The 119,713-nt window shown below is 49.7% G+C and overlaps 1 protein-coding gene across 5 annotated transcripts; it reads left to right on the forward strand.

Moving 5' to 3' along the window:
- The first annotated feature begins 1,870 nt into the window (after positions 1–1,870).
- Positions 1,871–60,951, forward strand: OPA1 (OPA1 mitochondrial dynamin like GTPase). Of its 5 annotated transcripts, none has more exons than XM_053390889.1 (31): positions 1,871–1,973; positions 4,337–4,655; positions 7,154–7,250; positions 9,055–9,162; positions 9,886–9,939; positions 10,950–11,017; positions 16,483–16,596; positions 20,299–20,352; positions 21,295–21,399; positions 21,787–21,873; positions 22,219–22,332; positions 22,468–22,548; positions 23,180–23,254; positions 23,420–23,491; positions 24,843–24,942; positions 26,267–26,397; positions 27,564–27,636; positions 27,759–27,831; positions 29,494–29,609; positions 35,649–35,713; positions 36,217–36,293; positions 39,036–39,201; positions 40,276–40,428; positions 41,470–41,578; positions 41,862–41,941; positions 42,746–42,886; positions 44,170–44,286; positions 46,268–46,361; positions 47,529–47,639; positions 59,386–59,466; positions 60,496–60,951. In XM_053390889.1, exons 1-30 carry the CDS (start codon positions 1,945–1,947, stop codon positions 59,451–59,453), a joined length of 3,051 nt encoding a protein of 1,016 aa, XP_053246864.1. In that variant the 5' UTR covers positions 1,871–1,944; the 3' UTR covers positions 59,454–59,466; positions 60,496–60,951. The 5 variants fall into 5 exon arrangements, with proteins under 5 accessions (XP_053246864.1, XP_053246863.1, XP_053246866.1 ...); XM_053390888.1 differs by having other exon boundaries at positions 60,499–60,951; XM_053390891.1 differs by lacking the exon at positions 16,483–16,596 and having other exon boundaries at positions 60,499–60,951.
- Positions 60,952–119,713: the final 58,762 nt, after the last annotated feature.

Here is a 119,713-nt window from a genome sequence, read left to right on the forward strand (position 1 = left end):
AGCAGCAAGGAAAGCTAATGCTCTTCTAGGCTGCATCAACCGAAGTCTAGTGTCCGGCAAAAATGTATAAAACAGGGTCAAACATATGCTGGAAATGTAAAGAAAAAGAAGGTACTTTTTATCATACGGGGTGGGAATGTAGAGAAGTTAAAAAAAAAGGGAATTGATATATAATGAATTGATAAAAAAAAATATTAAATGACATTTGTAAAGAAACCTGAAGCATTTTTGTTAGAGATTGTAGGACAAGACCTGCCCCCAAAACCAAAGAATCTATTTATGTAGGCTACAACAGCGGCAAGAGTCTTGTTAGCACAAGGATGGGAGAATGAGGAAATCCCAGCGAAAGAACAGTGGCAAGAAAAACTGATGAGCTATGCGGAATTGGCTAAGTTGACATACAAACTGCGTCATAAGGACAACCGTGACTTCAAGGAAGAATGGGACCTTTTTACAAATTATCCAAAAAGACAACAAAACAACTTGGACTCCTTGGCAGGTTTTGAATAAACATCCACAAAGTTATCAGTTGAATATGATAGCTAAGGCAACAATATGTACAATTTTGCAATATGCAGAGGATAATATGTGCAAAGAATCCAGGGAGGGGAGTTGAGGGAAGTCTGGGGGGGGAGAAAAAAGGGGGGGATGTAATTGAGTGATAATTTGTTTGCTAAAATTGTTCAATAAAAATATATATAAAAAACAAACAAACCCAAAAGTCTAGTGTCTGGATCAGCAGAAGTCATAGTGTCCCACCATAATAATAATAATTTAAACAACAACAATCTTATTAATAATAACAGCAATAATAATAACAATAATAATATTTTTTAATTTGTTGTTCTTGTTTAGTCGTTTAGTCGTGTCTGACTGTTTGTGACCCCCTGGACCAGAGCACGCCAGGCACTCCTGTCTTCCACTGCCTCCTGCAGTTTGGTAAGGCTCATGTTCATAGTTTCGAGAACACTGTCCCACCATCTCGTCCTCTGTCGCCCCCTTCTCCTTGGGCCCTCCATCTTTCCCAACATCAGGGTCTTTTCCAGGGAGTCTTCTCTTCTCATGAGGTGGCCAAAGTCTTGGAGCCTCAGCTTCAGGATCTGTCCTTCCAGTGAGCACTCAGGGCTGATTTCATTAAGAATGGATGCGTTTGATCTTCTTGCAGTCCTTCAGAATGGAGAGGTCTTGCAGTCCATGGGACTCATAATTCAAAAGCATCCATTCTTCGGCGATCAGCCTTCTTTATGGTCAAGCTCTCACTTCCATACATCACGACTGGGAAAAACATGGCTTTACCTATATGGACCTTTGTTGGCAAGGTGATGTGTCTGTAATAATAATAAATTTTATTTATCTCCCGCCCTCCCCAGCCGAAGCCGGGCTCAGGTCGGCTAACAACAATAAAATAGTGCAACATTCTAAAACATTTCATTATAAAACTTAATTAAAATCAAATTGATGGCAACCATTAAGCTAAATTTATTATTTACTATTATTATTATTATGATTATGATTATTATTATTATTATTTCCCCCTCTCTTCTTCTGCCCGTTTCCTCCTCGCTCCCGAGGGCAGGACTCGAACTCGCGGCTTGCAAGGAGGAGGATCCCGCCTTTCTGGCGGCGAGAGGCTCTGCCGGGGGAGGAGCACCAAGCACCACGTGACCCTTCCAGCCCCTTCCCCTTCCCCCGCCCTCTCCGCCTTGGCCCCGCCACTGCCCCTTCCCGTCCGCGGCGTCGCCCCTCCGCATTCGTGAGTCTATGTCCGGCGGCCTGAGGGGGCGGAGTCTCCTTGGCGGCGCAGTGTCTCTCTCAAAGCGCTCCGCCCGCCCCTTCCGCTTCCGGGCGGCGGAACCTTGTGGCGCGGCGTCGGCGGCGTCTTTTGGGCGGCGCACTGGGCGAGGGAGCCCCTTGGCGGGCCGAGAGGGAGGGAGAGGCGCCGGGATGTGGAGGAGCAGCGCCCGCGCCGCCTGGTGAGACGCAGGGAAGGAGGGAGGGAGGGAGGGAAGGGGCGGCCGCCCGGCGGGGCTGCTGCGGGGAGAGGGAGCCGGAGGCTCAGGCCGCCATGAAGGCCCCGCCGGGCGGCGACCTTGGGGGCCCCGACACCGCCCTCCCTCCCTCGCGGGGGTGGGTGGGGGGTGGAATGGCTCCCCGCGCCCCTCCTTCCTCCCCCTGAGGGGGGGAATGCGCCCCCCTGGGACTCCCCCAGCCCGGGGGGGGGAAGCCTTTCATATCGGAGGAATATTAATATTAAAATACAGTATTTGGTGGAAGCCGCCCAGAGTGGCTGGGGAAACGCGGCCAGGTGGGCGGGGTAGAAATAATAAATTACTATTTAGGATGATGATGATGATGGAGAATCCTGGGTAAGAAGAAGGACTTTATCATTTATATCCTGCACTTCCTATATCAGGCATAGGCAAACTCCAGCCCTCCAGGTGTCTGGGATCATAGCTGTCAACTTATAGATTTGAAAATAAGGGATCAGCAGCCAAAATAAGGGATTTTGGCTTAGTTTATGCAGGAATGGAGCCATGCTGCTTTTGCTGCCGCTGACTGTGTTTTGCAGGGGGTTGGACTAGATGATCCTAAGGGTCTACAACCCCCACCAAAGAGGGGCAGACAAAACGACGTCGAGATGGCAAAGCTTACAGGCAGAATTAGAAACCAGGAAGAGGACCTCTTTAATAAAGAATGGGGAAAGTTTATAATTTAGTTGAAAAGCTATTGTAAAGAGTTACATACATTGGTAGGATTGACAGAAAACTTGTAGTAAAAATTTGAACTATGGATGGGCAAATGATTTATAAAAATAGAGTTAGGGAAGGGATGCAGAGGGGGAAATCACTACATTAAGATGCTGCACTGGTTGGAGGGGATGCTAAGCAGCACGTCGGGGCTGCCGTCATCCTGGCGCGAGGAGTTCCATCGGCCCTTCCCCATCCGAGAGAGAGGGAGGGAGAGAGACTCTTGCCCACGCCGCCCCGTGAGCCCGGCATGAGGCAGTTGCGGTGCCGCCGGCTTCCCCTGGCAGCGCGGCAGAAGTCTCGCAAGAGAGGGGCTGCCTGCTGCTGCGCGCACTCTCATGGCGGAGGACCCCGAGCTGGGCAAGCATGAAACCCGGGAAATTTAAAGGACATCATCAATAAGGGACAGCAGTGGGACACGGCGCTGGGATAAGGGAGTTTCCTGCCAAATAAGGGGCGGCTGACAGCTATGTTTGGGACTACAGTTTCCATCATCCCTGACCACTGGACCTGTAAGCTAGGGATGATGGGAATTGTAGTCCCAAACATCCGGAGGGCTGGAGTTTGCCTATGCCTGTCGTATATGAAGGCAGGGTGTTTTTTGCTGCTGTTCTTATGTTATGCATTTTGTGCTTTTACGGTGGAAACCTCCCTGTGGTCTTTGGACGAAGGGCAGCATATAAATTTAACGAATGACCATGATAGAGCCATAGAATTGAGGAGTTGGAAGGGGCCCCCGGGGGTTCCTCCCAGCCACAACAGCGGATGCCTCCCGTCTATATAATAATAATAATTAATAATAATTTATTATTCCCAGCATCGGCGTGCCTGCTTTCCTCGCACCTCTGCAGCAAGGAAGCAGCTGGTCCCAAGTTGCAGTGACATCTTCTTTATTTAGCCAATGCACGATTGAAAGGAACTTTCTGTGTTTCGGTGGCCATTGAATCGGGAGTTTTATAAAGACTTTAATCTCGCTGTGATGTTCCTGTAGCAGCAAAAGCACGTGGCTGTGTTTTCCTCATGTCCGGCCAGCTCCACGAGGGCCATGTAGCAGCTTACCTCATTCCTTACTGCTTAGGACCTAACAATTGAACTGCTGTGTTATGATGTAGGTTTCAGTATTGGTTAGGTACTGTACCTTAACCACGATGTACGTAGATGATAACATAGGATGATCACTTGCGTGCTTCTCCATACGCATAAGTTGCTGATCCCAGGATTTCACAGAGACTTGGGTGAGGACTCTGAAACCTGTGATCTGTGCTCATGTGAAGGATGCAGAGGAGACCCTCAGCAGAGAGAGCAATTTCCACAATCCCATGTAGTTATGTGTTGGTGCAGCAAGCCTTGTCCTTTGCTCCGTTCCCAATACTCCCCCCCCCCCGCCTTGCAACCTGCTACTGAAAATCTTGTGCTACTTTTTGGGAGTCAGCAGCTGGTGGTTCAGGGACAGCTGGGGGGTGCTCAGAAGAATGGGATGCTGATGTGCAGGGTCTGTTTTGAGTAGTTCTGCGGGTGGGAGATTAGAATCTTGATTAAGGCTGGAACAGCGTTGCATGTGCAAATAAGTTCTTTGTCTTCTCCTTCAGCGTTGTCTGTCAACACCTAGCAAATGGGACCTATGGAGTCAGAGGGAAGTCGCCGCTGCAGAAACTGCATCTCGTTTCCCGGAGTATTCATCATTCCCGCCACCCTCTTTCCAGATTTCAAAGGCTGCCGTTACGGATCTCAGCGCAGCCGTTCTCTGCTCTTAATCACCTTCCCTTGCGCAGCAGCAAACTCCTCCTTGTAAAGCATGGATCCCAACCCCACAGGACCTTTTGGCTAGCCAGAGTGGCTTCCAGGCTTCTAAAGCTTCGCTATCTCGTCTTAGGATCTGCTGTGGGCGGTGGCTACACAGCCAAAAAGGTACTTAGCTCTGGAGTAGTGACTGGTCTGTGGCATCCGTACGGTGTGTTGGCACAGTGACTCTAGACTCACTGTCTGGAGAACTAAAGGTTTGGGGATGGACAATACACAGTTGTTGATCTAAGGCAAGGAAGTTGCTTCATAGAAAGTAAGATCAGCTACCTTAGTGACAGACTCTGGCAGGATTTTTTAAAGTGCCTTCAGGGAGTGCCTTTTTCACAGGTGCAGTTGAGCAGTTCGGCTCAGTTGCTGACAGCCGTGCAAGAACCCTGGGACTGCCAAGGGAAGTTGCCTGTGGTTGAGTAACAGTGGAACCCTTGGCCAGGTTGGAACCCCAAGATTGGCCCTGATCTAGGAAGTGGGTTGTCATCTTGCAAACAAAGTCTTATGCAAATGGTGCAAAAGGACAATGAAAGAGTTACCAAATTCCTAGCTGATATTCCTTCAGATCCGTGAGTGGAATAGGGTTGCTTTTCAGTGTGGGAAAGCCCCAGCCTTTGCTCCAACCCTCGTCCAATGTATGCCAGCCCCTTTCTTTTCCTGGGGGCTCTCCTTGCTCCAGGCCTCTAGATCAGTGTTTCCCAAACTTGGGTTGCCAGCTGTTTTTTGGACTACAACTCCCATCATCTGTAGCTAGCAGGACCAGTGGTCAGGGATGTTGGGAATTGTAGTTCAGAAACAGCTGGAGACCTAAGTTTACCCTTTCTTCCCTTTCCTGCATGTGAAGCATCTGTAGAAGTGGTTAAATCCTCTGGAGTGTTGCTGCTACTTTCTGAATGGGGAAGCCCCCTTGCCTCCTGCTCCAAGCTGTAGTGGCATCTCCTAGTTTGAGATGAGCTGCAAGGAGCAACTTGGTTTTGATGGTGGTGGAATCGTGAAAGATGTGCAGAGGTTGAAGTTGGGAAGGAGGAAGTTTTTTATTCTCTCTCCCAATTATACTCCCTGAAACAGACACAGCTCAGGATTAAAGCAGCTGGATAAGCCGATTATGGTTCTTATCACCAGGTGGTTATTGTGGCTGATGAGATGATTTGCAAATTACAGGAGGGCAAAGATCTTTCGAGGGCTATGAGCTGTCCTATTTTACTTGTGCGTCTGCCTCACTGTGCCGTCAGGGCTCTTTCACCTATGAATTCTAGCTGCCTGTATTATGTTTCTTCTGCAACACAGCTCATAGTTACTCACAGCAGTACCAAAGCACTGGAAATGTAGCATTTCTGTTAGCAAAACAATATGGTTGTATTATGCACATTAACTTATCAGTAAAGCAAACACACTCCAATCTACAATTATTGTGCAGTTCAAACACACAGTAATTTGCAAAGTAGATTATTGGGGAGAGCTGCTGAGCAGAGAGAACCCCTCTGGGAAGGAGATTCCTCACCAGGGGCAAAAAGGCACAGCTTGGTTTGACTGGTTTTCTTCTCAGCAGCACAAGGAGCAGATGGATGTCTGCCCAAAGGCTGGCAACCTCTAGGCAGCTGCTGCTGCTGCTGCCATAGTTTCAGCCACGAGAAAGGCAGGGCCAGCCAGGTGGTCTTACTCAGCCTTGGGTGAGGAGCACTGATCATATGGAGCTCAGTGATAAGCCAGTCAGCGAAACAGAGGTGGAGCCTGCGAGATCAGCACCCACCTGGGGCTCTTTGTTGGCCCTTGTCCTGATCAAAGGCACCTCTGCCCGTTTTGCATGTGAAGTTCCCAGACTCAAAAGGCAACTTGAAAAAGGACCTGGTGCTGACAAATTACTTTTTAAAAACATAAATGCAACCCATTGAAATTGAAATTTTGAAATTGAAATACTTTATTGTCACTTGTACAACTTGCATACAACACACACACACACACCCCCCCGCTCTCTTAGTCTTAATTCCCCTCGTTTACTGGCGCACACCCACCAAACCCAAAAGTCAGTTGCCCTGTTGTTATCTTTTCATTCAGCAGCCTAACAGCCCATGGATAGAAGCTGTTCTTTACCCTGTTGGTGTGACTAATCATGCTTCTGTATCTTCTGCCTGAGGGCAGAAAAGAGGGGACACTTTCTATTGCAGACCGGTAGAAGGAGATCATCAAATGTTGGTTGACATCGTTCTTTCACAATACTCTGAGGAGATGGAGTCTCTGTTGGGCTTTCTTAACCACCTGGGTTGTATTGACATATGACAATATGTCATATGACAAGACAGGGTATTCTGACTAAATATTAGGAAGAAATTTCTGTTTGAGAGTGGAATGGACTCTCTCGGAAGGTGGTGGGTTCACCTGCCTTGGAGGTTTTCAAGCAGAGGTTGGGTGGCCATCTGTCAGGGATGCTTCAGTTGAGATTCCTGCATTGTAGGGGGTTGGACTAGATGGCCGCAAGGGTCCCATTCCAATTCTGTTATTCAATCAGAAGGCTGGAGGAAGGAATAGTCTTGTACCCTGCAGACTTGCAGTTTTGTTCTAGTCATTGTAGTAGCTAATGCAAAAGTTTGTTGATGTCTTTCTCACTTCTCATTTAGACATATGACCAATGGAAGGAGATGGTGCCTGATCTCACCGAGTACAAGTGGATTATTCCTGACTTCATATGGGAACTTGATGAATACGTTGACTTCGGTTGGTGCTGGCTTTTCATTTTTCCTCTAAAGCCAAGTTGTTGTGGAACTTTGATAATCGTTTATACAGAGGAACAGGCATTGTTCCTTTCTTCTGGGGATTTAAAAAAAATACATTTCAGTATTCCAAACGTTTTTATTGCATAATATTCCCTGATATTATTTATTTTACTCTCTCCAAATCTCTGTGTGGCTCATACTAAAGGATATACTCCAGCAGTAAAACAATGAAATCCCATCCAATTAAAAAAAATATTCTTTTTGTGTACCACTTTGAGGGGGTTTTTAACAATCAAGCAGTGTATTGTTAAATAGTACAAAAGCACAGATGGCTTTTCAAGAGTGCAGTTGAGGGTGGGGGGAAGCCATAACAAAAGCAGATTGAGATGCCAGATAACCATTTGGTTTGGAGCCTTGGCCTGGCATGGGAGGTGGGCTCCTTCTTGCTGGGCTGGGAGTAGCATCATTGTCTTAAGGCAAATCTTTAAAAATGTGGTATAAACACCAACAATTGGGAAACACTGGCCTGCGAGTGCTCCAGTTGGAGAACAGCCTTGACCAAAGGTGTCCTGGGCTTTGAAGACACTCAAACTCAGGACGCAAGGGAGAAACGTGCTAAGAGGAAGGCAGGCTTGGCAAACCCTCACCGGGATCAACTCTAGTCTGGAAACCAATATCCCCACTGTGGAAGGACGTGTGGATCCAGAACTGGACTCCACAGTCACTTACGGACTCACTGTTAAGACCATGTTTATGGGAGACAATCTTACTCGGCTACGAGGGATTGCAGAAGAAGAAGAAGACGAAGAAGACAATGACGACATTGTTATAAATGCTTCCTAGGCTCTGGTATCAGAGTCATGGAGTCAGCCTTTGCAGCAGAGCTGGACCTGCCTTAACTGTAGCACAGAACTGGTTCCCTTAAAATGTTTGCAGTGCTGGCCCAGGAGAATTTATACTTCCCAGCCTGAGAGACCTCCTCCTCCTCCTCTTCCTGATGGCTCATTGCTTTCAGCCAGCTTCCTGCTGGTCTCCCCAGGATTTGCTGCACTCCTGCTCTGAAGCAGTTTGCCAGGAATCCAGAGTTGCCCCAGAAGTTAACACCTCGCTCCCGGGGTTCTGGGGTTTCAGCCTACTGTGTCACTGATAGGCATGTTTTCTGTTTTGCACGAGAAGTATAAGGAACTGGAATTTCTGATTCACTGCCATCTGCTTAGAAACAAGGCCATCCTTGCTGGTGCAGAGGCCAGGCTAAGTCTGTAACTCCTTCAGGAACAAGATAATTCTTCCAGCTCTGTTGGCACGGTTCTTGTATTTGGGTCCCAGGAGGTCTGGGTTCAACAGTGTAGCACCTCTGAAGCCAACACCATCTCTCAGCTGCAGTTTCTCATTCATAAAACGAGTTGCACAGGATATGTTAAAAATAGTGAGGTGCTTCCATCTGAATTGTTATATCTCAAAGCTGACTGGGCCCCATTAAATGTTGATAGGATTCTGACTTCTGTATGTGTTCAGAGGACTTCCTGTGTATGGGGAAGGTATGGTGTTTCATTTATGAAACACATTTAGAAATCTTCCGCAGTAGAGCTTGCCAAAGTATATAAATAGCCATTAAGAAATTCTGAACATAACTGTCCAGGTTAAAGCTAGTAATAATTTAATAATAATAATAATAATAATTTATATTTATACCCTGCCCATCTGGCCGGGTTTCCCCAGCCGCTCCCCAGCTAGGGAGATGGCAGGCTGTTCTTTTTACCTAAAACAACCCCAAGGGGGGCTAACTTTCCCTTTGCTTTTCCTAGAAAAACTTACAAAAGCTCTTCCTGATTCAGAAGACCTCGCTAAGCTGCTGCCTGATTTTGACAAGATTGGAGAGAGCCTCAGATCACTGTCGGGTTTCCTCACACCTGGTAAGGGAATTTTTCATCTGGTTGAGTTATACAAGCCTGCCCTTTCTGGTGACTTAAACAGTGTTGGCCTGAATGCTTGCTTTGCAGTGCCCAGTTCCTCCCCCCGGGCAGTTTGGGCATTTATGCAAACGTGAGCATCTGAACATATTGCCATGCATGGGCAAAGGGCTCCTCTGGTTTAGTGGTGGCTGCTGGACATTTTCAGGGCCCTGCAGTCCTCCCTCCCAGATTATCACATCTGCAGCAGCCGTTTCCATCGTACTGAGCCTTTGCTAATGCTTAACAGGGCCCTGCCTCTCTCACCAGCACCTTCTTGGTTTAGGGACTTGGAGGCTTCTGCCATTGTGGGGCTACAACTTGCCAGGAAGTGGGCAGCGGCCTCTCTCTGTCTCCTCTCAGCAGTATTTGCCCTCCCTGAGCAGATTGCCCTTTGCCCAGAGAGTGGGATGAATGTCAGGGACGTACTTGGAAACTAATGACAAGTAGATGAGATCCTCCTATGTGCTTTCAGATTTTTTTAGAAAAAAGTCTATTGTAATTTTCACTTCATTGTGAATCATTCTCAACCCACCTGCCTGTATCCGTTGGCCTGCCACATTTGGTAAGTTTGCCATTCTGTCTGTCTGGCCCTCGCAGTGTCTGAGACGGAAACGTCTCACATTTGCTTTGCCATTTGTTTGTATTTATAATTTTTATTTCCCCTTTTTTGCTGGTTTTCCACAGGTTACAATTTGATTAGTGAAGTCATAGGAGCTTCTGATCTACTTCTGTTATTAGGTGTGTAAAAAGCACTTTTTTTACCTGCCCCTTAACATTCCTCCCCATCTAAAAAAAAGCTAAATGCAGTGCAAAGGGGGGAAAACCTGGCAAGTGTAGAAGGGCGTTTTGTCAGTTACAATGGGATACTTTTAATTTTTATGATGTGAGAATGCCGTGAAGCTGGTCTGCTAGGTAATATGGCTGCTTTTCATAATAGTTCTGTTTTTCAACTTGTGCAAACAGTTCCTGAGGGAGAGCAGAAGATCAGTGCTTCATGTGCACCCTTCATTTTAAAACTTTCAGTTGTTTTCATAAAGGAAAACCTTTCGCTGCACCCATTGACAGACTGGCAGTCCCTTCCCCTGCCACAGTGAGGAGCATGTCTGACACCCCCCACCCACCCACCCGCCTGCCTTCCTGAATGTTGACCACGTCACACTAGCCTGGCAGTGAATTGCTGCTCCATCAGCAGAGATACTTCCTGTGAATATAGCTGAGGCTGGCTGCAGTGACCTCTGTGTTCTCTCTGTTGTACTGCATTTTCACTACCCCCAGCAAAGAAGCAAGCCTTGCTTTAGATCATGTGTAGGCCCAGGGGCCGGATCCCGCCCAGTTGCCTTCTAAATCCGGCCCACGGATGGTCCGGGAATCAGCATGTTTCTACATGAGTAGAATGTGTCCTTTAATTTAAAATGCATCTCTGGGTTATTTGTGGGGCCTGCCTGGTGTTTTTACATGAGTAGAATGTGTCCTTTCATTTAAAATGCATCTCTGGGTTCTTTGTGGGGCATAGGAATTCGTTCATTCCCCCCCCCCAAATATAGTCCAGCCCCCCACAAGGTCTGAGGGACAGTGGACCGGCCCACGGCTGAAAAAGTTTGCTGACCCCTGCTTTAGATCTCTCCATGTGTGTATGTGGGGGGCAGATTCTTGTGTACCAGGGAGAGAAAGAACAGACTTGCATTAAGAGCCTTTGTTCTTCTTGTGACATGTGCCACGTGATGTGAGTCCTTCCTCTTTCTTCCCAGGTTCTCCCGGGGACACGGCTTTCCGAGCTACGGAACAGGGAAGTGAAGCTGAGAAACAATACAAGAAGGTAAGCTTGGAAGGAGAACTGCTCACCTATGTGGCAAACAAGCGTAAGGAAATTGCAGGCCAGGGTAGGAAATGTGTAGCTGGACTGCAGCTCCTGTCTCCACCCCGACACCATTGGCCGTGTGGCCGCTGACCCTGACGGAAGTCAAAGTCCAGCAGCTTCTGCAGCGCAACGCATTAGTCAAGTCAGAAATCAGTGGGATGCGTCTGCTTTGAAAACTCAGGCCTGGGCAGACTTGGTGTATGGAGCAATTTCCAACCTTCAGTGTTTAAACCAAGACTTCCCACATTGTCAGAAGGAGCCTCCCGGAGTTAAGAGAAATACTGCTTTAAATTTCTAGCTGGTCATGTGCAGCCCAGCCAGAAGTGCATTGACTTGTGTGTCTCATATTCTAACGTGCTCCATTCTCAGGCCGATAGCCATCTTTTAGAAACACAGCAATAAAACTGGCAAGGTGAAATGCCCAACTAAAATACTAAGCATTGTGGATGCACCAAAATTAATCCCCACCTGCTTTACCCGTGTTATTAAATGCTGGCCAATGCAGTGCGGATCTTTCAGCACTCCTAGAAAATGCTCAAGCTCAGGCAAGCTTCCCAAGGGAGGGATCTTTGCTGCTTGGCCTTGACGCCTAGGTGGAGTCACAGGGATGGCCTTGCTGGTCAGTCTTCATTATCCCAGTGGCATGGAGTGAGAGAGGCAGCCTCAAGGATATGGAAGACTCAAGCAGTTTCAGCATGTACAGGTTCCAGCAGCAACTTGAGCCATGATACAAGCATACGATGAGGCCTGCTAGATCAGACCAAAGGCTCATCCAGTCCAGATTTCTTTTCTTGCAGCAGCCAAGCAGATGCTTATGGGAAGCCTGCAAGCAAAACATTAGTGCAGTAGCCCTCTGGTAATTGAGGCTCCCAGGCAGTAACTGTGTGGTTTAGGATAGGCTGGGGGGCTGGGACTGGCCCAAGGTCACCCAGTGAACTTCACGGCTGAGTGGGGATTTGAACCACCCTGGTCTCCCATGTCCTGGTCCAGCACTCTAACCACTGCACCCCGTGGCCTAGATCCTGGGAGGGTGAGCGTGGCTGTTTCCACTCTTCATCAAGGCCTGTTAATGTGGAGTAGCCTGTTTGTTTCCGCATCATCCTCTCTCGTCAAATTAGCAAATACAGTGGTGCCTCGCAAGACGAACGCCTCGCAAAACGAAAAACTCGCAAGACGAAAGAGTTTTCCGTTTTGGAGGTGCTTCGCAAAACGAATTTCCCTATGGGCTTGCTTCGCAAGAAGAAAGCCCATAGGGAAATCTCCGCCGGCCTTCAGAAGAGGTCCTGGACCTCTTCTGAAGGCCGACGGGGGGCAAAAGTCTTTGCTCCCCCCCCCCCCCTGCCTGCCTTCCCGGGATAGCGGAGAAGCGCAGCGCGGAGACTTCTCCGCTGCCCCGGGGCGATCTGAAACTGCTGGCGGGCGGCGGCGAACGCTGCGCTGCCGCCCGCCAGCATTTTAAAAGCCCCTGGGACAGCGGAGAAGTCTCCGCTGTCCTGGGGGCTTTTAAAATGCTGGCAGTCGGGAGGAAAGCCCTCCTGTCCCCGGAGCTTGCGGGGTGGGAGGTGGGGAGAAGGGCTTTTCTTCCCACCGCCAGCCTTCAGAACAGCCTTCTGAAGGCTGGCGGTGGGAAGAAAAGCCCTTGTCCCCCCCCCCCAGCCTTCAGAAGAGGTCGGGGGACAGACTGTCCCCGGACCTGGTCTGAAGGCGGTTTCCATAGGAACGCATTGATTGATTTTCAATGCATTCCTATGGGAAACCGTTCTTCGCAAGACGAAAAACTCGCAAGAAGAAAAAACTTGCGGAACGAATTAATTTCGTCTTGCGAGGCACCACTGTAGCCCAAATACCTTTTACTTAGTTCTGAGATTGGGGGTTGCCTTGGTTACCCTTTCCCCACAGTGTCTTACCACTGAACTGTCGGGGCAAGAGGTACTCTGTAGGAAAAGCAGGAGCGACGTGACTCTAGTGTGTGTGCCGTTATGTAATACTTTTGGAAGGCAAAAGAAGCCAGCCCATCCGCAGACAGGCAGGCACACACGAAACCCGCACACTCCTTTTTACAGGCTGCCTCTGCTGATATTCTGTGTGCCTGTGAGGAAGAGCAGGCCTGCATTTGCTGATGAGACTTGGTTGCTGTGATGTTGGATTTTTAGTTGCTCTCCATTCATTCATGGGCATATGTATATTGGTCTTTCTATCTGGATTTTGTTTAGTTTTCGTAAGCTACTCTGAAGACCTTTTTAATGAAAATTTATCTATACATTTTCCTGGCATGGGATCTTAAAATGGCCAAGGGGATGGGTTACGCAAGCAACGTTAGTCAGTCGGAAAGGCTGCTTAGAAGAATTTGCTCTGGCGCAGCAGTCCACCAGAGAGTCAAATTTTCCATAAATTCAAGTTATGTGTCCAAGTGGCAGTTGCAGCCAGAGGAGAGAGCAAAAATCCCTCTTCAGTTTCTACAGTCTCTTATGAAACAAGGTTGCCTGCACAGATCCATGCGCAGGAAGAGCCTTGCAGCTGCGGGATTAGGCCAGAGGGGGCCCATCTAGTCCACCCTCCTGTTCTCACAGTGCCATCCAGGTGTCCAGGGCAGGATACCCTAAGCAGGACCCGAGGGCAGCAGCAACGCCCTTGTGATTCCCAGCAAGTGCCATTTAGAGCTGGGCAGCCTCCAGGATTAGAGATAGTAAACAGTCATCGCAACTACTTGCCTTATCCAAGTAGTTGAGCAAAAGGTAAAAGTAAAGGGACCCCTGACCATTAGGTCCAGTCGTGACCGACTCTGGGGTTGCGGCACTCATCTCGCTTTATTGGCCGAGGGAGCCGGCGTACAGCTTCCGGGTCATGTGGCCAGCAGGACTAAGCCGCTTCTGGCGAACCAGAGCAGCGCACAGAAACGCCGTTTACCTTCCTGCCGGAGCAGTACCTATTGATGTGCACTTTGACGTGCTTTCAAACTGCTAGGCTGGCAGGAGCAGGGACCGAGCAATGGGAGCTCACCCCGCCGCGGGGATTTGAACCGCCGACCTTCTGATCGGCAAGTCCTAGGCTCCGTGGTTTAACCCACAGCGCCACCCACGTCCCTCAGTAGTTGAGTAGAGACCCTTAAATTTGCTGCTAGAGAGATTGTGGAGACGTTTTCTTCTTTCCAAGGCGAAGGGAAATGCCGAGTGCTTCCTAGGGAAACTAAACTGTCTTTCATCCGGGTGGGAATGGCAGGGTCACAGCATCACACCAAGGATCATCCCACCAAACCCCCGGGAATGCAGGAATCGCAGTCCCAAGGGCACACCTACCTCCTTCTGGCTTGTGCTCCTGATCTGTGTGGGGAACTGCATTTGGGTTTGTGTTCCAAAATGATCACTCTTTGCCTTCTCTCTGGCCCTGCAGCTAAAATAAGGCCACCAGTACTTCGAAAGGCCTGAGAGATGGTGCCGCGTGGCCGAGAAGTTGCGCCGGTTTTCATTCTACCTTTTTGTAGCCCCCCCACCTTGCTTTTTTTCTTATAAATTGTTTATTTGTTCCTGTGGCATCACCAGTTTTTCACAGGTGAAACTGCATCATTTCTGTCTACGCACTACAACTGTTTGCACGGGTCAACTCTGTTGTAGTTCCCCAGTTTTCAGGAGAGCCTGGTACTTTCCACCACAGAAGCAGAGAAAGTCAGGGAGAAATTTAGAAGAGACCTTGAACAAGCATCGATTCCTCCTGGTACCACAGAGGTCTCACACTAGTGTGATGCTTGCAGCACCCTTAAGCATTATGGGAATTTTCAGGAGTGGCCAGTAGGCTGGCAAAGACCTCCTGCAAGCATGAAGATTAAAAGTGTTCTTTCCAAAACAAATTTGAGCTGGACTCTGAGATGCTATATATGGCTGTAGGCAGTTCATATATGGCTTAAAAAAGAATAGCACATTCACCTCAATGGAACGCTTGCCTGGGTCTGTCCTGCTGCATGATCCCCAGCACTTGCCTTGGCATCTTACGAAGGCTGCTTAACTGACCTGCGTCCTTTGAACAAACCCGCAGCCTTGACTCTGCCCACCCACCCAAGTCACTCTTGCTTGCTCCGCTTCCTTTGAGTTTCTCCCTCCCCTTCCGCCCAGTGAAACGGAGGCTGTTCCAGGATCTCCTCCCGACGCAGGTTGCCAGTGATGGCATTTGACAAAAGGGCCATGCACAAAACAGTGTGGTGCTGTGACATTTGGCTTATTTTTCGTCAACAAGGGTCTCCTAATGGAAGGCAGGTTCTCGTTCAGAGCAGTCGCCAAGATACAGAGCCACTTAGTTGTAGAAGACTGCTAACACGACTGACCTTTTTTGGGGAGTATAGCAAGGATCTGTGAACTTTGTTTCTTAAGGCTTCTCGTTCCAGGCCTGTTGTGTTTGTGTTTGCAAATGCATCTCCCAGGAGAGTGCATTTTGATTCCATGTGTACCTTCTTGTGTCTGTGCATGTGTGTGCTGTGTCCCCACCCTAAAGTACCGTAGTTTTCTAGCCATGGGGCTGTTTAAGAGAGTTCAGAGAAATGACATTATTACTACTTTTTTTGCAATATTGGATCAGTTGTTCAGTTGCATCTGCACACATTTGTGGCGTAGCTGAATTGGTATGCTGATGTGTGTATTTCAGTTTCATGCTGAAGGCATGATCTTCCCAAGTAAGAAAAGATTCGCTTTCCTTGTTATTCCACAGCTTCTTGGCTTCTGGGGTTTTAAAAAGCTCTTCAGACATCCCCCGTTTTCTTGTGGCTTGGATGTTGCCTATTTCCCTAAGCAGCACTGGGGACAAGGGGACAGGCTGGAGCTCAGTGGCGGAGCACCTGCCAGGTTTAATCTCTGGCATCTCCAATTTTGGCTGGGTATCTCCTCTGCCTGAAGCCCTGGAGAGCTGCTGCCAGTCTGTGTAGACAATACTAAACTAGATGGACCAATGCTCAGAGTCGGCACAAGGCAGCAGCTTCCTACATTCCAGTGACAGTTGTCCCTTCAAAGCACCTGTGTCTTGACAACACTGTTTAAAACATCTGTGAAACATTAATTCTGAGGGCCTCCCCACGCTGCTCTTTCATTGCGGGCGTTTGCAGCTGCACGTCGTGGATGCAGTAATAGGACATTTTTCACAGCAAACTGCAGGACAGGCGCCGATTGCAGCTGAAGCAGTATAACCTCCCTGATAGCATTGTGAGCATGAATCGCCATGGATGCACAATAAAAAGGACGTCTGACGGGGGCCCTAAATGTCCCTAGGAAGCAGCAGCTGTGGCGCCTCGATTTCTCTTCCTCTCTTGTTGTGTCTGTGTGAGCCCCCCCCCTTTTCCGTGCCCCCGCCTGCCTTTGTGTTGCACCCTTTGGTTGACCATTATCGCTCCCCTCACCTCCATATTTTTCTCCCTTCTCCTCCTCCTTGTAAACTTGCGGCAGGGTCTTCTGGGCGAGCTCATTCTCTTGCAGCAGCAAATCCAGCAGCACGAAGCGGAGGAGGCGCGCAGAGCCACTGACCAATTGGGCCCAGGCTCCTCCCAGCAGAAGCGAAAGGTGATGACTGAAAGGCACTCCCCCCTCCCCAAAACCGGTTCTAATCTAATCCAGTCCATCCCGATCGGACGCTGTGATTTGATACCAACCAATGAATCCTTGATTCGACTCTGGTTGTGGGCCCTGGCAGCGATCTTGCAGCAGTTCCTTGTCTGTGAAAGTTTTCTCATAGCACTGTCTTTCAGCATGGTGATTTCTGGGGTTTTAATGCTGTGATCAAAACTGATGTTCGTCGTGGGAAAGATTTGCACTTAATTTTGTTTCTGGAACCCCACTAACTTGTTCTACTAACTTTTACCTGAATATTCATAGCCTCATAGAGCTGAAAGGGACACTGAGGGTCATCTAGCACAACCTCGGGCGCAGGGTGGCTAAAAACCAATGTGTTTTTTTTAAAAAAATTGGATTTTTTTAAAAAAAATTAATCAGATTTTTAAAATAAAATGCTTTTGGAGGAAAAATCTTTCTAAAGATAGTTTTCTACTTAAGTTACATTATAGTCCAAAGGCTATTCATCAGGAAATAAGGATTTGTTTTCAGTTTTAATTGTGTGCTAAAACTCAGTCTAAGTTGTGTGTTTTTTTAATTGTTTAACCACACCAGTTAACAAACATGGATACATATTCTATAACGTTATTGTTTTAGTTAAATAAATTGTTTAAATTGTTATTGAAATGATTAATTTTCTCCTTCCAGTAACGTACAGCAGAAAAGTTGTCCAAATATAAACAGTTAACTTATTAAACCTCACAGTAATTTAATAATTATCTGTCTATGTATTTCTAATAGTATAACCAAATCAGTACTTTTTGATATGATTGTAAAAACTACTCTGAAAATTTATTGTTCCAAAAACGAAACCTTCATCTGCTTGTAAATATTAAGATTATACCAGCAAGAATGAGTCTGTAAAAAAATGATATAAATCAAGTCTTACTGACTAGTGATTTAAATCAAATCCACCCTGCTTATGCAGTGCAGGAATCACAGCTACAGCACCCATGGCAGAGGGAGGGCTGCTCATTGTCAAATGGCTCTATCAAGGGAGACGGTCCCTGCCTATCTCTCTCTCTGAATCCCCAGCGCTGGAAACAAAGGGGAGGCTGGATGCCTTTATGAGCTCCCTGGAAGCACCTGGTTGGCCCCTGCTGGAAGTAAGAGAGACCCTTTTTGGTCTGATCCAGCACAGCTCTCCTCCTCGCACTCTTCTTGATCATAATTTTGAACAGGGAAATTTCTTAGGGCAGCTTTTAAGCAGGGGCTGCGATGGGCTTGCTGGTTTATATGACCGATGTGGGACATAACTCCTCTGCTTGTGAGCGAGTTGACAGATATCCGTTCATGGTAGAGCAACTGCAAATTTGAGCAATGGCCCCGTGAAACAGAGCCCATTATAGACACAACACACTATTGGAAAGTGGGGACCAAATCCTGTGAAGTCGAGGAGCAGCTGTAGAAATGGGGAACTGCTAGAAGCAGAAATGTCTTCAGAAACCAGGAGTGCCTGGGCTTGCTTGCGTTTGGACCAGTGCCTCAGAACCCTGCTTGTTCCACACTGCCCTATAGTGGCGTCTGCTCAGGCTTTTCCTTGACTTCGGTGCGGGGAGAGAGTGCTGGCCTTTTCGCTCGGCTGTTGGGAACAGCTTTGCATGTCCCGCTGTGTGTACAAAGCTGGCTCTGGCTTCAGCACAGAGAAACGTTCTCCGTTGCGCAGAGGTCTGCTTGTGCCGGAGAGCCCTGCAGAGCCGTGGATTGTGGCCAGCCTGCCCATGGTGTTGGCAGGAGCTACTGAAAATGTGACAGCAGCCACAAGGCACAAAGCACATGTGCTGCACAAGCAGTGATGGAACGAGCAGGATCTTGCAGTTGGCCCCTGTGCTGTGTGCCATTCCTGCTCTCTGCTCCTGGGGCCCCCAGACACCTCTGCTTCGCTCCCCAGCCTTCGCTGTTTAGATAATAGATGACACGTTTGATGGGCATGTTAGTGGCTGCTTCTTTCCTTGCTTTCGTAAAGGACAATCAACTGCCTCCATCCTGAGAATCTAAAAAGGTGCATCACCAGCCTCCCTGGGGCGCGTGTGCCTGCTTCTTTTATCACCTGCAGCGTTTGGCAAATAAGTTAGAATGGGAGGGTTTCAGCTCCCTCTCCCAGAAGTTGTCAAACAAAAGTCAGGTCCCTTCATGTAACACACACACACACACACACACACAGAGAGAGAGAGAGAGAGAGCGCGCGCGCGCACGAAAGCTCCAGGGTCACAAGTAGGCAGCTCAATAAAAGGCAGTGTGAGCCCACCTCTGCTTTGTGTTCAGATTCCAAAGGGAAAAGGAACTCCCCCCCCCCAAAAAAACCAATTCATGCTCAGAGGTGTGCCCATGGATGTGTGCATGAAAGAGAGATTACTGGATAGCTGCCTGTTGTCCGCAAGCCTTCGGAGCCTGTTTTGGGGGCTGGGGTCGGGGGAAGCCCCCGTCCCCAGCCCCCCAAGCTCCGGGAGCTCTTTGGGGCTGGGGGGGAAATAAATCCCCCCCTAAAAACTAGGTGCGGCCTATAGTCTGGTGCGCCCTATAGAGCGAAAAATACGGTATATGAGAGCAAATTAAACGTGCAAGTTTTCACTGTGCAGTTGGTTTTCTTATTCACCTAACAAATACAGTTCTTGAAGGTGGAAATTCACCCATTCCGGGTTTGTTTGAGTGTGCTCAGGCAAGCCTGTTAATTGCCCGTGGAAGCTGTTATGCTTTTTGTTTCTTCTTGGTCATTAAAACTGGACCTTTTACATGCTCAAAGCGTGGTTATAAGTTGCTTCCTGTTTCAAAGGAGGGCTTCTGGCTGCCCCTTGGGAGAACGGCCAGCCCTAAGGCCTGCTGGCAAGTGCTGGCCTTCTTTGAGATGAGTGGCTGGGCCTCCAGCCCATCTGCAGGGAAGCGTGTCGCTAGCCATGCCTAGCATCTCTTGCCGGGAGCCACAGCCACTCACATCAGTGTCCTTTCTCTGTCCTCATGTGCTGGGTGGCCCTTGGGATGTTCGAGATCAGGCACTTTTCCATCTTGCGTGTCCTCCGGCTTCTCCTGGACAGCAAAGTTGTTTGTGGCCTTGACTGCCATTTCTGGAGCCAGAGCAAAACCAGGACTTCCTTTTTTTATATAAAAACCAGCTCTAGAAATCTCTTTGCATATGTGGAGTAGAACAGAAGGCTTTGCCACACTGGAACAGTTCACTGCAAGACCCAGTTGACCCTGGGGCGTTAGTGGGCTGTGAAGTACATGGAGCAAAGCCTGGCAGCCAAACGAGGGCTCCTTCCCAAACTCCTGGGTCTTTACTTATCCTGGCACATGCCTCCCACCGCTGGGCATCAGCGCACATAGGAGACCCGCCAAGTTCCAAGGGGCTTCAGCAAATAACCCTGCGCTTGGGGCATCTAGAATGACGATTTAACGAAGACTGCACCTGAGGCTGCCTTGCCAAGTAACGTTATGGGGTTGTAAGGTGATAGTAAGAAGTGCTGACTTTTCTTTTTAAAGGGGTGAGTGAGTGTACCAGCCATTATCTCAAGTTGAGTGAATTAAAGAGATGCTTCTCTCTCTCCTACCTGAGTTTCTTTCTCTGTCGCTTTGACAAAGAAAACTTGATTGGAGGTTCTTTTTTTGTCTCCTGAACATAAAATAAGCCTAAGACATTTATGCTTGTGACTCTTGCAGGTTTCTGACAAAGAAAAGGTAGATCAGCTGCAAGAAGAACTCCTGCGCACTCAGGTAGGGTGGCCTTGCTGGTGTTACAGTCATAATTCACACGGGGCAAAGGAATTGGGTCTGACTCACTGCAAATTCATTAACTTCCAGAGCTTTGATGTCAACCCGGCCCCATATTGAAGGACTTGGGGGGGTATACTATTTAAAAGTGAAACAAACAAAAGGTGGATGGTGCAACTCTGTGTGTGTGCCACCCGTTTGTGTCATTCATCGGGATGCGACCTGAGAGAAGAGGCATTTCAGACTCCAAATGATGTTGTGCGAGTGTGCAAATTCCATTATTCAAGTTGAAAAGACCTTCCCAAATCTTTTCATTCCCCCCCCCCCATTTTTCCATTTTTTCCATTCTATCACCCATTCTATCAGCCCAGTTTTAATCCTGGTCTGTTTCTGCTGAATTCAGTCAGAATCCTTCCTTAAGTAACTGTGCTTATGATTTCAGCCAAGGATGCCATGCTTTCTGTTGAATTTCATCAGTTGATTCAAATTTGTTTTATTACATTTCATTACGTCAGAGAACCAGTGTGGTGTAGTGGTTGAGAGCGGTGGACTCGTAATCTGGTGAACTGGGTTCACTTCCCCGCTCCTCCACATTCAGCTGCTGGGTGACCTTGGGCCAGTCACACTTCTCTGAAGTCTCTCAGCCCCACTCACCTCACAGAGTGTTTGTTGTGGGGGAGGAAGGGAAAGGAGATTGTTAGCCGCTTTGAGACTCCTTCGGGTAGTGATAAAGCGGGGTATCAAATCCAAACTCTTCTTCTTCTCTTCTTCATTAAGCAATTCGTTTATTTGATGATGGTGGTGATGTAACTCTGCTGCTAGGGCAGATTTGGTTCAAGAGAGCAGGGCCCTGTTAACACCGAGTCTCCTTTCTTTGCCTTCATGCTCGCCTCTTACCCTGACCCCCTACCCCCCAGTTTTCAAAGTTTCATTATTGTTTTGCAGTTGAAATATCAACGGATGCTTGAGCGTTTAGAGAAGGAGAACAAAGAGCTCAGGAAGATTGTCTTGCAGAAAGATGACAAAGGCATCCACCAGAGGAAGCTGAAGGTATTCCCCCCCCCCCCGCCGTGCGCATGCAAAACTTGCACAAAACTTCCCCAGTTTCCCCAGTTCTGGGCCTTCTATTGCATCTTTGCTCATCTGAGCTTGCCCCTTTCAGCAGTGATTTTGGTTAGTAAAAAAAAAAAGCCATTCCCTGGGGTGATTGGTGCTCCTTCTGAAGGGAAATGCCAGTTGGATTCTGTGATCCTATCCTGATGTCCTATCCCGGTTCCAGTGTAAGACGCAGCCTGCCCTGCCATTATTGGTCTCCTAGATTAAGCTGCAGGGATAAGAGAACAAACAGGCACTTGCTTCTCGGTGCTGCCAGAAGCCTTTCTGATGCTTTGGGCACAGTTCAAGTTAGCTTTCTTTCTTTCATTCTTTTGTTCTTAGAAATCTTTGATTGACATGTATTCTGAAGTCCTGGATACTCTGTCGGATTACGATGCCAGCTATAATACCCATGATCATTTACCTCGGGTAAGTGAGTGATCAGTGTTCAACCATTTCACATTTGCAATAAAGGCTGGCATAGCTTAATGCCCTCCAGTTCAACCACATGTGTTGTTGTTTTTTAACGGTAGATAGGCAACGTTTTGCTTGATTTGGGGACATCTTAAGTAAAAAATAACTAGTTTCTACATTTTCTATGTAAATACAATGGGGTCTTCTGAAAACCTCCCCGCAACAACAAACAACTAAGGAAGCCAATTCCTAATATATAATCTGGAGTAGCCTGGTAAAAAGTGCACTTTGTCACGGGTTGAGGGTGGGTGGCCCATGAGTTTTGGTTAAAAGCTGGTGATTCGAATGTTTCCCTTTAAGGTTGTAGTGGTTGGAGATCAGAGCGCTGGCAAAACCAGTGTGCTGGAGATGATTGCTCAAGCCCGGATCTTCCCTCGAGGCTCTGGGGAAATGATGACTCGTTCGCCCGTTAAGGTGAGAACACCGAATTAGCAAGTGTTGGAGGCACAAAAGGCATCCGTCACCCTCCTTGTGTGGCTCTCGTGAAACCTGCTCCGAGGGTTTTGCTTTAATTGCTGCCTGCTGCTGTTTCTCCCCTTGGTCCACTAGGTCACCCTCAGCGAAGGTCCCCACCACGTGGCCATGTTCAAGGACAGCTCTCGAGAGTTTGATCTGACCAAGGAGGAGGATGTAAGTTGGAAGAAATAACTTTTTGCAGCCGTGGAAATCATTTGCATTGATCACTTTCATTGGGGGCGAGATAGACATGTGTCTTGAACATTCCTTTCCCTGTTAAAATGAAGAAAATAGAACTGGACACCTGTTGAAATGGTGCTGTGCCTGGTTTCTTTCTTTCTTTTTCTAATAGATTTTTATCTATAAATTTTCTATAGATTTTCCACAATGATAACACAAACCACAAAGCAGAATGATAGACAAAAACAGAACGAAAGAAGGGGGGTGGGAGGGAACAATAAACAGATAAACAATAACATCAAACTTAATTCTTCACAAATCCAACCTTTTAAACATCTTGGTTGACTTCCTCAAGTCCCTCCCTTCTGAGTTTCCTTGTAGTTAAAAGTAACAGCTTCCCAATATCATTATTAAACTAAAACAATTTCCAATTATAGTCCATCTTATTCACTTTTCTTAACATTCTATATCCCATTTATTTAATTGTAACTTAGTTTAATCCTAGGCCTATTTGTTTCTTTCAAGTAATTTCTAATTTTTTATATTACAATATTTATTCAAATAGTCCTTAAATTTCCTCGCTGTGCCTGGTTTCTGCTTGTGACCTCTGATTGTGCTTAAACAGCTGGCAGCCTTGAGGAATGAGATTGAGATCAGGATGAGGAAGAGCGTGAGTGACGGCTGCACCGTCAGCACTGAGGTGAGGCCTGGCTGCTGACTTCTTTCTGCTGGTCCCAGAGCTCCCTTGGCTCCCCATCCAGAAATTGCTTGTGGGGCGCCCTGAGCATTATTTTCTACCTAGTATTTTTCTTTACAAAGGAGGCTCCCTGACGTGGAAATCGCTCTTCCTTGTTTCCTTCTGCAGACCATCTCCCTCAGCGTTAAGGGTCCTGGCCTGCAAAGGATGGTGCTGGTGGATTTGCCGGGTGTCATTAGCGTGAGTAGACGATGCGTCTCCTCCTCTGGTCCTCCCTGTTCCTTTGAGATGGGCTGCAGTGGACTTTTCCCAGGCTCCTGGGTCCACCTGGGACTTCAGGCAGAGGCTTCTCAGTGGTGGCGCCTTCACTTTGGAATCGCCCACCTGAATTTTGGTGCAGAGTGAACATGTCTTTACAGGAAGGTTGGTGGGAGGTGGAATTTTTTTGCAATCTTTTTTTGCGTTTAGTTTTGATATGATTTGTTTTATCATCCGTACACTCCTTTCCCAGCCTTATTACTAATTGTGATCTAATAATAATAATAATAATAATAATAGTAATAATAGTAGTAATAATAAGAATAAAAATACATTTATTATTATTATTTATAACCCGCCCATCTGGCTGAGTTTCCCCAGCCACTCTGGGCGGCTTTGAGCAGAATATTAAAATACAAGGATTCCTCAAATATTGAAAGCTTCCCTAAACAGGGCTGCCCTCAGATGTCTTCTGAAAGTCATATAGTTGTTTCTTTCCTTGACATCTGATGGGAGGGCATTCCACGGGACAGGCGCCACCACCGAGAAGGCCCTCTGCCTGGTTCCCTGTAATTTCACTTCTCGCAGTGAAGGAACCGCCAGAAGGCCCTTGGAGCTGGACCTCAGTGTCCGGGCTGAACGATGAGGGTGGAGATGCTCCATCAGGTATACTGGGCCGAGGCCGTTTAGGGCATTAAAAGTCAGCACCAGCACTTTGAATTGTGCTTCGAAACGTACTGGGAGCCAATGCAGGTCTATCAGGACCAGTGATATATGGTCCCGGTGGCCGCTCCCAGTCACCAGTCTAGCCGCTGCATTCTGGATTAGTTGCAGTTTCTGGGTCACCTTCTAGTTGCAGAAGTCCAAGCAGAAGATAACTAGAGCATGCACCACTCTAGTGAGACAGTCTGCGGGCAGGGAGGGTCTCAGCCTGTGTGCCAGATGGAGCTGGGAGACAGCTGTCCTGGACACTGAAAAACTATAAACTATAGATGTGTTCTTCCACTATCATCAGCTGCCTGGTTGCCCTCAATTTCTCCTCATAACCACAGGGAGGTGGGAAAATGCTTGGCTCATATTTATAGATAACACTTTCTCTCTCACATACATATCATAATGTTAGGGCCGCTCTTATGGTCTTACTGCCTTCAAGAACTTGAGAGCAGTTCTTGAAATCAGCTGCTGAGAGACGCTGTGGAATCTCCTTCCAAGGATAGCTTTTTTTAAAAAGTTGGGTATGCACCAGCCAGGGATATCTGATCCATCTGCTTCCTCCCAGTTCTTTGACACCACCTGTTGCTCTTTTCCTGCCCTTCCTGATCTCTTTCCCCAGACGGTGACGTCAGGGATGGCCCCGGACACAAAGGAGACGATCTTCAGCATCAGCAAAGCCTACATGCAGAATCCCAACGCCATCATCCTTTGCATTCAAGGTAAAGGAGGACGTTGGAGAGCAACTGGAATGTCCTTGTGTCTTGGTTAATGAATCCCTGCAATGTCACCCGTCGTTCCCTCTGGTTCTTGGGAGACTTGTTTGTGGGCACAGACCACGCCTGCTCCTCCTTTGTGGTTGGGGTTGTGGAGGGCAGGGAGGGCAGAGGGATGGAATTAGCTGCCTGCCTCTTCTTTTTTCTGGCTTTGGGACTCTGTTAATCAGTTGTGCTTTCTGGGGCCCCAAGTTGAGCCACTAGGCATGTTCTGGGTTTAGCTCTTACCTTCAAATGAGTTTCGATTCAGGTGGTAGCCGTGTTGGTCTGACGCAGTTGAAATAAATTTAAAAAATTAAAAATTGTCCAGTAGCACTTTAGAGACCAACGAAGTTTGTAAACCTTTTGACGACTGCTAAAGACTGTTTACAGGTTTACCATACCCATTGAACCAATCACCCCATCTCCTACTACCGTTCTGAGAAAAACCCCACCCCACCCTCCTACTATATACAGTCATAAAGGGTAAAGGGACCCCTGACCATTAGGTCCAGTCGTGACCGACTCTGGGGTTTTGGCGCTCATCTCGCTTTACTGGCCAAGGGAGCCAGTGTACAGCTTCCGGGTTATGTGGCCAGCAAGACTAAGCCGCTTCTGGCGAACCAGAGCAGCGCACGGAAACGCCATTTACCTTCCCGCTGGAGCGGTACCTATTTATCTACTTGCACTTTGACGTGCTTTTGAACTGCTAGGTTGGCAGGAGCAGGGACCGAGCAACGGGAGCTCACCCCGTCACGGGGATTCGAACCACGACCTTCTGATCGGCAAGTCCTCGGCTCTGTGGTTTAACCCACAGTGCCACCCGTGTCCCTCATATACAGTCATACCTTGGGTTAAAGGTGCTTCAGGTTGAGCGTTTTCAGGTTACGCTCCACAGTGACCCAGAAGTAATGGAACGCATTACTTCCAGGTTTCGCCGCTCGCGCATGCGCAGACCCTCAAAATGACGTCATGCACAGAAGCGGCAAAACGCGGCATGCGCAGACACGGGTTGCGTTCGCTTCTGGATGCAAACAAGGCACCAGAACGGATCCCATTTGCATCCAGAGGTGCCACTGTATAAGGGTCTGGTGACTTCTGTTTCAGTGTATCTGAAGAACTGTGCATGCACACAAAAGCTTATTCCCAGAACAAACTTAGTTGGTCTCTGAGGTGCTACTGCACCACATTTTATTTATTTCGACTTTAAATGAGTTGTTCAGCTCCTGCCTCGTTGGTGAAAACACTTTGCATGTTCTGCGAGGTTATGGCCAATCTGCTTGGTTTCCAGATGGGTCTGTGGACGCCGAGCGCAGCATCGTCACCGACTTGGTCAGCCAAATGGACCCTCAGGGCAAGAGGACAATCTTTGTTCTGACAAAAGTGGACCTCGCTGAGAAAAACGTGGCCAGTCCAAGCAGGGTGAGGAAGAGGAGGGTGTGGAGGAATGATTTTGTCCAGCAGATGTTCACGGGGCCTCCGGGGAGGGCAAGAAGAGAGACTTCTGCTGGAAGATCCCAAAGGGACTTCTTATTTTGACAACTTGATTCCCACAGCTCTTGGGAGTCATTAGATGGCTTCTGTTCTCAAAGGTGTCAGGTTTGCTCTGCAGACACTGCGTGACTCTGATTTTTGCTTCCGGATTGATTTGATTGATCGAAAATATTTATAGAAAGCGACTCCAGGGGTCATCTAGTCAAAACTTATGCAAAGCAGGAATCACAGCTAAACAACCCGTGAGAGATGGCCATCCAGCCTCTGTTGAAAAGAGTCCACAACCTTCTGAGGGAGTCCATTCCACTGTTGAGCAGCTCTTAATGTCAGAAAGTTCTTCTTAATGATTAGTCGGCGTCTCTTTCTAGTCATGTTATAATTCTTAATACTTAGAATCCCTACGTGGTTTACATAAAATTATATGAAATTACAATTTAAAGTTACTTCTATATCAGACATAAAATACATCACCGCAGTGATGCACGAGCCAGAAAGGGCCCCTGTAGACAGGTGAGTCTCTGGGAGGTGCTTAAAATCCACTGCACTTGCTCCTGATTGGGCTGAGCATGGGGGGGCAGTCCCAGAGGGTTGGGGCCACAACTGAGAAGGCCGAGGGTTTTGTCCAGGCTTTTCTCTGACTGCGGCACCAGGAAAGCTTGCTTTCTGAAGTCAGCAAACTTTTATGGGCTCCCTCAGCCCCGCAGGAGTGGGGAACGGTTTCTTCCTTTTTCTTTGATAAAAACAGTTATAGCTTACGAGAAAAGTTGCTACCTGGGAGATAGTCCAATATTTAAACGTTCTCAGGTTTTTGTGTGTGTAAGAGTGTTATAATTGCTCCTTTTACAAAAGAGCCGGCTCCTTATTTTTAAAGCACTCTGCAGTTAGTTAAAGCATGCATCAGCGCTGGGCTGTTGCAGAGGGTTTTTAAAGCCCCAGAACTTGATTCAGGACTGGCTTTCATGGCTTTTGCCAGGCTAGGATGCCCCCCCCCCGGCTGACCGCTGTTTCCTATTTTGTATCTTGTTTCACTGTTTGAGTAAAGTAAAGCTGAGAACTCCTACGAGATCAGCTTTTCTGCTTTCCCATTTCCACAGATCCAGCAGATAATTGAAGGCAAGCTCTTCCCAATGAAGGCTCTTGGGTATTTTGCAGTCGTCACAGGAAAAGGTATTCCTAGCTTTGCATTGGGCCAGCGGGTGGAGGCACGGTGCATATGCTGGACAGTGCTGAGTGCTTTTTTCCCTCTCTCTCCCTCTCCCCCTGCCCCCCCCCAACCTGGCTGCCTCTAGGAAATAACTGCGAAAGTATTGAATCTATTAAAGAGTACGAAGAGGAATTTTTCCAAAACTCCAAACTACTCAAGTATGCCAATATTTGTTCTTCTTTTTGAAGTGCCTCTTGCTGGTTTTAATGCCAGTGGGCAGTGCAGGCTTTAGGGGGTGGGTTATGTGAAACATAGGCTGAAATGGTTTGTCAAGAAGCAAAGTGTGATTGCCTAAGAGGTTGCTTTGAACAGGCCATCCTGAAAGACTTTCCGACTCCACGTGACTTCCCTGATGAGCAGTGGGAGCTTTCGTCACCAAAATGGGGGCCTTTCAGCCCTCAGAAATGTCAAGTTAATCCTGTGCGAGAGCCCAGTGGAAATGTCTCGGGAATAATCCAGAAACTCCCAGCCTCTGATGTGGAGAAATGCAGAGGTTGTGTGCAACATTCCCGGAGGGATTTCGACCTGAAGATAATTCATAGGAAAACCTAACACGGTTGTATCCAAGCAATGGCTTTGTGTTAATGGAAAACACTTCGTGTCTCGGAATGCTGCCCCCTGGGGTTCAGGGACTCTTGGTAACAGTTTGGGAGAACTTCTGTAGGTGGGAAAGATCAGCAGAAATTGGGGCACTGGGCCTTTGCATGAGCGCAAATGGTTTCCATTAATGCAAAGCTACCACTGGATACAACCGCAGGTGAATGGACTCTCCCTTCCTTTAAGGTCCAGCCCTGGGCCAGGTCCTTCTGCGTCTGCTCCCTTGTCCTTAGTCCTTTAGGGCTGGAGCTTCATTCTGGCTGAGAAGCTGCATCCTGCCACAGGGCTCTGCCCGTCTTTCCGTTAGTTCTGGGCAGGCTTCTCAAATTCACACCCTCTGGTTGGCAGCCCTCCTTTATCTGGACCGTAGGATGAGCCCCAGTTTGGATTTAATGGGGGGACATGGGGTGGGCACCATCCCCAGCTTTGCACAGTGAAACTGGGGGACTATATGCCCTTTCTCCATCTTGGGGGAACAGCAGGGGCCCGGGAGCCACCAATGTGTGGATCCCTGTTTCTGACGTCTCACAAGGTCCTCCTTCCTAAATGAAATTATACAGTCTCTTTGCTCCAGAGGAAAACCATAGAATTGCAGAGTTGGACACCCAGGATCACCTAGTCCAAGGGTAGGCAAACTAAGGCCCGTGGGCTGGATCCGGCCCAATCGCCTTCTCAATCCGGCCCGCGGACGGTCCGGGAATCAGTGTGTTTTTACATGAGTAGAATGTGTCCTTTTATTTAAAATGCATCTCTGGGTTATTTGTGGGGCATGGGAATTGTTCAGTCCCCACTCCCCAAAAAAATATAGTCCGGCCCCCCACAAGGTCTGAGGGACAGTGGCCCGGCCTCCTGCTGAAAAAGTTTGCTGACCCCTGACCTAGTCAAACCCCTTTCAATGCAGGAATCACTACAATACTACTACTAAGAGTAATAATAATAATAATTTTATTAATTATACCCCGTCTGTCTGGCTGGGTTTCCCCAGCCACTCTGGGCGGCCCCCAAGAGAAGAATAATAATAAGCAATAAAACCTCAAACATTTGTGAAATGGGACTGTCTACTCTGGTGTATTTTGAGGTGTGGACTACAATGTGATTCCCCCTGCCCCAGCACCACTACCAGTTTTCCCCCGCATTTGCTTCTTTAATTTTTTTGTTTGGGAAGGTGTTCTCTTGCTCGCAAATCCGCCCCAGTGTTTGTGTCGCTGTTGTGTCCTTTGCAGGAACTGCATGCTGAAGGCCCACCAGGTGACCACGCGGAACCTCAGCCTTGCCGTGTCGGACTGTTTTTGGAAAATGGTGCGAGAGTCTGTGGAGCAGCAGGCAGACGCTTTCAAAGGTAACGGTTGCGCTGGCAGATCTGTACGAAGCCTTGGACTGAGGAGTCCGTCTCTTGTCCTGGTGTCTGATTCCCCTGGATATGGGGAGTATTGCTGGGCCCTCCTCAGGAGTCTTGCTGGAAACAACTTTCTGGACTTATCCAAAAAAGTTGGAATGTTAGTCTGTTGTCGTTTTAGCTTTTTGAAAGTTTTGAATGGTGGTCATTTTTCTGGGGGTAATAAAACCCCGGCGTCCAGTCACGCTTCCCTGTGTCGCTGTGCTGGAAGCTGACCTGGCCGGAGAGCAGAGTAGCAGCGGTCCTGGGTCCGTGCGAGATAAGGGATAAATCAAGTCCAGAGACAGTTCGGTTCTTATCTCTAGAAGCGTTTATTTACAAGGCAATAAATCCGTCCGAAACTTCCGACATCTCTCTGTGCTTTTCCAAAAGCACACACGCAGCTTCTGTGTCGAGCTGCTGCTCAGTGAGGAGAGAGAGCAAGTCTGGAAGCAGAGAGACGCTGTGCGTCACTGCTCTGCGACAAGCTCCTCTTCCCAGACACAGGACACCACGGAGTTCTGACCCTGTCAGTTCCAAACTCCACACCCCCTCTTGTCCTGCGTCTGGAGACAGTAGCCATCAATGCTTTCCCCATACACAGACCCTCACAGAACTCCTCGTGCTTCTGGAAGGTTAATGGTTTTGTGAAACCATCAGCGAGGTTCTTGGTTGAGGGACAGTATTTCAGAGCAACTAGCCCCTCATGAACGCTCTGACATACATTCTGGAAACGTATGTCCAAATGTTTGGTCCTCGCCTTGAATTGCCCTGTCTCAGCTAATTTAAGGCATGGTTGGTTGTCTTCATGCACCACAACGGGCAGACAATTCTCTCCACAGACTTCCTCGACCAAACACACATAGAACTCCAGTTCTCTGCAAACCTCTGATAGCGCACTGAACTCAGCTTCAGTAGATGAAAGCGCTATGAGACTTTGCTTCCGGGACCTCCACCCAATCACTGAGTCCCCAAACTTCACCACTAGGCCTGACACTGATTTGCGGTCCTCAAGGTTAGCCCAATCCGAATCCACCCAGGCGGTCAGCTTAACAACACCCTCAGCTGACATCTTGAGGCAAAAGTCTTTGGTATCTTGCAGGTAACGTAGCACCCGCTTAACACCATTCCAGGCCTGCACACTAGGACTTGAAGCCTCTCTACTGAGCAGATTGACAGCAAACGCTATGTCTGGTCTGCTCCACTGTGACAGATACAACAGACTACCCAGAGCTGACTGAAAGAGTTCAGTGTTTTCGAACACCACGCGTTCTACTTGCTGACACTCCTTCACGTACCCAGCCTCCATGGGTGATCTGGCACCTGCACAATCAGACATCCTGAACTTCTCAAGCAACTGCTCAATCTTACCTTTCTGCCGAAGCAAAAAGCTTCCATCACTTGCTCTTGTGATCTCTACGCCTAGATAGGACTTGACATCTCCAAGTTGCTTCAGCTTGAACCGCTTTCCAAGCTCCTTAGCAAACTTTTCCACCTGTTCACTTGTCCTTGCCATCAACAAGATGTCATCAACAAATACCTGGGCCACTTGCTGTAGCAAGCCTGAATTTCTAATGTAAAGACAACTGTCTGCAAGAGATCTCTTAAAACCTAGCTCTTCTAAGGCTTCATGTAGGCACATATTCCAATTCCTGGCAGATTGGCGCAATCCATAGATGGATTTGTGCAACCGCCACACGACGCCTGGCTCACTGACTTCAAACCCTGGAGGAGGAAGCATGTACAACTCCTCCTGGAGATCTGAGTTCAGGTAGGCGACATCTACATCAAAATGGTTCACCTTCCAACCTCTCTGTGCTGCTATTGCCAAAAGCATTCTCAAAGTCTCCGCCCTTGAGGTCGGCGAATAGACCTCTGTGAAGTGGACACCCCTCCTCTGTGTGAATCCACGGGCCACTAATCTCGCTTTGTACTGTGGTTCGCCTGCTTCTGTGGGTTTAAGACGGTAAACCCATCTGCAGCCTACAGCTTGCTGGTTAGCCGGCAGCTGTGTGAGTGAGAACACTCCAAGAGACTCCATTGAGTTCATCTCCTTCTGCATCGCCTCATGCCATTTGCTGGCTTCTTCCCGAGGCAACTTCTGAACATCCTCAAAGGATTCAGGTTCACATCTAGCCACACCAACCCAGACACTCGTGGCTTCATACCTTTCAGGTGGTTTCCCTTTGGTTGATCTTGCTGACCTCCTCAGCGTGAATTCTGGAGCTGCGCCTGATTCACCTGGATCAACCCTCCTATCCTCTATGTCAGAATCATCCCCCTCTGACCTGCTGCGCCGTTTAGGGCGAACAGCTGGTTCTGCTGGCGAGGATGGTTCACTCCTTGGCTCAGACTTGACAGAGACCTGTGGAGGGGTCCTGGGACTCCCCTTTGGAGAGATACGGAGCCTCTCCCTTGGAGATCCCGGCTCTGGACTCTGTGGCTGTGGACTGTGCACCTCAGCAACAGGTTCAGCCTCACCCTCTTCCTCTTCCTCATCTGAGTCTACCAGAACATCCGGATTCCCGTGAAGACGCTTCCACCCACTCTGCTCGCAAAACTCAGCACTGCCGCTAATAAGCAGCTTGGACTGGTTGCCAGTAGGGTATGCAAAGCGCCACGCCTTTGAACCCGGCTCATAGCCCACAAAGATCATTTTCCTGGATCTTGGCTCACCTTTTTTGCGCATGGCCTTTGGAATCAGAACCCAAGCCGTAGACCCAAAGGTGCGCAGAAAATGCACTTTGGGCTGTTTCCCATGAAGCAGAAAATACGGTGTGTCCCCTACACTGGAATTGAACACTCTATTCTGCAGGAAACATGCTGTCCGATAACTCTCGGCCCAAAAGCGCTGTGGCAGACCCGAGTCTGCCAACATAGCATTCGCTGACTCCTGTAGCGTGCGAAACTTTGTCTCTGCAACCCCATTCTGTTGCGGAGAGTGGGGGGCCGTCAGTCGATGACTGATACCCTTCTGCCTGAAGAACGATTGCAGCGCAGAACCTGTAAACTCCCCCCCCCCGATCAGATTGAAAGGAAATTACTTTAGTAGAGAACCGTAGCTCTACTGCTGTGATCCAATCCCTGATCAGTGCAGCTGCCTCTGACTTCTGTTGCAGCGCAAATATCCACGAATGTTTTGAAAAATCGTCAACCAGAAGCAGAACCCACTTAGATCCAGCTAACGAAGGTGTCGGCATGGGGCCCGACAAATCTGCATGGACAAGTTCAAAGGGTTTACTGGTTTTCCTCTCAGACCTGGGGTATGAGCAAGTCGTGACCTTTGACTGCTTACAGGCTTGACAATCTAGGTATTTGTCACATGCTTTGAACCTGCACCCAATGGTGTTGCCTGTGGCCTTCCTCACATATGACCACCCTACGTGTCCAAACCTCCTGTGCCATAAGTGTATGCAATCATGGTGTGGTGGGATATTAGCACACTGCCCTTGGGCGTCTTCAATGGACTCTCCACTAGCCCCATTTTCCACCAGCCCCATTTTCCCACCAGCCCCATCTTCTATGGGCATCTCAACCAGGAAGAGCGTGCCTTTTCTCTGGACACTGTAGACCTTCTTCCCATCCCTGAAAAAGGAACACAGATTGTTAGAAAACAAAACATCGAACCCAGCAGCCATAAGGGCTGGCACACTTAAAAGAGAGTGGGCAAGCTCCGGTACCACATACGCTTGCACCCAATGATCTATGAAAGAACAATACAAATAACCAGATTCAGTCAGTGGTCTTTGAGACCCATCAGCTAAAGTAACATAGCGTCCAGTTTTAACTGTCTTGCAGTTCCTCAGGAGCCCAGCAGATGTCACAAGACAATGCGAGGCACCGGAATCGATCACGAGAGATAAAGAGTGTCTCTGGCTGTTTTCCAAAGATGCCGTGGCGTTTCTCGCACTCCCATCGGTTGCCATGGCCACAGCCTTCTCCCGACTGAGGCTTTTGCCTTTTCTCAGAGACGCCATCGCAGCTGTGAGGTGATAAGACGCCTTGTCTTTGTTTTTCTCCTGGCCTGCTGCTTTCCCACGTCTTTGCTGGGAACCGGCCCTGGGAACCTGCTTTGTTGACATTCCACGCCGGCCGGTGTCCTTGGCAGCCTGGGCCTCTAGCGGATGCTTCCCAGCGCTGTTGGACGTCGTCGCAAAGCACAAACAACTTTCAGAGCCTTTCGCTTTCTCAGAGCTCTTGGAATGGCCTGCCTGGCCTGCCCCCCCACTGCCTCTTGGGGTGCAGCCTGTGCCCTCTTCCACAGCTCTCAGCCGCTCTCCAGCACCCAGACGTGTCGAAGCATTGCAAAAGCTTGCCAACACAGTCCCAGTCCCTTCTGGGCATCCAGCCCCCTCTGGTCTGGCTCCCACTGCGGCCTGACATGCCGTCTTCAGTGCCTGCCACGCGACCCAGGGCTCGCTCCCTTGGCCCTCGGCTTCCTCCCGGCCCTTGGCTCCTGCTGAGCTTTCGCACAAACTCCTCAGCACCTGCCAGGCGGCGTGAGCCGATTTAACGCCCTCCAAGTGGGGCAACAGCAAAGCGTCCACACTTGCTTTCAGCAGGCAAAGCTCTCTCTGCTCTCTCTCACTCAGCAGAGCAGTAGCATGCATGGGTGGGGCCGGCTCCTTCTGGACTGGACTCCAGAGCCCTGTGGCCACAAACCACCCCCTTGCTCCTCTTGACCAGGCCTCCCAGTTGGCCCCATTCAGTCTTTCAAAGGGGATATTGAAGCTCTCATTGCCCTGCTGTGCAGCAGCCATCTTCCCCCCCCCCTGGGGCTTCAGCGTACTCACAAGTTTGCCAGCAAGCCGGACTCTCGAAGCAGCCGTTCCTCCTGGCTCTTGGCTCCGCTCTCCGGCATCTCCCTTCTGGCAGGAGATCACTGCAAATCACCGCTGGCAGCCTTCTCCCTTCTCACACTTGTCAGGAAACACGTAACTCCCATAACCTCTGGGGGTAATAAAACCCCGGCGTCCTGTCACGCTTCCCTGCGTCGCTGTGCTGGAAGCTGACCTGGCCGGAGAGCAGAGTAGCAGCGGTCCTGGGTCCGTGCGAGATAAGGGATAAATCAAGTCCAGAGACAGTTCGGTTCTTATCTCTAGAAGCGTTTATTTACAAGGCAATAAATCCGTCCGAAACTTCCGACATCTCTCTGTGCTTTTCCAAAAGCACACACGCAGCTTCTGTGTCGAGCTGCTGCTCAGTGAGGAGAGAGAGCAAGTCTGGAAGCAGAGAGACGCTGTGCGTCACTGCTCTGCGACAAGCTCCTCCTCCTCTTCCCAGACACAGGACACCACGGAGTTCTGACCCTGTCAGTTCCAAACTCCACAATTTTTCCTTACTGACAATTTTATTGTTTTACCGATTTTGTAAACTGCTTTGAAGTTTGTGTACAAATTGTATGCAATCAATAGAAATCTGTGCGCTGCAAACGTTTTAAGCTGTGCAGCAGTTTGCGAGTGACTCACCATTGACAGACACGGAATGCACTTGCCTCTCTGTACGAAGGCAAAACGTGTGCTGGGGGGTTGGAATGGACATGTTTCCCAACCTGGTTCTTTAATATGCCGTGCATTTTTTGGCGTGGGCCTTGTTTCTGCATCCCAGGAGGAAATGCATTGCCTAGAGCCCCACATAAGAAGGAAAGCCGGGTTGGCTCTCGCCTGCAGAAGAGGATGTGTGGAAACTGACTTTCCAGCCCCCTTCTTTCCCTGGCAGCCCCCACCCCGGGCTCCCTTGAGGGGGAGGCGTGAAAATGGCATGGAGGCACCTTTCATATGCATGGGCTCCAGGCACAGAAAGGGGCCCCCCCACCTCAATTTCCACAATTGACGCAGCTCATTCAGTCGGGTCCCCAGGGGAGCCTTTGTGGGGCGGGAGCTGCTGCCGAAAGGAGCAGGGGCAGGAGTCGGCTGCTGCCCCCTCACTTTAGAGGGTGAATCTCTGGCTCCAGATAAACTAGCCACGGATTTGACCTCCCTTCCCCTTAATTTCTCCCCATAGCAACCCGCTTTAATCTGGAGACTGAGTGGAAGAATAACTACCCCCGCTTGCGAGAACTTGACCGGGTAAGTCCATTTCCTGGCTGAGAGCCAGAGGGGGCCTTGGTCTCCGTCCTCTTTTTGGGAGAGCTTTGATGGGAGAGGGTCGGCCTGCGTTTTAACGGGCTGGGAGCCCCGTCCTGCTGGCACTGCTGCTGCAGTTATGGAGTAGCTTCCTCAGGGAGACCTGGTGATCAGTATCCCTGCGTAGCTTTTTGTGCTTTTGTCCTGGGCGCACATGGGCTGGGGGGGGCAGGAGGGAGGAGGGAGGACTGGACCTGGGAGGGGAATCAGGACATCTTGAGCAGCTCAATGAACATCAGAACCGCTGCTTGAGGGGTCTCTGTGTTTGAAGGGGGCCACTCAAGGGCCCCCAGTTAATTTCATTGAAGGAGCAGCCTGTCATTTGCCCATCCTTGGGCTGGATAGCCCCGGGGTCTCAATCTGCACAGCATTTCCGTGTACATTCATCCGTCTGACTTATCGCAAGCGCCTCAATGGCTACAAATGCTTCTCGTTTTTCTGTCTAGAATGAACTGTTTGAAAAAGCAAAGAACGAGATCCTCGATGAAGTCATAAGCTTGAGCCAGGTGACACCAAAGCACTGGTACAGTAATTAGTTGGAGATTTTTATTTTGCTTCTTCGTTCTGCGCTGGCTTTTCGGTTTATAGAGCAGGTTCTGCGAAGATTAAAATAGGCTGCCCTGCGTTCTCTGTGATCCTGTGATGATGCCGTATATCTCAGAAAAGCCCATCTGGGATCCATCCACTCCTTTCTCCCTATAAAACATTTATTGGTTCTGCGTGTCTGACTTTGGCAACCCCTGGCCATGCTGGGGGAGGACTGGCAAGTTTGCTGCTCTCTTAAGAGAAATCCTAGCGTCTGTTGCTGACTGTTCTTCGTCCATGAGTTATAGAAGCCAGCAGAGAGGGGAGAGTCTTTTCTAAATATAGGCAAAAGCAACTCTTTGCAGAAGGCCGTAAATACTCTGCTCTTTACTGAAATGAAAACCAAAAGAAAAAAGGAAAGAGGGAGAGTCTGCGCCCTGAAAAGTTGGACTTTATGAAAGGCCTCTATTCAGCATGGGAAGCTGTGTCTGTGCATCTTTTGCGAGGTTTGGCTCCCTTCGCCGGCCTTTAGGGCAAAGACCAATGGCCTCAGGGCTATGTGTGCATGTGCAGCCCCTCTGGCAATTTCGCAAGGAGGTGCTGCTGGAGCATTGGCCCAGTCCTCCTTTGCAGCCTTCAGGGCTGGGGACCACCAGGAAGTTGACCCTCTTGGATTCCGTTTTAGCAACACAGTGTTTTCTCGCTGGAGACTTTTTTCTTCCAGGCAGGCGGTTCCTTGTGGAGCGTTTTGCACAGTGCCTTTTAGATCCTCTCCTGCCAGATCAGGCCTGGAGGCTTTGATGGATGAACTGAATTGTGTCGCATTCCGGGAACAGCATTCGCTGAACGGATTAATTTGCTTTGGGCCAGAACTTGACGTAAACCATCATTTGGCCAAACACAATAGTAATCCATGCTTTTAGAAGGGTTTTTTTTTTTTGGTTTTGCTTTTTCTTTAAATTCTTCAGTTCCTTTTAAGTTCTCATAAATAACTCTTACAAGGTTTGAAAACCTGGCTGCCTGCTCTACTGTTAAAGAGCAGAGCAAGTCTGAACCCATCTGGGCTCACTTGGCAATTTTGAGCTTACCACAAAAGGGAGACTCTCTCCATAGCAATCAAGCAAAGGCTGGAGTTTAGCTGGCATTACTAAGACGCAACTGAAGGAGCAGAAAGGGTTTCCAGTGATGCTGCTGGATGATCCTCACAATCACAGGAGAGGAGTGCAGGGATCTGCTGCTGCTGCTGCTGCTGTTTGCCTTGGGAATCAAGCTGTAGTCAAGCTGGTTTTCAGCAGGCTACGCTCTCATCCATTTGCTCCATGCAGTATAGTACGGTGGCGTCTCATGTGAGGGTGCTGTGGGTTATGAGAAAGCTAGAGCAATAATCCGCCAATGAATTTGGGGTGTGGAACTGCAGTGTCACGTGCATGAGATGAATAAACACCCAGCGATAAAAGATAATGGGAGAGGGTTTACCTCAGCAATATATTTGTCAAAATTACAAATACCTAAATACAGACGGTCATTCACCCTCGCTAGATTCAATGTGCTGCCATCTGCCTTATTGCAGGGCAGATTCGAGGGTAAACCATACGTGGAACGAGTCTGCCCCTGCGGCTGGATGGAGGTAGAAAGTGTCTCTCATGTCTTGTTACACTGTTGTTTCTACAGGGATATACATTTGGTACTTATCATCCCTGCTATACAAAAATCTCCAAATGGGTCCGAACTTCAGTGTCTGAAATCTCTGGTAGAGAACAAGGATCCAGAGATCAAGCTAAGGGTGGCCAAATTCTGTGCGACTGCCATAAAACTTAGGGAACAAGCTGTGCTACCATAATGACTAAGGCCTTAAATGACAATTTTAGGTTATATTTTAGTGATTAAGATTTAACATATATTTTTAACCGCTGCTATATCTGTATTGCTCCTGTTGTACCCAATTGAAATTCAAATGTATCCTTCTCCTGTTTTATGACTTCCCTGATATTATATGTGAACTGGAACTGGTCCGTGACCAAAATTAATCAATTCAATTGAATTCATGTGAGGGTTCAGTTCCAAGGGTTGTGTGCAGTGCTTTTTTCTGGTTGGTATGCAGTACCAACACCTCTTTTTCTAGATGTACCGGCACATTTTTGTCTACTGGTTGTGCGTATAGACAAAAATGCCCATACTCAGACCCCCTGGAACTGATTCTTGCTTGCAGAGCAATTAAAAAAACGCTCAGCCACACATATACAGTCATGCCTCATGTTACGTTTGCTTCATGTTACGTTCTTTCAGGTTGCATCCCACAGCGACCTGGAAGTACCGGAAAGGGTTACTTCCAGGTTTCGCCGCTCGTGCATGCGCAGAAGCGCAAAATGGCGTCATGTGCATGCACAGAAGTGGCAAATCGCAACCCACGTGTCTGCAGACGCGCCACTGCAGGTTGAGCTCTTTTCATGTTGCGAATGGGCCTCTGGAACGGATCCCGTTCGCAACCAGAGGTACCACTGTTCCAGAACCAAATGAACACAGAAAAGCAAAAGCACAGTCCTCAGCACCGAGCGAGTCCAGAACTGCTTAAAACTGAAAGGTCTCAGCCTCTCCCGCTACTTGCTGGTCTCCCTTGTGGGGGCTTGGGGAGGAGGGCGTCTCTCCTGGGGAACAAACCTCTTTTTGCCCCTGGGTCTCGCTCTGGGCCTCTCACCTGTGGGGATGCAAAGTGACCCCTGGTTGTCCCCCCCCCCTTTAGGGAAGAGATCCTTCAGAAGACCTTGTGGGACAGGGTCTCGACTCACGTGATAGAAAACATCTACCTCCCGGCAGCACAAACCACAAACTCGGGCACCTTCAACACCACGGTGGACATCAAGCTGAAGCAGTGGACAGACAAACAACTGCCCAACAAGGCCGTGGAGGTGAGACCGTTTGGGGTTGACGTGCGTAAGCAGAGGGGTGCCTCGGCTGAATCTCCTTCTCTCTCCCCCCCCCCCCCCCGATTCTCATAGATCAGGCTTCCTCAACCTCGGCCCTCCAGCTGTTTTGAGACTACAACTCCCATCATCCCTGACCACTGGTCCTGCTAGCTAGGGATCATGGGAGTTGTAGCCCAAAAACATCTGGAGGGCCGAGGTTGAGGAAGCCTGTCATAGGTTTATTTTAGGGTTACGCAAAGGATTGCCCACAGTGGCAAGTGTGTGAAGGCTAGCCATGTCCTTGGAGCGGATTCAGAGGTGCACGCCTCTTTGCAGAGCTCCGCAGCTGGCTAGCTCAAGTCCGTTGGGAAATCCATTCTCCCTTTTTGAGAGAAAGCGTGTGGGCACCCAGGCTGCTTTCCTGGAGCCCTGCAGTCTCAATGCGCCCCGTATGGCTGAAGGCTTCTTCTTGACACCCTCCATGTCCTGCTTGCGGGATTCCCACTGTGGCCATTGGGTTGGCCATTGCGGGGGCAGGATGCCCGTCTGATTTAGCAGGGCTCTTCTGGTGTCCCTGCCACCCACACCTCAGTTCTGTGCCCTCACCAGTTGTGGTCCTTCAAAGTGCCTCTTCCACCCACTCCTCAGCCAGCCTCACAGGCTGCCCCCTCCCTTCTTTCCACCTGCCTCTGGCATCTCTTCCCACCTCACCTCACTTCCTGCATAACAACCCTTTCTGCACAGCCCTGGAAACAGCCCCTTCTCGTATTCTGTCTGATGTCTCCTCTGCGCCCCACCCACCCTCTCCAGTTCAACCTTTCACTTCCCTCACGGAAGTGGCTCTGTCGGTTATCATTCCGTGTTGGGCATCTTCAGTGTCAGGGCACAGGCGGTTCGCCCCGGTCCCCCCCCATTATTGCACAGGGCATGTGAGTTGATGTGTTTGATGTGAGTCGGTTTCCGCATCTCGTGTTAGATCTGCCTCCCTCTGCTGGCCTCAGCGCTTGTCTGAGCCCAGTCTGGTGGCTCCAGCATTGAGCCGCTTCTCAAGGCCGGACTCTGTTTCCCAATCTGCAGGTTGCCTGGGAGACCCTCCAGGAGGAGTTTGCTCGCTTCATGACGGAAGAGAAGGGCAAAGAGCACGACGACATCTTTGACAAACTGAAGCAAGCCGTGAAGGATGAGAGCATCAAGCGCCACAAGTGGAACGAGAGAGCAGAAGACAGCCTGGTGGGGCCTTAATCCTTTCCCTTAATATATTTCCAAGGCATGGAAGAAACGAATCCCTCTCTCTTTCGACAAGGCTTTGTGTGCGCTTTTCTGGTTTTAAAATATTGTCTCTTTATGCACGGACGAAGGAGTTGCCAGAGCCTTTCTTTGGTTGGTGGGGCTTCCAGTGGTGGCGCTGGCATCACTGCTCAGAAATTTCTTCATTGACTAGATTAATTGAATCCATATCGTTACCAGGATAGACATGTGAAGGCCTGGGGGGGAAACAGAAATATTGGATGAAAACCCAGAAAAAGTGGAAAGAGGAGGAAATGTTTTTTCCTTTATTGTTGTTGTCATTTCCTGGCCTTCACATCTCTACAGTGGTACCTCTAGTTTCAGACTTAATCCATTTTGGGGTGCCATTCGCACCCCGAAAAGTCCACAGCTAGAGCGCCTCTTCTGCCCATGTGCACGGCGCAATCAAGCACTTCTGCGTTCGTAAGCTGAAAGTCCGTAACGAGAGCGGAACGCAACACAAGGTATCACTGTATACTCAAAATGCTACAGTGACGCTCAGCCAAACGTTCGAATGTCTTTTGGGCAGTATTCAGTCTGACTAAGGCAACAAATGTGTAATGGGGGCTGGGGGCACGCAGGCCACCCCTCAACTCCTGATCTTCATGCGGAAGCTGTGAGTATAGAGGTGTTCTCCCTCTTACATGCGTTTTGCCCTTATGGGGTCAAATGAAACACCTGAAGAAGGCTGAATCCATTTCGCAGTCCGTCATAACTCCAAGCTTGTCTTTCCCAGAAAGAGAAGGATCTGAAATCAGTTCACAGGGACTCCCTTTTCCCTGCTCTGCTGCCGCTTGCGGTGAGCTCACTGGAGCTGGCCTGGAGCATGTCTGCTCTTCCAGCAGCTGTGCTCTGAGAATTCTTGAGGAACAAGCTTCTGAATTATCTGGCGCTTTTGCTGCGCATGTGGAAGCTGGGTTTCTTTAAGGGGGAGAAAAAGCAGAGCCCGTTTGGGGACCTAACGGCTGCCCTGTGCTTTGGCAGAGAGTGATCCAGCACAACGCCCTGGAGGACCGCTCCATCTCCGACAAGCAGCAGTGGGACGCAGCGATTCAGTTCATGGAGGAGACCCTGCACAGTCGCCTGAAAGACAGTGAGTGCCCCTCTCTCCTTGGCTGCCTTTCTCGGGAGCTGAGCTTTTGCCACCGGACGCTACCATTAAATCCTCCTGGTCGCCTCTTGGTCTGGTCGCTGTTGTCTCTTCCGCCCTGACCCGTCCTCCTCCTCCTGCAGCAGCTGCTCCTCCCTTTGCAGGCAGTCCAGAATGCTTCTTATTAAATCAGTGGTTGCTCACCATGAGAGCGAGGGAGGGAAAGGGAGAGAATCACAGTGTGGTGTTGTGTACTCAGTGTTGTGCTCTTTGTGTTCTTCTCCAGCTGAATCAGTCATTGAAGACATGGTGGGCCCAGACTGGAAGAAAAGGTGGCTCTACTGGGTGGGGCGCACCAAAGAACAGGTAAAAAGCTGCCCAGGTGATGCCCTGGGATTCTCTGGCTCAGCCCAGCTGCAATATAGATATATATTTGGCTGTCTGTAATAACGTTAGCTGAAATGAAGAAGCCTGATCAAAACATGGGAGGAGAGAGCCCTTGCTCTGCAATTCCTGGGTCTGCAGAGGTGTGCCCAGATCAAGGTGCTTTTCCGGAGAACCTGAGTGACCCCAAGGCCACACCTCTCTGGAGCAGCCTGCCACCTTGTCTCTTGTTGCAGTTGCACGAGGGCAGCTGGTGGCTATTTGTGCTAATTTTCCCTAAGATAGAAATATGTATTCCCTGCATGTGGAGTCCTGGTGCCAATGAAGCATCATAGTAACCAAAATGGGGGAGGGTGTTTAGACAAAGAGGCCCTGAGATCACCCCCCCCCCTTGATTATATGATTATTATTTACTTACAGTATTTCTCTGCCCTCTCTAGGGAAGGGCTCCTGGTGGCAGTTCTGCTTTTGTGAAACGCCCCCCCCCCCCCCGAGACTGACTAAGGTTAAGGCTTCCATGTTTCCAGAAGCCTTTGGAGGCCCTCGTCTTGGACCAGCTTATTGGGCTGGGGGGGGGGGTGAGTCAGGAGAGAAGCCGGAAACATTCTGTCCCTGCTTTTGTGCTTATAACTTTGCTCAGCTTTTGTGCCTTGGCTAGGTGTTATCTTTTGGGAAACTTGAACATGCAAGGTGTACCAGAATCTTGCTTTCATTTTCCCCCACTCCGCTTAGGGTAAGAGTGAGACTTTAAAATAAAAAAAGCAATGGCATTTCTTTTGTTTTAAGACCATCCGCAATGAAACGAAAAATGAACTTGAGAAGATGATAAAATGCAACGAAGAGCACCCGGCTTACCTTGCAAACGATGAGGTCACAACCGTCCGGAAGAACCTGGAGGCCCGGGGGGTGGCCGTGGACCCCTGCCTGGTAAGAAGCTCTGCCAGCTCCTTTCCGTTCCAATAACAGGGAAAGGCTGGGCTCTGAATATGGAAACCATCATCGGCTGTGAACAGTCCCAGCAAGGCTCGTTGTGAATGTTTGCTGTTCTGCCAAAATGGCTGGTTGCTTGTCGGGAAGTTAAGCTGCCAGACATTCTTGGGGGGGGGGGTCAGAGTATGGGGGGGTGTTTGATGGTCGTAATAAGGGGGAAGGCTTAGCAGAAGTGCCATGTCTTCCTTCCTTCCCTTTCTCCCTCCCTCTCTCTGAGTGAGACATTGGCGTCAAAAGCTGGCCGTGCATTTTCTTGGGCTACTCTTAGGAAGTGCAGTTCATAGCATGTTTCTTTTGGCCATGGGGGATTCAAATTCTCTACCCAAGAGTTCCACATTTCGGTAAGTAGCTTGAGCAAGGAACAGAGAAGTCAGACCAATTGGTCCATCCAGCTCAGTGCTGTCTGCGCTGACTGTCAGTGACCCTCCAGTATTTTGGACAGGCGTCTGTCCTCGCCCTGTCTGGAGAGGCTACCAGGGACTGGACCTGAGTCCTTCTGCATGCCAAGCAACTGCTGGATCCCTGAGCTGTAACCCTTTCCTAAATTCCCAGACTTGTGAGGATGCAATTAGCGGAAGACTGTGTTTGAGTGGAGGAAGCTGAATCCTGCTAGATCAGAGGTTGACAAGGTTTACCTCACCTGGGCCAATTCATTCCTGCAGAGATCACTCTGTGGCCGGATGCGTCTGCGCAGACGTGATTTTCGGCATCTGTGTAGATGCGATTTCTGGCGCTGTGGAAGCGAGTCCGTGCTCCGCATTGTGCCGGTTTAGCGCAGCACGCAGGGACTCGCCGAGCGGGTGGCGCAGTTCGGGGGCCATTTAAACGACCCCCATGGGCTGTTCTTGGCCCACGGGCCACAGGTTGCTGACCCCTGTGCTAGATGCTGCTTCAGCCGTGATTCAGGAGAGCACGTTTCTTTCGCGCTCTCCGTTTGCGGGAGCACTTTCCCCCTAGGGGATAGGCGGCTGCTGGACAGGTTTCAGTAAAAACAACCACCCCAAAGCAGACCCTGGTGCTTTTCCTCCTCCCCTTCTTGGGAGGTGGTGTCCATGTGAGCCAGCAGGGCCCCTTCTGCTGACAGCCCAGCTTCTCTCTCAGCTGCTTGCAAAGGCTGAGCTTCTGAGCACCGCGCAACATCTGCCAGCCGGCACGTGCTCCAGGGCCATCCGGATTTGGGCCAACGATAACCAGATGTTCCTCTCTCCCTTTGGTCCCAGATTAAAGACACCTGGCACCAGGTTTACAGGCGGCATTTCTTGAAGAAGGCCCTGGGCCACTGCAACCTCTGCCGGAGAGGCTTTTATTACTACCAGAGGCATTTTGTGGACTCTGAGGTAAGTGGAAGAACTTGCGGGTTACGAGCACTTAGGGAACAGCCGCCGCCCTCCCCTGATGTCTGGCCAGGAAAGGCGAGGGGTCTCACTCAGTGCCCCCCCCCCGTCTCTCTCTCTCTGAATGATATTTTTGGGACGCTCCACTAGGTGGTAGTCTTGGGATGAGCATCTGGTCCCTGCGCCTCTCGCTCTTCCATGGGGCTGCCCCTCTTGAGTTCCTGGGACTCACAACAAAGAGGGCTGGCTCTCTAGCTGGGATTGAGGGCCCCCCCTTGCCCCCCACGTGTCCCGTGTGAGTCCTCTGCAGCAGTAGAAGGGCTGAGAAGCCCCCAAGGCCAAGCCTTGCTGTGTGGGCCACGCAGTTCTTCCAAGAAGAAGATGGAAGACTTCAAGGGTTGGACTCTAAAAGTATTTTGCACGCCAGAGAAGAAGTGGCTTTTGTCAGGGCCGATGAACTGGAGTTCTTGCAGACACTGGGCATTTTCCTTCCTGCTGCTGCTTTGCCCTTGCCCTTCTTCACGGCATCTCTGGTTCTGATTCAGTTTGTGCCCTCCCACGGTTTCCACAACTCCCTTGTGAACTTGTAGAGTTGGAAGGTGCCCCCAAAGGTCGTCTCGCCCGGCCCCCACCCCCCTGCAATGCAGGAATCGCAGGTGAAGGATCCCTGACAGATGGCCGCCCTTGATGGTCTAGCAGGGTGATGCTTTGCAGCCTTAGTTTCCCCCTCAGGAATATGGACATAGAAAACGCTGCGCCACCAGCCGGCTGAAGCAGGACATTTTGCGTTTGATGCCAGTTTGTGGTGTTAGATAGGATCCTGCATTCCACTGGCTGTGAGCAAGGCACTTGCTGAGGCTGCTTACAGACACCGCAGCTCTTTCCTCTTTTCCTACTGAAAATCAAAGGGGCCTTGCTAAATGTTACCAGGCTTGAGGTCTCCACCAACAGAAGCTTAGCTGCTTGGGTAGGTGAGGAGCATGAGGGTTAGGGCCTCCTTGCAGGGCAGTCCCCGGGCCATGAGATGCCCTCTGCCCTGGGAGATGCAGGGAGATGATGCCCTTCTGTGCCTTTTGGGTGCCCCTTTTAATGCTTCAAGGGACGCGGGTGGCACTATGGTTTAAACCACTGAGCTTCTTGGGCTTGGCAATCGGAAGGTCGGCGGTTCGAATCCCCGCGATGGGGTGAGCTCCCATTGCTCGGTCCCTGCTCCTGCCAACCTAGCAGTTCGAAAGCACATCAAAGTGCAAGTAGACAAATAGGTACCGCTCCGGCGGGAAGGTGAACGGCGTTTCCCTGCGCTGCTCTGGTTCGCCAGAAGCAGCTTCGTCATGCTGGTCACATGACCTGGAAAAACTGTCTGCGGACAAACACTGGTTCTCTTGGCCCGTAAAGCAAAATGAGCGCTGCAACCCCAGAGTCGTCTGCGACTGGACTTAACTGTCAGGGGTCCTTGACCTTTTTAAAATGCTTCACAGCTAAGCTGCTCTTCCTTGAATAACCAGTGCCTGTTTCCCTATTCCCAAGCTTTTGGTGCCCTTTGTCTTCTGTTGGATTTGCTTGTTCATATTTTATTTTAAAAAGCATTTATATGCCACTTTTCTTTTTTAAAAACAGCTTCAGATTCTGAAAATGCATTTGAAAAGCCATTCCAGTGTAGCACCATAAAAGAGTGATACTTCATACACTGATAGCATCACTGATCAGTTGCTGTGTTTCGTTTCTGGGATGACTGCCTAAGGATTGTTTTCGGATGCTTTAGGTGGTCTTCCAATAAGCACGGAAAGGTTTGAGCATGTAATAAGCACAGAGAGGTACCCAGCCAGCATTGCTGGCTGCTTCTGGGCCAAATTGCAGGTGCTGGTTTTTGCCTATCAAACCGTTTTTTGGCTTGGATGAATGAAGCCACAGAAGACGCCATGTGGCCTGGTGGGTGCTTTGCTGCTTCCCTGATGCTCCCTTGTTCCTCGCTGTGTGGTTCCAGCTCGAGTGCAACGATGTGGTCCTGTTCTGGCGGATTCAGCGGATGCTGGGCATCACGGCCAACACCTTGAGGCAGCAGCTGACCAACACGGAAGGTGAGAGGCCTGCGGAGGCTGCCCTGCTGGGCCACTCGCCCCAGCCTGGCTGGATGCTGGCGGTGCCATTGGCCTCCTGGACCCCGGCTGGGCAGGCAATTTTGGCCCTCTCCAAAGCCTCCTTTTCCTCCCCATCAAAGTTTCTTGTTTTGGGAAGTTTTTAAAGTTTGATGGTGTAGTTGTTGTTGTTTTCCTGTGCCTTTTTGTTGGAAGCCGCCCAGAGTGGCTGGTGCAACCTAGTCAGGTGGGTGGGATTTAAGAAATGTCATCATCATCATCATCATCATCATCTTCATTATTAAAAACAATACCAAGCATAAGGTTTGTCAATGCGGTCAAACTGGATGGGATCACGATGGAGACTGAAAGTAAGCAGTGGGGGAAATTATATCAGGTCCACCATACAGTGGAACCTTGGTTTACGAACTTAATCCGTTCCGGAAGTCCGTTCTTAAACCAAAGCGTTCTTAAACCAAAGCGTGCTTTCCCATAGCAGGTGGGGGACTCAATTTACAAATGGAACACACTCAACAGAAAGCAGAACATGTTCTGCTTCCAAGGCAAAGTTCAAAACTGGAAAACCTACTTCCGGGTTTGCAGCGTTCTTAATCCAAGTTGTTCATAAACTAAGCTGTTCTTAAACCAAGGTACCAGTGTATATTACTTAAATGAATCACAATTTTGGGGAAGCTGTATTGAAAAACAAAAGCATAGTCAGTAAGGAGCTGAAAAGGCATGTGACTCAAAAACTATATTTTTCCTAAGTTCATTGGAAGAGATTGTTTCAGTTGTTCATTACTGACGTGTAAAATGAAGTCTCCAGTGCTCCTTTTTGAGTTTCCACTCTCTGTGGCTCAGCTGTTTGGTCGAGATCAAATCCAGGAAGACAGTAGGGATGGCCCATGGCAAGCCTTGAGGGAGCCAGGAGATCCTTAACCCCCCATCTCTCAGATTACTCCTGGACTCAACAGCTTGGGTATCCTTCTGGAGAGGTTGGCACTGGTGATGCTGTTTTTGCATCGTTCAGGCATGGCCTGTCCCTTCCAGCAGGTATTTCACGTGAATGTAAGATTTGTACAAGCGCTCCCTCTACTATTATCCTCACCCCAACCCCAGATGTAGAAATAGAAATGAATATATTTCAAATTCCCGTTTCCCCCCTGACAGTGAGGCGCCTGGAGAAGAACGTGAAAGAGGTGCTGGAGGATTTTGCTGAGGACTGCGAGAAGAAGATGAAGCTGCTCACGGGGAAGAGAGTCCAGCTGGCCGAGGACCTCAGTGAGTATCTCTCTGGCCCGGGAGCTGCAGTGGCTGCAGCAGCACGTGGAAAAGGCCCTCTCCTGCTGCAGAAGCTGGGTCCTTCGTTCTGGAAATTCTGCTTAGGGTTAGAGATTTGGTTGGTTCATTTTAGGTGCATGCTTAAAAATCCAGAAAGTGCTTAGCTGTAATTTAAAGCCAGAACCATCACCCCCTGCTAAAGGAACCACCTGATCAAAGCAAGATTGCCCTGGGGTGCCTGCTCAGGGGAACACCGCCCCACCCCTATATTTATTCATTTCTCTCTTCCTTTCTAAGTAAGCTGTCCTGTTACAGGCTCAGGGCCTTCTAGCTTCCTGGCCCATGACACCTGAGCGGCCCCAACGGCTGTGGCAGTTTTGGCTAACAAGCTTTAGAGTTGGTTGCCCAGCCAGAAAAAAAAACACGTAAAGGCATTTCGTGCAAAGAAAAGATGCCCTCTGGATCGGTCAGGGTTTCGCCTCCCTGGCTGTAGGAGCGAATGCTGTGCCTCTTTCCATGACGGCAGGAGCAGATCACATCTGGAAGGCATTTTTTGACGTTCCCTTTGTAGTGAGGGGGGGAGGGGGGAGGCCGTAATACTTTTTCGCCGACCACGGCACCTCTGGCGGTAAAGGCGCAGGTGATAGCGTTGCCTGCGTGACACGCAGCAGCAATTGGGGAGGTTCTCCCTCGCCTGCCTCCTCCAGCGCTTGTGTTTTAATCTCTGGTTGGAAGTAATTGGAAACATTTGCCGGCCAGCAAGCGCCTCTCTTGTTTGGGCTTGCCACCAGATGATGATTGACTGATTGATTGATACCTTGCCCATCTGAATGGGTTTCCCCAGCTACTCTGGGCGGCTCCCAACAGAATATTATTATTAATAATAACAAAGCGATAAAACATTAGACATTAAAAACTTCCCTAAACAGGGCTTTCTTCAGATGTCTTGTACATGTCAGATAGTTGTTTATTTCTTTGACATCTGATGGGAGGGCATTCCACAGGGTGGGCACCACCACCGAGAAGGCCCTCTGCCTGGTTCCCTGTAACTTGGCTTCTTGCAATGAGGGAACCACCAGAAGGCCCTCAGAGCTGGACCACAGTGTCTGGGCTGAACAATGGGGGTGGAGACGCTCCTTCAGGTGTACTGGGCTGAGGCCACTTAGGGCTTTCAAGGTCAGCACCAACACTTTGAATTGTGCTCAGAAACTTACTGGGAGCCAATGTAGGTCTTTCAGGACTGGTGTTATATAGTCCCAGCGGCCACTCCCACTTACCAGTCTAGCTGCCGCATTTTGGACTAGTTGTAGTTTCCGGGTCGCCTTCCAAGGTAGCCCCACGTAGAGCGCATTGCAGTAGCCCAAGCGAGAGATAACCAGAGCATGCACCACTCTGGCAAGACAGTCTGCGGGCAGGGCCCATATAGCCTTCCATGTTGAGCCGGGCCCCCTCTTCTTAGGGCACTAATCCCCCCCCCCTTACGATGACGGCTGTTAAATCCCTGCTAGTGAAGAAATTCCTCAAAAAAGCAAAGGAGCGCAGACTATTAAAAATAATTTCCATACCACAGAACTAATCCAGGTGTTTTATGGGAGGATGAAAACTTCAAATATGATTTTTAGTAACTTAATAAATATACCCTGACTTTCTGGAATGTCAATAGTTTCTGTGCTAATATTGTTGGGTCAGGATCAAGTATGAAGTTTTATGGCCACAGAACATCTGGGAAGGGTGGGGGCAAAGACGCTTCCACGCCATAATATTCACCCAAACATCCTGGCTTGTCTGTACTACTTACAGCCAATGAGTTACATAAGCCTCTGTCCAGGAATTAGCTTTTAATGGGTTGGGTCCTGCTCTGCGCTTGTCTAGCCATGCCTTTGTCCCGCATAACACATTTGCAGGATGGAGACCGGGGCTTGCTGCCTCCGAGAGAAATTGGTTCCCTAGGACCAAACTAACCATGTGCTAAACGCCTGACGGCATTTGATTTTTAAAGAGTTGAGCCTCGCCCCCTACTCCATAGTGCTGGCTAAATTTGCCCTCCAAAGCTGCCATTTGCCCTGGGAGGCTGAATGAAGCATCCCTCCAGGGCCGGGCCAGGTGGGAATTTCTTTCCTCCCTGTGTGTCTCTGCTGCCACATAACTAAGATTTCCTGAGTAGGGTTAACCTGCCTGTTGCAGTCCCAGTCCTGATATTTCTGTCTGTCTGTCTCTCTCTCAGTGTGTATTCTTTTAAAAACCTTTTTTTAAAATTTCAGTCATGCATGCAATATGCCTAGTTGTGGGTTTTTGAGCAGCCTGTTCCTGTGTCTCTGTTTTGTTCACTCTCCCTCCAGAATTAGTCGCCTCTTGGAAATTATTCTGGGAAAGGATCAGATTTCCCAAGGCGTGGAAGTAGCGAGGCTCTTCGCTGGGGTCTCTCTCTCTCTCTCTCTCTCTCTCGTATTTCTCTCCCAGTGGCGGAGGGGGTGGGGGACAGCCTAATTTCTCCAGAGCCTTCCCGAGAGATGAGTCTGAGAGCCCGTTCACTCAGGACTTGAGCAGGATGCGGCTCAGAGCCCTGGTGGCAGCTGGTTGAAAAGCCTCAATGTGCAGAATCTTGCCCAGCTTCAGTGGGGATTTCGCGATGCCAGGCAAACTTTTCAGCTCCTTTTTGTATTTGCATGAGCAGAAAAAGTTGAGTCAGGTGCAACTCTGCAGTCAACTGGAGGCATTTTCACTCTTGTCATCATTCCTGAGCGCCAGCGTGGTGCAGTGGTTCAGAGCGGTGGACTCATAATCTGGGGAACCGGGTTTGCCTCTCTGCTCCTCCACCTGCAGCTGCTGGGTGACCTTGGGCCAGTCACACTTCTCTGAAGTCTCTCAGCCCCACTTACCTCACAGAGGGTTTGTTGTGGGGGGAAAAGGGAAAGGAGGTTGTGAGCCACTAAAGCGGGATATCAAATCCAAACTCTTCTTCTTCTTCTCCTCCTGCTCCCGGAGAGGCAGAGACCCTTCGTGAAATGCCTCAGAAGGAGCAGTGCCTTTTCCCCGCTTCAGGGGGCAGCAGGTGGCTGCCTTTTGGAGGATCCCCATGAAAGAGGGAGGTGTGTTTGCTGGCATGCTGACCTCCTGCCTCTGTTTACCCTCCTTTGTCACTTGCGGTGGCTGCAGCATCTCCCAGGCAGCTGCTGCCCCCAGAGGCAGCTTGTGCATTTCCAAGTTCCTTTCTCTGGGCCTGCCTGGGCTTGCCTCCGCCTTTCCCGGCTTCTCTGGAGGAAGCCCTTCCTCGCAGCTGCATCGCATGCCCAGGCTTCCCTCCTGGAGGGGGAGGACGCAGCAAGCGTTGCCAAGCTGCCAAATCTTCTGGCCTTTTGGGGAGACTATCGAGAAAGTTTGGGCTGCTTTCCCTTGGACCAGTTTTTCCCTCAAGGTGTGCTTCCCCCCACCCTTAATTTTTGGCTGTTGTAATTTGAGCAGCACTTTTAAGGTTAAGCAGTATTTCTTGACCATTTTCTGGAATAACATCATTCAGATAATCAAGTGGGAATATGTTAGGTTCGAAGCACATAGGATATCCAAACACAGTGTTGCCAAATTAGCTGAGTACTGCAGACTGCCTGTTCTTCAGTAGCCAAGCCATGGGCCCCCTACTTTTGAAAAAAAGAGTCTCTGTGTTAGTTTTTGTTATGTGAAGGATGCCACAGACCCCAGGGGCCCAGACCCCCAATTGGGAGCCTTTATCCTAGAGGTATCAGAGCTATTGGTCTCTCACTGAGCTGTTTCAAGAGGGCATTGATAGCAGAGTCTGTCATTAGTCTAGCTCCTTTGGCTTCCTCTCATTCCTCTCCACTCTGCTTTCTCCCAATAGCCACAAATTTTGTATCGATTCCGATATTAGTTTGGAAGTGGTGATGGTTTGGGAGAGTGTTTATCTGCCGATGCTGTGAAGAAGACGTGGTCTTCCTAAATATGCAGGATCTGTTTTCGATCAAGGGACTGTTCCAGCTTCAGCTTTTCTGAATCCTGGCTACGTAGAACGGCCTGTGCTTGATGGGAAGGGAGGGCAGGAGAGGGAAAGCTTGTCAGGAAAGCTGAGACGTGCCGGGGAGAGGGTGTCCAGCCCCCCCGCCAAGGCATTGTCAGTCCGTGAAATGCTGGCACCTGGGCAGGTGTTGCAGGCGAGTTGAGACTTTGTTCTGCACAAAGGCCCCTTCCCACGGGGAGAGGCCTGGCCACACACAGGCAGGCGGGGGCTGCTAGCAGGAGCTCTTCCCTTGCGCTCGGACACAGCCCTTGAGGTGGTTCTGGGAGGCTGCTCTTAGCTGGCTGCTCAGGAAGCCTCCTGCCATGCAGACATCACCCCAGAGGAGGCTGCCTCATGCTGACTCAGACTAAGAATGATAATAATAATTTATTATTATTTATACCCTTCCCATCTGCCTGGGTTTTCCCAGCCACTCTGGGCAGCTCCCAACACAATAAAACATCAAACAGTAAAAATTTCCCTAAACAGGGCTGCCTTCAGATGTCTTCTAAAAGTCAGATAGTTGCTTATTTCCTTGACATCTGATGGGAGGGCGTTCCACAGGGCGGGCGCCACCACCGAGAAGGCCCTCTGCCTGGTTCCCTGTAACTTGACTTCTCACAGGGAGGGAACCGCCAGAAAGCCCTCGGAGCGGGACCTCAGTGTCCAGGCAGAACGATGGGGGTGGAGACGCTCCTTCAGGTCTACTGAAGTAATAGTGCCACTGTATTCTGCTCTGGTCAGACCTCACCTGGAGTACTGTGTCCAGTTCTGGGCACCACAGTTCAAGAAGGACACTGACAAACTGGAACGTGTCCAGAGGAGGGCAACCAAAATGGTCAAAGGCCTGGAAACGATGCCTTATGAGGAACGGCTAAGGGAGCTGGGCATGTTTAGCCTGGAGAAGAGGAGGTTAAGGGGTGATATGATAGCCATGTTCAAATATATAAAAGGATGTCACATAGAGGAGGGAGAAAGGTTGTTTTCTGCTGCTCCAGAGAAGCGGACACGGAGCAATGGATCCAAACTACAAGAAAGAAGATTCCACCTAAACATTAGGAAGAACTTCCTGACAGTAAGAGCTGTTTGACAGTGGAATTTGCTGCCAAGGAGTGTGGTGGAGTCTCCTCCTTTGGAGGTCTTTAAGCAGAGGCTTGACAACCATATGTCAGGAGTGCTCTGATGGTGTTTCCTGCTTGTCAGGGGGTTGGACTCGATGGCCCTTGTGGTCTCTTCCAACTCTATGATTCTATTCTATGATTCTACTGGGCCGAGGCCATTTAGGGCTTTAAAGGTCAGCACCAACACTTTGAATTGTGCTCAGAAACATACTGGGAGCCAGTGTAGGTCTTTCAAGACCGATGTTATGTTGTCTCAGCAGCCACTCCCAGTCACAAGTCTAGCTGCCACATTCTGGATTTGTTGTAGTTTCTGGGTCACCTTCAAAGGTAGCCCCACGTAGAGCGCATTGCAGTAGTCCAAGCGGGAGATAACCAGAGCATGCACCACTCTGGCCAGACAGTCCGCGGGCAGGAAGGGCCTCATCCTGCGTACCAGATGGAGTTGGTAGACAGCTGCCCTGGACACAGAATTGGCCTGCGCCTCCATGGACAGCTGTGAGTCCAAAATGACACCCAGGCTGCGCACCTGGTCCTTCAGGGGCACAGTTACAGTACTGGGAGCCAATGAAGGTCTTTCAGGACCGGTGTTATGTGGTCTCGGCGGCCGCTCTCAGTTCCCAGCCGCATTCTAACAATATGACTAGCTCAGGATGGCAGCAGTAGTTCCCGAAGGTGTCAAGAAGGGGTCTCTCCTAGGAAACCAGCAGGGGGGGGGCTGGCGGCTTTGAGTGGCAGGGAGCCAAGCTCACTGATGAAGCTGACCCCCTTTACAGGGTTATTGGGAAGAGAAAGGGTCAGGAAGGGAATCCCAGGTGCTCTGGACGGTGTCTTGGGAGTCCTGCCTTTGTTCCTGCCCTGAAAGGTGGCGGCAGCAAAGAGAGATTCAGAGATGCAGGTGTTTCTCAGGGTCCTTCCCCAACCTGCCCATTTATTTACGGTGCAAAGCAGAGTTCCTTTTGCGCTTCCTTCATTGCAGGGGTTGGCACAGCCCTTGGGCTCCCTCACAGCTGCAGTTCTGTGGTTCTTCTTCGTGCCCCCGCCCAGGACTCCTTGCTTCCGTCTTTCCTCAAGGTCCCTAGGGAGGCTTCCAGGATGCCAAGGGGATATTGGGGGTGGTGTTGACATAGGTGCACACAGGTTCCTAGGTTAAATCAGCCTTCTTCCACTGGGTGCTCTCCGAATTGCACCAGCCTGCGCAACTTTGGGGTGGGCGTTGTAGTCTGAAGCACCCAGCTGGCGCCAAGGGGGGGGGGAGCTGCATTGAAACTGTGAGGGGGGGCTGATTTTCCAGCTGCAGTTTGGAGAGCCCCCCTGGGCCCGCCCTTGTGCTGCCTTGGCTGGTGGCTGCCCTGCTCTGTTCTGCTTCTGCAATTCAGGGGTTCCCAGGAAGGCAGCAACCGGCCTCCTTGCACACTGCTGACAATGCGCCCTTTGAGCGTGCTCCTCGCCAGCCGCGCACGCTTCCTCGGACTTCCCTCGCCTCTCCTGCGAGCTTTCCCTTTCAATCCTGCGCAACAGCCTCCGCTGCCGTGATTCATGGGGCGACTCTCCCTGAACTGCTATAAATCCCGCTCCAGCGCCTTCCGCTCGGCAGCCCTTTGTCTGGCGCTTTCGTGGCGCTAATGAGCTAATTGTTTAACAATCTCCCCGGATTCATTTGCCTGCCTCTGCCTCTTTGGGAAGCCGGGGCTGCCGGGGACCTTTTGACAAGCCAATCTTTCTCCCCGCTTGACAGCGGGGCGAGGGGAACAGCGCCGTCCTTTGTAGGCGGGCGAAGAAAGGAGGCCCTTTCCATCCGCCGGCCGTGCTGCTTCCGTCTTGACCCCCTTTCTCTGCGGGGAACACAAATGCGGCAGACAAGCGGAACCTCCCCTGTGTTTTCTTGACCCGTTGGCTGTCCATTCACTTCCCATCTGGTTTTTCAGCCTTAAAGAAACAGAGGGGGGGCCCTCTTATTATAAATCTGTCTCCGCAAGTGATCGATGGAGATCTGTCTCTTTAAGGCCCGCCTGGGTGGCTTTCTCTTTAAAGTTCTGCTTTTTCCTGCCGGTCGGTCGGGGCGGTATGTGAGCAAGAGGAAACTGGTTCAAAAATGCGAGGCATTAATGTAAAGTGGTTTCTGAAAAAAGGAAGGGGGTGGGAAATGAAGTAGGGCACGACCCGAGCTCAGATCACCCGGTTCAGGCAGCCTGCAGTCTCTCTGTGCGGCTGCAGAAAGGCATGCGAGGACCGTTCTGGGCGCCTCGCCCCGAAAGGGATATTGTAGGGTTGGAAAGGTTCGGAAAAGGGTAACCGAAATGATCCAGAGACTCTCCTGGAAAGAAAGGTTGCAGCATTTTGGACTTTTCGGTTGAGAGAAAGGCAGGTAGCAGGTGACATGAAGGAAGTTTGCAAATTTGCATGTGGCATAGAGAAAGTGGAGAGAGAAGTGTTTTCCTCCCTCTCTCCTCACACTAGAACTTGTGCACCTGTAACTAAGCTGTCAGACGGCAGTGGTGGTTGCTCGTGAGTAATCAGTCGGGACTCCGACCTGTCTTTTACAGGTTTTATTTTGGTGCAAAACTATTCACAGTGCAGAGCCACAAGTTCGTGTCTGTCTCAATCACTAGCAGAATCCGGGAGTGGTCATTTCTGGGACCTCTCCCAACATAAGAGCTTAGTCACCCCCCCGCCTTTTCCTTCCTCCTTTGCATTTTACACCTCTGCGCAGGGTGGGTGACTGAAGGAGCGTGCTTCCCTCCTGACCGGCTTGGCCAGGAGCGGTGCTGAGGCTCCCAGCAGCATCCTCTGGTCCCTTCCCCTCTTCCCCACTGGAGGTGGGGCTTTCCTCACCACAGGAAGAGTGACTGCGTAGCAAGATTTTTGGAGGTTCCCTGTAACCCAACTGCCCCTCTGCTTCCCTGCCCTGTTCCGATGGCAGTCCCCTGACATAAGCTGAACATTGAAAGATTCCAGATGGATAAGGGCAGGCCTTCTTCACTCAACGCAGAGTTAAACTATGGAACTCCCTCCCACAGGAGGCGTGATGGGCACCTGCTTGGGTGGTGATTGTGGATGATGCCATGATCTTTGGCTAGTTCAGTGAAGTTTATGGTGATGGTGATCTGCCCAGATGGCTTTCAAAGAGGGTGAGACAAATTCGTGGAGGAGGAGAGGGCTCTTGATGGCTCTGCCTCCACGGTCAGAGGGAGCAGTGCTTCTGAGTGCCAGTTTCTGCAAACCACAGCAAGGGAGATCCGCTCTTGGGCATGAATCCTGCTTGCTGGGCACCTGGTTGGCCAATATGAGAACAGGATGCTGGGCTTGGGGGGCCCCTTTTGGCCTCATCCTGCAGCCTCTTTGTATGATACGTTCTTGCGTGATGCCATCATGGATGGCACTGTCTGGCAGCCCTCTGCTCGGTCCCTTGCCCACTTCCCCAGCTGGGGGGGGGGCGGGATCTGAAACAGGCAAAGCAAAGGGCAGCACTGCAGAAGTTGGGGCTTGAAGTAGCTCTAAGAACTGGGGTGCTGTGAGGTGGCTTTTTCTTTATTTTTCCAGCCCTCGCTCTATCCTGTTCCATCCTGTGCCCACAGTTACCGGCACGCCTTGCTGCCCCCCTCCTGCCCCCCTCTGTTTTCTGTGTTCACGGTGTGTATTCAGATCGTAATTACAGATCAATTAGTCTGTTTTTGAGCCCCTTTGGAGCCGGTATCAGAGGATTAATGCAAAGAAAATGAGAGGGGCTTTGGGTGTTGTTTCATGTGCAGATAAAGAGCCCTGCAAGGATGAATGGCTCTCTTGAGGCCTCTGAATAGAGGATTTCTTCATTCTGTGTCAGCCGGGGGTTTATGGGAGATTGGGAGAGGGGATTATGGGAATATTCATGACCCAGATCAGGGACCCCGGGATGAATGGGTGGAGGGAAACGGCTCATCTTTTGAGCAAACACGAAGTAAATGGGGAGGAGAATGGCCATTCACTGGGGCCTGCGTCATTGTTGCAAAGCTGCAGGCGGGGTGGCCGGCCCGGGGGCCGCTGTTTAACAGGTGTCACGAGAAGCAGGCTCTCCGTATCTCTCGCTCGGTGCTGAAAGCTATCAAAGGGGACGTTGTTTGTGCAGGAGCCATCGGAGCAACTTTGGGGCGCAGAGGTCGGGAGGAAGCAAGGCAGCGAGAGGGTGCTGAGCCCTGAGAGTTTGGGGAGGAAACAGGAGAAGGTTTGGGGTGGGAAAGTTCATGGAATCTGTAGAGTTGGAAGGGACCCCCAGGGTCATCCAGCCCAGCCCCTGCAGTTGAAGCCACGGGTTCAGGTCCTCCTCTCTGGAGCAGCAGAAAGCAAACTTGCTCCATTACATGGAAGGACCCAAACCCGTGGCTTCAAGTTGCAAGAAAGGAGATTCTGCCTAACATCAGAACTTTCTGGCCGTCAGAGCTCTTCGACAGAGGAATGGTCTCCCTCTGGAGGTGCTGAGCTCTCCTTCCTTGGAGGTTTTCAAGCAGAGGTTGGGGGGCCATCTGTCAGGGATGCTCAAGCTGAGATTCCTGTCTTGCAAGGGGTTGAGCTAGATGAGCCTTCGGAGACCCTTCCAGCTCTACTGTTCTGTGGCTCTGTGATCTTCCATGATAATAATAATAATAATAATAATAATAATAATAATAATTTTTTATTTATACTCCGCCCTTCCCAGTTCAGAAAACCGGGCTCAAGGCAGCTAACAACAAATTTAAAACACTTAATTGATGCAACAAAAAACAGCATAAAATACAGTATAGAACGTGAATAACAATAAATTCAGAATTCAAAAATCAATTTAGGGGGGAAATCCATCCAATAAACACGAGATGATCACCAGGGCTAGCTGGCCAAGTTAGTCCAGCTGTTCAGCAACAGAGGACGGCATAATGTTCTAGAAAGTAGGCAGAGCCTCAGAGGGAGAAGGTTTTCTGGAGACACCCCCAAGTCCAAGCCAGTGGTGCAGGCTGGGCACCTGGGGGCTGGTCTGCTTGGGCAGAGATTGGGCTGCCCTTTTGCCCCCTCTGCCCTTCCTCAAGCTTCGGGTGGCTCCTTGCTTTGAGTTTTCTGCCTCTTCAGCCTGGGCCAGTGGCAGGAAGGGTGTTTTCGGGTCAGCTTGGCCACCAATTGCACCTGTTGCTGACAGGTAAATAGATAAACCTATAGACAGATAAGTGGCTGTAGCTGCTGCTCCTGCAACTGCTGGGCAGACTGCCAGATAAACTCTGACCTTTTAAAGGAAAAAATGGTTGGGGGTGGGCGAGCAAAACAGGCCAAAGTCTGGATTATAACTTTTGCAAAAGCATCTTTAAATTCAGGGCACTTTTCTTAGCCTGTCTTGCTTTGATTTGGTTTGGCTAGTTTGAACACTGCCCCCTCTTTTGAAAGGCTGGACCTCTGAATTGTGATTTTTATTTTGTCTTCTGGAATATTTTATGAGCTGGCCAAGGGGTAACTTTCTAAATGCTATTTAATCCTGCTTTGCTGAAGCAGAATGAGCTGCGTGAGACCTAGGAAGCAGCCTGATTTGGAGGAGACACACTGTGGCCCCCTAAATCAGCCCCTGAAAAGAACAAACCATTCAGAAGCTTCTGCATCTGCAGTTATTCAATCTTTTATATTTATATGTCCCTCTACCCTGTCCTCTGAAGAGCTCGTGGTAATGTAAGCGGCTGCACTCAGAGCTTTCACAACTTCTAAACCTGAAATTATTTCTTGGCAAAAACACAGGCCATATTTTTATTTTTAGGAAGTTTTGCCAAGGCTGGCCAACCAGTTAATTCTGAGGCACACCTTTATACTAGATTTAAAAAAAGGTAAAGGGAAGCCTGACCATTAGGTCCAGTCGTGGCCGACTCTGGGGTTGCAGCGCTCATCTCGCTTTATTGGCCGAGGGAGCCGGCGTACAGCTTCCGGGTCATGGGGCTAGCAGGACTAAGCCGCTTCTGGCGAACCAGAGCAGCGCACGGAAATGCCGTTTATACTAGATTTTTGTTGTTGTTGTTTAGTCGTTTAGTCGTGTCCGGCTCTTCGTGACCCCCTGGACCAGAGCACGCCAGGCACTCCTGTCTTCCACTGCCTCCTGCAGTTTGGTCAGACTCACGTTTGTAGCTTCGAGAACACTGCCCAACCATCTCGTCCCCTGTCGTCCCCTTCTCCTTGTGCCCTCCATCTTTCCCAACATCAGGGTCTTTTCCAGGGAGTCTTCTCTTCTCAGGATCTGTCCTTCCAGTGAACACTCAGGGCTGATTCCCTTCAGAATGGATAGGTTTGATCTTCTTGCAGTCCATGGGACTCTCAAGAGTCTCCTTCAGCACCATAGTCTGCAATAAAAGATGGAAATTTAATTAATGCAGTTTAACTATGACGTGTTAATACAGTATTATTAATACAGCAATGCAGGCCTTAGTCTGAGTGCTGGCACCCTCTCCGCTTCGGAGGAGGCTCCTGGCTGCGGATGAGGCAGGCTTGTTGAGGCCTCTGAGGCACCTGTGGGGCAGGGAAGGGATGGGGGCCCAGCCCCACAGCCTTCCTCAGGGAGGCCAGGCCTGTTTCCACTTGGGAGAGGAGCCATTTGTGCCTGGAAACATCCGTCCTGACAGCAGCATCTCAACTTTTCCAGAAAAGGTTCGGGAGATCCAGGAGAAGCTTGAAGTCTTCATTGAAGCCCTCCATCAAGAAGAGAAGTAGCTGGTCCGCACAGGTAAGGAGCTCTGGGTGGTCACTGAGCAACTGCAGCGCTCTGACGCTGCCCAAACTAGGCCCGTCTTGCTCTTGTTAACACAGCCAGAAAGCAGGAAGCCCCCTTCATCTTGCCAAGGGACTGTGTACCTCCATCTTTGCCTGGAAGGGCCCTAAAAGGTTGTTCAGTTAATCCTCCTGCTGCTTCATCCAAGTCTTACAGAATTTTAAGATGCTCCCTAAGGGTCATCTTGGCCACCCAACTCTGCTTAAGAACCTGGCGAAGGAGCCTGTTCCACTGCTGAAGTGTCCTTACCGTCCAAATGGTCTTCCTATGTTAGTCGGAATCGCCTCTTGACCCCTCTGCCACCTTAACAAGCTTCCTAGCTGATTGGAGATTTGAATCTGGGCACACTGGGGGGTGGGGGGCATTGTGCCCTGTGATGCCCCGTGCTCTGGGCCAATCTGAACGAATGAATCTTCATTTGCGTCAGCCGCTGGCCATAGCAATAAAACATCAATACAATATCCAAAGAATAGAAATAAAAAGTCAATTATATAAAATACATTTTGGGGTTTTGAATCAGTGGTCAAATAGTGGACCTTATTCTGATTGCCCCAGCTAAAAGCCTTGCCTGCTCATCTTGATCTGCCAAGAGAAAGGACACTGTGGCAGCGGCTGGGCGACCCAGAATGGACGATAAAAGAGAGGTGATAATCTCATTCCACAAGTCTTTAAAAAGAGTGCACGCCAGAAGGGCATGCGCCACCAATTCAGTGCTGCCATCTCTACAGGGCTATAAGCGTTTTCATGTGGAATCTCTTGGAATCGTGCCTCAAGTCCAGCCAAGGGCAAGACATTCAATCTGGGCTGATCTCTCCCTCTTGCTCTTTTACCTTTCTGGGTTTGGCTTGAGGAATCTTGATTGAGATACCTGGCAAGGGAACAGCAACCTGGGATGGCAAAAATGACTTGGGAGGGGGGAACGAGGGGGGTGTCCTCTGTCCCGTCTCTCTCTGCAAATTCAGTCCATTTGTGTTTGTGTTTCAGCAGAGCTTCTACAGGAAGACAAAGCCCCTCTTCTGGAACACACAAAGCACTAGAAATGGCCACACGGCGCCTCCTGGTCCTGCTCTCCTCCCTCTTGAACTTTTTAGGGGTGCCCCAGAATGTCTCCCAGGGAAAGGAGACAATTGGCAGGAGGCAACGAGAGGTCCTGGCTGCCACCTGCCCTTTGGGTGAAGGTGGCAGTAATAAGGACGAGGGAAGCAAGCCTGGCAACAGAAACCTACGCTTTCTTACCTGGAAATGATGCCTTGAGGGGGGTGTCCAGATTCTGCAAGTGCTCCCTCTCTCTCTTTTTCCAGGGAGGGGCCAGAAGTAGGGGTTTTTTCTTTCTGGGGTGGCAAGACCCCTTCCGCCGCCTCTAGTGGTTTTAGCCGGTCGGGGGCTCCTTTGCGTGGCGAACCCGAGGGGCTTGAAATAAAATTTTAGCCTTTGTACATACGTCGACAACACCTCCTACGTAATGTTTGTTTGTTTGTGTGACGCAGCGCACTGAGGGGCCCTCCAAGCGGGAGCAGCTGCCTTTCAACGCTCTTCTGGGGAGCCAGATCTTGACTGAGGCACTGGAGAGAAGCTGGGCAGGGGGAGTGAGCCTGGCGGGGGCACCCGGGGCCCATTCATGGGCATCTGGCTCCAGGAACAGCATCCTCCACTATCCATTTCACTGCAGTTTAGTCCTGGGGTGGGACTTTGGCCAGCTCCATTTCACTTTTTGTTTTTATGCTTGCTGAGAGGGACTCCTTCCTGAGTATCCCACCGGCAGTGGCAGGTTCCAGATAAATCATTGCGCATCAGCCGCTTTTGAGACACGTTGAATAAGCGCCTTAGAGAGGGGGAAGAAGTTCCCAAGAAATTTGCTCTTGGCCTGCGTGTCAGGGGCAGACTCTGGAGAGAAAGCTCCTTTCAGGGACTCGCCCAGTTTGGTTTTTTAATGCTGCAAGGCTCCGGCGGCTTTGGGCCGGGAGAGGGGACCCAGCCGTGTGCTGGTCACGGCCCTCCACACACAGCCCCTTTAAACCCAGCCGTCTCCTCTCTGCATTGTGGAAGAAACGGCCTCCTCTGTGCAGACACTTGTCACCCCCGTTGAGCAGCTCCAAGCATCCGTTGTGGGTTGACTGTCGTTTTGCGCCAGCCCTAAATGCAGAAATGTACATTACCAGTAACATTTCCTCTCCCGCTTTTTGAGGTATCTTTCCAAATGTCCTCGTGCCCACTCTCCCCCTCCCTATCCCCACATCTGCATTGTCTGCCTTTCCACCTCTGCACAAGAGACTTGCTGGCAGGCTGCTTCCTCCGATGGGCCACGCAGTGCTGCCTTTAAGTTCTCTCCCCTCGTCCTCTGGGGATCCTGCCTTGCTGCACTTCACAGGTGGGAGGTGGGGTTTTGTTTTGTTTTTTTCGGCAAAGGGGGTGCTGCCTTTGCTGCCCCCCCTCCTCTGCATGGTGTTCTGTGAAATCTGGAAACAAGATGGGCAGGGAGAGGCAGCTGTTGCCAAGAACCAAAATGAGGGAGATGGGAGAGAGCAATCCTCATTCCTCTGCTATTAAAAAAATAAAATGAGATGGCATTTTGTGTGTTTGTGTGTGTAGCAAATGCTTTCGGCCGCACGCCAGAGATTCTGTGCCCTCAATGACGCAAAAGCCTCTTAGCTGCTCTGGCCTTCCTAGAGGCAACTTCAGGATCCCAGAAGGGGATCCTTCCCAAAAAGGGGTGCTGCACCGAGACCCGTCTCTTACTGCCCCCACCCCCCCAATCCTCCTCTTGTACTTCCTTCTGTCTGGTCCACTTTTCAGTTTTAAGCCTCTGTTGCCGACCTGACGTTTAGCATGATGTATCCCGTGGAAGTTATTTATTGAATGCAGATGTCATTGAAGGAAAACAAAATAAAGAGAGGTTTTGAGCACTTAAATTTCTTACTCTCTTCTTTATTTGCATGCCTCCCATCTGCCCCAAGGGCTCAGGTGATGGGGCAGGACCCCAGCTCAGCAGCAGAGCACCTGCTGTGCCCCAGGCGGTTCAATTCCCCCGTGGCTCCTCCGGGCAGGGCTGGGGAAAGGCTTTCTGCCGGGAACCCCCAAGAGCCCTTTCTGCCAGTCAGCCCTGGCCAGGGGGAGGCAACGTGGTGCCCTTCAGATATTGGTGGACTAGAGAGCCCATCTTCCCACGCTGTTGGCCATGCTGCCTGGACCCAACAGGGAAGCTGCATCTTGGAAGAGTCCCCCTAATTCAAGAGGGAGGTGCTCCATGTTTGTGTGCTAGAAAAGTGAAGGCTCTGTGGTCACAGGACCCCTCTCAGCGGTGGGCAGGGGGGCGTCCCTCCCTCCCTCCCTCCCTCTCTGTCTCTCTCTCTCTCTCTCTCTCTCTCTCTCTCTCTCTCGTGAATTCCAGAAGCACGCAACACATTTGGCCTTTTCTTAAAACACTCATCTTTCAGCCCCTCAATTAGCCAAGATGGATTGCATTTGGTAAAACAGCGAAGTGCTGGATATTTCATACTGATCACCGAGTGCAAAGAAAATGGATTCCACCCCCCTTTTAATTATCCCAAGCCAGCATATCAAGAAAAGGGCAGCCAACTACATTTTACTTGAAACTGTATTAAAACAAAATTACCCTAATTATCTTAAGATTTGCTTGAACACAGAAATTATAGTGCATTACTCGGGAGTTTGTCCATCAATCCAGCCCGTGAACTTGCAGAACCAGTTTGATGGACACTTTTAACGGAAGAGGGGGGGCTGTTCATTCCAGGCAGATCTGAATCCCAGTGGCTCCTGGGCTCAAATCCTGCTTGCTGGTTGGCCAGTCTGAGAACAGGATCCTGCACTAGGCAGGGCGCAGGCCTGATCCGGCAGGCTCTTCTTATGGGGAAATGCATCCACTGAGAGAAACTCAATCCAGTTTATGATGTCTTATTTTTCTAATAAGTCCCTGTGAAAACTGGCCAGCATTTTAGTGCAAAGTTTATCCTGGCGCATCTATTTTTCTATATGTTGCTTGGAGGAGGGCGGCTTCCAAAGGATGGCCAGGTTACCACTTTGGAAAGTCCAAAGGGAACCAACTTCCTTCCGCCTCCTTGCCTGCAGCCCCTCCACCCATGAAAATGGCCCCCGAAATGTTCACACCTCCTTCTCGGATGCAACATCGTTTCTCACAAACCAATGGAGAATGGTAAAAGAAGACGACAACACACACCGAGGGAGACATTTTTGGCACAGCGCTAGGAGAGCATCATTTGCCCAGAGAGAGAGAGGCCTGCAAGAGCCTTTGATGCACAGATATGACACGTTTATTGCCAGCCTCTCCCCACAATGCCTCTTTTCTGTTTTTGTGTGAAAACCAACATCCTCCGTCCTGCTCCAAGGCCATTAGCATTTGCAAAGGCCCTGCTCCATCGCTGGGGGGACGACACAGTGCCCACCCACCCCTCCTGCAATGCACTCGCCTTGTCTATTATGCGGGGGACACAAAGGAGCCCAGAGGCGGGCAGAGGCCTGTCCGATCTTGTCATGTCGCAGCCGCCCCCCCTCCCCTGAATGGGCTCTGAGGTAGGTAAATTAATTCCAGGGCGGGCGGTGGGCGTCGGATTCCTTTGTGACCCTGCTCCTGTACCATTTGTTTTGGGGCTTGTCGGAGGCTGAGGGACATCTCTGGCCCTTTTGTTTCCCATAATTTCCTGGCAGGTTGGGGAGTTAATGCAAGCCATGTCTGCACCCAGCCAAGCAGAAAACAGCCTGGATAGAAGGCTTGGCGCTGCTGGGGAGAGCGGCTGCATGGAAGTGTCAGGTTAAAGGGGTGGGGGGCAGGCAGGAGCCCCCAGAGCCCCCTGCTCAGGTTTCGGCAAAGCACAAGGGCTTGCACACCTGTTCCGCAGCTGCCTGCCATTCTCCCTCTGCGATGAATGATGGCCTGTTTACAGGCCGGGGCTGCAGGCGTCTCCTGCTCCCCCCGCTGAACTCCAGCCCTCTGGAAGGAGACTCACATCTGGGGAACAACCTGTCCCCTTGCAGGAATGATGTGCGTGAGACGAGAGCGCAAGATGGATTGGGGAGGAGGCGGGAAAGAAGCATAGAGTTCGAAGGGATGTCTGAGGGCTGTCTGGTCCAAGCCACTGCAATGCAGGAATCTCGTCAAAATGGCCATCCACCCTCTGCTTAAAAACAGAGCTCAAATATCTAAATGGCTGCTGGACTGAAGGTGGAGCAAGCTTGCTTTCTGCTGCTCTGGAGGGTAGGACTCCAACCACTGGGTTCAAATGGCAAGGGGGGGGGGGAAATATTCCAACTAAACATCAGGAAGAACTTTCTGATGGTAAGAGCTGTTCCAAATTGGTACTCTCCTCCCTTGGAGATGGTTAAGCAGAGGTTCTTTGGCTGAGATTCCTGCACTGCAGGGGGTTGGACTGGATGACCCTCGGGGTCCCTTCTATGAAACCTCCCAAGGAAGGAGAGTCCACTACCTTCTGACGGAGTCCATTCGACTCTTGAACTTTTCTCACTGTTCTTCCAAATGCTGAGTTGGAATCTCATTTATGGTCCTTTGAATCAAGCCTCCTCCATCTTCCGTGGGCACAACTCTGCAGATATCTGAAGGTGGCTCTCTTATCACCTCTCGGTCTTCTCCTCTCCAGGCTAAACATACCCAACTCCCTCAACCCTTCTTCGTAAGGCTTGGTTTCTAGATCGCAGCCGCTGTTCTCTGCACAGAGCAACGTACAGCCCCCCCCCACATTAGTGAGGTTGGGGGAAATTACAGAGTTGATCATGGTTGATTCAACTGCCAAATCATAGCCCAACTCTCTGCCCTCCAGGTCTTGCTTATCTGTCATTAACAACTCCCAGTCCAGTACCTATAATCCAGCCTTTGCCAACCTGGTGCCCTCCAGCTGTTTTGGACTAGTCACTGGGCCTGATGGGAATTGCAGCCTGAAACATCTGGAGGGCGTCAGGTTGGCAAAGGCCACCGAGTTACAGGCTTGCAGTTTGCTGGTGGAAAAGGGAGCCATTGGGCATGAGCAGCCTAATTACCTGAGCGGGGTCACCAGTGTGGGGCCCCTCTAGATGCCGCTGCTGAACCCCCAGCTCCCATCACCATCCCTGACAACTGAGCCATGGTCACTGGAATCCACACGTCTGCAGGGCACCAGGTTGGCTATCCCAGGGCTGAATATCCCTGAGAGCTGGTGCAGAAATCCAGTCTGCCCTCATTCTGCTGTCCACACTGCTTCTTAGCAACTGCGGCAATGGCGGTTTAGGTGAGTGCGGGCAACTACGGTACTTTGCTTATATTGTTCAGCCAAGTGGCCACTCTGCATCTGGGGGGCTGAACTTCTGTTCTTCTACCCTCCCTTGGCAGGTGGTCCCGATCCTCCTCCCTGTTGCATTCCAGGAAAGTCAAGGCCCACCAATGCCAGTGGGCCTCCCAGCCCCCTCCTCTTTATTTCTACTGGGTGGGCCCTCTGCAACTTCCCTCCCACGCTGCCGGCAGAGTCCCAGTTGCTGTGGTTTGTCATGCAGGAATCTCGGCAAAATCATCCCCGGCAGATGGCCATCGCACCTCTGCTTAGGAACCTCTAGCAGACGAGTGAGATGCACCCTGAGAGTTGGGCTTATCTCCTGCAACCTTTTCCTTCGTGGGAAGGCAGGAGAGATTCCCTTGTGGCTTTCGGGGGGTTGCCTGCCGTCTGCCAGGGAGCAGGAGCTGTGGGGGTGAACCACAGGGGCTGTCCTGTGTCTGGGGGGCAGAACCCACTTAAGAAGGCATGGAGAGCCCAGCTGGATCCGGCCTAAAGGAGCCCATCTCATTGAAATAAAGAAATTAAGGTCTTATGTATATAATAAAGGTTCATAAATGTACCAAGCAAACACGTACATAAATATATCAACCACATGTCTCAAGCTGCACAGGAGAACAGCCATGAAGCCATTTTGACGCCCAAACTGACCAGGTGTTTTCTCTGCAAAGTCAAATGGAAAAGCCTCCCCAATGTCTTTTCTTTCACAAATGCTGTCTTAAGGGTATGTCTGTGTATGAATAGGGTGAGCCTGTGACCTGGCTCAGGAAATAAGTATTTATCATTACAAAAGACTGGCCAGGCTTCCCAGGGTATCAATCCAGTAAGCATTAACAGGTAACTTGCCAGACAGGAGGTAAACAACACACTCAGATTATGAGGTAAACAACGCACTCAGATTTCTGTTGTAGACCGCCCATTCTGTGATGTAGGTATGATGTATCTGGGGGTGGTCTTGGACTCCAAGGTGGACTCCAACCTGGGTTCTGGGTCCTCCTCCTCCTCCTCCTTTCCTGCATGTGAAGGGGGCACCCTCTTGCAACAGTTCAATAAAGACCAGAGAGCCAGTGTGGTGTAGTGGTTAAGAGCGGTAGTCTCGTAATCTGGGGAACCGGGTTCGCGTCTCCGCTCCTCCACCTGCAGCTGCTGGGTGACCTTGGGCCAGTCATACTTCTTTTAAGTCTCTCAGCCCCACTCACCTCACAGAGTGTTTGTTGTGGGGCAGGAAGGGAAAGGAGAATGTGAGCCGCTTTGAGACTCCTGAAGGGGAGTGAAAGGCGGGATATCAAATCCAAACTCCTCCTCCTCCTCCTCCTCCTCCTCCTCCTCCTCCTCCTCCTCCTCTTCTTCTTCTTCTTCTTCTTCTTCTTCTTCTTCTTCTTCTTCTTCTTCTTCTTCTTCAGTCTTATGAGCTGCTTTGCTTCTCAATATTCTCTGCTTGGCCTCTGTTCTTTCCTCCGACCAATGGAGAACCTACAAAGGACTCTATAAGGGCTCTTGTGTCCCCATAAGGGAATAAGGGCAGATTTTTGTTTATTACATCAGCCAGCAGCCTGGTCTCACAGCAGCCGGCCAGGTGCCCCAGCCAGGAACCTGCCAGCAGAATCCCAGCACCAGAGCAACAGCTCCCCTCCTGTGGTTTCCAGCTACTGCTATTGGGAAGCCTTGGTGTCCCCCAGCTGTGGAGACAGAGCAGAACAGTGCCATAGTTAGGGGGGGCAGGGGCTAGCCAGATTTTCGGCCCTGCTGAAGCATCCAGAGGGGCTCCATTGAGGCTCCCAGCCTGTGTGTGTGTGTGGATGCAAATGTGCCCAACTGGGTCTTTGGCCACGGTGAGGAGAAGTCTTCTTTTGCCCCTGTGGCCATTGATGGCTCTCTCCTCCTCCCCACACTTGTGGGGCCATGGGATGCTGCTGGTGCCCCAAGAGGCTTTGCTCCATGAAAAGATCCTGAGGCCCTTGAGCCTCTGGAAGAGATTACAGGAATATTCATGGCTCTGGTCTAGAGGATCAGTAGGTCACACACAGAGAAGGGGGGGGGTCCTCATCCTTTGGACAAACAGCCCAGGAAGGCAGGAAGCCACCCCCCACCCCCATCCCAGCCAGCTTCATGGACTCTCCCATGTCTCTTCATCCCCCAAGAGCTTTGCCTGCGCCAACTGGGGGTCTGGTGATCTGACTCGGCTTTCTCAAGTGGGGGCTTAGCGGCCGGACGAGGCCTTTTGTGTGCCTGGAGGAGAGCTCTGCTTTTGGCCGGGATGCAAAGAGGCTCTGAGCACATCTGTGAAGCCAGAGGGGCTTGCAGGATCAGCCCAGGGAGTCCAGCATCCTCTTCTCACGGTGGCCAACCAGAGATGTCTGGGGGAACCAGCAAGGAGGAGTCGAACACAGGAGCAATGCCATCCCCTCCGGTGCTTTCCAGAAATATTACTCCCTCTGACTGCTGCAGCAGAACATTGCTGTGGTGGCTGGAAGCCCTCGGTTGCCCTCTTCTCCTCCATGAATTTGCCCAGTCCTCTTTTACTGAGATCCAAGTTTTACTGAGATCCATCACTGCCTCATGTGGGAGGGAGTTCCATAGTTCAACTCTGTGCTGCACATAGAAGGACTGTCCTCTGTCCTGCATCTTCCAACTTTCACAAGTTTTTTGTGTTATGAGAGAGGGAGGAAAACGTTCCTCTACCCACTATCTTCCTGCCATGCCTAATTTTATCAACTCCTCTTATTCACCTTGTCTCGAAACTAAAGAGTCTGAAACTCTGCACGCTTTCGCTCCATCCCTCTGAGTAGAGGTGCCAAGAGGGGTTCCTGCGACTGGTGCCCTGTAGGTCGATTGGGCCCCTCCATCCCCTCCTCCTGCATCTATTGACAACAATCGCTGCTTATGAGCACATATTAACTCAGCCTATCCTACCTCACGGGTCTGTTGCAAAAATAAAAGTGGGAGGGCAGGAAGACTGACCCAGCCTCGAGCTCCAGCAACAGCTTTTATTAACCCATGCCTCCTTTCTTTGCCGCAGTGTGTCGCTCAGGCGCCCCTTCTCTGCTCTCCTGAATATGTTCATCTTGAGCTGTCCAAGCATGATGTCAACACTCCTGGAAGCCCCAAACGCCTTCCGTCCAGCGGCAAATATTGAACTAACATCTTGAGCTTGATAACCCCGTTCTGCCCCCCCCCCCAGAGCCAGCTTACAGGGTTGTCTCCTTTTGTCCCCCTGAAGTGCAACTTGGCAATGGATCCTGGAATAATGCTCTCTGTGTCAACACCCCGCCAGGGCCAGGCAGAGCCCCTGATGTTTGCTCTCCCACTAGAACATTTCCGCCTCCTCTGCGAAGCCAAACGCCTGCAGCCCCGCGGCCTGCCATGGTTACGTCCCAGCAACCCTGAAACAAGCCGCTCCTGGCAGCAAATGGGCGGAAAGATTCACTGCAGAGTCCTGCGGTCTGCCTTTTTTTGTGCGTTTGAGAACCAACAAAAGGAGGAGGAGAAATATTGATTAGTAGCAACAGCGGAAGGATTTTCAGAGGTGCAACTGGGCAGTGAGGCCCAGTCATGGGAATGTCAATAGAAGTTCCCTGCGCTTTAACAATATCTATGTACTGGCTCACTGAGAAAACTTCAGAAATTCATATAGACATGTGAGCTCAGCTCCTCAGCAGCCCCTCTGCCTGCGTGATAATCCCTGGCCTCCTGATACCTGAGTGCCAGACAGGTAGCCATGCCAGAAATAACAAACCCAGATGAAGACAAAAGGGTGTGAATAACTTGGCTGGGAAAGAGGGAAATGTAAGGATCTCTTTTGTTCCACTTGATGGGTGTTTGGTGGAGGGCAAGGGGAACCATGGGGCAGGGTCCAGGATGCTCAGATTACGGTCACCAGACCTCCCCTTTCATGATGTAACCGTGATGTCGTTTGGGGGGTGTAACATGGGGATTAGCAGCCAATAAAAGTTTGGGGGCTCTTTTGTTCGGGGCTTCCATCTTGTTTCACCTGGTGGCAGGTAAAGACCAAGCCTACTGGCTGCTGCAAGGAGACCTTGGGAAACAGGAGCCGGGGTGGGGTGGAGGTGCCCTTCTTCCTCCCCTGGCAGCCCCCCCCCCCGTCACTCTTCTGGCTTGACTGCTCCCCCCCCCCAGCCCTCATTGATCATGTGGGCACCCCCTTTTGGCAGCTAGTGACAAGCAACCATATTTCCAATGAGTTGCCTCCATTGTCTCCCCGTTTCCTCCGACCACCAAAGCAGCTGCGGAGCCTTTGGGGGCCCCTCAGGACAAAGCGCGTCTCTGGCTTTCAGGGGAGAACAAGGCTGGCTGTGTGCCTGTGAGGAGGGCACCGCCAGGGGAGGAGAAGGGTCCTCTTCTCCCCACAACAAAGCCACCCTCTTTTTCATAAAAAGGGGGCATTTGGGGGCAGGAGGAGAGGATGAGTGGGCGCTGGAGGCAGGCACAGAAGAGCCTTTCTCTGCCCCAAAGCACCCTGCGGGTGCTGTCATCCTTTCTCCGTCTTTGGGGTCCAAGATGATGCCCTGGAGAAAGCCAAAGGAGATGGCTGGGAGGGGGGAGAGGCCCCTGCAAGACCAGCAGGGCTATTGGGGGCCACATGGTCCTGAGGGGCACAGAACAGGCAGGTGGGAAGGCGTTTGGGCAGCAGGGTGGGCTACCCAGAGAGAAACAAGCAGTGCCACCGTGGAGAATGGCTGTGGAGGCTGCTCCACTGCAGCTCCTGCCACGGAAAACATCTAGCGGTTTTGGAAAGGATTTCCTCCTCAACATCTCCAAGACACTCACACTTTCCTGCCCCCCACATATTGTATGCGTCCTTAAGGCCTTTCTGTCAATCTCCTATTCTCTGGCCAAGCACTCAGCCAATCCCAGCCCCAGTCTAGCGATGGCAAGGAGGTCCCTCCCCGTGTCTCTTGTGCCAGGTGGGGCTCCTGGCAGAAAAGCTTGCCCTCCCCCTGATGTTAAGCACCCCATTGCGGGAAGCAGCCCTGTGGGGTAGCAGTGGCCCTCCAGAATCCTGCTCTGGCTCTCAGCTTCCTCAGAGCTTCTTTCCCCAAGGACAGGGAAGCAACACAGAAGGGATCCTGCTTTGAGGAGCTTTTCAAATTGAATTGAATTTTATTATTACGGTCACAGACCAGTTCTGGCTCACTTACAATATCAGGAAAATTATAAAACACAACAGGAATACATTGAATTGCAATTGGGTATAACAGAGACAATTCAGGTATAGCGGCAGTTAAAAATATATAAGCTTTTCAAAGAATAGGTTCCATATTTGTTTCATGACCTTGCAAAGCAAGCAATATCCAGCCTCTTCCTTTGAGGGTTTTTGAAATAATGAAACAAAATCTAGTGGTGTGTAAATTTTATGAAGTCCCTGGCCATTGGCCCATGTTGGCTGGCTGGGAGGCGGGGGTCCAAGCCTGGGAGCAGCCAGGATTTACTGGGTGGGGGCAGACTTCTTGTTGGGGGGGGCAGTACCCAGTTATCAGCAAAACAATTGGTCAGTTAGTTAATTATTTTTATTTATTTACTTGATGGGGGGGACGGACTGCTGCCCCCTCTGGCTATGCCCACGGGTCTAAGGAGATCTAAAGGAGCCTCCATCTTGCTGCAACACAGCGGCCAACCAGATGCACCACCTCTTGGGAAACACACAAGCAGGATTTGATCTACGTGGGGCTCCCTTGGAAGGTGACCCGGAAACTACAACTAATCCAGAATGCGGCAGCTAGACTGGTGACTGGGAGCGGCCGCTGAGACCATATAACACCGGTCTTGAAAGACCTACATTGGCTCCCAGTACGTTTCTGAGCACAAGTCAAAGTGTTGGTGCAGACCTGGAAAGCCCTAAACGGCCTCGGTCCAGTATACCTGAAGGAGCGTCTCCACCCCCATCATTCTACCCAGACACTGAGGTCCAGCTCCGAGGGCGTTCTGGTGGTTCCCTCCCTGCAAGAAATGAGGTTACAGGGAACCAGGCATAGGGCCTTCTCGGTGGTGGCACCTGCCCTGTGGAACGCCCTCCCATCAGATGTCAAGGAAATAAACAACTCTCTGACTTTTAGAAGACATCTGAAGGCAGCCCTGTTTAGGGAAGTTTTTAATGTTTGATTCTATTTTTAATATTCTGTTGGAAGCCGCCCAAAGTGGCTGGGGAAACCCAGCCAGATGGGCAGAGTATAAATAATAAATTATTATTATTATTATTATTATTATTATTATTATTATTATTATTATTATTATTATTACATCACAAGAGCACCCTGCCCTCCTGTGGATTCAAGAAGCATGGCTGTCTCTCAGCTGTGGAGGCAGAGCAGAGTCATCCTGCCGCACCGCTGTCCATTGTCTTCTTCTCTTCTATGAATTTGTCTCAGCTTCTTTCAAAGTTCTCCAGCCTGGGGGGCCACGGTTTCCTCCTGCAAGAGTGTGATCCATAGTTTTATCTCTGCACTGCATGAAGAAGCCCTCTCTGGTCTCTGTTTTGAACCTTCCAGCATTCAGGTCTCCTCCATCCCTGCCTAAGCGGTCCAAGGTAGCCCACAGCCGAAGGCCAGAACAGCGGGAAGGAGAGCAAAAGGGACCAGAAGCACTTTCCACTTTTCCAGAATCACAGAATCGTAGAGATGAAAGGGACCCCGAGAGGCATCTAGTCCAACCCCCTGAAATGCAGAAATGGCAGCTAAAGCATCCAAGAAGACAGATGAGTTAGGGAAACATTCTTTAAAAAACAGATAAAAGTTCCTGGAGCTTTAAAGAGGCTTCCAGAATTTTCTTTAGTGCATAGGAGTGGCACTCTAGGCTTGATTGGTGTCAGCTGGAGGTGAAAATAAAAGGAGGAAGTTGCAGACTGCTGTCAGGAGTGCGTGCAGGAGCCGGGCCCTGTGACCAGTAGGGCTTCGCAGGACTGGGGCCTTCCTAAGTTTGTTCTGGAGAGGCAAGGTGCAGCCGCACAGGTGAGGCCGCTTGGTAACTCACAGCACCTGGAGGGAAGAGCCAGGAAGGGATATAAGGTCAGCATCTTCCCTTTGGCTCGTTCCCTGCCTTGCTGCGTTTGACTCCTTGCTTCTTGATTCTCGGACCCCTGACTTCGTGACTCCTTGCTTCCTGACCCTTGGACTCTTGGCTTTCTGACCCCTGGCTTCTGATCTCCCATTCCTGCTCCTACCCTGCCATCGTGCCCCCAGTCCCAACGTCCCTAGCCAGGACTTGGATCGCCCGTGAACCGGACCGTGACAGCTGCAATTTCTGCACAAGTAAAGTAAAGTAAAGTAAGACCATTTGTGCTGCTGGTACTGTGAGTTTTTCTGTGTCGGGATTGTTAATTACTGGGCTGAGATTATACCGTGCTGGAGAGATAGAGAAGGAATGTCAATCGCTTGTATATAAAAGTAGCAGAAATGCTTGTGTGACAGTCAAGCAATGAAGAAGCTCTTGATTGTGAATTTGAGGAGGACTCCTGGTCTTGTCCTCTGCCTCCGGGGGAAACTCTGCTGCAAACCGTAAGAAGTGGTTTTACCCAGGTGTCACCACAGAAGCAGTTATGTACTGAGTTGGATAGGATCCAAAAGGCAGCAGTCTGATTGGTCCACAGGAGCCACCCAATCCAGCTCCAGTTGGAAGGGAATCCGCAACCTGATTGGCCTACAGGAGAATCCCGGAATTAGCCAATCACATGGGGCCCATTGTGTAAATAATGTATATAAAGCAGACATTCTGGGGGAACTTGCATTCCTCCTCACCACTCTGAGCTGAATAAAGAGCATGAAATCCACTCTCGACTCCGAGTATATTTCAGAAGCAGAAACCGCAACAGAAGTGTGTGGGTGGTAATATCTTAAAAGATGGTCATTCAACCTCTGCTTAAATACCTTCCAAGGGAGCCCATTCCATCCTCAAACAGCTCTCATGGCCAGAAAGTTCTTCCTGGAGTTTAGTTGGAATCTCCTCTCTTATAATTTGTGTCTGTTGTCTTGTCCTCCCCTCCAGAGAAGGAGAAAACAGCCTTGCCCCATCTTCCACGGGGCAGTTGAAGGCATCTATCCCATCTCCTCTCCGTCTCCTCTTCTCCAGGCTAAACATCCCCAGCTCTCCTTCGAAGGCTTGGCTTCCAGACCCTGATTTCCAGCACGCCTCTCTCTCCACGGCTGCTTGGAGGAGCATTTTGGAGGTCTCCTCCTGGAGCCTGCCTCAGGCAATTACCACCCTTCAAGAGTTGATCTGGGCCCCCCGGGAGCCTCTCCCCACACCCCCGGGGGCCCATTTTCCAGCATTTGCCGAGGACGGTAATTGAAAAGGCACGGCTTGCTCTCCCCGGCAGAAAAGGGGGACCCTGCAGCTGCCTGCCATTATCCGAGGGGGGGTGTGTGTGGCAGCCCTGCACAACTGCAAGGGCTGGTGGATCATTTTCTCCCGCCCCAAACACTTAATTGCTAAATAAACCAAGCCAGCTTTCAAGCTGATTAGGCCAGATTAATGGGCGGCTGGGTCTTTGGCTGCCCACAACCATTCATCATGCTGAAGCTACAGGCCTTTAACGACGCAGGTACCTGGGCCCACCGAGAGGGTCCCCCAGCCCAGCCCAGTCTGTGGCCTCCAATTGCACTTAATTGCCCTTCGGAGTCCGTGACCTGGAAAAGCCCAGCGACAGCCCCCATTAGCGCAGGCCAGCTTGCTGCTGTGGGATCGCCTGTCACCGGCTCCTGGGGAAGCTGCCTCTGCGGACTTCATTACCAAGATATATCGGGGTCAAGAGTTTCCCCCCTTGCCTTGCACCGCTGGCCCAGGTTGTTTCTCACCCCAAACAGGTTGACGCAATCTTCCTGCAATTCACTGGGGTCCTTTCTGGCCTCTTCCTCTCCCCCCCCCCACATCCACCCACTGCCTGCAAGCTTTTAATCACATTTTTTGAGAAAGGTGCTTGCACGTGCCTGAAAGCCAAGCCGCCCTTTCCTGGAGGTGTTAATTATAGCCCATTTGCAGCAATCTCGGCATGACAGCGGCTGCCATTCTCCGCTGCCATTACTTATGAAAAGCCTTTTCATGGCTCTCTCTTGAAAGTAGCTAGAATAAAACCCTTAAGTGGGGCCCCTAATTAATATTAAGCTGGGGGGGCTCTCTTCGAGGTGCAGAGTCCCAGGAGCTGCTGTTGCTACTGCTGTAAATGGGGGGGGCGTTGAGGGGGCAGACGGGTGGTGCTGTGGGTTAAACCACAGAGTCTAGGACTTGCCTATCAGAAGGTCGGCGGTTTGAATCCCCGCAACGGGGTGAGCTCCCGTTGCTCGGTCCCTGCTCCTGCCCACCTAGCAGTTCGAAAGCACGTCAAAGTGCAAGTAGATAAATAGGTACCGCTCCGGCAGGAAGGTAAACGGCGTTTCCATGCACTGCTCTGGTTCGCTAGAAGCGGCATAGTCATGCTGGCCACATGACCCGGAAGCTGTATGCCAGCTCCCTCGGCCAATAGAGCGAGATGAGCGCCGCAACCCCAGAGTCAGCCACGACTGGATCTAATGGTCAGGGGTCCCTTTACCTTTACTTTACCGTGTGACACAGGTTGTCCACCGCATTTTGATCAGGCTTCTTTAGGAACCTAAGTCTTGCATATGGAAGATGGAGCAAGCTTGTTTTCGCCTGCTCCAGAGTGTAGGACTCGAACCCGTGGCTTCAAGTTGCAGGGAAGGAGATTCCGACTCAACATCAGGAAGAACTTTCTGACAGTAAGATCTGTTTGACAGTGGAACAAACTTCTTCGGAAGGTAGTGGACTCTCCTTCCTTGGAGGTCTTTGAGCAGAGGTTGGATGCAGGTGTGCGTGTGACGTTGCACTCGCACATCTGTGTTGTGGTGGTGGGCACCTACAATCCCAAGGGCGAGGTGGCACCCCTGCTCCTAATTAATCCAAAGTTTCCTCCCTGTAGAGTTCAGCCCATTTTTCAAACTTCTGGATGAACAATAGCTTATTAATTGTCCTTAAACAGCCTCTATGAATTGCTCCAATCTGTTTCTGTTCCTGCCCTTTTTGGGGGGGGGGCAGGTTTGAGAGTGGCCTGACTGACTGATTCCCTCTAATTTCTTTCAGTTCGTTTTGCATAGCAAGAAAGGGCTATCTGAAAAAGGGAAACGGGGGGTGGGGGGGAATGAAAGGAAATCAGAAACCAAAGCGTCGCCCCTTTCCTCCTGTGGGAACAGAAACTGACAGGGGGCAATTCAGAGATGCTCTTCAGGGTGTGGTGAGTAGCCTGCAAAGGGGATTTCAGATTTCTGGGGACGGCCTCCTGGACATCTTTCTCCAGGGGGTGGTCTGGGGTGTCCGGCTTTTGCAAAGAGCATCCTTGCCTGGGAGGCTTTTGGCATTTTGTTCTAATTGCGGAGAGTGGCTGTGATGAGGCCTCTCCCTGCCCTGAGCGCTGCCTTGCCAGGAACATAGATCTTCATTAGCTTCCCAGCCAGGGCTCTCTTCCCTGCTCCCAAGGGGGACTCCGTGACCTAAATTGCTGGATGTGAGAAAAGTCTTGGTGTGTCTTCCCCCTCCCTCCCTCCCTCCCTCCCTCTCTTTGCAAGAACAATGTCTGCTTTAATGGCATGTTGTAAGACTCTCACCGGCACACATAGGCACTGGGGGCTCTCAGGTGGGCCCTGGGAGTGGCTGTGAATGCCCAGGTGGCAGAGAAGGGCACTGGCAACAACAACTGCTGGGCACAAAGATGCAGCCCAGGGCAAGAGCCTTTTTTCCCTTTTCTTTTCCAGTCTATGGAATTTAATTGGCAAGAAAACTTGATATAAGCAAATAGTGACACTCAGACATGGCAACACATTGTTATCATCTTACTGGCATATTGAAAGCAACATCTCAGCGTCCATCACAGCGACCAATGCCAACAGACATCGGCACACTTCGGGATCCGCAGTCTTCACAGCTTGCGTGACAGACCTCAGCAACTCAGCATTTTGGCTAATCTACTTTATTTACATATAAACACACACGGAGCACTGCAACGTGGCTCCCTCTCTTTTTAGCATCAGGCAGCAAAGAGAAAAAGAACAAAGGACAATAGTCCCACTTCACGGAACACAGTAACACAAACATCCTGTCTCCATCACTTTCCACTCTGTGGAGTCAAAACATACACCGTCATGTGATAGACAACAATCCCATGACTGCAAACAGGGAGCAGGAATTCTAACACTCTGGTGGGCCCTTTGGTGGGGCGGGGGGCTCTCTGGGGATTCTCCCACTGGGCTCCCCTCTTCCCCCTTCCTCCTCCTGCCATCCCCTCCTACATTGCTGCCATGGCGACGCAGGCAGCCTTCTCTGCCCTCCATGTTGACACCCCACTGCCCAAAGGGCCCTGAATAGGCTCCCGGGGAGGAGAATATAGGCAGTGATGTAAACAGAATCTGCTCCTTTTCCCTTCTGGGGTACCCAAGAGCCCATATAGAGTCAATAATAATAATAATAATAATTTATTATTTATACCCGACCCATCTGGCTGGGCTTCCCCAGCCACTCTGGGCAGCTTCCAACAAAGTATTAAAATACAGTGGTCTGTTAAACATTAAAAGCTTCCCTAAACAGGGCTGCCTTCAGATGCTTTCTAAAAGTCTGGTAGTTGTTCTTCTCTTTGACATCTGGTGGGAGGGCGTTCCATAGGGCGGGCGCCACTACCGAGAAGGCCCTTAAGTGGCTTCCCTATTGGTAGGAGAAAATAACAGAGGCCAACCAGAGAATATTGAGAAGCAAAGCAGCTAGTAAGCCTGATCTTTATTAACTGTTGCAGCAGGGTCCCCACTCACCCCACGCAGGAGAGAGGAGAGAACCCCAAAGAATGGTGCACAAGCCCTTATATGGACTTTTGAAACTGCCACCCTGTTGCTCAAGACCCCCCCCCCAAAACATCATACATACATCACAGAAAGAGGCTTTCTACAACAAAAATCCTGTCTGCCAGGATACCTGACAATGGTCACTGATTGCTTATTTGGGCAGTAACTTTTGTGATGGTAAATACTTTAATTCCTGACTCCAGGTTACAGGCTCACCCTATTCATACACAGATATGCCCTTAAGACAGGATTTGTGAGCAAAGAGGCAGAGGCTTTCACATTTCCTTCCTCCTTGCAGAGAAACATCTGAGGTCCATTTGGAAGAGTCAAAATGGTTTCAGGATTGCTCTCCTGTACTATTTCAGACACGCGGTTTACATACTCATGTATGTGTTTGCCTTGTACATTTAGGAACATTTAATTTAGATATTTGAGACCTTAAATTCTTCTAACAGCAGTGACACCCAGCCGATGAGTCTGGCCTGCGAGAGCCGCCCCTCAGCCGCTTGTCTCCATCTTGCAGGAGCCGCTCAGGGCCTGCCTCTTGCACGTGCGGCTGCAGCCACGGCCAGAGTTAATGGAGACTATTGTTTGGAGCCGCCGGAGCAGAAAGCGGCTTTGTTTGGGGAGACAAAAGGCCGGTTGCGGCCACCTCCGAGGCCACCCTGGGGGGGTGGAGACCCTCGTGGGCTCTTGCAGGCGAAGGCGGAGGACGGGAAACCTCCTGGGACGTCTTGAGCCTCCCACTTCTTGCTCTTCTGTCATATATATATATATATTTAACATTCCATTTTCAACAGTAATTAAACACATTTTTACATCTTCAATATTTTGACTTCCATCAGTCCAGTCTGAAAATTTTCCAATCTAATCTCTTAGTATGCATTTCTTATTTTCCCTATTACATTTAAAACTCATAACCAATATCTCTATTCTTTATCTGCTTTGTAGCACTTCATATATTTCTCCCCTCTTGTAGTCCTACTAGCGTAATTTGTTGATTACAATTGCTCTCCGAATAGTTCGTATACTTCTTCCAATCTTCTGTAAATCTCTGTTCCTGCAGGTTTCGAATCCTTCCTGTCATTTTGTCCAATTCTGCATAGTCCCTTAATTTCGTCTGCCATTCTTCTTTTGTTGGAATTTATCTCGCTCTTCTGTCCTAGCAGACTCCAGTCCAGCTCCCCCTGGATGCAGGTGTGGGGAAGAGCAAGATGGGTGGTGTTCAGAAAAGGCAGCGGGGAGCTGGCCTGCTATACTCCTCTGAAGGACAGACTCTCCAAACGTCCCTATTTCCCAAGGATCGTCCCTTCCCAGAGAGAGCCGGATCCTGTGCTTGTCACCTGATGCTCTTTGTTGCGTGCCCCGTGCATGAAGGGTCTGTCAGGTGGCAACAGGAGAATGGGCCTTTTCTGTGGTGGCTCCTTATATGTGGAATGCTCTCCCCTTGGGCTACTTCATTACAAATCTTTAGGCACCAGGTGAAAACTTTCCTCTTCTCCCAGGCCTTGGGCTGATTCAACACTCTATGGCCTTACAAACTGGGAGGAGGGTATGATTTATATTTTTTAAAAAAATAATTTTATTTGAATTTTAAAAATATAAACTAATAACAAATTCAATTAAAAATCCTTACAATGAGATTACTCTGAATCTCATGACTCCCTCCCATCACCTTCATGTATGTCAATATTTACATCTGCCTATCAGTCTGTTATCCACCTTTTTATCCATCTAAATTGTCCATAGTCTTTGTGACCTTACAAGCGAGATTAAACTCCTGCTAATGTTTTCTTCTGCTTACAAAGATCTCCTAAATAAATCATAAACTTTCCCCACTCTTTTTTAAAGTTCTTGTCTTCTTGGTTCCTGAGCTTTCCAGTTCATTTTGCCATTTCAGCATAGTCCATCAACTTGATTTGCCATTTTCCCCTGGTCAGGATTGGTTTTTCTTTCCATCTCTGGGCTAATCACATCTGTGCAGCTGTTGTCGCATACATGAAAAGTTTTTTTTCTGGTATTTTGGAATCTCGGTATGTATAATTCCTAATAAAAAAAGCTTCTGGTTTTTTAAACAAACGTTACAATGACGTGTTTTCATATTGTTCAACTACCCTGTGATCCAGCCATAGGCAAACTCGGCCCTCCAGATGTTTTGGGACTACAATTCCCATCATCCCTGACCACTGGTCCTGCTAGCTGGGGATCATGGGAGTTGCAGTCCCAAAACATCTGGAGGGCCGAGTTTGCTTATGCCTGCAGTCTGATCCTTAGATGAAAGGTGGCGTATACGTTTAATAAATAAATCAATAAAATTATATTTGTGGGGGCAGCTAAAGGCTTTTCTCTTGTGACAGTCGGCTTGTTTGCTAAGGAAACATCTGTCCTGGATGCTTCAGCTGAGATTCCTGCATTGCAAGGGGTTGGACTAGATGACCCTTGGGATCCTTTCCAACTCTACCATTCTATGATTCTACATTTCTATGAAATAATGAGCAAATATGGGCTGTACGAGGTCATGGAATATGCGGAAATAGCCAAATTAATGGGGAAAATTTGACAACAGAGTGATGAAACATTTCAAAAAGAATGGGAAAAATTTATGTTATACATAGGATAAGGTGAAATAGTGAAAGTAGAATGGAAATAAACCAATGGGAAATTAAAAGAAACTTTATTGGATGTTAATGACAATATGAATTCAAATGTAAAATACAATCAAGGTAACTAATTGTATCTGTAAATGAATATAGAGAAACAACAAGACGTGTATGTACAGAAAGATTTATTTGTATATAGACACTGTATGGAAAAAGTTGAAAGAGGAACAACAATATACAAAATCGAGAAAGACAATGCGGAAAATTTAGAGATGACATAAAAAAGCCAGAAGAAGGAAGGGGGGAAGTCAAATCTTAGGAGTAAATGTAAATGTAAAGTAATGTGTATATGTATAGTATGTAATCATACAATCAATAAAGATTATCGTTAAAAAAAAAGAACAAATAATAAAGAACAAATATGCTAATGAGCCTGGTGTGTGTGTGTGTGTGGCGCCAGTTGCCACAATGCTCCTTCCCTTTATTGCATTTTGCTTGAAAATATTTTCTCTCTGTTTAGCTGTTACGTTATTTATATGCGGAGCCAAAGTTCCTGAGTGTCTCCACCCTGAGCCTTTGGCTCCGTTGTCCTGGACAGGTAAATCTTGGAACCACAGGACTGTAAATTTGGCAGGGACCCCCAGGGGTTCTCTAGTCCAGCCCCCTGAAATGCAGAATTGCAGGCAAACGAAATCTGTCAAAATGAAATACTGAGCTGAGATTTTGAGTTCATTCTGTTTCTGTTCTCGGCAGTGGAAAGTCTTCATCTGCCTGTTTTTGCAGCTTGGCATCTTAACTCTACCAGACATTTTTAGATGCCGAAATGATTGATTATTTGCATGACTAAAACTGAGACAGGTTGCGTTATTAATTGATGCCGGTGCTGTTCAGCAATTTTTCTGAACTTCTAGCAATTGTTCCGAATTGATCATATTTGTTGTGCCTCCCTCTTGTCTTTCCCCCTGACCTATGGGTTTGACAACAACATTTTATTTCATTTAAACCCACAATTATTTCCTGTGCCTACTATAAACGGAGGAAGCCGTGGGTTTAAGCATAATCCATCGGGGATTCTAGCGGCTGCCTCCCATTTATTCAGTTCATAAATGTGTTGTGTGGTAGTTCATCCTTTTTAAAAGTTTAGGAAACAACCAGAGTCAGGGCTGGGCGAAATTCCTTCTAGATGTAGTACTTCATTTACAAATTCTTCATATACATACATGCATATGCATATAAACATCCTGCAGATTAAGATGCTTATATTTACATGCGTAGTCTAATCTGTTTTAGTTTTAAGCTGGTTGATTACAATTGATTTGGCACGCATAAGTTTTTGAGCAGGCAGTGACCTATTGCACTTCCAAAATGAACTTTGGACTTCCGAAAAGCTTTTGACAAGGTGCATGCAGAGCTTCACCCCCACCCCCACCCTCTGGTCCCAAGATCTTAATTCTGTGGGATGTGCTACATAAGTAGCAGTCAAGTACGACATTCCTTGTTTTCCTAGAATGGACATGCAGGGGAATGTTTGGTCCAGCCAGTCAAAAACCTCCTGTTTCCTCCTGGCTGGGACATACTTCCTTTAGCATGTGACTAGAGATGGGCGTGACCTTACCTGTCCAGGTAACAAAAGGACAAGGCACACAGCACACCCTCTCTTTTTGACTTCCTCCATCGTAGGAGCAGCTTCTCTTAGCTAGAAATGCTCTGTTGCTTCTCAGCCAACAGAGGACACGGGGATTATTCCCATATGGGATAGATCCGCACGTATATAGTTTGTAACTAAGTCTGCCTTCAGGGATCCAACTGTGAACTGATGATGTGAGTAAAGTTCTTTTATTGACTTTAAACAAGATTGTGGTGTGTTTATTCTTTTAAGAGGGATATAAAGGGAACTTACCAGGAACATGCCGGGACGCGAGTGGCGCTGTGGGTTAAACCACTGAGCCTCTTGGGCTTGCCGACCGGAAGGTCGGCGGTTCAGATCCCCGCGACGGGGTGAGCTCCCGTTGCTCAGTCCCTGCTCCTGCCAACCTAGCAGTTTGAAAGCACGTCAAAGTGCAAGGAGATAAATAGGTACCACTCCAGCGGGAAGGCAAACGGCGTTTCCGTGCGATGCTCCGGTTCGCCAGAAGCGGCTTAGTCATGCTGGCCACATGACCCGGAAGCTGTACGCTGGCTTCCTCGGCCAGTAAAGCGAGATGAGCACTGCAACCCCAGAGTCGGCCACAATGGACCTAATGGTCAGGGGTCCCTTTACCTTTACCAGGAACATAATAGTAACAGGCTTACACAAGCCTGCAACCAGCTACCCTCTGTACATTTAAAAGGGGAATGTAAAACTCTGCTAAGTGAAGGATCTTGCTAGCACAAGTTAGGAATAATAAACAATATATTGTCTCCTGCCTCCCTGAACATTCCCACAAACTCCTTTGTTCTTCCCTAGCGGCGATGCACACCTTGGATGCTCATCTCTCTTTGTCTGTCCCTGAGTGAAGGCACCAGGCGGGCCTCCCTGGGGAGAGACTTCCACACATGGGGGCCCCTGCAAAAAAGGCCCCTTCTTGGGATGCCGCCCTCGGACCTCTCATGGAGGAAGCACACCAAGAAGGGTCTCAGAGGATGGTCTCAGGATCTGGGGCAGTTCACATAGAAGCTTTAGAATCAGGGACCTTGGGATCATCAGGTCCAACCAGCTGCAATGCAGGAATATGCAGCTGTCCCGTACAGGGTTCCAACTTTGGCAACCTTGGCTTTATCAGCTGGGCTATCCAGAAGGTATAGGAAAGTGGTCCTTGGAAATGATTCACAGGTGGTATTCAACTCCAAGTAGGCTTGCTAAGATGTATAAGACTGAATCAGATAAGTGTGGGAGATGCAAAGAGGTGGAGGGAACCTTCTTTCATATGTGGTGGACTTGTAAAAGGGTAAAAGAGCATTGAGAAATGATCCATAATGAATTGAAAAAAATGTTTAAAAGTACTTTCCCCCAAAAAACCAAAGTCCTTTCTGTTGAGGATCATTCAGACTGACATTCCCAGCTGTCAAAAAAGGTTATTTATGTGTGCTACTACTGTGGCCCGTGTTTTGTTAGCCCCAAAATGGAAAATGAGGAGGTCCCAACCAAAGAAGAATATCAACTTAAGTTGACAGAATATGCTCAGCTTGCAGACTTAACATATAGAATAGGAGAACAAGAAGAACATATGTTTAAAGAAGATTGGAAAATGTATCTTCTTCTTATTCTTTGGTGATCACTCGTAGCCGAATATGGGAAATAACTGTGTACAGCTGAAAACACTGGCAGCATCAAGATAAATTCAACAGTGTAAATAAGTTTTGATGGATGCAATAGTGGAATACTGAATGGTATAGTTTTTGTAAAATATGCGGGATGGAAAGAGAAGAAGGGAAGCCATAGGTCCTTGGGGTGTTGCGGTACTGCACTTTGAATTGGGCCCAGAAACGAATGGGGAGCCAGTGCAGTTGTGAGCAACCTGGCCTCTGGATTCTGCACCAGCTGAAGTTTCCAAACTGTCTTCAGAGGCAGCCCTACGTCTAACGTGTTGCAGTAATCCAGCCTAGAGCTTACCAGAGCCAGATGGGGGTGCAGCTGGACCAGCAGCCAGTCAATGTTAGGAGGTAACCACACTGGCGGCCCCTCGAATGGATCCACCAGATCTCAGCATGGAAAGGCTCATCTGCACTTTCTAGGCACAAGCTGGCCTTCCCAGGTCCAGGTCCAAGCAGCTTGATTTTTTTTTTGTCTTGCCACTTTCCCCAGGAAAACCTGCTCCTTAGCACTGGTGGAGGAAAAGTCAATCTGCAGAATAACCGGGACAAGAAAGGAACTTGCTGGGACCTGCGCTTGGAAAGGCCGGACCTGATACACAAAAGGCAGTGTGGGAGAGCCTTGAGTCTTGGGGGGGGTATCTCTGCTGGAGAAAATGCCCCCCTTGAGAAACATCTCCAGCTCCCAGCCCCGACCCGGCCCTCCCGATGGAAGTCTGCCATTTAAGCAAATTGGAACAGACAAGCAGCTGTCAAACTTTAATTTCCAGGCTAAGTAATGGCAGAGAATCCATCATTTAATTATTCCCGACCCTAGAAACAAAATTTATTAGTACTTTCAGGTTTGGCACAGTCGGACTTAATGGGGCGTGTAATGCACTAATTTAGTGCCTCGTTAGCATAATCACAACCTCTGTATGCATCTACATTTCCTTGGTGGCGGCTCTCCCAAGACCCACAAAGAACTCGCCCAGCACATTCCCCCGTTATTCATCTCTCCAGTGCTGGGAATCGATAGGCAGGATATTTCCCCTCTCGCTCTGGGTGGAAATGCATAAAAACACCCATTGATCTTAATGAGGGGAATTAAAATGCAGACGCCCCTCCAGCCCCTCACCAAAGCATTCACTTTACTGTATTTCTGAATGGCTTGATTCCTTTTTAAAAAATTAAAGCCACACCAAGTTGGGACTTGTGAGAGGGAGGGAAGAGAAAACCCTGCTCAGCTTCCACAAGGAAGCCCCACAAGACGGGCACCATAGACCTGGCTGGAGAAGACAATTCCAAAAGGTTTCTTTTAAAATAGTCCCAAACTAATTCAAAAACCTCTTGAGGGCACAAAGAACATAAGAACCTGCCATCTAGGACAGCATCCTGTTCTCACAGTGGTCACAGTACAGCATCCTATTCCAACCAGATGTTGGAAGATTCAGGACAGAGAAAAGGAAGTCGTTCTTCATGCAGGGCATGTTTAAACTGTGGAACTCCCTGCCACAGGAGGCAGCGAGGGACACCAACTTGGAGGGCTTTAAAAGAGGACAAATTCATGGAGGAGGAGAGGGCTTTGTGCTGTGGGTTAAACCACAGAGCCTAGGACTTGCCGATCAGAAGGTCGGCGTTTCGAATCCCCGCGACGGGGTGAGCTCCCATTGTTCAGTCCCAGCTCCTGCCAACCTAGCAGTTCGAAAGCACATCAAAGTGCAAGTAGATAAAGAGGTACCGCTCTGGCGGGAAGGTAAACGGCGTTTCCGTGTGCTGCTCTGGTTCGCCAGAAGCGGCTGAGTCCTGCTGGCCACATGGCCCAGAAGCTGTACACCGGCTCCCTCGGCCAGTAAAGCGAGATGAGCGCCGCAACCCCAGAGTCGGCCAGGACTGGACCTAATGGTCAGGGGTCCCTTTACCTTTATCCAGGATGGCTAGACCGCGTTTCCACTATGAGGGGCAGCACTACTTCTGAATATCAGTTGCTGGAAATCACAGGAGGGGAGAGAGCTGCTCTTGTGCACGAATCCTGCTTTCGTATTTCCAGGAAGAGGCCACTGTGAGGCCACGATCCTGGAGTGGATGGGTCACTGGCCTGATCCAGCCCAGACATGAAGCGCACTGGGCATGGCCTTGGGGCCAGGTGTTGCCTCTCAGCCTAACCTACCTTGCAAGGTTGCTGTGGAGAGGACATGTGGGGGAAAGAGCCGTAATTGGGTGCCTCTAGACTGACATCGTTTCGTGGGAGGAATTCAGGCACATCCTGAAAATGTTGGCTTGCGCAATTAAAGCCGAAGATAGGGCAACAAATCCGCCTTGGAAAAGAAACTGCATTTTTGTGGTCCACCACCTCCCAAAGGAGACCCTCCCCCTGTCAAACAACTTTTACCACCAGCAAATTCTCCCTGATCTACTTTCTTGCTGTTTTCTCACTCTCTGTTTGTGCTTAATATTTGTTTCATGGTTTGATTTACACAATCAATAAATTACACGTAATGTTAGACCCCTTGAGCATTCATATGCAATGAAAAGATAATAGAATTGTAGGATTGATAAATCAATTTCAAAAGGGACAAATATACAATTCTACACTTGGGCAGAAAGAACCAGATGCACAAATATAGGATGGGGGAGACCTGGCTTACTATCAGGACATGTGAAAAGGACCTGGGGTCTTGGTGGACCCCAAGCTGAACACGAGTTAACAGTTTGATGCAGCAGCAAAAAAAGTGATGCTGTTCTAGGCGACATCCACAGAAGTGTCCAGATCAAGGGAAGTCATAGTACTACTCTATTCTGCCTTGGTCAGGCAAACACCTGGAATACTGTGTCCAATTCTGGGCAAAACTATTTAGAAAGGATGTTGGAAGGTGTGCAGAATAGGGTGACCAAGATGACCAAGGATCTGGAAACTAAGCCTTATGAGGAGCGGTTGAAGGAGCTGGGTATGTTTAGCCTGGAAAAGAGGCAACAGAAAGGAGATAGGAGAACCATCTTCAAATATCTCAAGGGCTGTCACATGGAGGAGGGAACATGCTTGTTTTCTCCTGCTCTGGAGTGCAGGACTTGAAGTTACAAGAAAGGTTCCAGCTAGACATTCAGAAAAACCTTCTGACACTAAGAGCCATTTGGCAGTGGAACAGTCTCCCACGAGAGGTGGTGGCCTCTCCTTCCTTGGAGGTTTCTAAGCAGAGGTTGGGTGGCCATCTGTCTTGGATGCTTGAGCTGAGATTCCTGCATTGCCAGGGGTTGGACTGGATGATCCTTGGGGTCCCTTCCAACTCTACAATTCTATGATTCTATGACTGCAGTCTTGAGACTCCAAGTGTCATCTGGCCCAACTAGCCAGGATGGCTCTGCTCTGCTTCCAGAAGCAGCAGTGCTTCTGAATCCCAGAAGCTGGAGACCCCAAGAGGGGAGATTTTGTCTTGTGTTGGAATCCTGCTTGCAGGTTCCCTGCAGGATGAGACTAGATCTGCCATCAGCCTGATCCAGCCGCCTCTTTGCGGGCCCTTATGCATGCAGTTTTCCTTGTAGCCTACAGAGGGCGCTCTTGAACCTTGGGATGCAGACTGGGGGATTCTGTGGCTGAGTCAGGGGTGAGCCCAGCAGGCTGCGGGGGGGGGGGGGGACACACCAGAGGCAGAAGCTTGGGGGCTGGAAAGGCGGGGGCTGCTGCTCCTGCCCTGGAGGAGTTGCACCACCGCAAAGGGGGCTTCCCCAGGGCGCCCTTGGAAGTCTCCCACAGGGTGGGGATGATGATGACTTTCTTCTTCTTCTTCTTCTTCTTCTTCTTCTTCTTCTTCTTCTTCTTCTTCTTCTTCTTCCTCCTCCTCCTCCTCCTCCTCCTCCTCCTGCATTGCAGGGGGTTGGACTAGATAAACTTCGGTGTTCCTTCCAACCCTTCTTCTTCTTTGGCGATTCCTTGTAGCCAAGTCAGATTGTCTTCCATAAACATGGTTATAACAGAGAGTCTGTAAGTGACTGTGGAGGCCAGTTCTGAATCCACACGTCCTTCCACAGTGAGGACATAGGTTTCTGGATGGGAGTTGATCACAGTGAGGGTTTGCCATGCGCCTTCCTCTTAGCACGTTTCTCCCTTGTGTCCTGAGTTCGAATGTCTTCAAAGCCCAGGACACCTTTGGAAAAGGCTGTTCTCCAACTGGAGCACTCGCAGGCAAGTGTTTCCCAATTGTTGGTGCTTATACTACATTTTTTAAGATTTGCCTTGAGATCTTTAAACCTCTTTTGTTGACCACCAGCATTACGCTTTCCATTTTTAAGTTTGGAATAGAGGAGTTGCTTTGGAAGACTATCATCAGGCATCAACAATGACCAGTCCAACGAAGTTGATGTTGAAGAATCATTGCTTCGACATAGGTGATTTTTGCTTCTTCCAGTACAGTGGTACCTCGGGTTAAGTACTTAATACATTCTAGAGGTCCGTTCTTAACCTGAAACTGTTCTTAACCTGAAGCACCACTTAAGCTAATGGGGCCTACATCTGCTGCCGCGCTGCCGGAGCATGATTTCTGTTCTCATCCTGAAGCAAAGTTCTTAACCCGAGGTACTATTTCTGGGTAGCAGAGTTTGTAACCTGAAGCGTATGTAACCTGAGGTACCACTGTGCACTGATATTAGTTCGCCTGTCTTCCTAAGTGATACGTAAAATTTTTCGGAGACCCCATTGATGGACTTCTGAGGAGTTGGAGATGGCGTTTATAAGTGGTCCATGTTCCACAAGCATTTGGTAAGGTCGGTAGCACAATAGCTTTGTAAACAAGCATTTCAACCCTTCAGTTCTATGACTCTTAGAGGATTTCTGTCCCCAGAGCAAGCGGGATGGCAGCCCCCTGTCTCTGACTCAGCTGCTCCCGTCTGGTCCCCCAGTTCCCAGATGGGCGGCAGGAGGGAGGGGGGCCTGAGGAGCTCTCCTGTGCCCCCCTGTGTGCTGCTGCTGCTTCCTTTCACCCTGCTGTCCAGGAAGGTCAGCCTGCCTCTCTCTGCAACCCTTCCCAGGCAGGCAGCAGCAGGGGCAGAGAGACCCACTAGAGGGCAGCGGAGCCCACCAAAGCTCATGGGCCGAGTCGCTTCCCGAAAGTGGATGCTCAGCCTCCCACCTGCCCAGGGCAAAAACCCCCCAGAGCCCCTGGGCTTCTGCAGCCTCCTCCTCCGGCAGAGAACTTGCTTTTATCTTGGGCAGCCGAGGAATCACCTGAATCTCCTCTGCTGAGCTGAGCTGAGCTGCCAGGGCGAAGTGGATGGTGCTCGGAGTTTTCCTCTCCTCCTCTGGATCTCTGGAGGGAGGAGGGATCCTGTCAAGCTCTCACATAGACGTGACCCTGTTCACTCTGTTTTCACTTCCCTCTATGTATTTACTTTGGAAAGGGGGAAACTCCCCCCCCCCCCGCATCCAAGTCTCCTGCCTGTGATATTCCTCATTTCTCCATGTCTATTGGAACATTTCTCTCTTTTTTTAATGGTGAAAGGGTTCTGTGCAAATTCCATAGGAGGCAGGAGGGGGCACCATTCAGCACCATGTTCTTCACAGGGGATGTGCTTAACTGGAGGACATAAGAAGGGCCTGCTGGATGAGGCCAAAGGGGCCTGTCTGGTCCTGCATCCTCTTCTCACAGTAGGAAAACCTCAAGCAGGATGCGACCGCAAGATTCCTCTCCCCTCCCAGCCACTGGGATGCTGAAGCATCGCTGCCTCGGACTGTGGAAGCAGACCAGAGCCAACTGGTCTGGGGTTTTTGGGGGGGAGCTGCAGGCTATTCGTTCAAAAAGCATCCTATTTTTAAAAGTTAGTTGTGTTTTTAAAACGTCTTATGGAGTGCTCTTGCACGGGTCCAAGCACCTGGCAAGAGACCTCAGCAAAAACCTGGCAAAACCGCAGAGCTGGCAAGGGCTTTGCCCGGTCAAAGGGTTTTCCCCACAGACCTGGGGAGCCATTGACCCAGCAGCTCAGGTTGAGCAAAGCTGCAACAGCGACAACCAGCAAAGCGATTCAGAGCAGTACCTAAACGTACAGTGGAGCCTTCAATTCTGGCAACATGAGACAATGAGGCAATCGGAGGTTTTTGCTGCAGGCACGGGAGGTGCTTTCAAAATAAGAAACATCTCCATTGTTGTCCGTTCTGGAGCTGCTGCAGCTGAAGATGAGTGGCAGCCGTCAGAGCTGGGGCAGAGGACCCCCCCCCCCTTGGACCCACTTGTCATTTGGCGATCAGTCCTTCTCAAAGGTAGGATGGTCTTGTGTGCCGCCCCCTCTGCCCACCCCTCAACATGGGGGCTGCCCATCTGCTCTGACCCCTCACCATCCTCTGTCCACCTGGGCACGGTCTGGCCATTGACTCCTGCCATCAGCCGCCTGGACTGGCCAAGAAGGGGCTTTCCGGGGGGCAGCAGAGATGCCCTTGCACCTGCTGGGGAGCAAAAGGGCACAGAAGACACACACCTGGGCAGGCCAGGATCCTGGGAGAAGCGGGTCCCTGACACACAAATCCAGCCAGGGAGGGAGGGAGAGTTTTTGCAGCTCCTTCTGCTGTGCTGTGGCTCCTTCCTGGTCTCCTCCTGATATCTTTTAAGACAATATTTCAGTTTCCTGTTGGCTATGTTGCATTGAACGTATGTTTTGTATTTGATCTTCTTCCGCTAAGTGTTATTTCGGAATGTTTCATTAAAAACCGCTTTGAGGCTTGTTGTTTTCTTCAAAAAATTTATATATATATATATATACTTTTTTATTTGTTTTTTAACATATCATTTTCAACAGTAGTTAAACATACTTTTACATCTTATTCGATTTTTTTGACTTCCATCAGTCCTGTCTGAAAATTTTCCAATCTAATCTCTTAGTATGCATTTCTTATTTTCCCTATTACATTTCAAACTCATAATCAATATCTCTATCTTTTTCTACTTTGTAACACTTCGTATATTTCTCCTACTAGCGTAATGTGTTGATTACAGTTGCTCTTCAAGTAATTCATATACTTCTTCCAATCTGCTGTAAATCTCTGGTCCCTTTTTTCTTCAAAATTTAAAGTGCTGTCGAAATGAAGCTAAGAGGAATAATTCCAGAGGAAAGGTTCTTGCCCTTGCCCTGTGGTCCACAGAGGGACCTGTGAAGAGCGCCAGAAGTGCTTGCAGGATCAGGTCCGCGGCCCATCTAGTCCAGCATCCTGTTCTCAAAAGGGCCGACCAGATGCCCCATGGGAAGAAGCCCACAAGCAGGATTTGAGTGCGAGAGCCACTCTCGCCTCCTGTGGAGCGACTGGGATTCAGAAGCATGGCTGCCTTCAACTAGAACATGACCATCGACAGCCCTCTCCTCCTCCATGAATTTCCCCTGTCTTCTTTTAAAGGCCTGCAAGTTGGTGACTATCCTGCAGCAAGGAGTTCCACAGTTTGTGCTCCGTGAAGAAAGTCCTTTCTTCTAACTGCCCTGAATCTCTAATATTCAGCAAGGAATATCCTGGCCAAGGAGGCAAAAGCCTCTCCCTTCTCAACAACACGCCCCCCCCGGAAGATGTCCATGAAGTGGCACAAATGTCCTCTGCACCTGCTGGCCTGTCGAGTGCTGGAGGAGGCCGGGGGGGGGGGGACAGAAGAGAGGATTATTTTCCCGGGTGCCAGGAGAGGCTTCTGGTTTCTTCGCTCCCTCTCAGCTCGTGTCTCCATTACTGCTGGCTATGCAGCAGGTTGTAGGCTGTCACTGGATCCGTCCAGGGTGGGGGTTGGTGGGAAGGGAGGGGAAATGCAGCCACCCTGTAGGAGCCGGGAGAGGAGGAATCAGAATCATAGAGGTGGAAGGGACCCTGAAGGACATCTAGCTCAACCCCCTGGCATGCAGGAATCGCTGCTAAAACGTTCCTGGTGTGAGATGTGATCCATGAGAGGCAGTCAAGCACAACATTCCTTGTTTTCCTAGAGTGGACATGCGAGGGAATGTTTGGTCCAGCCAGTCGAAACTTCCTGTTCCTCCTGGGCTGGAGCATCCTTCCTTTTGCATGTGATAGAAGGTGGGCGTGACCTCACCTGTGCAGGTAACAAAAGGACGAGTCACGCAGCACCTCCCTCTCTTTTTGACTTTCTTCATCGTTTGACCAGCTTTTAGCTAGGACTGCTCTGCTAGCTCTCAGCTAGCAGAAGCACTGGGATTATTCCCCCAAATGGGGTAGATCCACATGTACATATTCATAACTAAGTCTGCCTTCAGGAATCCAACTGTGAACTGATGTGAGTAAACTTCTTTTATTGACTTTGAATAAGATTGTGGCGTCTTTATTCTTTTAAGAGGGATTCAAGGTAACTTACCAGGAATGTATAATTCAATCTGAGACAGACTGAATTGTATAATAGTGAGAGGCTCACACGAACCTGTAACCAGCTATCTGCTGTGCGTGTAAGAAGGGGAATGTAAACTCTGCTACATAAAGGATCTTGCTAGTGCAAGTTAGGAAGGATATTAATAAATAATATATCCTCTCCTGCCTCCCTCAGCATTCCCACACTGGGCAGCTGGCCATTCACCTGAGGAGGAGCAGGAGGGGGAGGGGCTGCAATATGGTTAGTGCTCTTCCAGTCCAGTAAAGGGGGTCTGCCATCCCTCCCTCCCCTCCCTCTGCTGGAATTATGGGATGGGGAGGGAAGAGGGGTTGGGAAGGAATTCTCCTCCCATAAATTGGACTGCTGCACTTCACTTTCCTTCCCTCCACTGTCACCACCCCAAGCCCCATCTTGTGATGCCATGAGATTTCAAGACTATATATATATATATTTAACCAGACGGTCAAGAATGAAATCTGCCCATTCAGTCCCTCCCTCTATGGCCTCCAAATGCATCCGTAGGGTGGAGAAGGAGGAGAATTCAACTCCCCAAATGCCTCCATTTCTCATGACGCTAGAATGTTAGACTATCAGGACAGATACAAGAAAGGACATTGGTAATCTGTGGAACTCTCTCCCACAGGAGGCAGTGATGGCCACCAACTTGGATGGCTTTGAAAGAGACAAATTCATGGAGGAGAAAGAGAGGAATATCAGTGGCTCCTGCTTGTGGGTTTCCCTTGGGGGCACTTGTTTGGCCACAGTGAGAAGAGGAGGCTGGGCTAGATCCGCGTGGCTCTGCTAAGCCCCTGCAGTGCAGGAATCACAGCTAAATCCCCAAATACATGCCATGAAATGGGAGGAGACTTGAAGGAAGCCCAAAGTCACACATTTCTTTTCAACATGACCAAGAGGAGGAGACAAATCTGGTCGTGACAGATCTGGAAATGGACGTGGCTCCAGCCCAGGGCTTTGGGGTGCTGTCAGCAGCTGTGTCTTGCTGAAGAGGAGGCAGCCAAGTCACCACTCAAGATAGATTCGTTAAGGAAGGAAGGAAGGAAGGAAGGAAGGAAGGAAGGAAGGAAGGGGAAAAAAACAAATCAAGATGCTTGCTTGTGGAAAATGTTCCCTTATGGGAAAGGGCATGAAAGAGACTGGGAAGTTAAAGTCCTAGAACAGGCACAGGCAAACTCGGCCCTCCAGATGTTTGGAGACTACAATTCCCATCATCCCTGACCACTGGTCCTGTTAGCTAGGGATGATGGGAGTTGTAGTCCCAAAACAGCTGGAGGGCCGAGTTTGCCTACGCCTGTCCTAGAATCACAGAACTTTAGGGTTAGCAGGCAGCTCTGGTGAGGAAAACAGGGGCATTCTGGGTTCAAATCGGGAGCCAGGGTGGCTTTCGTAATTCCGGGACTCTTCCTGGAAAATCAGATATGCCCCTGTGGGAACAGGAGGCTGGACTAGATGGGCCCCCTTGGGCCTGATCCTGCAGCCAGGCTCCTCTTGGCTTCTTTAGGCAGAGAGAGCGGAGCCTCCGGAGTCTGCCCGTGTCCTTGCTCTGGGAGCGGAAGGGGCTGGAGCCGCCAGGATCCAAAAATAATATTTGGCTGGCGTTGAGCTCGCCCAGCAGAGCCGTGGAAGAGGGCCCTGCTTTTCATGCGGGGTGTTAATGCGCCGGCTTCTCTGCTCCGGAGGCTCCAGCAGTTCAAAGCCAGGCCTGGAAGCAGCAACACCTCCCCCCCCTTTTTTCTGGTGCACAGTTAACACAAAAATGGCTCTCCAACCTCCCTTTTTCCAGAGCTCAACCCTCTGGCTCCTGCACTCTTTTTAAAAGTATTTTAATTTTTTTTTATTAGGAATTTCAAAATAACAATTTATCAAAAATACATCATCCTCAAACCCCCCCCATTTTCCCCCTCCCCCCCAAAAGACCCCCCCCCCCCAGAATTCCCTCAGCTCCTCTCTCTGGTTTTTCAACACTTGTTATTCTCTGCATGTTATAAAATTGTAAAGATCCTTAATTCATCTATATATATATATGTTACTAATAAAAAGTTTGTGTATTCAAAACCTGCCGAGGAGTCCAGTTCATTTTGTTGTTTCTTTAAGTACTTTGTGAAAGGTTCCCATTCTTCTTTAAAGCCACAGTTGTCCTTATCACGTAATTTGTATGTCAGTTTCGCCAATTCCGCATAGTCCATCAGTTTCTCTTGCCACGGTTCTTTGCTCAGGATTTCCTCGTTCTTCTATCCTTGTGCTATTAAGACTCTTGCCACTGTTGTCACATACATGAATATATTCTTCAGTTTCCTTGGCAGATCTTTTCCTGGAAAAATGGCTCCTGCACTCTTGCTCATGCTGACAGGGCCAGTTTATCTCCATGTTGCCGTCTCCAACTGCGGAAGCAGATTCAGAGCTCCAGGTGAGGGTCCATCCCTGCCTCCTGCAGGAGGGAGTTCCAGAGCTGAACTACATGCTGCCTAGCAGCATAGAAGCATGGAGTTGGACAAGATGCAGGACTATGATGTTGAAAACACTTTGGAAGTCAGACCGCGGGAAGTCAAAAAGATTACAATTTGGAAGACAATTGGCCTTTTTTATTTTAGTTTTTTAGTTTTATTGGATTTGATTTGATATGTTAATTAGATGTTCTTATTGGAAAATTAATAAACACTTTTTAAAAAAATTGTGGAGTTGGAAGGGGCTCCCAAGGGTCATCCAGTCTGACCCCGCGCAATGCAGGAATCTCAGCTCAAGCCACCCAACCTCTGCTTGGAAACTTCCAAGGAAGGAGAGTCCGCAACCTCTCACTGCCGAATGGCTCTTACTGTCAGAAGGTTTTTCTGAATGCCAGAATCCCCCACTTCCCAAGGGAGTCCTTTCTTTTATCTGCCCTGCTGAATTTCCAACTTTCTTTATTTTAAAATATTTTTAATTAGTTTTTTAACGTATCATTTTCAACAATTATTATATTTTTATACCTTATACATTTTTTTTACTTCTATCACATCTGAAAATTTTCCAATTTTTTCTCTTGATATACATTTCTTATTTTCACTATTACATTTAAATCTCATATCTCTCTTCTTTTTCTACTTTGTAACGCTTCGTATATTTCTCCTTACAAAACTTCTTGTGGTCCTACTAGGGTAATTTGTTGATTACAGTTGCTCTTCAAATAGTTTGCATATTTCTTCCAACCTTCTGCAAATCTCTTTTCCCGCAGGTTTCGAATCCTTCCTGTCATTTTATCCAATTCTGCGCAGTCCATCAATTTTGTCTGCCATTCTTCTTTCGTCGGTGCTGAGTTTCCAACTTTCAGCTTCCTCAGATGTCTACAAATTCTCGTGTTCGGAGAGAAACTTTTCTTTATCTACTTTCTTCATGCTGCGCTTTTACTCTCCTAAAATTAAATGTGCCCAAACACCGAAGTTGCGCAACGCACAGTTAAACTACGAAACCCAGGAGGCAGCCAGAGCCACCAACCTGGATGGCTTTATTATTATTTCCCCCCCCCAAAAAAAAATTATTAGTTTTCTCTTATAACACACAGACAAAAACACAAAAGAAAAACATTACATTTGACACAACATAAAAACTTAACAATAAAAATACACAAAATAAAAGAAGAACTTTTCCTTCTTATTCCCTGGTGTATTTACATTGCTAAAAGACTTCCTCGACACCCTCCAATCTGGATTTCATCATATTACATATTTAGCAGTTCCCAATTTCATATTTATAACATCAGTATCTTCTTTCATTACAAACGTCTTAACCTTACTTCCAGTTGTCATCCATAATAATCTTTATTATTAATCTTTTTTCTACCCCTTAGCCTAATCTGTTACTTCTAGGGATTTCCTAATTATCTTCTATTACAGTGTCTCACTAAATCTTCTTTAAATTTCTTCCAGTCTTCTTGTGTTTCCTCCTCTTTCTGGTCGCGGATTCTTCCAGTCAGGTCAACCAGCTCCAAAAAGTCCATCATCTTCATCTGCCATTCTTCTATTGTCGGTATTTCTTGCAATTCCGAGTTGCCAACCTGGGCGGCTTTAAAAGAGGATTGGACAAATTCATGGAGGAAGAAAAGCCCATGCACAGCCACTAGCCAGGGTGTCCCTGCTCTGACTCACTGCAAACCACAGGAGGGGAGAGTTGCTCTTGTGGTTGAATCCTGCTTGCAGGTTTCTCTCTGAGAGCAGGGGGGCCACTGGCCTGATCCTGCCATTTCTCCCGATATTCTTATTTTTCTACCATCTCTCACCTCCCTATCATCTCTTGAGAGGAAACCTGGCTTAGTTTTTGAGAAGCATCAAGGGGGGGGTGTTTTGTGGGTTGCTAGTTGAAGTGTAACATGCCTGGAGACCCCTCCTGTTTGCTCTCCGCCCCCCACCCACCTGGAGCAGTTCCTGGAGAATCTCTTCCCCATTCACTGGAGAGGCCCAGTGCAGCCCCCTGGATTTGGGCGTGGGGGGGGAGGTCTTGTCAATATTGACTCTCCGGAAGGCCCCACGGAGGAGATTTTGCAGGGGAGGGGGAAGGATTATCTTGTATCCTACTTCGGGTTGGTCTGTTGGCACAAGGACCCTTTGAAGCCATTAAATATCCAGCCGGAATGGAGTCTGCGGAGGGAGGGAGATAATGAGATCCATTAATCACAGGCTCTTTTCTCTCTCTATTTAAGGGGGGGGGAGACAGCACACAGTGTTTACCAGGCAACACCCTTTCCTGGCTGCCAGGCTTGCTTTAGCCACCCATTTCTTGAGGACACCCCCCCCCCCCCCGGAACAGTGTCCATGTGTGTTTGCGCTGGTTTGTGTGTGGAGGGGGTTGCAGGAGTCTTTTTAAAAATATATATATTAGAGATTTCCACATAAAAATTTATCAAAGATCATCCTCATTTCACCCCCCCCCCAATTTTTCCCCTCCCCCTCCCCCAAAAAGAAAAGCCCCCCCTCCCGACTTCCCTCAGCTCCTCTCTCTGGTTTTTCAGCACTTGTAATTCTCTGCATCTTATAAAATTGTAAAGATCCTTAATTTATCTATATGTATGTTACCAATAAAAAGTTTGTGTATGTTTATTCAAAACCTGCCAAGGAGTCCAGTTCCTTCTGTTGTTTCTTTAAGTAATTTGTAAAAGGTTCCCATTCTTCTTTAAAATCACAGTTGTCCTTATCACGTAGTTTGTGTGTCAATTTTGCCAATTCCACATAGTGCATCAGTTTCTCTTGCCACAGTTCGTTGGTCGGGGTTTCCTCCTTCTTCCATCCTTGTGCTATTAAGACTCTTGCCGCCGTTGTCGCGTACATAAATAAGTCCTTTAATTTCCTTGGCAGGTCTTTTCCTACAATCCCTAACAAGAATGCTTCAGGCTTTTTTACAAATGTTAATTGGAACACTTTCTTCAACTCATTGTATATCATTTCCCTTTTTAAAAAAATTAAACTACAATCCCACCACATATGATAAAAAGTCCCTGCGCTGTAAATAGCGGTTTGCCGCTGGCGCCGCTTAAGCACCATACGGACAGCAGTGGGATTCCCTCCATCGCCGCTACAGCCACGGACGGAGGATCCTGACACCATCTGCATGGTGCTGGAGCAGCAGTGCCAGCAAACTGCTATGTACAGCGCATGTGCGGCATTGCTACATACCGCGCATGCAACATATGTAATGATGCGACACATGCGCCCTATGTGGCGGCACCCCGCCCTGGGTGTCATGACTCCTTCGTTCACCCCTGACTCCGGGGAGCGTTTCCCTCCCACAGTGGCAAGGGGGGAGCAGCTGCCCACTTTTCCCACCCCCAGCAACGGCCCTGCTGGGGTGATGGCACACATGCAATTCCCCCTAAAAAAGGCTCAGCAACTTTGGGCCACCTCCCCTCATTTTCCTTAAATTTCACCCCCCAAAATAGGGGGCGTCTTATACATGGCAAAATACGGTATTACCCACCCTCTGCCCAAAGGTTCTAAGACAGGTCAAAACAACTTAAAATGCAACAATTGCAGCGCCAGCCTGGCTAGGAGACATCAATTTGTCTTGTCACCATCCTCTTTTAAAGCCATCTAGGTTGGCAGCCGGGACGCGGGTGCCGCTATGGATTAAACTACTGAACCTAGGGCTTGCCGATCAGAAAGTCGGTGGTTCGAATCCCTGCGATGGGGTGAGCTCCCGTTGCTCGGTCCCTGCTCCTGACAACCTAGCAGTTCGAAAGCACATCAAAGTGCAAGTAGATAAATAGGTACCGCTCCAGCGGGAAGGTAAATGGTGTTTCTGTGTGCTGCTCTGGTTCATAGAATCATAGAATCATACAATCATAGAATTATAGAGTTGGAAGAGACCACAAGGGCCATCGAGTCCAACCCCCTGCCAAGCAGGAAACACCATCAGAGCACTCCTGACATATGGTTGTCAAGCCTCTGCTTAAAGACCTCCAAAGAAGGAGACTCCACCACACTCCTTGGCAGCAAATTCCACTGTCAAACAGCTCTTACTGTCAGGAAGTTCTTCCTAATGTTTAGGTGGAATCTTCTTTCTTGTAGTTTGGATCCATTGCTCCGTGTCCGCTTCTCTGGAGCAGCAGAAAACAACCTTTCTCCCTCCTCTATGTGACATCCTTTTATATATTTGAACATGGTTATCATTGTTAGGATATTTCCGTTCCACCTTAAAAGGGAGCAGGATGTTTGTATAACAGCCTGCGTAAGTTCCTGTCTTACAGGATGTTTATGTTGTAAGTTCGTTTCGTTTTTGGCTGTTTTGCCTGAGCAGTCGGAGCAGACGGTCATGCCTTCTTTGTTCTGACCAACGCTGAATAAAACTGTAAATATGCATGTCCTGCTCTCATGCTTGTGCAACTTTTGCTGTGTGAATTCTGCTGTTATAGTGTGCACTAAGCCTGAGGCTTAGTGTCGCTGAATTGCTGATATTGCCTGACTACGGGAGGTTGATGGATCGTCCGGCACCGAGCTTGGGGGCTCAGATGGACTTTATCTCCCTGGCAGTATCCCAACAATCATATCACCCCTTAACCTCCTCTTCTCCAGGCTAAACATGCCCAGCTCCCTTAGCCGTTCCTCATAAGCCATCGTTTCCAGGCCTTTGACCATTTTGGTTGCCCTCCTCTGGACACGTTCCAGTTTGTCAGTGTCTTTCTTGAACTGTGGTGCCCAGAACTGGACACAGTACTCCAGGTGAGGTCTGACCAGGGCAGAATACAGTGGCACTATTACTTCCCTTGATCTAGATGCTATACTCCTATTGATGCAGCCCAGAATTGCATTGGCTTTTTTAGCTGCCGCGTCACACTGTTGGCTCATGTCAAGTTTGTGGTCAACCAACTTGACATGAGCCAACAGTGTGATGCGGCAGCTAAAAAAGCCAATGCAATTCTGGTTCACCAGAAGCTTCTGGTTCACCAGAAGTGGCTCAGTCATGCTAGCCACATGACCTGGAAGCTGTACGTCAGCTCCCTCAGCCAGTAAAGCGAGATGAGCGCCGCAACCCCAGAGTCGGCCACAACTGGACCTAATGGTCAGGGGTCCTTTTTACCTTTACAGTCACAATGGTAGGGATGGTCCTCAAATATACCCCTTGGGTGTCCAAGGCCCAGGCAAGGAGGTGCATTGTCAGCATTCGCTGGTCACTGAATAGTGAATAAACAGAGTCCTCCTTCGTGCAGCATATAGCTGAACTATGGAACTCCCTCCCACAGGAGACACTGACAGCCACCAACTTGGGTAGCTTTGAAAGAGGACTGGACAAATCCATAGAGGAGGAGAGGACTATCGATGGCTCCAGGCCAGCCTGGCTCTGCTCTGCCTCCACAGTCAGAGGCAGCGATGCTTCGGAATCCCAGTTGCTGGAAACCCCAGGAGGAGAGGGGGCTCTTGGGCTCTGATCCTGCTTGCTGGTTTCCCACTGGGGCATCTGGTTGGCCACAGTGAGAGCAGGATGCTGGACCAGATGGGCCATGGCCTCATCCAGTGGCCTCTTCGTATGTTCTTAAGGTTCCAGATGCAACTGGGTGGAGAGGGAGGGCCACCACCCAGAGGCGACTGCAGCCACAGAAAAGGTCATCTTTGAGGCTGCGGCTGCTGCCCTGAACTTCTGGGCATTAGGATGGCAAACTGGTATAGATGGAGAGTTGGCCTGACTTGGCAATGCCATTCTGACCATTTGATAGAATTTGGCTGGCAAGCTGATGAGAAGACGAGAGGTTTCTGGGTGGCCTGGTCCTTCGCTGCTCTGGCAAATGCCACCTGTCAGCTGGTCTGGGCCGGTCCAGAGGTGTGCAAAGGAGGATTTGGAGGGGGTGCAAAGGGGCAGAAGAGGGGGAACAGGTTGCAGTGGGGGGAGGGCTCCTTGACTGGCCAAGGGCCTCCATCAAAGGCAGGCCGGGATCATATTTTCTTCCGTCAAAAGGATGGAGCTCTCATCTCAAGTGACTTCCTTTTGAGCGGACAATGTAGACTGTTGCTCCCAAGACCCTGCGAAGGAGGCGAGAGCAGGGGTTGGGGAGGGATAAAGGGGGAGCAGCCCCCACTCAGCGCTCTCAATGGGGAGATCAAAGGCGGAAGCCTTCCTTCCCGACTTCCCTTCCCAAATATTCTCAGCCTCCCTCCCTTTCTTCCTTTCTCTTTTGCTTCTGCAACAGCCTTTCCATAATCAGGGACTTCAAACTCTTTTGTTTCTATTCAGGGCCCGAGATCAAACAGGCCGGACATCTGCGGGGTTTTGAAAATTATTTGATTTCCACCCCACCCCACCCCTCTCCGCATTGGGAGAGGCAGAGAAGTGAAAACAAGGGCCACGTGGGTGAAAAGAAACAGTGCCGTTTTCATTTCCTCCGACTTCCTACAATATCAAGGAATTCCTGCTCCTTGTCTGAAAGATCCTCTTGGGGGAGAGAAACCCAGGAGGTCATATAGGCAAGTCCCCCCCCCCGAACTGAACCTACTGCTGACAGGAGCAATTCTGCTTCAGTTGGCTGTTCTTAATTCCCCCCGCAAGAAGGGGGCTCCCAAAGACCACCTGCTCTCTGGCCAAGATGAGCATCTATGGGTCACCAGGAAGCAGGAGGTCAGCTTGGCTTGGAATAAGGACAGAATCCAAAAAGGTCCTCTAGTCCATTCAGGAATCGGAGTTCATTCATCGCCAGTCCAGTGGTACCTTGGTTGTCAAATTTAATCCATTCCAGGTGGCCATTCGACTCCCAGAACCAAAACCAAGGCGCGGCTTCCAATTGGCTGCAGGAGTTTCCTGTTGGACATTCGGCTACCGAAAAACATTCACAAACCAGCACACTTACCGTATTTTTTGCTCTATAAGACGCACCAGACCACAAGACGCACCTAGTTTTTGGTGGAGGAAAATAAGAAAAAAAAATATTCTGAATCTCAGAAGCCAGAACAGCAAGAGGGATTGCTGCGCAGTGAAAGCAGCAATCCCTCTTGCTGTTCTGGCTTCTGGGATAGCTGCGCAGCCTGCATTCGCTCCATAAGACGCACACACATTTCCCCTTACTTTTTAGGAGGGAAAAAGTGAGTTTTATAGAGCAAAAAATACGGTACTTCCAGGTCCGCGGTGTTTGGGAGCCAAAACGTATGAGTACCAAGGTGTTTGACAACCAAGGTCCCACTGTATTTTCTTTGCAGCTTTTTCCTCCCCCCCCCCCTTGTTAAATTCACAAATAAGAAGATATACGTTCAAATGTCCTCTCGACCAGGACTCGGCTCTGCCAGTCACGCTGGCCAGGCCATTGCTCCACTGAGCTTGCCTTGTGCAACTAGGTCCCTCCTTGAGACAGCAGAGCGACCCCTGGAAAAATCCCATACCTGTCCGGCGGTGCTAAGAGTCATTGGTCCTGCCAGCTCTTGGATTCGCAGAGGGAAAGGATCCCGCAATGCAGAGTGCAATGTCTTCTTCTCTAAACAGCCGGGCCAGGAGAATGCTCTGGCCCTCCCTGCCCCCTCTCTTGCCTGCCACGTCCAGGAAAAGCAACTGGGCTTTGCAGAGCAGCAGTGAGGCCTGGGATTTTGCTCTGCATCCCCTGAGAACCCTGGCATGGCCATCTCTGGCCCCCAAAACCTTCTGTGGATGAGGAACTCTTCGCTCCCCAACACCTTTACAAACTGTTCTTCCCAAGCAGGCCAAACTTGGAATCGAGGAGCCATATTTCCAGGGAGAAAATGAATAAGTTACTGCTTAACTAGAAAATTGCTCTTTTTGGTCTCCTGGGTGTTTCTTTGAGGCTGATAAAAACCAGATAAAGTCTGCGAGGGTCCTGAATGAGAATGATTTATGTTCCTTGCACACACAGCCGGCACCTGCCCTGGGAAAAGAAAGGTGGGGGGGGGGGCTTTGAACACCTTGTGTTTTATCAGGGGCAAGCGGGAGCCCAAGGCGGGGGGGGGGGAATCTGTGCTGGAAAGAGATGAAGGTCTCCTTGGTCTGAAAGGGACTGTAAACTCCAACTTCCCTCTCCTTGGAGCATAACATGCACAAGAACATCAGAAGAGCATCTGCTGGTCCAGCCTCCTGTTCTCACTGTGGCCAAGCAGATGCCTGGGGGAGACTAGGGAGCAGGATCCGGACCCCAGAGCCCTCTCCCCTTCTGCAGATTCCAGAAACTGGGACTCAGACGCACCGTTGCCTTTGACTGTGGAGGGAGCACACGGCCATCAACACTCCTCTCCTCCATGAATCTTCCTGATCCTCTTTTGAAGCCATCCGGGCGGGTGGCTCTCAGCACCTCCTGTGGCAGGGAGTTCCATAGTTCAACTGTGCACTGCATGAAGAAGGACTTTTATTTTATTTGCCCATAATCTTCCAACGTTCAGCTTCCTTGGCCACCCGTGAGTTCCAGTGTTATGAGAGAAAGAGGAAATCTTTCTTTACCCACTTGATTTACCGGTATTTCTCAAAAAGGACCTGGATCAAGGAACAGGCCAGTTTTTAAGTCTTAAGGGCTCATCCACACTTACCGTTTGCCCCCCCCCCCAAATTTCCAGGCACCCGTATGCACTTTGAAGCTCTGCATCTGAGCGCTCTGAGTCCCGCCCGCCCCTTTTTTTTGCCTTTAAGCTTTCCCTGTGAAAACCAACTTTTGGAGCCGAAATACAACAAACAGCAATTGGGAATTTCCCCAAATTACCCTTTGCTCTGATTCAGCAGCAGCAGAGAGTGGGTTTTTGTGGGGGAAAGCTCTGGAGAAGAAGAAGAGGAAGAAGAGGAGGAAGAGGAAGAAGAGGAGGAGGAGGAGGAGGAGGAAGAAGAAGAAGAAGAAGAAGAAGAAGAAGAAGAAGAAGAAGAAGAAGAAGAAGAAGAAGAAGAAGAAGAAGAAGAAGAAGAGGAGGAGGAGGAGGAGGAGGAGGAGGAGGAGGAGGAGGAGGAGGAGGAGAAGTAGTATTTGGGCATGGAGCTTTAAGGCATAAACTGTGCCGACAGTTTTATGGTGATGGGAAGGGGGTTGGGCTAGATGACCCATGGAAACCCTTCTTCCAACCTCACAATTCTGTGCTTCCGAGAAAGGCTTGATTAAGAGTTCCAGAGAGCTCAAAAGCTCGCACATGGCTATGCGACATTTCGGCCAAGCAAATGAAGGTGTTGCCCTACTGGGGATTTCTGGATTTTTCTTGTGAACCGACACAGACATTTGCACCAATTCTGCACTCCTAAATGCCTGGCCAGAAGCTCAGATTTATGACGGCATAAACTTTCCTGGATTCGGAACCAGAGGGGGAGATGTTGGTCTGGTTCGTCCTTCCTCAGCTGTCCCACCAGATGTTCTCAGCATCCCTACGAGTGCTGGGAACATCTGGCTGGTTTCTGGTTAGGCTGTAAGGAAGGTTCAGCATTTCCTGTGGTCAGGGGGCTTCATTCTTCAAGCTCTGGAGCAGCTTTCCTGGAACAGTCGTGGAAGAGACCAACAAAGTACAGTGGTACCTCAGGTTACAGACGCTTCAGGTTACAGACTCCGCTAACCCAGAAATAGTACCTCGGGTTAAGAACTTTGCTTCAGGATGAGAACAGAAATCGTGTGGCGGCAGCAGGAGGCCCCATTAGCTAAAGTGGTGCTTCAGGTTAAGAACAGTTTCAGGTTAAGAACGGACCTCTGAAACGAATTAAGTATAGTGGTACCTCAGGTTAAGTTCCAGAGGTCTGTACTCCTCCAGAAAATTCAGGGCACCCCGTTTGACAGAGGGAAGAGGGAAGGAGACCTTGAGCACTTAACTCCCGTAATCGGAACCTGAACCGATGAGGAAGGGGGTGCAGGCGCCTCAGTCCATTTGGAAACCAACTTTGGAAGGGAAATGAGTTGCATAAAGGGAAGCTAACAGGGCAGGATTTATTATCATGGGCAAAGGTTTTCAAAATAAAAATAAAAATCTGAAAACATCTTTCATGAATTTTGGGACAGTCCAGGGCATTGTCATTCCTCAAACACCCAGCAAATCTCACTTGCTTCTATGAGGATGCGAAAGAGCAAATTATGTGATATTTCACGAGTGATTTTGCAAAAATGCAAACTTCATGCACATCCCTAATTGTGAGTGGCAGATCTATATAGTTGGAGGCGAGGACTGTAAACAGTGAGGTCAGAATTAAAGTGCAGACAGTGATCAGGACCTCCTGAACAGGCGCTCTGTGTTCTCCTTGAGACTTGCCCCCTCCCCTAAGCTCTTGGCACCTGTGTCCCCCACCCAGCCCACTTTTTACTGCCGGAACACAAATCCAGCAAAGGATCCAGCCTGTTTACCTTGGACATCCATGGGGACAGCCCTGCTAAGGCACTTTCAGCTGGCAAAATGCTGAACGTGGGCAGAAAATTGAGGGGAGCGAGTTCTATGTAGCAATAGAGGTGGACAAATGGAGACTTCTGGGATGGGAGAAGAGTTCTTCTGGGTTATGAAGCTACTATTTAGAAACAACTAAGTAGCTATGATTCTGGGCCCAAACTAACAAACTGAATTTCACTAGGGACAAATGTCAGGTTCTGCACTTAGGCAAGAAGAACCAGCTGCACAAAGATGGAGGACACCTGGCTTGAAAAGGATCTAGGGGTCTTGGTGGACCACAAGCTTAACATGAGTCAACAGTGTGATGCAGCAGCAAAAAAGTGATGCTATTCTAAGCTGCATCCACAAAAGTCTTGTGTCCAGATCAAGGGAAGTCATGTTGTTTAGTCGTTTAGTCGTGTCCGACTCTTCGTGACCCCCTGGACCAGAGCACGCCAGGCACTCCTGTCTTCCACTGCCCCCCACAATTAGGTCAAACTCATGCTGGTAGCTTCGAAAAGCTATCACGGATCACTGCCTTGCTGTGGCGAAGGGGCTTGAATAACTCAGAGAAGCTATGAGCCACGCCATGCAGGGCCACCCAAGATGGACAGGTCATAGTGGAGAGCTTTGACCAAACATGATCCACCTGGAGCAGGAACCGGCAAGCCACTCCAGTATCCCTGCCAAGAAAACTCCATGGACAAAGACAACAGGTATATAAAAGGGAAGTCATAGTCCCAGTGGCTCTCCCCCACTGGAGAGCCAGTGTGGTGTAGTGGTTAAGAGCGGTAGTCACGTAATCTGGTGAACCGGGTTCGCATCTCCGCTCCTCCACATGCAGCTGCTGGGTGACCTTGGGCCAGTCACACTTCTTTGAAGTCTCTCAGCCTCACTCACCTCACAGAGTGTTTGTTGTGGGGGAGGAAGGGAAAGGAGAATGTTAGCCGCTTTGAGACTCCTGAAGGGGAGTGAAAGGCGGGATATCAAATCCAAACTCTTCTTCTCACTCTATTCCGCCATGGTCAGACCCCCACCCGGAGTCCAGTGTCCAATTCTGGGCACCACAATTTTGGAAGGATGTTGACAAGCTGGAAGGTGTGCAGGAGGGTGACCAAGATGGTCAAGGGCTTGGAAGTTGAGCCTGATGAGGAATGGTTGAAAGAGCTGGGTATTTTTAGCCTGGAAAAGAGGAGACAGAGGAGATAGGAGAGCCATCTCCAAATATCTCAAGGGCTGTCACATGGAAGAGGGAACAAGCTTGTTTCCTCCTGCTCTGGAGGGGAGGACCTGATCCAATGGCTTCAAGTTACAAGAAAGGAGATTCTGATTAAACACTAGGAAGAACTTCCTGATGATAAGAGCTGTTTGACAGTGGGACAGTCTCCCTCAGAGGGTGGTGGACTCTATTTCCTTGGAAGTTCTTAAGCAGAGGTTGGGTGGCCACCTGTCAGGGATGCTCTAGCCAGGGTCTCCCAAGAGGCGCCAGCCTCCAGTCAAGGTGCATTGTCTTGGCTGGGTCCCTGAAGGCCCCCTTCTGCTCTTGACAAGGGTCCTGCTTCCCCACAGAGCCATCCTCTCAGCAGGGAAAGAGGCAAGAGCAGCAGTCGTGGTTTAACAGCTCTGGTGCCAGATTTTATGGCTGGGCTTTACTGCGAAAGGGAGATCCCTGGCCGTCTTCTTCTTCCTCCTCCTTCTCCTCCATGTCAGGAGCCCAGGAGAGACATGATGTCACGACTTCTTTAATAGGGCTGCCTGAGCTGGAAAATCTTCCCGGTGGTGTTTTTACGGGGGCTGCTGAAGTCATTAATAGGCTCAAGATGCATGATTTACTGTCTCTAAACCAAGCCGTATATCATGGGTGAAACAACCTTGAAAGACAAACATGGCGCCTCCTGGCAAAATGCGAACTTCGTTCCTTGTGGCTAAGATGATGCTGCCAGATTTACATAGTTCCTGGACCCTGTTCCTGAGGAAGCCCAGTGGTCCACCTGGGAGAGAAGAAGGCCTCCTGGACAGAGTGGTTCTCCTCTCCGCTGGACCCAGAGCTGAGCCTTTTCCAGGTCTTCCACCCAAGAGCCTTCTGATAAACTGCCAACGCCATTTCTAGGAAGCCATGGTACGACAGCATTTGGAATCCTGTGTACAGTTCTGGTCCCCTTGCCTCAAAATGGATATCGCAGAGTTGTGAAAGGCCACTAGAATGATCTGGGGGAACTGTTCCATGATCACTGCAGATGGTGACAGCAGCCACGAAATTATAAGACGCCTGCTTCTTGGGAGAAAAGCAATGACAAACCTAGACAGCATCTTAAAAAGCAGAGACATCACCTTGCCAACAAAGATCCGTATAGTTAAAGTGATGGTTTTCCCAGTAGTGATGTATGGAAGTGAGAGCTGGACCATAAAAAAGGCTGATCGCCAAAGAATGGATGCTTTTGAATTATGGTCGGAAATGACTAAATGACTAAACAACAACAAGGTTGGCAGCCATCCCTGTCTCCTGTAGCAGGGAGTTCCACAGTTTAACTGTGTGGTGAGGGAAGAAGGGCTTCCTCTGACCTGTCCTGAGTATTCCAACCCTCAGCTTCACGGCATGCCCACAAGTCGGAGTTCTTCAGCGGAGGTGCCGTCTCTTTTGATGATCGCTAGCATTACTCTGCTTGTCTCTTTGTCCACTGCTTCAAGGGATGAAGCGGCAGCAGGCTCTGGCCGGGGGTGGCCTTTGGCTTCCTGGCCCCTCTTCACCCCGCTGCTGCTGCTGCTGGGGCTACCTGAGCCGGGCGGCCTGTTGACCGAGAGGCTCTCCTTTCTCCCTGCAGATTGACACAGCTGTGCCCTGGGCAAACAGATCCTGAGCCCAGGCCCCTTTTGTCTGCATTGATCTTTCAGATTAATGTGGGGGGAAGAATCGGCTCCAATATTGCTAAGCCTGGGAGGAGAATGGGGCCGGGGCTGTTTGCCAGCATTCTCTGCCCCCCGGAATCTGTGCGGGTGTTTGCTTCTCCTGGGGGTGGCATTCCTCACAATGCTCCCCCCTCGGCTGAGCCCTGCAGTTAATTAGTGCAGTGGATAATGGGGGGATTCGCCCAGAGATTACAAGCGCTGATCCCTTTCTCCAGCACACCATCTCTCTCAGGGCACCTGGGAGATACGTCTGGCGAAGGGCGGAGGAGAGAGGAAGCAGAACTGCCAGGGGTGGCTGGGCTCAGCCCCCTGGCCAAGGAGGAGTGGGGGGTGGCGCTAAAGGCAGGGGTGCCCCACTTTTGAGCAGAACACTAATTGCAGCTTCTCATCCAATCTCAAGTCTCAATTATATGTTTCTTTATTTACAGTAAACCTGAAACTTGTGAGCCTTTAACTTGTGTGCATCCAGCTTTAAAAATGTGGCAAAAGAATATTTTAAAAATTAAAGGGGGTGCAAAGGGGGCTGGGTTCTTGGGGAAATGACCTGGACATTCCCACCCATCCCTGAACCAGGTGTGTTTTGACAATATGTGATTTTGGCTTTAGGAACAACCCCCAGAACCTAACGACCGTAGAAGTTGTGGGCCTATTGTATTGCATGATGATCACTTATAAGCAGGTGTTTAAGAAGACCAGAGAAGGCTGTGCTTGTAGAATCACAGGCCACACGTCAGGGATGAGATTCCTGCATAGCCAGGGGGTGGGCTGGATGACCTTTGGTGGTCCCTTCCAACCCTGCAACTCTCTATGAATTCCTGAAAGGAAGGGAGTCCTGGAGCTCGCCACCCCCTTGAAGCCCCAACAGTCCTCCCCTCTCCTTTTCAGCACCATCTGCTCCCCCCCAAAATAAAACCCTCCCTCGCAACCCCTTCACCCCCAAGGACAAGATAAATGCTTGGGACAGTTAACAGGGAACAACTTGTTAATGATTTTATAGCAGGTTAAATAAAATGGCCTGTATAAAACTACAGGAGACCTTCTATCGCCCAACACAGCTGTAAATGTGTATTAGCCCAAATGAAGCCTAGCTGAGGCTGGGGAAGAAAAGGGCATTGTTATCCCTGTGATGAAAAGGGGTTTTCTCCTCTTAGCTAATGAGCCCGGGCAAAGGGAGGCGGGAGGGGACCCATTTGCCTCTAAATGGCTTTATGGCATTTGCAAAGCAGGGGGTATTTAAGGAAGGCATCTGTGAGGCTGGGGGGGGGGGAGTAAATAGCTTTATTCCTGGGACTTCCCTGGCCCCTCTTCTTCCAAACAGGGCGGGGAGGGGGAGGCTGTTGAGGCGCAAAGAGGCTGGGCATCTTCCCCTGAGACGGCTCTAAGGAGGACAGCAAAACAGGCCGCAGACCAGCTTGGGCTGCAAGGAATTAAATTGTGACTATAGTTAGTTAAGCAACGGAATTCTCAACAGCAACTGGGATTTAGAAGAATTGCTGACTTTTTAAAATAGCCAGCGTCTCCAGAAGATTGGGGGGGGGAGGTGGTGTGATGTCATAGGACGTCCTGATGTCATGCATGTAATGTCACAAATAGCCAGGGGGTGGAGCTGAATGTCTTCTGGAAATTGAGGGGGGCCCAAACCCCTCAAAAATGTATTTGGGGTGCCAAAACTGCCTGAGCCCCTGGGAGGCGCCGTCTGTGCTCTGGCTTTGGAGCCACTGCCCAGCCAGCTCTCTGCTTCTCCAGAAATACTGAGCTCTCTGGACCCAGGGTGTGTCTTTGGGAGTTTCCTGGGTTCTTAAGGCTGAGGCTGTGGGTCACTTTCATGGCTAAGTCCCCCACAAGTGATCTGGGCAGCAGAGATAATAAGATCAATAATTTTATTATTTGTACCCTGCCTATCTGGCTGGGTTGCCCCAGCCGCACTGGGCAGCTTCCAGCACATATAAAAACAGCAAAACATCAACAGTTAAAAACTACCCAATGCAGGGCTGCCTTCAGATGTCTTCTAAAAGTTGTGTAGTTCTTTATCTCTTTGACGTCTGATGAGAAGGCGTTCCACAGGGCAGGCGCCACCACCGAGAAGGCCCTCTGCCTGGTTCTCTGTTGGGTGGAGATGCTCCACCTCAAAGCCATCTAGGGCTTTCAAGGTCAGTACTAACACTTTGAACTGTGCTTGGAGAGGTACTGGGAGCCAATGTAGGACTTTCAAGACGGGTCTTACAGGGTCCCAGCAGCCACTCCCAGTCCCCAGTCTGGCAGCTGCATTCTGGATTAGTTGTGCCTGGGCATACTCCGAAGGGCTAGGGCTGGTGTTGAGGTCGAGAGGACAGAAAGGAGGAGAAGGCAATTTTTTAAAGAGTTAAAGTGAGGAAAGAAGTAAGGATTTGAGAAGTATAGGTTTGCTGTGGTTTGCAGAATCCCACCCACTACCCATTTTTCCTACTCATACTCACTTCGCAAGCGCTGTCCTGGTGATCCTGGGATCTCTTGACTGGTTGTTTAAGGCCGGCCTGATCAAGCGTTGCTTCCTCTGGTTAACCCCGCTGAACCTCCAGTTATTTCCAGAGCCTGGGATCGATGGAGGACTGGTTATTCCTCCTGGCAAACTGCCTGGTGCACGCTGGACCACCAGTCCTTCCTCGCTCCCAGAATCCAGGTAACCAAAAGTCCCTTCGTGCGTGGTCGTCATCTGTTGTAAAATAAAAAATATGCCCCTTTCCCTTATGGGGTATCCAAGAGCCCATATAGAGTCCTTACATAGGTTCCCTATTGGTAGGAGAAAATAACAGAGGCCAAGCAGAGAATATTGAGAAGCAAAGCAGCTAGTAAGCTTGATCTTTATTGATCTGTTGCAACAGGGTGCTCCCCTCACTCGCAGGAAAGGAGGAGGACCCACAAAAATGCTGTGCAAGGGCTTATAAAGACTTTTGAAATTCCCATCCTCTAGATCAAGACCACCCCCAGAAACATTACACATACATCACAGAAGGGGTGTAACCTAAGACCACCCCTCAGATACATCCCACCTACATCACAGAAATTTTAATATTGTTTTTCTCCTGTTGTTGTTTATCTCCTGTCTAGCAGGTTACTTGATTGGATTGCCTGAGGAGCCTGGCCATTCTTTTGTAGTGGTAAAATACTTATTTCCTGGGCCAGGTCACAGGCTCACACCTTATTCAAACAGACATATCCTTGAGACAGGATTTGTGAGGAAAGAGACAATGGGGAGGCTTTTCCAGTTTAACCTTGCAGAGAAAGGATTTGGTCAGTTTAGGAATCAAAATGGTTCCAGGTTGGTCTTCCTGTGTTGATCTATGTATGTGCAGTTATGAACATTACCATATATCTAAGACCATAAAATTCCTATCACAGTTGTCACCTTCCAAGGTAGCCCCACGGAGAGCACATTGCAGTAGTCCAAGCGGGAGATAACTAGAGCATGCACCACTCTGGCATGCAAAGAGATCTTTTCTGGAAGCAGTTTTGAGGAACTAGATGGTGCAGAGACCTGGGGTGTTGGAAGCAAAGCCCCCTCAGCTCTCTCTGGCACCTGGACCTGGGAGCAGAGAGCGCCTTCCATTGACCTGCCATGGAAGCCTGCTTGCTTTGGGGCCCCAGAGAAAAGCTCCCTCCCTCTGAACATCCTCCTATCTCCGACTGTAGAGCAGAGGAAACCATTGGGAAGCCATCCGGATTTGATTAGAGCCCTCCGAGAGGCCTTGAAGTCCCTGGGAGCAGTTAACGCACCGTGAAGTTTGCTTGCTGTTAGAGCACATCTGGGAGGCACATTTTCTGGGCCTGCCCAGATGTGCGCACGGCTCAGCTTTTGCATTCCTGGCCTGTCGTGGCGTGTGCGAATCTCGCTGCAGCCGCTCTCAGAAAATGCCCTTTCAGAAAAACTCACCGGAGACCTCAGACCGGCCTTTGCGGAAAAGCTCCCCTTCGGAGGGGAAGGGGCTGGTCAAGCGCAACATGTGGGGTTCAGGAGCGAGTGCAGAACTGCCCACCTCTCCTGCCCTCTTGGGTGCCTCTTCTGCCATTATCCCCATGGAGACGTTGGCATTAAGATAATGGTCACTCACAATCTCATTGCTACAATGAGGAACACGTTACCAGGGATGGCTCCATGCCACACACACCCCCATCAAAGGAGGGTCCAGCTGCTGCCACCTGTGTGGGATGTGATCCATGAGAGGCAGTCAAGTACAACATTCCTTGCAGTGCTAGAGAAGACATGCGAGGGAATGTTTGGTCCAGCCAGTTGAAACTTCCTGTCCTCCTGGCTGGAGGGTCAGCAACTTAAGGCCCATGGGACATCATTTTCATATAGTTTTCTTTCAAGATACAGCATGCTGCAAATTTTAAACCTTCCCTCCATAATTTTCCCAAGATGAAAATTAATACACCACCAGGCCCACACTTTCTAGGCACAAGGCAAGTGGAAGTGTGGGCGATTCTTGAGATGGGCTCCCTTTGGGCCTGATCCGGAGCTGGGCTCTTCCGATGCTCTCAGAAGGGTCCTCTACTCAGAAGCAATTGTCTAACTATTTAGTTCCCATGGCAACATATCTCACCAGCCTACTGAAGCCCTGGTACCACCCCACCCCCAGAGCAACTTATCTGATAGCCCCACTTGCAGAGATCTGATAGGAAAGGCACGGAACAGCTTTGGTAGAAAGACAAGACAACCAATAAATGCAAATGATTAATAGGCTTCTGGGCTCCATCTCCAGATATGAGGAGATGCACCAGGCCTCAAGCTGGGAAGGGAGCACCATCTAAATTGGGGAGGGGGCTTCCAGTGTCTCCTGCTATAACCCTCCGCGACCCACACCTACCTGGCAGAGCTGGGGCTGGGCGCAGGAGGATTCCTGACTCTTCGGGTGCCAGGAGAGGGCGATGGCAGAAGGGAGGTTGGCCACATTTGGCACGACAAAATGGCCTTGAATAATCCCCACATTGTTTCCGACACAAAACGGCTTTTCTTCGGCAACAAACAAGCAGGCCGTTGCATCGCAACTCTTTGATATTTATCATGGCTTTGGCCTGGAAAATGTGACGGGTGGGGTGGGGGGTGTCTATCCCTGCTGGCGGGAGGACAGACCACTTCCTCTGTAGCCAAGCATGCAAGCCCCAAAGGTCTGGGAGGTTATCTCCAGGTCTAGACAGAGGAGGCTCCCAAGATCTCTTCAGCTCTGTGGGGTCTTTCTTTCTTAGCTGAGACCAGAGCACAGGAGCCAAGCCAATGGGTTCAAGCGGCAGGGAAGGAGATTCCAGCTAAGCTTTCTGACTGTTCAGAGCTGCTTGACAGTGGAATGGACTCCTTAGAAGGTGGTGGACTCTCCTTCACGGGAGGTTTTTAGGCAGAGGTTGAATGGCTTTCTGCCAGCGGTGTGCAAGTTGTGATCCCTACACTGCATGGGTAGGCAACCTAAGGCCCGGGGGCCGGATCCAGCCCAATCGCCTTCTAAATCCAGCCGATGGATGGTCCAGGAATCAGCGTGTTTTTACATGAGTAGAATGTGTCCTTTTATTTAAAATGCATCTCTGGGTTATTTGTGGGGCATAGGAATTCGTTCTTGTTTTCTTTTCAAAATATAGTCCACCCCCCCCCCCCAAGGTCTGAAGGACAGTGGACCGGCCCCCTGCTGAAAATGTTTGCTGACCCCTGGACTAGATGATTCCCAGGGTATTTTCCAGCTCCCTAAGTCTGTGATTCTATGACCATCATCAAGAACACAGACTTCCGGGTTAGCGCCATCGGCTAATGGCAGATTCCCTCCGAGCTCCGGAGGGAATCGGCTCCACAGGATTACGGTCTTACCGCTGTGGCGACGCGGGGACCCTTAAAAATCACAGGCAGTGAAGCCTGTGAACCTGGTGACTCGGCGGGCACCATTTGCGCCCCCCCGACCTGCGAAGGAGCCTTTTTAAAGGCTTTGGAACGGGGGACGGGGTGAGCGGCGTGGTGCTGAGAGTCGACTGCTTCTCCTGCGGAGTGAAGCCGCGCTGCCATGGCCGGAGAGCGCTGACTTCTTCTTGTGATTTGGACTTTAAAATAACAACCCGTGAGTACTACGGAAATTGGATTTCTAAGGAAATTTTTCTTTTGTGAATTAGGCACGATCGGGGAAGGCGTAAACAGGAAGTCCGTCTCCCCGTCTTGTAAACAATCTAAAGCAAGGACCTGCTAACTAAGGTCGAAAGAATTCTTTCTTTTATTATTGGGTAAAAGACATTAATTTCACGATTTGGCACTAGAAGAAATTTTACTGGAGGATAAGAGCTAATTTTGGGAGCTGAAGTGCCACCCCCCCTGGACCCGGGAGTGATCCGCGAGAGAGCCTGTTGAAAAGACATTGAAGAGTTTGACAGCTGTCAAATTAGCTGTCAAGACGGAAAAAGAGAACTTTGTTTCTGCTGCTTCTGCTGGCTATATTTGTTATAATTTGACTATACTTTGTTGAAAATAAGGAAGAACTGATACAAACTAATTTGACTTTCAGATTTGAACTGGAAGGAATACTAAGTAACCAATATCCCTCTAGAGGGGATTTTGGGACATTACAAGAATGGCTGAAGGAGGGGAAATTCAGGCTGAATTGGACAGAGTGTTTCTTCTCTTGGGAAAGTTACAAGGCCAAATTGATGTTTTGGCTATAAATGTTGCAACTCTGGACTTAATAGTAAACAAATCCATTGAATTTGATAAGCAATTGACTCAGGAAGCCCATGCAGCTGGCCAAGAAGAGAAACTTGAGAGTTCTGAGAGTGTGAAGAAAGAGATATATGTTGTTCCTGAGGAAAAGGAAGGAGGAGATGTAATGTTACAGAAAATAAAGAAGGGCCAGAGGCCTGACATGATGGTTACAAAGGAAAATAAGAACTTGATGGTGAAAATTTAGTCTGAATTGGAGACTGAAGAATGGAGAGATCTCCTTATGTGGAGATCGGAAGACCCAAGGATTACAAATTTGATTAAGGTGGAAGTTGGAGCTTTGGGGACATTTGGACTTGAAAGGAGTAAGAAACAAGATTCAGGCTCCACTTTTAAGTATGGAGGTCTGGCTGGAAGAAACATGGACCCTATTGGACTAGTGCTTCTCCAAGATTTGGTGCTTAATACCAAGGACTATCAAAAAAAACCGGCAGAGAGGAACTGAGAGAGAATTAAGAGCCTCGGACGTGAGATCTCCAGGCTGATAGTAGATTGATTGATGGACGTTTGTTGGGGATTGAAACCGGGAAAGGGGGGGTGGAGTTTAGGAATCCAAAGGGTGTATAATTATAATCTGTTTTGTTTTTACTTTTGTTATCTGTCTGAGAATTGAGGAAATCGTGGAAGGGAATTTAGGCCGACTTTAGAAAAAGGTTTTAAGAATAAGCACTGATGTATCACTATTGATGTTTATAAGGCAAAATTGGTTTTTTTAAATGAACTAAATATAAAAAGGTTAAAAATTAGGGATAAGAACTTGTTGAACCAACAATTTGAATTGGAATACAAGAGGGGGAGGTGTGGGGAAGTCAGGGAAATATGTTATTGAAAATAAGGATTGTGAATTCTATGTGTTTTTAAACTTTTTTGTTTTTTGTTTTTTGATTTTTTAATGTATTACAATGGGAAATTTTAATAAATATCTTTTTTAAAAAAATCATCATCAAGAACACAATTACCTCAAGTTTCTAAGCATATGGACAGGCTTGCCAACAAGAATGGTTTGGGCAGGTGCCGAAAAGGCCACAGTGAAGGCACCTGCTTGGTGTCAACAGGCGGGGAGTTCCAAAGTGGAGGCGCTGCTATGCTAAACAATCAAGTTCCTACAAGGGCAGAATGGGTGTTCTGAGGCTCCTGTAGCCGTGCCAATTTTGCCAGGCGAAGCGGTTGAGTGGGCACATGTGGGGCAACGTGTTCTCAAAGGTAAACCGGCCCCAAGTTGTCTAGGGCTTTGTATACTCACAGGAACACCTTGAAACCTGGCCCAGTAGCAAATCAGCAGGCAGTGCAGACCTCTGAGCACAGGTGCTGTATGCTGACAAGGCCTCCCTCCCGCCAGCGATCCCACTGCAGCATTCTGGATCAAGCCTGACTCGAGAGAAGCCCCAGACAATACACATGGCACCAATCCAGCCTGGAAGCAGCCGTGGTGGTGGTGGTGATTAACTACCTCTAGGCAATTTACAAACATGCTATAAAAACAACTAGACATAGTTGTTAAAAAGGTAAAGGGACCCCTGACCATTAGGTCCAGTCGTGACCAACTCTGGGGCTGTGGCGCTCATCTCGCTTTATTGGCCAAGGGAGCCGGCGTACAGCTTCTGGGTCATGTGGCCAGCAGGACTAAGCTGCTTCTGGCGAACCAGAGCAGCGCACGGAAACGCCGTTTACCTTCCCGCCAGAGCGGTACCTATTTATCTACTTGCACTTTGGCATGCTTTCAAACTGCTAGGTTGGCAGGAGCAGGGACCGAGCAATGGAAGCTCACCCCGTCGCGGGGATCTGAACCGCCGACCTTCTGATCGGCAAGCCCTAGGCTCTGTGGTTTAGACCACTGCGCCACCCACGTCCCTAAGACATAGTTTTTAAAACGTTACAAAAAAGCAACAGTGCAGTGCCAGGCAAGCTGCACAAATCTCGAAGGTGACATCCTTCGGTACCCAAGGAGGTTCCAAGTTCCATGGTACCCCTGGCCTGCAAGCTTTCCTGCAAGAACTGGGACAGGCTTTTTAGGGAGGCGAGGATCTGAGGACAGGAGTGGCATTTCCTCCTGAGCAAAAGAAGCCCATCTGGCTTGCAAGCCATGCTGCCCCCTGCATCCCAAAGAGATATTAGCCAGAAGTCCCTGATGGTATCATTTAAAGGTTGCCTTTGAGCTGCGCTGGGCCTTTCAAGCCTTGTTTATTTGGAAGGGGGCTAAGGAGAAGCGGCCGCGCAGCCCCCTCTCTGATATTCTGATGTGGATTAAGAGGCGAACTCCAGGCTATGCTGGCAGAGAAATGATGGATGGCTTTCTGGCTTTGTGGTGCAGGCTGTAAACTCAGGAGGGAGGGCTTGGAAATTCTGGCACGGGGTGTGGGAGGCTGTTTGCCTCGCTCAGGCCTTAAATCCTGCTGTCAGAGGAGTCCGCAGAACGGAATCCTCCAGCAATTAAGAACCAAAGAAAAGAAAATCAATTCCAAACGGGAGACAATCGTAGCATTTACCACAAAAGGGACAGCGGGGACTCCTTGAGGATTCCCCCTCCCCCCATCGTTGCTGATATTGTTCGAGGTGTAATTGTGTGTCTGTTGCTTGCTGCTCCCGGGTTTGGGGGTGCCACTGCAAGTGGGGGTTTTGTTTTACGTTTCACGCAAATGGGCCCAGAAACGGAAGCCCAGCAGAGAAGCCTTCCAAAGAGAGCAAACAGACCGGATAGGACCAAAGCAAAGAACCTCCTCGTGTTTCAGCAAGAGGTCAGCCTCCTCTGCAGAGAAGGAGGCCGCTGGTGGAATCACAGGGGGTGTCTGTGGCACCCAGTGCCAGGCTTTGAATTATTGGCAGCTGCCCTGGAGTGGAGGTGGGAGCAGCAGTTTGCCCACCCCCCGGAAATCACCCAGCCCCCATCCACCTTCCCCTTTGGTCCTCCCTCTCAGCTTCCATTGCGCGACCTGGATTTGCTGCCCACAAAACCACTGCCCATGCGGAGGCACCCCAAGAGGAGGAAGCAGCGGCAAAAGAGGGACGAAGGGAAGCCGGGTGGACCTGCTGCAAGGGGAGAAGGCGCTTCTGCAGGCTGGCCAGGCCTCCTGCTCCTCGGCGGAGGGGAAGGGGCCACTGCGCCAAAGAGCAGGCTGTAAAAACTTAATGAGTTCAGAGGCAGACCTGCCCGATTCCGGTCCAGCTGCGTAACCAGGGAGATTCGGTCCAGCACGCCAGACGCTGACATCAGCCCCACGCCCTGTGCAAAGGCAGCCTGTTTGATCTCCGAAACAAGATCTGGCTCCTCAGGGCTGCACATCCTGCTTCCTACAGATGGGAAAGCGTTTTCTTGACGGGCAGGAGAGCTCACTGGAACGGCTCTCGCTGAGCAGCCGCCGCCACCGGGGCCAGTGCAGAGAAGTCGTCCAGCTGGCTCCCGTTTGCCAGGCGGATCCAGCCACTTGAGAGCAGGAGGGAGGGCCCTCGTAGACTCATAAGAGTTGGAAGGGACCTCCAAAGGTCATCCAGTCCAACCCCCTGCAATCTCAACTAAAGCATCCTTGGCAGATGACCCTCCAACCTCTACTTAGAAACTTCTAGGGAAGGAGAGTCCACAACCTCACAAAGGAGTCTGTTCCCCTCTCAAAGAGCTTTTTCTGTCAGAAGGTTCTTTCTGGTGTTTGGTTGGAGTCTCCTGTCTTGTAACTTGAAACCATTGGTTTGGATCCTACCCTCTGGAACAGGAGAGAACAAGCTTGTTTCCTCTTCCATGGGACAGTCCTTCAGATAGCTTGGCTGTCCTATCTCCCCCTGGTCTCCTCTTTTCCACTCTAAACATACCTCTACTCATAAGTCTTGGCTTGCAGACCCTTGGTCATTTTGGTCCATCCGGCTCCAGTGACTGGGAAAATGAAGCTATTCTTCATGCAGTTAAACTATGGCCCTTGCTCCCACAGGAGGAAGTTGTGGCCTTCGACTTGGATGCCTTTAAAAGAGGATGGCGATGCTCTGAAACTGCAGGAGGGGAGAGTGTTCTTGTGCTTGAATCCTCTCTGTGGGTTTGCCAGAGCCATAAGAACCTAAGAAAAGTTTGCTGGGTGAGGCTAATAATAATAATAATAATAATAATTTATTATTTGTACCCCGCCCGTCTGGCTGGGTTTCCCCAGCCATTCTGGGCGGCTTCCAACAAAGATTAAAAATACATCAAAATGTCACACATTAAAAACTTCCCTGAACAGGGCTGCCTTCAGATGTCTTCTGAATGTCAGGTAGATGTTTATTTCCTTGACATCTGATGGGAGGGCGTTCCACAGGGCAGGCGCCACCACCAAGAAGGCCCTCTGCCTGGTTCCCTGTAACCTCACTTCTCTCAGGGAGGGAACTGCCAGAAGGCCCTCGGAGCTGGACCTCAGTGTCTGGGCAGAACAATGGGGGTGGAGAAGCTCCTTCAGGTATATTGGGCCAAGGCTGTTTAGGGCTTTCAAGGTCAGCACCAACACCAATGGCCCTTCTAGTCCAGCATCCTGTTCTCACAGGTGCCAACCAGATGGCATAATGGGAAACCCGCAAGCGAGATTCAAGAACAAGAGCCCTGAGCCCTCTGCCCTCCAGAGACGAGAGCATCTTCTTGGCCCCAGTCAGAGCAGGACGTTGGAGAAGGTGACCCCCATTTTCCTCTGAGCCAGCAAGCACTTAGGTTCTTATATAAAGACAGGAGACAGTAAGTCCTTCTTCTGGTTGCCCAGGCCCCCTCTGCCCCCAGGCAGGATAGGATCCCTGGGCCTTTCTCATTAGAGAGGCAGACAAAGTATCTTTATCTTAATGGCTCCCTATCATCCTTTTGAAGAAGAGGCTCATTTTAAAAAAATGTTTTATTAAGAAAAGCAGGAGGGGTCCCCGCTGGACACAATGGGGGAGACTTTGTTAATAAATCCCAACAGCTGCGGAAAGCTTGATGCAGTGAGGGCACCCAGACAGAAAATTAAAAAGCTAATAAAGTCCTCAGTGTGGGGCCCTCTTGGCATCAACCGCCTTCCCTCCCCGAAACACCTAATGAAAGAGGCATTCCAGGGGCAGCGGCTCATCGGGAGGAAGCTGGCAGGGGTCAGTCAGGAAGAGTACAGTCTGGAGGGGAGGGAGAGAGGGGGCAAGGGGGGGTCTCTCTCTTTCCCAGAAGCATCAAGGGAAAGGATGCCAGGCCAGCAAGTTTGAGCTGTTCGAGAGTGGCACAGACTCCCTCCGAAAGTGGTGGGCTCTCCTTCGTTGGAGGTTTCCAAGCAGAGGTTGGACGGCCGTCTGCCATGGATGCTTCCGTTGGATTCTTGCATTGCAGGGGGTCGGACGAGATGACCCCAAGCTGGACATGAGCCCAGAGTGTGATTCAGCAGCAAATAAAGCAAACACTATTCTAGGCTGCATCTGCAGAAGTCGAGTGCCCAGGTCGGGGGAAGTCAGAGTCCCGCTCTATTCTGCCTTGGTCAGGCCACACC

The sequence above is a fragment of the Podarcis raffonei genome, chromosome 5 (assembly GCF_027172205.1).
Source record: "Podarcis raffonei isolate rPodRaf1 chromosome 5, rPodRaf1.pri, whole genome shotgun sequence".
NCBI lineage: Eukaryota > Metazoa > Chordata > Lepidosauria > Squamata > Lacertidae > Podarcis > Podarcis raffonei.

Coding starts and splice junctions, on each gene's coding strand:
- OPA1 (XM_053390889.1), top strand. CDS start 1,945: ATGTGGAGGAGCAGCGCCCGCGCCGCCTG. Junction 42,887..44,169: donor TGGCCGTGGACCCCTGCCTG/GTAAGAAGCTCT, acceptor CTTTGGTCCCAG/ATTAAAGACACCTGGCACCA. Junction 47,640..59,385: donor CCAGCTGGCCGAGGACCTCA/GTGAGTATCTCT, acceptor CAACTTTTCCAG/AAAAGGTTCGGGAGATCCAG.